General features: G+C 44.4%; 2 protein-coding genes across 3 annotated transcripts; one reads left to right on the top strand and one right to left on the bottom strand.

The window, feature by feature from the left end:
- Positions 1 to 40158: 40158 nt before the first annotated feature.
- LOC143817779 (uncharacterized) lies at positions 40159 to 42116 on the bottom strand. Its single transcript, XM_077299256.1, has 2 exons — positions 41255 to 42116; positions 40159 to 41161 (listed from the first exon to the last, which is right to left on the bottom strand). Exons 1-2 carry the CDS (start codon positions 41434 to 41436, stop codon positions 40159 to 40161), a joined length of 1185 nt encoding a protein of 394 aa, XP_077155371.1. The 5' UTR covers positions 41437 to 42116.
- Positions 42117 to 45645: 3529 nt separating this feature from the next.
- On the top strand, positions 45646 to 127475 carry SLC35F2 (solute carrier family 35 member F2). 2 transcript variants are annotated; one of them, XM_077298419.1, is made up of 8 exons: positions 45646 to 45821; positions 93231 to 93406; positions 96980 to 97107; positions 97922 to 98081; positions 113327 to 113483; positions 116548 to 116600; positions 122978 to 123132; positions 125230 to 127475. In XM_077298419.1, the coding sequence occupies exons 1-8, from the start codon at positions 45721 to 45723 to the stop codon at positions 125428 to 125430; spliced, it is 1131 nt and encodes a 376-aa protein (XP_077154534.1). In that variant the 5' UTR covers positions 45646 to 45720; the 3' UTR covers positions 125431 to 127475. The 2 variants fall into 2 exon arrangements, with proteins under 2 accessions (XP_077154534.1, XP_077154532.1); XM_077298417.1 differs by lacking the exon at positions 45646 to 45821 and adding an exon at positions 85058 to 85358 and having other exon boundaries at positions 125230 to 127465.
- The last annotated feature ends 16704 nt before the right edge of the window (positions 127476 to 144179 follow it).

Here is a 144179-nt window from a genome sequence, read left to right as displayed (position 1 = left end):
TAGAGTATACTGAAAAAACACACTATATCATAACATGCGGTGTCCAATTGTTTATCTTAGCCGGCTGTGTGGAGTATATGTACGTATATTCATTCAAAGTCCCAATTCGGGTATATTTATAAAATACTCTCATATAACTCCCAGCACAGAAAAGTTACAAAAAGACACTGTATGTAGAACCTAACTAATGCAGTAACACATGAGCTTCACAGTGTAACAGAATTAGCAAAAAATGGTGCTACCCTAGTATCTTATAAATAAGGTAGCGCTATCCAAGCATCTATTTAGTATGTAGCACCAGTTCATAAGCACATATGAGACGCTCCCAAGGCTGTCCAAGTGGAGCCCGTGTGCTGCACAATGTGTGGAGTCAAGTTGCGCTAAGCATATTACCTGATATCAGTTATTCAGCCGATACAAAGATAGAGAGTGGTGGCGTGTTCCCCTGTTCGCCCCGACGCGCGTTTCGCCCTTAGCTTCTTCCGGGGGCGTGTCCACAGGATCGAAAGTATGGTTATTTATATCCCTGGCTACCAATAGACGCCTGGGGAAGGGGCGGGTCTAAATCCCTATCAGTATTCCACCGGATGTACGTGTATTGTGACTCCGCGCTAGATGATGACCTCAGTGACCCGCTCATGGAGCGCATAGTACGCAGAGTTACACTTGAAGGGGGGCGGGTCTAAATCCCTGCCGGTATTGCGCCGGATGTGCATGTATATTGTGAGTCCGTGCCGGAAAATAACAGTAGTGACCCGCTTGTGGAGCGCATAAAGCGCAGAATTATATATGAATAAAAATGAATGATATTATCGGCGCATGCGGCGATCATCACCATACCATGTAAGTGCATTTACATATCGGCGCTCCTTGGGTTTTGCCCATCTTAGTGCAGAAACCCGAAACAGAGCGCCTATGTAAATGCTGGGTGATGTGATACACCACGCATGCGCACTACCATTCTTGTGCATAAATACAAACTTATAGGGATACTATATGGTATTATCTAGGATATAATGTGATAATAAAGTGAACATGCTACACTTGTGGAGAGTGATTCCATATATTTAATGTAAAATGATTACAGATAGTGATAGGAGAGTCACTGATGACCCATAATAATAACATCCGCCAAGCGTAAGACAACCCCATCATATTGGGATCACAGTGCAATATTCCCGTAACCGGGTGAATTGATTAAATGTGATGAAGAAAGTGCAATAGTGATAAATGTAAAGATAAAAAATACCTCTATATAGGGCCATAAAAATAATGATGTGACCAAGGGTAATGTCCCTTGTATATAACCCAAAACCGAGATATATATCTATAACTGGGCCAGGGGCAAGAAGTGATCCAACATCGTGAATGATGGTGATTAAATCATGAATAAATATTATAACCATAAAAATACAAAGTGCAAAAAAGTCTAGTCCATATAATACATTACTCCCCATCAAATAAGAGTTTGCACAGTCCCATAGACATCTTGACCGAAGGCTTGGACTTCAGTGGGTCCTTCGTCATCCACAGCCACCCCTTAAATTTCACACGACTTCCAGGGATACGATATTGAAAAAAGCATCCTTCCAGACCTCAATGGAACCATGATATTAGGACCAATATTGGGGCATAGTGAATAATCTTAAGAAATAAAACAAAAATACATTAATAACATATCAAAAACTTTAAAATGCTTTAAAATACAAAAACCCCAACACCCCATCCCTAAAAAGACGCCTCACATATCCATAGCCTGTTAATGCAATAAATATGGCTCAAAAGGATCATATTATAGAAAAGCAGCAAATCCCAAGTTCTCGTTTAGGCCCCCTGGACTCATAGTACCCAAGCGGTAAATCCACTTGCTTTCAACCTGCGCTAGAACTTTGGATAAATCTCCCCTACGAGGTCCCAATGTGACTTGGTCAATGGCCTTTATGACTAAACCCCTAGCGCTACTTCCATGAAAGTGTTTGAAATGTCGGGGCAGACTTTTTAAAGAGGAATCTTCTGTATTTGTTTTGCCACTTTGAATATCCCCGACATATTTTTCTGTATTTTTAACTTTTTCGATGTCTCTGACATGTTCCCGGGTTCTTACCTTCAGTTCCCTAGTGGTCAGGCCTATATAGACCTTCCCACAGGGACAAGTCGCATGGTAGATCACTCCGGTAGATGTACATGTAAGGTGTTTTCGTATGTCAAAACATCGCGAGCCATTCCAATTCGAAAAAGTATTTGATCTGGTATGATTGTAACATCCTTTGCATAGGCCACAGGGGAAGAAGCCCGGCGATCCATTTGAATTAACCCGATTGGTAATCGTCCTCATAGATTCATAATGACTTTGGACTAATATATCCTTTAGATTAGCTGATCTCCTAGCCACAAAGGATGGCTTTGTGGGTAATATACGTCGTAGAACTGGATCCACCAGTAAAGTTTCCCAATGCTTACAAATGATATCTTTCAAGCCCCTCCATTCCTTGTTGTACGTTGAGATAAAACGTACTTGGTTGGTGTTATCTTGTTTCCTGTTGTTATCGGGGGGAGTGCGATATAAGAGTTGATCCCTCGTGGTTTTGTTAGCTCTAAGGTATCCTCTTTTAATTGTCCTTTTGGTGTAACCTCTATCTATGAATCTGCACGTAAGGTCAATGGCCTGGTGTTGTGAACTCTATTTCTGGGCTCCCTCTTGTGGTCACAGGTGGTACTGTGTGAGTGCTGTCTTTCTGCAGGTTTGTGACTGGCATCAGCTGTCTCGTTATCTGTGGGCTGGTTTTCTATTTAAGCTCACTTGGACTCTCAGTCTATGCCTGCTGTCAGTGTATTCAGTGCTATTCTGATTCCTTCTGACTACCTTGCTCCCAGTCTCTTCAAGAGAAGCTAAGTTTCCGTTTGTGCATTTTTTGATCATCAGTGTTCAATATGTTTCTTGTCCAGCTTGCTAATATGTGATTCCTTGCTTGCTGGTAGCTCTAGGGGGCTGAGTTTCTCCCCCCACACCGTTAGTTGGTGTGTGGGTTCTTGAATTCTCAGCGTGGATATTTTGTAGGGTTTTCTGCTGACCGCACAGCTCTCTATCTGTCTTCTGCTATCTAGTTTTAGCGGGCCTCATTTGCTGAATCTGTTTTCATTCCTACGTGTGTCTTTTCCCCTTACCTCACCGTTATTATTTGTTGGGGGCTTCCTATATCTTTGGGGTTATTTCTCTTGAGGCAAGTGAGGTCTTGCTTTCTCTTTAGGGGTACTTAGTTCCTCAGGCTGCGTCGAGACGTCCAGGCTTTTAGGCACGTTCACCGGCTACCTTTAGTGTGTTTGGTTAGGATCAGGTTTGCGGGCAGTCCAGTTACCACCTCCCTAGAGCTTGTTCTATACTTAGTAACTTAGCTAGTAGTTCTGTGATCCCCAGCCACTGGGATCATAACAGTACAGCAGGCCAAAAAAGTGTTTAATGCATCGCATGAAGTGGGATAAAAGAAGTCCTGAGTACAATTTTTATTTTTTTTTCCTCCTTTGCTGCAGTCTGTCCAGCTTCTCTCATCCCCTTAATCTCTGGGTGGTTTTGAGCTCAGCTGCAGACATGGATATTCAGAGTCTGACTTCTAGTGTGGATCATCTTGTTGCAAGGGTGCAAAATATTCAGGATTTTGTTGTTCATAGCCCTATGTCTGAGCCAAAGATACCTATTCCTGAGTTGTTTTCTGGAGATAGATCTAGGTTTCTGAATTTTAGGAATAATTGTAAATTGTTTCTATCTTTGAGACCTCGTTCCTCTGGTGATTCCGCTCAGCAAGTTAAAATTGTTATCTCCTTGTTACGCGGCGACCCTCAAGATTGGGCTTTCTCTCTGGCGCCAGGAGATCCTGCATTGCTGAATGTGGATGCGTTTTTTCTGGCGCTTGGACTGCTTTATGAGGAACCTAATCTTGAGAACCAGACAGAAAAGGCTTTGCTGGCTATCTCTCAAGGTCAGGATGAAGCTGAGGTGTACTGTCAAAAATTTCGGAAATGGTCAGTGCTTACTCAATGGAATGAGTGTGCCCTGGCTGCAAATTTCAGAGAGGGTCTTTCTGAAGCCATTAAGAATGTTATGGTGGGGTTCCCCACGCCTGCAAGTCTGAGTGATTCAATGGCTTTGGCCATTCAGATTGATCGGCGTTTGCGGGAGCGCAAATCTGCGCATCCTCTGGCGGTGTTCTCTGAACAGAGACCTGAGTCAATGCAATGTGACAGAACTCTGACTAGAATGGAGCGACAAAGTCATAGACGTCAAAATGGGTTGTGCTTTTACTGTGGTGATTCTACTCATGTTATCTCAGCATGCTCTAAGCGCTTAAAAAAAATCGCTAAACCTGTCACCATTGGTACTATACAGCCTAAGTTCATTTTGTCTGTTACTTTAATCTGTTCTTTGTCATCCTACTCGGTTATGGCTTTTGTGGATTCAGGTGCTGCCCTGAATCTTATGGATTTGTCGTTTGCCAAGCGCTGTGGTTTTGTTCTGGAGCCTTTGGAATTTCCTATTCCACTGAGGGGAATAGATGCTACGCCATTGGCTGAGAATAAGCCTCAGTATTGGACTCAAGTGACCATGTGCATGACTCCTGTACATCAGGAGGTGATTCGCTTTCTTGTGCTGCATAATTTGCATGATGTTGTAGTTTTGGGTCTGCCATGGCTGCAGGCCCATAATCCAGTTTTGGATTGGAAAGCTATGTCTGTGTCAAGTTGGGGTTGTCAGGGGATTCATGGCGATGTCCCTTTGGTGTCAATTGCTTCTTCCACTCCTTCTGAGGTCCCTGAGTTTTTGTCGGACTACCAGGATGTATTTGATGAGCCCAGATCCGGTGCCCTGCCTCCTCATAGGGATTGTGATTGTGCTATAAATTTGATTCCTGGCAGTAAGTTCCCTAAGGGACGACTTTTTAATTTGTCTATACCAGAACATGCCGCGATGCGGAGTTATATAAAGAAGTCCTTGGCGAAGGGACATATTCGCCCATCCTCCTCCCCTCTTGGTGCAGGTTTTTTTTTGTGGCCAAGAAGGATGGTTCTCTGAGACCTTGTATAGATTATCGTCTTCTAAATAAAATCACGGTCAAATTTCAGTATCCTTTGCCATTATTGTCTGATCTGTTTGCTCGGATTAAGGGATCCAGTTGGTTCACCAAGATAGATCTTCGTGGTGCGTATAACCTTGCGCGTATCAAGCAGGGGGACGAATGGAAAACAGCATTTAATACGCCCGAAGGCCATTTTGAGTACTTGGTGATGCCTTTTGGACTCTCTAATGCTCCTTCTGTGTTTCAGTCCTTTATGCATGACATTTTCCGAGAATATCTGGATAAATTTATGATTGTGTATCTGGATGACATTTTGGTCTTTTCTAATGATTGGGAGTCCCATGTGAAGCAGGTCAGGATGGTGTTTCAGGTCCTGCGTGCTAATGCTTTATTTGTGAAGGGCTCAAAATGTCTCTTCGGAGTACAGAAGGTTTCCTTTTTGGGTTTTATTTTTTCTCCTTCTACTATTGAGATGGACCCAGTCAAGGTCCAGGCTATTCATGACTGAACTCAGCCTACATCTGTTAAGAGTCTTCAGAAGTTCTTGGGTTTTGCTAATTTTTACCGTCGCTTCATCGCTAATTTTTCTGGCGTGGTTAAGCCCTTGACGGATTTGACCAAGAAAGGTTCTGATGTGACTAATTGGTCTCCTGCAGCAGTGGAAGCCTTTCGGGAGCTGAAGCGCCGGTTTTCTTCAGCTCCAGTCTTATGTCAGCCTGATATCTCTCTTCCTTTCCAGGTCGAGGTGGATGCTTCTGAGATTGGAGCAGGGGCTGTTTTGTCGCAGAGAAGCTCTGATGGCTCTGTGATGAAGCCTTGTGCCTTCTTTTCTAGAAAGTTTTCGCCTGCCGAGCGGAATTATGATGTTGGTAATCGGGAGTTGTTGGCTATGAAGTGGGCATTTGAGGAGTGGCGACATTGGCTCGAGGGAGCTAGGCATCGTGTGGTGGTCTTGACTGATCACAAAAATCTGATTTATCTCGAGTCTGCCAAGCGCCTGAATCCTAGACAGGCTCGTTGGTCGTTGTTTTTCTCCCGTTTCGATTTCGTGGTCTCGTACCTGCCTGGTTCGAAGAACGTGAAGGCTGATGCCCTTTCTAGGAGTTTTGTGCCTGACTCTCCGGGAGTTTCAGAGCCGGCTGGTATCCTCAAAGAGGGAGTGATTTTGTCTGCCATTTCCCCAGATTTGCGACGAGTGCTGCAGAAATTTCAGGCTGATAGACCTGACCGTTGTCCACCAGAGAGACTGTTTGTCCCAGATAGATGGACCAGCAGAGTTATTTCCGAGGTTCATTCTTCGGTGTTGGCAGGTCATCCTGGGATTTTTGGTACCAGAGATTTGGTGGCCTTCCTTGTCGCGGGATGTGCGTTCCTTTGTGCAGTCTTGTGGGATTTGTGCTCGGGCTAAGCCTTGCTGTTCTCGTGCCAGCGGTTTGCTTTTGCCTTTGCCTGTCCCGAAGATGCCTTGGACGCACATTTCCATGGATTTTATTTCAGATCTTCCAGTATCTCAGAGAATGTCTGTCATCTGGGTGGTGTGTGATCGTTTTTCCAAAATGGTCCATTTGGTGCCCTTGCCTAAGTTGCCTTCCTCCTCCGATTTGGTTCCTTTATTTTTTCAGAATGTGGTTCGCTTGCACGGCATCCCTGAAAATATTGTGTCTGACAGAGGATCCCAGTTTGTGTCCAGATTTTGGCGGATTTTTTGTGCTAAGATGGGCATTGATTTGTCTTTTTCGTCGGCCTTCCATCCTCAGACGAATGGCCAAACCGAGCGAACTAATCAGACGTTGGAAACTTATTTGAGATGTTTTGTTTCTGCTGATCAGGATGATTGGGTGACTTTTTTGCCATTGGCCGAGTTTGCCCTTAATAATCGGGCTAGTTCTGCTACTTTGGTTTCGCCTTTTTTCTGCAATTCTGGTTTTCATCCTCGTTTTTCCTCGGGTCAGGTTGAGCCTTCTGACTGTCCGGGGGTGGATTCTGTGGTGGATAGGTTGCAGCAGATTTGGAACCATGTGGTGGACAATTTGAAGTTGTCACAGGAGAAGGCTCAGCGCTTTGCCAACCGCCGTCGCGGTGTTGGTCCCCGACTTCGTGTTGGGGATTTGGTATGGCTGTCTTCTCGGTATGTTCCTATGAAGGTTTCCTCTCCTAAATTCAAGCCTCGCTTCATCGGTCCTTATAAGATTTTGGAAATCCTTAACCCGGTGTCTTTTCGTTTGGACCTCCCAGCATCGTTTGCCATTCATAATGTGTTCCATAGGTCTTTGTTGCGGTGGTATGTGGTGCCTGTGGTTCCTTCTGTTGAGCCTCCTGCTCCGGTGCTGGTTGAGGGCGAATTGGAGTACGTGGTGGAGAAGATCTTGGATTCTCGTATTTCCAGACGGAGGCTTCAGTATTTAGTTAAGTGGAAGGGCTATGGTCAGGAGGATAATTCCTGGGTTGTCGCTTCTGATGTTCATGCGGCCGATTTGGTTCGTGCCTTCCATGCGGCTCATCCTGATCGCCCTGGGGGTCTTGATGAGGGTTCGTTGACCCATCCTCAAGGGGGGGTACTGTTGTGAACTCTATTTCTGGGCTCCCTCTTGTGGTCACAGGTTGTACTGTGTGAGTGCTGTCTTTCTGCAGGTTTTGACTGGCATCAGCTGTCTCGTTATCTGTGGGCTGGTTTTTTATTTAAGCTCACTTGGACTCTCAGTCTATGCCTGCTGTCAATGTATTCAGTGCTATTCTGATTCCTTCTGACTACCTTGCTCCCAGTCTCTTCAAGAGAAGCTAAGTTTCCGTTTGTGCATTTTTTGATCATCAGTGTTCAATATGTTTCTTGTCCAGCTTGCTAATATGTGATTCCTTGCTTGCTGGTAGCTCTAGGGGGCTGAGTTTCTCCCCCCACACCGTTAGTTGGTGTGTGGGTTCTTGAATTCTCAGCGTGGATATTTTGTAGGGTTTTCTGCTGACCGCACAGCTCTCTATCTGTCTTCTGCTATCTAGTTTTAGCGGGCCTCATTTGCTGAATCTGTTTTCATTCCTACGTGTGTCTTTTCCCCTTACCTCACCGTTATTATTTGTTGGGGGCTTCCTATATCTTTGGGGTTATTTCTCTTGAGGCAAGTGAGGTCTTGCTTTCTCTTTAGGGGTAGTTCGTTCCTCAGGCTGCGTCGAGACGTCCAGGCTTTTAGGCACGTTCACCGGCTACCTTTAGTGTGTTTGGTTAGGATCAGGTTTGCGGTCAGTCCAGTTACCACCTCCCTAGAGCTTGTTCTATACTTAGTAACTTAGCTAGTAGTTCTGTGATCCCCAGCCACTGGGATCATAACACCTGGGCATTAAAGTTTGTTTCATTCGAGCAAATGCGCTTAGCCCGTAGATATTGTCCAATCGGTATACCACGGATTGTGGATGGGGGGTGAGATGAATCTGCGGACAGAAAAGAATTTGTTGACGTAGGCTTCCTAAATATATCAGTGTCAATACGTCCACTTACACCCACACTCATTTTGATGTCTAGAAAATCCATTTCTCTTCCATGTTTGAAAGTGAGTTTAATATTAAGATGATTCTCATTAAGCTGTTGCATCAATATATTTAATTCTTCAATTGATCCATCCCATAGGAAGAGGACATCATCAATGTACCTCATCCAGTTGTGAACCTGGTTCATTCCCTGGATGAGGTCACTATGGAAGATGTCCTCCTCCCAGGCCCCCAAAAACAGATTGGCATACGATGGGGCACACGAGGCCCCCATCGCAGTGCCCTATAGTTGCAGGTACGTGTGGGTGTTAAAGGTGAAAGCATTGTGAGTCAGAAGAAACTCCAGCAGGATCAGAATGAGTTCAATGAGTGGGCCATCCAGGGTACTGGAAGACAAAAAACGTTTGGCTGCTCTTAGGCCGTCCTGGTGTCGGATGGACGTATATAGGGACTCCACGTCGGCCGTGACAATGACCATACTGTCCTCCAGATACAGTTGATCCAATCTCTGAAGGGCCGACGTGGTGTCCCTGATATATGACGGTAGATTTGCAACCAAAGGTTTCAAAAAGTGGTCTACAATGTTTGCAATAAACTCACAAGGTCCGTCATTACCTGAGACTATAGGGCGACCTGGTGGATCCAAAGCGTTCTTGTGAAGTTTGGGGACTAAATACAAAGTAGGGAGCTTAGGTTGGCAAAGCCAGATGTTGTCCAACAGCTTTTTGGATGCAATTCCTTGTTCAAAGGCTCTTTCTATAATATCAATCAACAACTTCTGAAAAGAAGATACAGGGTTGAAGGTAAGTCTCTTATAACAGGTTGCATCATTCAGCAATTTGTTTGCTTGTTTTTCATACAGTTCCTTTGGCCATATTACAAGGTTCCCCCCCTTGTCCGCTGGTTTGTACACAACGTCATGCCAGCTTTTAAGTTCTTCTATTGCTGCCCGTTCAATTTTTGTTACATTTGAACAGCTTTTTTGAGTCTTGGCCAGCTTTTCTATGTCTTGAGATACCAATCTCGTGAAAATATCAATGGCTGGGCATAAACTTAAAGGGGGGAACTTGTTAGATTTAGTAAATAGCCATTGTGGAATTGTGCTTACCTCTGATGGATTTTTCTCCTCTTCCAAAGAGATCAAAATATCAAGAATTTCTCTATCCTCTGTACTGAGTGGAGGATCTTGATCAGTATTTTTAAAATGCAGCTTTTTTAATATAAGTTTCCTGGCAAGCAGATGAACATCCTTCACAGATGTAAATGCGTCTAAATGGTGTGAAGGGGAAAAAGTCAGACCTTTTTGTAATACTCTTACCTGTACTGGAGTCAGGATGTGTTCAGAAAGGTTAATTACCTGATATTGGTTGTTCTTCCTCCGACTTCTCTGTGCTTTATGGAACATCTCAGGAAATTTTTTCTTCCGGTCGCTGCTTCTTAGGTGGAAATCCCTAGTAGACTCTATATCACTATTGGAAGCATTACTTTCCATTCCAGACTGGCTGGAAACTTCAGAGTTCCTTCTGGATTTGGGAATCCCTGTGGGTTCATTGTTCTTTTGTTGCCATCTAAACACTTTATCTGTATCATAGTCCCCCACATCATGTAAGAATTTTTTAAGCTTGTCTTGGCTGACCTTTTCTTCCAGCATATTAATATCAGTTTCTAAATCCTTGGACCATTTTGTAAATTGGTCACTAGTAGTGTTGAGCATTCCGATACCGCAAGTATCGGGTATCGGCCGATACTTGCGGGTATCGGAATTCCGATACCGAGATCCGATACTTTTGTGGTATCGGGTATCGGTATCGAAACAACATTAATGTAAAAATGTGTAAAAGAGAGAATTAAAATAAAAAATATTGCTATACTCACCTCTCCGACGCAGCCTGCACCTTACCGAGGGAAGCGGCAGCGTTCTTTGTTTAAAATTCGCGCTTTTCTTTCCTTTACGTGAAGTCCCGGCTTGTGATTGGTTGCGTCGCAGTCACATGGGCGACGCAACCAATCACAGCAAGCCGTGACGTAATTTCAGGTCCTTAAGGATTTTAAAATTACGTCCCGGCTTTGTGATTGGTTGCGTCGCAGTCACATGGGCGACGCAACCAATCACAAGCCGTGACGTCACGGGAGGCTGGACACGCGCGCATTTTAAAATGCGCGCTTGTCCAGCCTCCCGTGACGTCCCGGCTTGTGATTGGTTGCGTCGCAGTCAACCAATCACAAGCCGGGAGGCTGGACACGCGCGCATTTTAAAATGCGCGCTTGTCCAGCCTCCCGTGACGTCCCGGCTTGTGATTGGTTGCGTCACGGTCAACCAATCACAAGCCGGGAGGCTGGACACGCGCGCATTTTAAAATGCGCGCTTGTCCAGCCTCCCGTGACGTCCAGGCTTGTGATTGGTTGCGTCGCGGTCAACCAATCACAAGCCGGGAGGCTGGACACGCGCGCATTTTAAAATGCGCGCGTGTCCAGCCTCCCGTGACGTCACGGCTTGTGATTGGTTGCGTCGCCCATGTGACTGCGACGCAACCAATCACAAAGCCGGGACGTAATTTTAAAATCCTTAAGGACCTGAAATTACGTCACGGCTTGCTGTGATTGGTTGCGTCGCCCATGTGACTGCGACGCAACCAATCACAAAGCCGGGACTTCACGTAAGGAAAGAAAAGCGCAAATTTTAAGCAAACAACGCTGCCGGTTCCCTCGGAGAGGTGAGTATAGCAATATTTTTTATTTTAATTCTTTCTTTTACACATTAATATGGTTCCCAGGGCCTGAAGGAGAGTTTCCTCTCCTTCAGACCCTGGGAACCATCAGGAATACCGTCCGATACTTGAGTCCCATTGACTTGTATTGGTATCGGGTATCGGTATCGGATTGGATCCGATACTTTGCCGGTATCGGCCGATACTTTCCGATACCGATACTTTCAAGTATCGGACGGTATCGCTCAACACTAGTCACTAGGCATGTCCTTTACTAATGATTTATGGAGGTCCTCTAACTGCTTATCCACTTCAAGCAGTGATGATGTATTTTTGGTGATTAATATTTCAATGAATTCAAAAGAACATTTAGAGGCTATTGATATCCATCTCTTGATCAGCTCCTGTTCCCCTAAATCATATGTGGGGTATAGTTGGATCCTGAGCCCTCTAGGTATAATTTTTTTATCCAAATAATTTTCCAATGATGAACGGTTCCACCATAGTTTTCCGGCACGGACTCACAATATACATGCACATCTGGCGCAATACCGGCAGGGATTTAGACCCGCCCCCCTTCAAGTGTAACTCTGCGTACTATGCGCTCCATGAGTGGGTCACTGAGGTCATCATCTAGCGCGGAGTCACAATACACGTACATCCGGTGGAATACTGATAGGGATTTAGACCCACCCCTTCCCCAGGCGTCTATTGGTAGCCAGGGATATAAATAACCATACTTTCCATCCTGTGGGCACGCCCCCGGAAGAAGCTAAGGGCGAAACGCGCGTCGGGGCGAACAGGGGAACACGCCACCACTCTCTATCTTTGTACCGGCTGAATAACTGATATCAGGTAATATGCTTAGCGCAACTTGACTCCACACATTGTGCAGCACACGGGCTCCACTTGGACAGCCTTGGGAGCGTCTCATATGTGCTTATGAACTGGTGCTACTTACTAAATAGATGCTTGGATAGCGCTACCTTATTTATAAGATACTAGGGTAGCACCATTTTTTGCTAATTCTGTTATACTGTGAAGCTCATGTGTTACTGCATTAGTTAGGTTCTACATGCAGTGTCTTTTTGTAACTTTTCTGTGCTGGGAGTTATATGAGAGTATTTTATAAATATACCCGAATTGGGACTTTGAATGAATATACGTACATATACTCCACACAGCCGGCTAAGATAAACAATTGGACACCGCATGTTATGATATAGTGTGTTTTTTCAGTATACTCTATAAAATATATAATTGGGTGGTGACTCATTGTCTCCCTGGGTATTTCTTGGATTTTATGTCCTGTACCTTTTTATCTTTTATATGTTCAAATAAAACTTGATTTGTATTGTTATAATATCTTGGTCCTCTTCTTTGGAGCCTGGGGGAATTCCCATTGAGCCTCATATGTGTTGTTATATGGTTTACTGTATGTAAACCATGTCTCATATCATGTCGGGTTTAGGCAGGAGAAATGAAAAGCCGGCAATTGAATTACCGGCTTTTCACATATATCGCGCTGAAGTAAATATAAAAACAGAATATATATATATATATGTGTCTCAATGATATATATATATATATATATATATATATATATATATATATATATATATATATATATATATATATATACTGTATATATGTTTTAATGGACATTTGAGCCCATAAATCCATTAGATGTCGGATTTGCAAGCCTGCGAGAAAATCTCGCAGTACGGATGCCATACGGATTACATACGGAGGATGCCATGCGCAAAATACGCTGACACACCCTGACTACGGATCACTATTTTGGGAACATTTCACCGTATTACGGCCGTATTACGGCCGTAAAAAACGGACCGTATTGTCTTACGCTGAGTGTGACGCCGGCCTTAATGAAATACAATTGCAAAATATCCATTGTGACTAACATGAGGTATTTCTTTCTGGCACTATATGTTTAATGGACACCTAGAATTTAATAGTTATATATAAACAATTGACTTGCATTTTTCCAATTGTAGACCATGGTAACTGGGCAGCGTCTTCTTTATGTCATGAGGCACCACATACTTTATTGATTGTATTGTATTATACTAATGAAAAATTATTTTTACTTTTCCATTGAAAACACTTCTTGACTCTGGACTATTATCTGCTGTCAGTGGTTTGTTATGTCTATTGAAGTGTGACCTTGCTAGTTCAAGGTTATTTGGACTGATATATTTGCTAGAGGATTTTATGTCTGTTGTTTATCTTATCTTAAACAAATTTTTTACCTTTTCTCTCACTTTCATCGGTGTCCTGCCTATCAGACAGTTTTCTTAGATTTTTTTACATTATTGTAGAAAGAAAAATATTTCATGTTAACATTTAAAAGCAGATTACTGCATATACCTGAGTATAAGCCGACCCAAGTATAAGCCGAAGCGCTTAATTTTGCCATGAAAAACTGGGAAAACTTATTGACTTGAGTATAAGCTGGGTATACATGGCTCCTCATCCCTATCCTGGTATGCATGGCCCCCTCATCCCTATCCTGGTATACATGGCTCCCCATCCCTATCCTGGTATGCATGGCTCCTCATCCCTATCCTGGTATGCATGACTCCTCATCCCTATCCTGGTATACATGGCTCCTCATCCCTATCCTGGTATGCATGGCCCCCTCATCCCTATCCTGCTATGCATGGCTCCTCATCTCTATCCTTCTAAACATGGCTCTTTCTCCCTATCCTGGTATGCATGGCTCCTCATCCCTATCCTGGTATGCAGGGCTCCTCATCCCTATCCTCGTATGCATGGCTCCTCATCCCTATCCTCATATGCATAGATCCTCATCCCTATCCTAGTATGCATGGATCATCATCTCTATCCTAGTATGCATAGCTCCTCATCCCTATCCTGGTATGCATAGCTCCTCATCCCTATCCTGGTATGCATGGCTCCTCATCCCTATCCTCATATGCATGGCTCCTCATCCCTATCCTCATATGCATAGATCCTCATCCCTATCCTAGTATGCATGGATCATCATCTCTATCCTAGTATGCATGGCTCCTCATGCATATCCTGGTATGCATGGCTCCTCATCCCTATCCTGGTATGCATGGCCCCCTCATCCCTATCCTGGTATACATGGCTCCTCATCCCTATCCTGGTATGCATGGCTCCTCATCCCTATCCTGGTATGCATGGCTCCTCATCCCTATCCTGATATACATGGCCCCCTCATCCCTATCTTGGTATGCATGGCTCCTCATCCCTATCCTTGTATCCATAACTCTTCAACCCTATCCTGGTATGCGGCACCCTTATCCCTATCCTGGTATGCATGGCTCCTCATCCCTATCCTGGTATGCATGGCCCCCTCATCCCTATCCTGGTATACATGGCTCCTCATCCCTATCCTGGTATGCATGGCTCCTCATCCCTATCCTGGTATGCATGGCCTCCTCATCCCTATCCTGATATACATGGCCCCCTCATCCCTATCTTGGTATGCATGGCTCCTCATCCCTATCCTTGTATCCATAACTCTTCAACCCTATCCTGGTATGCGGCACCCTTATCCCTATCCTGGTATGCATGGCTCCTCATCCCTATCCTGGTATGCATGGCCACCTCATTCCTATCCTGGTATGCATGGCCCCCTCATCCCTATCCTGGTATACACGGCCCCCTTATCCCCCTCCTGGTAGGTATGCATGGCTCCTCATCCCTATCCTTGTATCCATAACTCTTCATCCCTATCCTGGTATGTGGCACCCTTATCCCTATCCTGGTATGCATGGCTCCCATCTAAAAAGCATAAAAAAATAAACCATCCTTCTTACCCTTCCTGCGCTCCCTCACAGCATCTAGTTCCGGTACCAGTGCTGCTTACAAACAGAGCACAGCTGCTGGAATTCTCACTGCTCTCCATTAATACTTGGATGCGCACTTTGGAATAAATAACTTCAATCAATCGCTTCTTATAAACATCAACAAGCTTTTAACACCTCTTAACTGGAAATTTGACCACTCTTGTTTTGAAAACTGCTCCAGGTCTCCCATATTTGAAGGGTGTCTTCTCCAATCAGCAATTTTAATATCTCTCCACAGGTGTTCAATAGGATTTTGATCCAGACTCATTGCTGCCATTTCAGAACTCTCCGGAGCTTTGTTTCCATTCATTTCTGGGTGCTTCTTGAAGTATGTTTGGGGTCATTGTCCTGCTGGAAGACCCATGACCTAGGATGCAAATTCAGCTTTCTGACACTGGGTACTGCATTGCGACCCAAAATCCCTTGGTAATCTTTAGATTTCATGATGACTGCAGTTGACTGTTGCAGACAGTCAAGGCACACAGTGTCAGAGGCAGCAAAGCAACCCCAAAACATCTTTGAACCTCCACCATATTTGACTGTAGGTACTGTGTTCTTTTCTTTGTAGGCCTCATTCTACTTTTGGTAAACAGTAGAATGATGTGCTTTACCAAAAAGATCTATCTTGGTCTCATCTGTCCACGAGATGCTTTACTAGAAGGATTTTGGCTTACTCACAAACATTTTGGCAAACTGCAGTCTAGTTTTTTTACTTCTCTGTGCCAACAGTGGGGTGCTTGTGGGTCTGCTGCCATAGCGTTTCATTTAATTCAAATGTAACGGATAGTTTGCACAAACATTGATGCACCCTGAGTCTGCAGGACAGCTTGAATTTTCTGGAACTTGTTTGGGGCTGCTTATCCGCCATCCGGACTATCCTGTGTCAAAATTCATAAATAATGTTGCCAACTTGTTTTAAAGAGAAGTCACTGAACAAAGATAACTTTGTTGTTTTTTTTTGTTTACATGGCTCTATGATGGCCTGTTATTTTGTGTAAATAGCTCTAGTATTTGGACAAATTTTGAATAAATAAAACTTTATTTCTTGTAACAGGGGATGAAAATACGGTAATGGCAATTTTAGCTGAGTCATGGTGAGAGATAAATATAATGTAGTTTTATAGCACACTACTGCGAAAACGGGAACACTGAATTTCTGACTTTTTAGTTAAGTTCATTTTTTTTTCACATTAAATTTTTTTTTTCATAGGGAAATTTTTTTAGGTTGTTTTTTTTACTTTTGTTTTATAATATTTATTAGTTCCATATGGGGACTTTAACATGCAACCTCATGACTGGCATATGAGGGGATAAACTGCTAGGATATGTAAGAACTGTGATCCTAATAGGTAATGCAGGAGCCTGGCTGTGTGTAAGGGCTTGTTCACATTACCGTATTTTTGGTCTGATTTTTGTAAAAGAAAAAAAACAGCATTCAGTAGGTCTGGGGGTCATAATGTGTGGTAGTTGGACTCCTCTAGTTTTCATTTCAGCTTGGCATTACATTGACTTGATCATCTCCAGTGTCCCTAGAATCATTTTATAAGACGGCAATGAAAGGCCACATGTTGCTTGAGCTACTGTAAGCATCCTGTGTGGCCATAACTTGCTACCATGGCCTGCATCATTTCTGGGATATCATTGGTTAATAATTGCAAAGGGAGCTGCCAGCAGTAGATTTTGATGATTTAAAGTTGGGTTTATCTGGTCTTGTAGACCAGAAAACATGTTAAAATACAGTAATGTGTCTGTGTACAGTCTAGTACAAAAAAAAAATAGCTCACGGATGATAAAAATGGATGTGGGAATTAAAACTTAAAATTATATGCTACGGCTAAAAACAAAATACAGTTCAAAAATTCTACAGTGCTTCTTTATCCTCTTCCTGACATGGCTATTTTCTATTTGTGCAGTGTGGCGAAACTGTGAAAAAAAGAGCAATTTCACAAATAATTTTTGTTATTTATAGTGTTCACTATATGGCAAAAATTAGGCATCAGTCTGATTTTCCAGGCCAGATTATAAAGATACAAACATGCAGTTCCTTTCCTATTTAAACATTGAAAAAAAAAATTCAGAAATTCGTAAAAATAAAAACAAAAAACTTTTTTGTTTGTCTCGTTGTTTTCCAAGACCCATAACGTTTTAAATTTTTAGTTGGTGGAGCTGTCTGAGGGCTTCTTTTTTGCGACCTGAGCTAATGTTTTTCTAGCTAAAATTTTGGGGAAGATATAATGTTTTGAGGGCAGAGCAATGTACTGCAGTGCACAGGCGCCGGGAAAGGTCAGAGAGGCCCGATGCCTGCGCATTGCAGTACTTTGCTCTGATCCTCAACAGTTTCAATGGGTGAAAAACGCTGAAACAAGTGACATGCTCCATTGTGCAAAAAAAACATGTAAAATCCTGATGACAAAAAAAAAACAAGCTGTGCGCATGAGATTTCTGAAGTCTCATAGGCTTTGCTGGTACTGTAAAACACAGCTGAAAATTTGCATTTAAAAAATGCTGTAAAAAAGCCTAGTGTGAACTTAGCCTGAAAGTGGAGTATTATGCCCTTGGTTGAAACAAGTGGCACAGAGATTTAATTCATATGACCTTCAGTCTGAACGCTATATTTTTCATTGAATTTATATTACTGAGGACCAATACTTTTGAATGATCACATGTGGATAGTAAGGCTTTTATCGGAACACTATTGAAGTTTCTGTGCTTTTTCTGCACCTTACTGACACAGCCCTCTAGTTGAAATTCTCAAAGACTCTCCTGTGGTGAGTACACGGAATAATTACAGCCTCAAACCGACTAGTGCTGTACTTAGTCAGGTTCCTCTATTTTGAGCTCTATTTGCACTTCTGGTAAATATTAGAGGTTGTAATTTGTAATCCTGCGACATTTCCCAAACCTGTAGTTTACAGCATATTTATACTGCATAAATGACTAGTAATATATCAGAGAGCCATAATAATAGAGGTAGAACATAACTAAGCATTTGTTTTCTGCGTTATTTTGAATCTAATTAAATAATCAAAATGTTTCTAAATAAGAGAAAGAGACAGAAGATCCTACAGAAATTACACGAAAATGTGGCAAAATATAACGGTTCCCATTTAAAGCACCTAACCTAAATTTACAAGATGCACATTTTTCGTGAGGATTTGCAAGCAGAAAATCCAGAACATAATACAGGACCATTTGAGATTTTAAAAAGCTTGGCTACACATTTCATGAAAACTTGTTCACCTTTTTTTGTTTGTGTGGAGTGTGAACACAATAACCCATACACATATATGATATAATGGGTGCAGCGCTTGGGTTTGGGTCCTCTGTTTACTTCAGAAGACTCAGGTAGTCACTGGCGAAAAATAAAGGTTTGTCACAGGCCCTATTTAGGTGAGAAAAATGGATGACAATAAGATGTTAAATGAATAATGACGTTTTATTCGCCTGAAATAAAAAGGAATTTTTGGTTATGTTGCCAATTGTTAGGTAAAAATGAGATGAGCGGCATCAGGAATCAGTGCGTTACTTTACTCCAGCTGGAACAGTCACTTGAAAGATTTTCATTCTATGATTAGGCTAATTACATTTTCTCTGTGTAAGGCCGGCGTCACACTTGGCGTAAGACAATACGCCACGTATTATACGTCCGTACTACGGCCGTAATACGGAGAAATGTTCCCAAAATATTGATCCGTAGGCAGGGTGTGTCAGCGTATTTTGCGCATGGCATCCTCCGTATGTAATCCGTATGGCATCCGTACTGCGAGATTTTCGCGCAGGCTTGCAAAACCGACATCTAATGGATTTATGTGCTCAAATGTTCGGGAAAACATATATACAGTGTATATATATATATATATATATATATATATATATATATATATATATATATATGTCATTGAGACACATATATATATATTCTGTATTTAGATTTCATTCAGCGCGATATCTGTGAAAAGTCGGTTATTCAATTGCCGGCTTTTCATTTCTCCTGCACAAACCCGACAGGATATGAGACATGGTTTACATACAGTGAACCATCTCATATCCCATTTTTTTTGCATATTCCACACTACTAATGTTAGTAGTGTGTATGTACAAAATTTCAGCGCTGTAGCTGCTAAAATAAAGGGTTAAATGGCGGAAAAAATTGGCGTGGGCTCCCGCGCAATTTTCTCCGCCAGAATGGTAAAGCCAGTGACTGACGGCAGATATTAATAGCCTAGAGAGGGTCCATGGTTATTGGCCCCCCCTGGCTACAAACATCTGCCCCCAGCCACCCCAGAAAAGGCACATCTGGAAGATGCGCCTATTCTGGCACTTGGCCACTCTCTTCCCACTCCCTGTAGCGGTGGGATATGGGGTAATGAAGGGTTAATGCCACCTTGCTATTGTAAGGTGACATTAAGCCAGATTAATAATGGAGAGGCGTCAATTATGACACCTATCCATTATTAATCCAATTGTATGAAAGGGTTAAAAAAAACACACACACATGATTTTAAAGTATTTTAATGAAATAAACACAGCGGTTGTTGTAATAATTTATTGCTCTCTCAATCCATCAGGAACACCCTCGCTTGGCAAAATAATTAACGCACAAGATACATACCTTCTGATGTCCTATCACGTCCAACGAGGTAATCCATCTGAAGGGGTTAACTAATATTACAGGCATGAGCTGCGATAAACCACTCGCTCGTGCCTGTAATCCCCGGGTGCTGAAAGGAAAGCTGGATCTGTACTTACATTGAGTCGCGGTGATGCGCCCCCTGCTGGATGTTCTCATGAACTGCAGCCTGGGAACTTTTTCCCACGCTCCAGGTCATATGAGGACATCCACCAGGGGGCGCATCACCGCGACTGAAGGAAATGTAGGTCAATGACCTACATTTCACTCATTCGCCGGGGAATTACAAGCACGAGCACAGCTGCATTTGCAGGGCTCCTGCTTGTAAATTATTTTAACCCCTTCAGATGGATTACCTCGTGGGACGTGACGGTTCAGCTGAGGGTATGTATCTTGTGTGTTTATTATTTTGCCAAGCGAGGGTCTGCAAATGGATTGAGAGAGCAATAAATTATTAAAACAACCGCTGTGTTTATTTCATTAAAATACTTTTTAATCATGTGTGTGTGTGTTTTTTAACCCTTTCATACAATTGGATTAATAATGGATAGGTGACATAATTGACGCCTCTCCATTATTAATCTGGCTTAATGTCACCTTACAATAGCAAGGTGGCATTAACCCTTCATTACCCCATATCCCACCGCTACAGGGAGTGGGAAGAGAGTGGCCAAGTGCCAGAACAGGCGCATCTTCCAGATGTGCCTTTTCTGGGGTGGCTGGGGGCAGATGTTTTTAGCCACGGGGGGGGCCAATAACCATGGACCCTCTCCTGGCTATTAATATCTGCCCTCAGTCACTGGCTTTACCATTCTGGCGGAGAAAATTGCGCGAGAGCCCACGCCAATTTTTTCCGCCATTTAACCCTTTATTTTAGCAGCTACAGTAACATTAGTAGTGTGGAATATGCAAAAGAAAAGGGGATATGAGATGGTTTACTGTATGTAAACCATGTCTCATATCATGTCGGGTTTGTGAAGGAGAAATGAAAAGCCGGCAATTGAATTACCGACTTTTCACTAACACCGCTGCGTATTTCTCGCAAGTCACACTGCTGGTCCGTGTGGAATCCGTATTTTTCTCGCCCCCATAGACTTTCATTGGCGATTTTTTTGCGCAATACGCTGACAAACGCAGCATGCTGCGATTTTGTACGGCCGTAGAAAGCCATATATTACGGATCCGTAATATACGGCTGATAGGAGCAGCCCCATTGAGAATAATTGTGCCGTATGTTATGCGAGTTTTACGGATGCAGTTTCTGCGCTCTTACGTCCGTAAAACTCGCCAGTGTGACGCCGGCCTAAGGCTGCATTGACGTGATGTACTTTTTTCTGCAATGTTCCGAAAACACTGTAAAATTACCATGTTTTGGAAAATCGTGGCAAAAAAACATTGTGTGAACACAGACTAAAGCATTTTTCTTGCCACGATTATGGAAAATCACAGCAAAACATTTTGTTTTTTTCCACAACTGCAGCAAAAAAAGTTTGAGAAGGCAGACCAAAAAAATATTAATACTTTATATGAAAATGTAAGTGATTTTTTGAAAAAAAATATGAAAACTGTAGAAACACTTGGATACCAAGTAAAATCAGAACAATGCACACTTTCTGTGCTGATCCCCAGGATTAGCATAGCGTTAACCCACTTCCCAACACTGGTAAGTCCTATGTGTTCCCGCAAATGGTCCCCACTAATAGATAAGACAGGCCAGGCCCACATATAGTTTGGACAAAGAGATTGAGCCTCCCACCTTTTGGTAGTTTAATTGTTTTTCAGATATTTTTGTAATCAGGCAGTTTTTGATAAATTTTTCACTTTTAATCATATTGGGTGTGCAGCTACTTATGACACCGTAATTTTTTCTTTTTTGTGTTCCCGTAAATGGAGCGTGATCACAGCGGGATCTCAGCTTAACTGACAGCCGAGCTCCTGATGCTGCAGACAACAGTGACAGCAGCATTGAAAAGGTTGTGAGAGGGAGGGGGCTCCCCTCTCTGTGATAAAATCTTGGGGTGCCGAGCTAGCGGGAATCCATCATATACAATTTTTGCCCACAATATACTTTTGACCCTCACTTCTTGTCATATGGCATGACCTAACCTTTTCTGAGCCCTCTCAGGTATAAAAATAACACAAATAAGTCTTTTGGCTATGAATACAACCCTTTCTCCAATATGCGATAGTTTACCTTTTACTTGGTCCACTTCTAGGATAGAAGATCTGGGTGTTTGGATCACTCCTTTACATTCGCAATTGTTTCAAGACAACTATCCACCTTTAGTGGGAATCTGTGTGCAAGTTATATTGCTATGTAATCTGAGAGCACTCTGATGTAGTGGAAGAGAGCCTGATTACAGGGATGTGTCACTTACTGGTCTGTGCTTTGCTGTTTTAATACAATTAGTGTGTAACGTGTGTAACGGGGATAGCAGAGTGGGGTCAGACAATTCCAGCGCCTGGTAACACATACACCTGCGGTAGATAGAAAGGCTTCACCATCCTATTAGCAGATCTGGCTTTCTTTGCTCCAGTGCTGCAAGTGTTAAACTGTTAAGTTGGACTCCTGGAGTTTTCTGTCTTGGGTTGTATAAGCTGTTCTGAGTTTCTTCCTCCCAGCCGGTATAAGAACTCACCTCCTTGCTTCTGACCATGCCAGTGATAGCTTAAAACTACCTGGTTTGGAGTTGGCAGGTGGAGAGTTTTTCAGAAGATTGCTGCTGGAGCTGTTTAGCATGTTTATCCTTATCCTCTCCCATTTGGTTTTTTCCTTCCTATTCCTCCTGTTTCCCGCTCTGTTGTTTTGTGAGTGTATTTGTATGATTGTAGTTTTCTTTTATCCCTGTCTGTTTACCCCTGTCTGTCTGGTTTAGTGTGTGCCTATACACTTTGGCCTTACACCTCCCTCAGTGTGGAAGGGAACAGATAAGGGTAAGATAGGAGCATAACAAAGTATGAGACCCTGGCATCTCCACCATCCTGGGGACAGGATAGCCTAGGGGCGCGCCTAATTTGAGGTATCTGGTAGGTGCCCACAGTCTATTGTCATTACGTGACATTGTGTTTTATCAGTAGGAGAATATCACTAGAGGAAAGCTGCCTCATGCAAGGTATTCCAACCCCACCGCCAATTAGCAGATTTCTGTCAATAAATGATGTACCCAGAAAACTGTGGTGTGGATGGGGTTATGCACAGATCTACAGCTGAGCTCTGCTAGATCTGCAGCAGCAAAAACTGCGACTCTATCATAACTGCTGCACTCAGTAAACTAAGTGACACATCGCTGGGATCAGGGTCTCTGTCCCTACCACATGCTGCTCTCACATTACATAGCAAAAACCTCCCTAACTGATTCTCTTTAATCAAAGTGTATACCTACTTTATACAAAGTGGAAAAATTTGCCACTATCATGGATGGGGCAGATGGCAACTGTCAAGATGACCCTTCTCCCAAAACGTTTATATCTGTTCAGAGACTTACCGGTCTTAATACCTTTCCACATCTTAAAGATTCTGCAGGTGAGAAGATTCACATTTACGTCTCTCGACAAGACTTCGAATTGCTAGGACCACTGTTTATACATAGAAAACAAGTAGGACTGGAAGTCGATAATATAATATGACTAAATGTCATTATGCAGAAGTTACAGCCCAGATCTCCCTTTTGCATAAAAAAGTTTAATATGTTCTTTTGGAAATTCCCAACTATTCTCCTCTTCTGATGGACTCTCTACTGTAAATCAGATTTAGTCAGACCTTGTAGAGTTTTCTAGGAAATTAATAACTTTCTCATCTTCATTTATTTTAACCTCTGGTTCAACCCAGACTTCCGGGATCCTCAAATGTCCAAGCATTCCACTGGTGGAGATTTAAAGGTTTCATCAAAGTTTATCATGTCTTAACCTTCTCAAGGGCAATTTCTTTTTGCGGCAATTTTCTCCCTTGTAATGAAATATTTAGGTACCTGCAGCTAAAGCACTGGATCGCGATTCTCACTAATTACAATCCACTTTATAAATTGACCAATTTTGAGTGATCAGATTTTAACTACCCTTTCTAAGAGCGTGACCAGTCTCCCCTACTCCTCTTATAAATAACATCTCTCATAAGTATATAACTAAATGGCAGACGGACATAAGGGTTATTTGGGAGGTCGCAGAATAATACTAAGCCTGATCCCATATCTCAATCAACACTATAACCATAGATTCAACATATAAAGTCCTTATGAGATTGTATATGGCACCAAACCGAATCGCAAAGGCCTTTCCAGGTTTCTCCCTCATTGTTTCTGAAGGTGTGGCCATATGTTTCACATTTGGTGGTCATGCCGTAGACTCACCCAATTTTGGTCTAAAATGTATGGTTTAATTTTATCTCTATTCCATATAAAATAAAGAAGCAGAATTTAAATAAAATTTAATATGTGTCAAATAAAACTAGAAATTTCATAGTCCCTATCAAGTCCTTTAAGTTGAAGAGTGTCCAGCCTATGTATCCAAAAGGCTTCTTGACATTTCAGTGTTTTAATCCTATTTCCTCCTCTTCTGGGTACAGGAATATGCTCCAAAACTTGGAACTTCAATTGAGAAACATTATGTTTCATTTTCTCAAAACGGCATGGAACGGATAAGTAGGTTTTACCACACCAGATACTCCACTTGTGCTGCGACATGGGGTCTTGTATATGTTGGGTAGTCTCACCAACAGGAGACCGCATGGACATTTCAAGGCATAAACAACATAGGATGAATCGCAGGTAAAGAAGCCATGGATCTCAATTCCTTCACCTGTATGGTGATTAATTTTTTTTCCCCTTTCTGTACTTTTCCACACTGTGGAGAATAGAGGCGAGGAAATGTGCCTCGCTTAGGGGTATTTAAAAATGTCTGTGTAGGAATTTTTCGATCAGAACCTACATCTGCCCACACTAGTTTGGTTTGGAGATTGGCCGGTCGACGAAGGCAAGGCAAGAAAGGAACTTTGAATTCTTCAATTTTGGGATAACTGGCTGATAATAGATGACAGAATTTCCGAATACTTTTATGTATTTTAGTAAGTCATATGCAGTGGCACATAATAAAAATGGCATAGAGAGATCTGTGCATAATAGGTAAAAACCACAAAGAGATGTCCCGATGCGCGTTTTCCAGGGAAACCCATGCAGTTTTATTTATTTATTGCACAGGTGTTGGCTGATGAATACTACCATCAGCCGCTCCTGCTCTCACTGTTTTTAGCCAGCAGCAGGATTTGGCTGATAGGAGCAGTACTCCCATCATCCGAGCCAACACCAGTGGCTGGAGGTAAACTTTATGTCTCTGATCACAGCTGCATGTTCACATTGTCGTTTAACAGTATGGGAATTGCAGGTCTCTGACCGGCAGTAATGATTTTATCACCAATCAGAAGCGATGTTTGCTGCGCTGTCATGCACATGACTGCTTCGAAAACACTGGATGTTCGGGCCCCCCCATTCAAGTGAATGGGGTCCGAGTACTGTTCTGTACGCGAACCTGAACTTTTTTAAGGCTGCCGTCACACTATCAGTATTTGGTCAGTATTTTACCTCAGTATTTGTAAGCCAAAACCAGGAGTGGGTGATAAATGCATTAGTGGAGCATATGTTTCTATTATACTTTTCCTCTAATTGTTCCACTCCTGGTTTTGGCTTACAAATACTGATGTAAAATACTGACCGAACCTGAACATCCAGGGGTCCACCCATCTCTACTAGTGTCGTATTAGAAAAGTACATTGTCCCATTAATCCAGTCTTTGATATGTCTAGTTAATGCTGCTAGGTTATAGATTCTAATCAGGGGCATCTGAATTCCCCCATCCTGTTTCTGTAAGCAGGGCAGTATTTAGAGTTTCTGCTGCCCTAGGCACTTTTAGTTTTGCCTCCCCCATTGGTGAGTATGACACTATCGGCAGTGACTTTGGCAAAAATCGCTGATGTGAAAGTCGCCTTTTGCAGCAGATCTGGCAGTTTTTCCGCATCTGCCGCATAACGGATCACTTACGGCAACACTGCGTTTGGCCTCATTCATTCCCTATGGGACTTGCAGACATGTGTTGCACTTGCGGTTTTGCCGCGATCCGGCAAATGCGGTACTTGCAGCAATGGGGAAAAAACGCTGCTAGCAGTGTTTTTGTCTCACCGCAAGTGCAAAACCGCAAGTGCCGCACATGTCCGCAAGTAGCCATCACTACCTGTCCCTGCACCTTGCTAGCTCATCCCTAACCATCCCTCCCTGACCTAAAACTGCACTATAAAGCTTTAGAAAAACAATTTATTAAAAGGAGTCTGTCACCACAAAAATCTTATATGAGATAAGGCCACTGGCATAAGGGGCTTATCTACAGCATTCTGTAATACATTCTGTAATGCTGTAGATAAGTGTTGTGATTTTGCTTTTTGCTCCCTCTAGTGGTCATTAGTGATTTGACTCTGGAGCTTCTGTCTTTTCCTATATCCTCACCTGGGCCGTTAGTTCAGGGGCGTTGCTATATAAGCTCCCTGGACCTTCAGTTCAATGCCTGGCATCATTGAAATCAGAGCTAATCTGTTGTGCTCTTGTCCTATGATCCTGGTTCCTGTATTTCAAGCTAAGTCTGCTTCTTTGCTTTTTGCTTTTGTTTTGTTTGGTATTTTTGTCCAGCTTGTTCCAATCTGTATCCTGACCTTTGCTGGAAGCTCTAGGGGGCTGGTGTTCTCCCCCCGGACCGTTAGACGGTTCGGGGGATCTTGAATCTCCAGCGTGGATTTTTATAGGGTTTTTGTTGACCAGATAAGTTATCTTGCTATATTCTGCTATTAGTAAGCTGGCCTCTCTTTGCTGAACCTGGTTCATTTCTGTGTTTGTCATTTCCTCTTACCTCACCGTTATTATTTGTGGGGGGCTTGTATCTTGCTTTGGGGTCCCTTTCTCTGGAGGCAAGAGAGGTCTTTGTTTTCTTCTCCTAGGGGTAGTTAGATTCTCCGGCTGGCGCGAGTCATCTAGCGATCACCGTAGGCATGATCCCCGGCTACTTCTAGTGTTGGCGTTAGGAGTAGCTATTTGGTCAACCCAGTTACCACAGCCCTATGAGCTGGATTTTTGAATCTCGCAGACTTACACGTTCCTCTGAGACCCTGTCCACTGGGGTCATAACAGTATGCCAGGCCAGTATTAAATGTTTAATGCATTGCAGAAGTGGGATTATAAGAAAGAAAATTTTGAGGTTTTTTTTTCCCTCTCTCATTTTTTTTTTTTTTTCTTTTCCCCTTTACCTCAGAGTGGCTTAAGCTTGCTGCAGACATGAATGTCCAGACCTTGATTACAAGTGTGGACCAGCTTGCCGCTCGTGTGCAGGGTATACAAGATTATGTTACCAGAAATCCTAGGTCTGAACCCAAGATTCCGATTCCTGAACTGTTTTCAGGAGACCGATTTAAGTTTAGGAATTTCAGGAATAATTGTAAATTGTTTTTGTCCCTGAAACCTTGTTCGTCTGGAGACTCTGCTCAACAAGTAAAAATTGTTATTTCATTCTTACGGGGTGACCCTCAAGATTGGGCTTTTTCGTTGGCGCCAGGAGATCCGGCATTGGCTGATATTGATGCGTTTTTTCTGGCGCTCGGTTTACTTTATGAGGAACCCAATCTTGAGATTCAGGCAGAGAAAGCCTTGCTGGCTATGTCTCAGGGCCAGGACGAGGCTGAGGTGTATTGCCAAAAATTTCGGAAATGGTCCGTGCTGACACATTGGAACGAGTGTGCACTGGCCGCTAATTTTAGAAATGGCCTTTCTGAGGCCATTAAAAATGTTATGGTGGGTTTTTCCATTCCCACAGGTCTGAATGATACCATGTCCCTGGCTATTCAAATTGACCGGCGGTTGCGGGAGCGCAAAACCGCAAATTCCCTCATGTTGTTGTCTGAACAGACACCTGATGTGATGCAATGTGATAGAAAAACCGCAAATTCCCTCATGGTGTTGTCTGAACGGACACCTGATTTGATGCAATGTGATAGAATCCTGACTAGAAATGAGAGGAAAATTCATAGACGCCGGAATGGCTTGTGCTACTACTGTGGTGATTCTACACATGTTATCTCAGCATGCTCTAAACGTATATCTAAGGTTGTTAGTCCTGTCACCGTTGGTAATTTGCATCCTAAGTTTATTCTGTCTGTAACTTTGATTTGCTCACTGTCATCTTATCCTGTCATGGCGTTTGTAGATTCAGGTGCTGCCCTGAGTCTTATGGATCTCTCATTTGCTAAGCGCTGTGGTTTTATTCTTGAACCATTAGAAAATCCTATCCCTCTTAGGGGTATTGATGCTACGCCATTAGCAGAAAATAAACCGCAGTATTGGACACAGGTTACCATGTGCATGACTCCTGAACACCGCGAGGTGATACGTTTTCTCGTTCTACATAAAATGCATGATTTGGTTGTTTTGGGGCTGCCATGGTTACAGACCCATAATCCAGTCCTTGACTGGAAGGCTATGTCAGTGTCTAGTTGGGGCTGTCGTGGTATTCATGAGGATTCCCTGCCTGTGTCTATTGCTTCTTCTACGCCTTCGGAAGTTCCGGAGTATTTGTCTGATTATCAGGATGTCTTTAGCGAGTCCAGGTCCAGTGCATTGCCTCCTCATAGGGTATGTGACTGTGCAATAGATTTGATTCCAGGCAGTAAATTTCCTAAGGGAAGACTGTTTAATCTGTCGATACCTGAACATACCGCTATGCGTTCATATATCAAGGAGTCTCTGGAGAAAGGACACATCCGTCCGTCTTCTTCCCCTCTTGGTGCGGGATTCTTTTTTGTGGCTAAAAAGGACGGATCTTTGAGGCCTTGTATTGACTATCGGCTTTTAAATAAGATCACTGTCAAATTTCAGTATCCTTTGCCGCTGTTGTCTGACTTGTTTGCCCGGATTAAAGGTGCCAAGTGGTTTACCAAGATAGACCTTCGTGGTGCGTACAACCTTGTGCGCATTAAGCAAGGGGATGAATGGAAAACCGCATTCAATACGCCCGAAGGTCATTTTGAGTACTTGGTGATGCCTTTTGGGCTCTCTAATGCCCCTTCAGTTTTTAAGTCCTTTATGCATGACATTTTCCGGAACTATCTGGATAAATTTTTGATCGTTTATCTGGATGATATTCTGGTTTTTTCTGATAATTGGGACTCGCATGTGGAGCAGGTCAGGATGGTCTTTAAAATTTTGCGTGAAAATTCTTTGTTTGTCAAGGGCTCAAAGTGTCTTTTTGGGGTTCATTTTTTCCCCTTCTGCTGTGGAGATGGACCCAGTCAAGGTCCGAGCTATTCTTGATTGGACTCAGCCCTCGTCAGTTAAGAGTCTTCAGAAGTTCTTGGGTTTCGCTAACTTCTACCGTCGTTTTATCGCTAACTTTTCTAGCATTGTGAAACCTTTGACGGATATGACCAAGAAGGGCTCCGATGTGGTTAATTGGGCTCCTGCTGCCGTGGAGGCTTTCCAGGAGTTGAAACGTCGGTTTACTTCGGCGCCTGTTTTGTGCCAGCCTGATGTCTCGCTTCCCTTTCAGGTTGAGGTGGATGCTTCAGAGATTGGAGCAGGGGCCGTTTTGTCGCAGAGAGGCCCTGGTTGCTCTGTTATGAGACCTTGCGCCTTTTTCTCTAGGAAGTTTTCGCCTGCGGAGCGAAATTATGATGTGGGCAATCGGGAGTTGTTGGCCATGAAATGGGCATTTGAGGAGTGGCGTCATTGGCTCGAGGGTGCTAAGCATCGTGTGGTGGTCTTGACTGATCACAAAAATCTGATGTATCTCGAGTCTGCTAAACGCCTGAATCCTAGACAGGCCCGCTGGTCATTGTTTTTCTCTCGTTTTGACTTTGTTGTCTCGTATTTACCAGGTTCTAAAAATGTGAAGGCCGATGCTCTTTCCAGGAGCTTTGTGCCTGATGCTCCTGGAGTCGCTGAACCTGTTGGTATTCTTAAGGATGGTATTATCTTGTCAGCTATTTCTCCAGATCTGCGACGTGTGTTGCAGAGATTTCAGGCTGATAGGCCTGATTCTTGTCCACCTGACAGACTGTTTGTGCCTGATAAGTGGACCAGCAGAGTCATTTCCGAGGTTCATTCCTCGGTGTTGGCAGGTCACCCAGGAAAGGAATTTTTGGCACCAGAGATCTGGTGGCCAGATCCTTTTGGTGGCCTTCCTTGTCTAGGGATGTGCGGTCATTTGTACAGTCCTGTGGGACTTGTGCTCGAGCTAAGCCTTGCTGTTCTCGTGCCAGCGGGTTGCTCTTGCCCTTGCCTGTCCCTAAGAGACCTTGGACACATATCTCCATGGATTTCATTTCTGATCTTCCGGTGTCTCAAGGCATGTCTGTTATCTGGGTGATATGTGATCGCTTCTCCAAGATGGTCCATTTGGTTCCTTTGCCTAAGCTGCCTTCCTCTTCCGATCTGGTTCCTGTGTTTTTCCAGAACGTGGTTCGTTTGCACGGCATCCCTGAGAATATTGTGTCAGACAGAGGATCCCAGTTCGTTTCCAGATTCTGGCGATCCTTTTGTAGTAGGATGGGCATTGACTTGTCGTTTTCGTCTGCTTTCCATCCTCAGACTAATGGACAGACGGAGCGAACTAATCAGACTTTGGAGGCTTATTTGAGGTGTTTTGTCTCTGCTGATCAGGACGATTGGGTGACCTTCTTGCCGTTGGCTGAGTTTGCCCTTAATAATCGGGCTAGTTCCGCCACCTTGGTTTCGCCGTTTTTCTGCAACTCTGGTTTCCACCCTCGTTTTTCTTCGGGCCATGTGGAACCTTCTGACTGCCCTGGGGTGGATTCTGTGGTGGATAGGTTGCAGCGGATCTGGAATCTTGTGGTGGACAACTTGAAGTTGTCACAGGAGAGGGCTCAGCGCTTTGCAAACCGCCGCCGCGGTGTGGGTCCCCGACTACGTGTTGGGGATTTGGTGTGGCTTTCTTCCCGCTTTGTTCCTATGAAGGTTTCCTCTCCCAAATTTAAACCTCGTTTTATTGGTCCTTACAAGATATTGGAAATCCTTAATCCTGTATCCTTTCGCCTGGATCTTCCTGTGTCGTTTGCTATCCACAACGTGTTTCATAGGTCCTTGTTGCGGCGGTACGTTGTGCCTGTGGTTCCTTCTGCTGAGCCTCCTGCTCCGGTGTTGGTCGAGGGCGAGTTGGAGTACGTGGTGGAGAAGATCTTGGATTCTCGTCTCTCCAGGCGGAGGCTTCAGTACCTGGTCAAGTGGAAGGGCTATGGTCAGGAAGATAATTCCTGGGTGGTCGCCTCTGATGTTCATGCGGCCGATTTAGTTCGTGCCTTTCACGCCGCTCGTCCTGATCGCCCTGGTGGTCGTGGTGAGGGTTCGGTGACCCCTCACTAAGGGGGGGGTACTGTTGTGATTTTGCTTTTTGCTCCCTCTAGTGGTCATTAGTGATTTGACTCTGGAGCTTCTGTCTTTTCCTATATCCTCACCTGGGCCGTTAGTTCAGGGGCGTTGCTATATAAGCTCCCTGGACCTTCAGTTCAATGCCTGGCATCGTTGAAATCAGAGCTAATCTGTTGTGCTCTTGTCCTATGATCCTGGTTCCTGTATTTCAAGCTAAGTCTGCTTCTTTGCTTTTTGCTTTTGTTTTGTTTGGTATTTTTGTCCAGCTTGTTCCAATCTGTATCCTGACCTTTGCTGGAAGCTCTAGGGGGCTGGTGTTCTCCCCCCGGACCGTTAGACGGTTCGGGGGTTCTTGAATCTCCAGCGTGGATTTTTATAGGGTTTTTGTTGACCAGATAAGTTATCTTGCTATATTCTGCTATTAGTAAGCTGGCCTCTCTTTGCTGAACCTGGTTCATTTCTGTGTTTGTCATTTCCTCTTACCTCACCGTTATTATTTGTGGGGGGCTTGTATCTTGCTTTGGGGTCCCTTTCTCTGGAGGCAAGAGAGGTCTTTGTTTTCTTCTCCTAGGGGTAGTTAGATTCTCCGGCTGGCGCGAGTCATCTAGCGATCACCGTAGGCATGATCCCCGGCTACTTCTAGTGTTGGCGTTAGGAGTAGCTATTTGGTCAACCCAGTTACCACAGCCCTATGAGCTGGATTTTTGAATCTCGCAGACTTACACGTTCCTCTGAGACCCTGTCCACTGGGGTCATAACAGATAAGCCCCCGATGTATCCTGAAAGATAAGAAAAACAGGTTATATTATACTCACCCAGAGGTGGTCCCATTCTGGTCCAATGGGCGTCGTGGTTCGGTCCGGCACCTTCTATCTTCATACGATCACGTCCTCTTCTTGTCTTCCCTCTGTGGCTCCGGCACAGGCGTACTTTGTCTGCCTTGTTGAGGGCAGAGCAAAGTACTGCAGTGCGCAGGCGCCGGGAAAGGTCAGAGAGGCCCAGCTCCTGCGCACTGTAGTACTGTGCTCTGCCCTCAACAGGGCAAAGTACGCCTGCACTGGAGCCGTGGCAGGAAGACAAGAAGAGGACGTGATCGTATGAAGATGGGAGGCGCTGGACCCGGACCGCGACACCCATCGGACCGGACCGCAGCGGAACCGCACCTGGGTGAGTATAATCTAACCTGTTTTTCTTACCTTCCAGGATACATTGGGGGCTTATCTACAGCATTACAGAATGCATTACAGAATGCTGTAGATAAGCCCCTGATGCTGGTGGCCTTATCTCATATACGATTTTTGGGGTGACAAACTTCCTTTAACTGACATATTCCTATGATAATGAGGCTCCAGGCTACGGCGTAGATTGGGACGGGTATTCTCCGGGTCTCCATTCTCTCTCTGTGCACACCCTCAGTCCCTGCCTCACTGCCTGTGCACAGACATCCCTCCACCGGACCCGGTAATCACCGCTCGCAGAAGCATACCGGCAGAGGTGTATCTACAGTAGGTTTTCTGGCACCAGGGGCAAGAATTAATTTTGGCGCCCCCCTTCCCAAGGACATATGAGATTTGCACACTTAGTCATGTACCAACGACCTCGTCTCCCTAATGTTCTCAGTGATCAGTGAAAAACAGAGAAGCTTGTTGTCACAAGACCACAAGTATGAAAATCGCATATGAGTGAAGTGTCCATGTGACGACTACTAGAACCTGTAGAGCTGAATCCTGACATCGCAGCTTCTGAATTCTCACAGCTAATGCACTGCACACTTTTAAGATTCTCCCTTGCCGGTGGACAGTCATGACAGCACAAGCATGTGATTTGTATCATTCTGACCACATTCTGACTAGACGTGCCCGGCCTCGCTCAGTTCATTTTCATTGAGGCCACACATGTCTAGTCAGCACGTGACCGCATGTATGTAAATCGCCAGCACGAGAGAATCCTGACAGCGTGCAGTGCGCACTTTGAGAACTCAGAAGTCTGCAGTCACAAAGAATGACTGCAGACTCATTACAAACCTGGACATCCCCTTTAATGCTCCTAACATAAATAAAAACATGAGAGTTAGTCAGTATCACAAATAACATTTACATCCAGGTACCTTATAGATGACGTCGTATCTGGAGTCGTTCTTCTTCTTTTCTTCATCTTGTCCAGATCCCATGATGAGTTTTCTCATCCACAGCCATCTCTGCAGACCTCCATCTTCTCCGCTCTTTTGCAGAAAATCTCCACATGATACCCTTAAAGATAGAAGTGTCATTATAATGCTCATGAATAAAAAATTGCCCCTCACTATATTGTCTGCACAAAATATGACCCCCACACTGTCCCTCTTATGGTACATGCTCTTCACACTGATCTCTCCTTTCCATACCGTCCCCCTCTTCACACTGTCCTCTTACACTGTGTCCCCCCTATAGGGCCCAGTATTTATACTGTACTCTCATCACACCCCCCCTCCTTGGTATACTGTCCCCTCCTGGCTGTGCCCTTACACTGTCCCCCATACTACGAACCCACTACTCAGTTTCTATTCTGTGCCCACTCACTTTTCTCCCCCCATACTGTCTCCTCACACTATTCCCCTCCCTCCTCATACTGTCTCCTCTCACATCCCTCCTGTTCACCATACTGTCTCCCCATATACTTCCCCCCTCACTTTCTATACTGCCTGCTCACCTGACTCCCCATACTGTGTCTGCACACATCCCATCACCCTCACTCCCCGTACCCTGTCCACATACATTTTTCACATCGCTACTCATACTGTGTCCACATACATTCCCCCGTCGCTCCTCATAATGTCTGCACCCATCCCCCAGTACTGTTTACTCATACATGCCCCCATTCTCCCAGTACTGTTTCCCATCTCCCCCTTTGCTCTTCATTTTGTGCCCTTAAATCTCACCCCACACATTAAGCACCCCCATCCCGACTCCAATTCTCCCCACACATAATAAATCCCCCATCCCCACTCAAATTGTCCCCCCCATGCACTTAATCTTCGGTATCTTCTGCTCCACTGGAGCACTTACCACCATTGTTCGCCTCTGCAGCGCGAGTGAGCGACGTCAGCAGCGTGATCACATGATCTGATCACGCTGCTCACATCGCTCTGACCCGGCAGTCAGAGCCTCAATTGTACTCACTTCTGTAAGATGCGAGTACAATTGTTACCTGGGCAGACGTGGACACTGACCACTTGGGGCCCCTGTGCAAGAACCGTGTCTAGGTCCCCCTCGTTTTATAGTGACAAAGCTATATAGATATAGCCACACACACATACATGTGTATATATTACGTAACGTATATACTCGAGTATAAGCCGACCTGAGTATAAGCCGAGGCACCTAATTTTGCCACGAAAAACTGGGTAAGCTTATTGAGCCGGGTATGTATTGACCCCTCATCACCATCCATCATGTGTGTCTCCCCCTCCTGTACTGCTCTGTGTGGCTCCCCATGTTATATGCATGGCTCTGCTCCCCCCTCCCATCCTTTATATGCTTGGCTCTGCTCCCCCCTCCAATCCTTATATGCTTGGCTCTGCTCCTCCCTCCCATCCTTATATGCGTGGCTCTGCTCCCCCCTCCCATCCTTATATGCTTGGCTCTGCTCCCCCCTCCCATCCTTATATGCGTGGCTCTGCTCCCCCCTCCCATCCTTATATGCTTGGCTCTGCTCCCCCCTCCCATCCTTATATGTGTGGCTCTGCTCCCCCCTCCCATCCTTATATGCTTGGCTCTGCTCCCCCCCTCCCATCCTTATATGCGTGGCTCTGCTCCCCCCCTCCCATCCTTATATGCGTGGCTCTGCTCCCCCCCTCCCATCCTTATATGCGTGGCTCTGCTTCCCCCTCCCATCCTTGTATGCATGGCTCTGCTCCCCCCATCCTTATACGCGTGGCTTTGCTCCCCCCTCCCATCCTTGTATGCGTGGCTCTGCTTCCCCTCCCATCCTTGTATGCGTGGCTCTGCTCCCCCCATCCTTGTATGCGTGGCTCTGCTCCCCCCTCCCATCCTTGTATGCGTGGCTCTGCTCCCCCCTCCCATCCTTGTATGCGTGGCTCTGCTCCCCCCTCCCATCCTTATATGTGTGGCTCTGCTCCCCCCTCCCATCCTTATATGCGGGGCTCTGCTCCCCCCTCCCATCCTTATATGCGTGGCTCTGCTCCCCCCTCCCATCTTTGTATGCGTGGCTCTGCTCCCCCCTCCCATCCTCGGTTGACACCAGACTTAAAAGAAAAAAAAAACCTTGCTCAGGTGCCGCCCCCGCATCCTGGCGCCCTTGGCACGTGCCCTCACGGCCCTGTCTGTAAGGATAATTTATTATACTATATTCTCCGTCTTTTCCCATGCCATAGAAATTTGACAAAAGCAGTTTGTAGATTTTTAATGTCCGAGTGCTTCAATAATAAGGGTATGGTTTGCAATGGATAAAGGCAAACGCGAAAAGCTGATCATCTTTATTAGGTGAGCTCTGCCAAATATTTATAGTGTTGGGTTACGTCATCTATCTAATTCTTTGATTATTTTGTCAATTAATTGGGGGAAATTATATCAATATAGCGACATACAATCTCTTCCAATCTTTATTCCCAGATATGGTAAATACTGTGAGGCTATAAACACTGGTATTCATTTTGTTTTTTCCTATTGCTTCTCGCAAGTACAGAAGCTGACATTTATCAATATTAATTTTATATCCCGAAAAAGATCTAAAATATGACAATTCATCTAAGGCTTGTTGTATATGATTATCTGGCTCTGATAAAAAATAATAACATGTCATCAGCGAAGCACATTATTTTAATTTCTTTACTTCCGACTAGTGATGAGCGAGTGTACTCATTGCTCGGGTTTTCCTTAGCGCGCTCGGGTGGTCTCCGAGTATTTATGACTGCTCGGAGATTTAGTTTTCATCTCCTCAGCAGCATGATTTACAGCTACGAGCCAGCTTGATTACATGTGGGGATTCCCTAGCAACCAGGCAACCCCCACATGTACTCAGGCTGGCTAATAGCTGTAAATCATTCAGCTGCCGCGATGAAAACTAAATCTCCGAGCAGTCATAAATACTCGGGAGACCACCCAAGTGTGCTCGGGAAAACCCGAGCAACGAGTATACTCGCTCATCACTACTTCCGACCATTATTCCCGAAAAAGAGTTTGAGACCAACAAGTGTTGAGCTAATGGGTCGATGGCTAAACCAAACAATAAAGGTGAGAGTAGGCACCCTTGTCTCATGCCTTTTTCTAACTCCAGTGAGCCTAACGAAAAACCTGTTGTGAATATCTTGCGGATTAGTATAAAGAGCGGTTAAGTAATTTCTGAATATGCCTTTTATTCCAGATCTATCCAACTCTCGACCATTGCTAATTTACATTATCAAGCGCCTTTTCGGCATCTAAGGGCAGCAGAGCTTGGTTCCCTTTCACTAACTTATCCCTTTTCAGCCCATCTTGGACTTCCAGCACTGTTCTGATATTAAAAACTGCTGCCCTGTTTTTTACAAACCCTATTTAATGTGGACCTATATGTCAGGGTAGTATCTCTGTTACCCGATCAGCCAGTATTTTTAACATACCGTTATCTTAATGTCTTGATTTATGAAAGATATGGGTCTATAAGAACTAGGGTCTGTTATATATTTTCCATATTTATATATCAACTTGATATGTGCCATATTTCCTGATTTTAGGATAATTTTTTCTTGTAACATGTATTTAAATACTTTTACCAAGATTGTCGCAATATCTTCATTTAATAATTTATAGAACTCGCCCGTGAGTCCATCAGGGCCCGGGGCTTTGTTATTTTTTTTATATCTTTATTGTCTTAACCACCTCCTCTTCTTTTATCAAGGCATTAAGTGTATCCCTGTCTGAATCATATATGATAGGCAGTGTCAATGTATTTAGAAAATGTTCACGCTCTTCCTCATCTACTTCCTCCCGTTTATAAAGTGTTGAATAGAATTTGCCAAGAGTTTCATTTTTTTTTTAAATCATTTTGTAATTTTCCACCAGAGTCCCTGAAGCTATTGAAATAATTCATGGGTCTCTTCCCATGGGCCATCTTTGCTAAAAGTGATCCTGCCTTATTCCCAATTTTATAAAATTCAGATGATTTCTGCTGTCCCTTTAATCTTTCTAATCTATCCAGCCATAAATCAAATTCCGATTTGGCTTTCACCCATCTATCCCGATTTATTACAGTAGGATCTTTGAAATAGGTTGCATCTGAATTTCTTGTTTCTTTGCTTGTCTGTTTGTAAGCTGTTAGAGCTTTATTAAGTTCTTACATATCCTATTATCCTGCCTCTTAATACAGTGTTCCAATATAAATGGGAATCCTCCTCATGTTCGTTATTGTCTAAGCTAAATTGAAGCGGCCAGGTTTTTATGATCCTCTGGAAATTCTCAACTTTTGTGAGATAGCTTGAAAGTTTCCATAAAATATCTGTGGCTTTCGGAAAAAATATCAGATAGAGATAATAAGATAGGTGAATGATCTGATATAACTAGATCCTGAATACCGATATTATTAAAGCTTTTTATCAGATCCTGCAATAATAATAAGTAGTCTATTCTAGACCATGTATTGTGTATATGTAAGAAGGGTGTGCACTTCCGGCCTATTAGATATGTACTATGCCATGCATCTATCATGTTTGAATTTTCTATAAAAGGGGCCAGAACTTTATCATGTGAACTTTCTATCCCTATTTTTCCTTTTGATCCAGATTTATCTTCTGATACGTTTGAGGCTGGGGTCACACATGGCGTAAGACAATACGCCACGTATTATACGTCCGTACTACGCGTTCAATACGCCAAAATGTCTCCGTAATCGACTTCCGTAGTTACTGCGTTGCTTAGGTGTGGTCACGTATTTTGCGCATGTGCTTGTGCGTGTGTAATCCGTATGTGATCCGTATGGCGTATTTATCACGCACCATGACAAAATGGACATTTAACGGTTTTCAGGCCTGCAAATCATTTAAACCATCATTAACCACACTATTTAAGCCCTCTACAACAGGTGTAGCCCTCCCATCTGCCATATATGTTCTCTAGCATATTTTGGCTGTGTTGCTTTGAGATTACAAACATGTCTGACCCTGTGTATTTAAGCACAACTCAGCGGGTGTTGCTTCACTGGGTGTTGTCTCGTCGCTTTGGCCAGCCATATCAGGTCAATGTGGATCCGCGAAGGAGGAGACAAAGATTGTGGGTACATCCTATATTGTCCCAACGCCAGAGTAAAGGCCATTTCCCGAGACTATATTCAGCTTTGAGGGCACATCCAGACAAGTTTTACCAGTATACTCGTATGTCCATCCGGACTTTTGACATGTTGTTGGAGATCTTACGTCCTGGCCTCACCTTTCAGGACACCTGGATGAGAAAAGCCATCTCTGCTGAGGAGCGTCTGCTCCTAACCTTACGGTAGGTATTCCACATTTGCAAATACGGTTTTTGGTTTTTTTTGGGGTTCAAAATGTGTGGTGTCCTACTAGGTTTCATTAACTTCACTTGGACATGAAGCCACAAGCACATATAAAAGAATGTTGTCAAGCTTCAAGTCGATTTAGATTTTCTATTGAAACTTTTTATACTGTAAATAATTGAATAGTAAATGAAATATACACTTGTGCTTATTCCTTTTTTCGTCGTCCTCATGTTTTTTTTTTTCCCTTTTTGTTGTATTGCAGCTTCCTGGCCACAGGCTTGTCCTATGCGGGTCTACACCTGGAGTTTCTGATTGGGCGGTCGACCATTTCAGGCATTGTTAGGACAACCTGTTCACAAATCTGGCAGAAACTACATGAAGCTGTGTTGCCTGAGCCAAAACAGGACGATTGGATTCAAATCGCCACAGGTTTCAGAAATAATTGTGACTTCCCTAATTGCATTGGAGCTGTGGATGGGAAACATATCAGGGTGCGTAAGCCGCCGAACTCTGGTTCCCAATTCTACAATTACAAGCAGTTTTTCTCTGTAGTTCTGTTAGCAGTTGCTGACAGTAACTACAGGTTTATAATTGTAGACATTGGGGCCTATGGGCGAACTGGAGACTCTAGGGTCTTCAATTCGTCCATAATGGGTCGGCGGCTACGTGACAACCAGTTGAACCTCCCACCACCACAACAACTCCCAGGCTCAAATGCGGAAGCAGTGCCTTTTGTTTTGGTTGGAGATGAGGCCTTCCAACTGTCGAGGCACGTCATGAGGCCTTACCCCAGGCGCAACCTTGACCACCGGCGGAGGGTGTTTAATTTGAGACTTGCCAGGGCACGGAGACTGGTTGAGTGCGCCTTTGGGATTCTTGTTGCCAAATGGCGTGTTCTTCAGTCTGCCATCCAGCTGAGTGAGGCTTCAATCAACGAAGTGATAAAAGCCTGTGTAATTCTACATAATTTCACAAGAATACATGATTGTTCCTCGCCAAATTTTGAAGATAACCTCATGAACAATGTTAGTAGGCCTACCCCATATGTCCCTCCTCCGCGTCGTCCACTTTCTGGTCTTAAAGTTCGTGATATCTTTACAAATTATTTTTTGACTCCTGAAGGTGCTACTCCCTGGCAAGACTATTCCTTTTTGCATGTGTAATTAATTAGCTCTATAAAGTATGTGTTAACCAAGTTTAAAACTCTGTGTGTTGTAATTTATTTTTTCACATATGGTTATCAGCATATCATGTGTGTGTGATTGAAGAATGAATACAGCGCATCCAGACGGTGATTGGTAATAATCAAACGTTTTACTGTATAACTTTTTGAAATGTCTAGGTTATTATTTTGTCCTAACCTTTTTTTTATCCTAAGACAGGCCTATTTTTGTTGTCATCCAAAACTTGGTACTACATCCACAATAAACAATGCTCTGTAGGGACAATACAAATGAAAGTTGTGTCTAAAAATCATATTAACAAAAAATTTAAAAAAAGTTTAAAGAAACATAAAAAAATAAAAAAAATAAAAATAAAATAAAATTACAAGTCCTGGTAGGTTGGTGCAGGAGAAGTAGCTTGCTCAGTGTCTGCATCAGGTGGCACTTGTAGGCCCAATTGTCCAGCACCCTGTGCAGATGTTGTAGTGGCCTGAGGGACATTAGCCCAGCTATGATGCTGGGAACTTGGAAGAGTGGGGCGTGGATTTTGGAGATACCCCTGCTGGGGATGACCATATGGCCGGGAATCATAACCCAAACCAAAATGACCATATTGTCCATACCCAGGTTGGGACCAGCCTCCAGCACTGGGTGTGGACAAGTGGCCATATTGGGATGTTTGATGATATCCCGCCATATGTTGCTGAGGTGGCCATTGTGTGTTTGTTGTGGGTTGGGGCTGAGGTGTTGGCTGACGTGGAGGGGGTGCTTCAGATCCTTGTGGAGCTGCCAGGCCTTGTAATCTCTGAGGCCGCAGAACATTTTCAGGTGACATCTGCCACTGTTCAATCATCAGCATGAGATTGTATGGGTTATTTGGGGGGGTGCATGCGTCCACAAGGATCTGAAAACAGCCTCTCACACGAAGCCTTAACTCCCGCTCTATGGACCTTAAGTACTGGGCAAGGCTCCTGGTAAATCCCTCCTCCCCATCATCGTCTCGGACACGTGCCAAATAGCTCATGACCCCAGCATCCACGTTTTGGCGGCTTTGGATCAGCTGTCTTCTGCGGCGTGCACGCTGTGGTCTTACTGCAGCCTGTGGGGATGGATCCAGGGCAACAGTCGGGCTGCTGCTATTTCCAGGGTCATCCTGGCTAGGTGGTGGTGCTGCTGATGATGCTGCGGCGGAAGAGGCAAACTGTGGGTCCTCTTGGTGTGGTATGGATGCAGATGGAGCTGCCTGACCAGATGAGGAGGATCCAGGAGGGATGGAGCCAGAGGGAGCAGCAGATGGACCAGCCACCTCTTCACCTTCACCAACTGGGTCAATGACCAGTTCCGAGTCAGACCCTGTCTCCCTGTCAGTGAGGTTAGACTGAGTTCTGAAAAGGAACAATGTTTTAGGTACAAAATTTTGCCCAAAAAAAATTACACTAAAAAAGATATTCAAAAAATTAATTGAGGTGGTTACTTACGGCCTGAGGTCCATGCTGGGATTCAGAAAGTTGAGCCGGTCAAAATAGATGTATTTCTTTTTTTTGGGAGGTGCCCCGGCTCCACTTCTCTCCCGCTGCTGCCTCTCCCTCCTGTACTGATCGCGGATACTCCGCCACCTTGTTGTAACATCACCCACTGAAACCACAAAAAATACACACATTCATTAGCCCATTAAGCAGAGAGCTCACAAAAGGTGTAACTGACTAGACAGATTTAAGTGGAGCATCCAAATAGGCATTTGGGGAGCACATTTAATATAAAATTAAAAAAAAAAGTAAGCAAGGCCACAAGGCCAGAGTCCAATAACCTCCATCACAGAAAGGACAAATAATGGGAAACACTGTGTAGTAAAAGGGCCACCGATTGTAATTATTAATGAAAACCGGTTATCATGTACAACACCATGTATCTACTAGTGGGCTTTCTATTTCCTTCATGAAGATTTCTGCCATTCTTGATGAGAAAATCAAAGTAGTAAGCGCCTGATGATTCCCAATAAAATTACATTTCAAACATGGGTGTACTTACTTATCTGTCGCTGTGCCGCACGTGGCTGCTGGTCATAATGTGGGAAGAGGGCCACACAAACGCTCCTCCATGCTGCCTCTTTTAGTGCCCTGTTGGCATAATTTGGGTCTCTTTGGTCCCAGATGACAGGCCTCTCTTGTACCAAAATGATCAGCATGTCCGCGTTCACAATGTTGGCCATGCTGAATATCACTCCGTGGAGGCGTGCAGCAGACTTCCGGGTTCACTGTCTGGCTTTTTCAGCTAATTAGCATGTCTCACCTGCCTGATTGAGGCCTTTGGACGTTTCAGGACATCTGCCAGTAAGTTGCGTATTTCTCGCAAGGCACACGCAGGGTCCGTAAGCATTCCGTATTATACGCTCTCCCATAGACTTTCATTGGCGTATTTTTTGCGCGATACGCTGACAAACGCAGCATGCTGCGATTTTCTACGCCCGTACAACGCCGTATATTACGGATCCGTAATATACGCCTGATAGGACTAGACCCATTGAGAATCATTGTGCCGTATGTAATGCGTGTTTTACGGACGTAGTTTCTGCGCTCTTACGTCCGTAAAACACGCATGTGTGACCCCAGCCTAACACTGTATTTAAATCTCCTCCTATAATATTTTTTTCCCTTTTCTTTCAATATCTGTTTTCCAATTCTTTAAGTATTTATTAGCATTGTTTGGGGCATATAGTTCTCCATATATAGTATAATACACTAAAATAGATCAACTGACCGAACAATATATATATATAATTTATACTAGTGCATAGCCAAAAAAAGTCAAATACAAAATAGATCAATGGCCGCACTCATCTGTGCTAAAAATAAGGAAATGTGAAATATGTGGAATGTGAATAGCATAATGGCTTATGAACTTTATGAAAAAACACATGAGATTTTTAGCACAAGATTTGCAAACATTGTGAGCCCATTCACCAAAACGTCAAGGTAATCTCAGATCGAATGGGTAACTACACTGACTGCCTGGTGTGAACACTTACCTATGGCTAATAACAGGATAAAGCCTACTTATATAGGAGGCTCAGAACCAACTGTGTTGAGATGTAATTAAAATCACAGCATAAGTAGGCTTTATCCTGTTATTAGCCATAGGTAAGTGTTCACACCAGGCAGTCAGTGTAGTTACCCATTCGATCTGAGATTACCTTGACGTTTTGGTGAATGGGCTCACAATGTTTGCAAATCTTGTGCTAAAAATCTCATGTGTTTTTTCATAAAGTTCATAAGCCATTATGCTATTCACATTCCACATATTTCACATTTCCTTATTTTTAGCACAAATGAATGCGGCCATTGATCTATTTAGTATAATACACTCCCATAGTTTTCCATCTAGTATAATGCACTCTCCATAGTCGTCCATAAAGTATAATACACTCCCCATTGTCCTCCATATAGTATAATACGCTTCCAGTAGTCCTCAATATAGTATAATGCACAACACATAGTCCTCCAAACAGTATAATACACCCCATAGTCGTCCTTACAGCATAATGCACTCCCAATAGGCCCTTCATATAGTGTAATGCACAGCCCATATATTTTACCTCCATCTCTTATGTACTAGACTGTATAGTATACACTTCTCCCTTCTGGTCACTCTGCTTCTATAATTCTTTTATATGGTATTTTAACGTGACTAATAAATTTTTTTTAATATTTCACGTTCTAGTTCTCTTCATCGACTACTGTTATGTTAAGTCTGAATTTGCATGTGTAGCCACCCCATAGAGTATAATGCAGCCACCCTATAGAGTATAATGTGGACACCCCATAGAGTATAATGCGGCCACCCCATAGAGTATAATGCGGCCACCCCATAGAGTATAATGTGGCCACCCCATAGAGTATAATGCAGCAATCCCATAGAGAATAATGCGGCCACCACATAGAGTACAATGTGGCCACAAGGGGATTGGCTGTTGTGAATTCTGCTCTTGGGCTCCCTCCGGTGGTTGTAAGTGGTAGCGCTGCTGTCTCTGAATCGCAGCATTTATCAGGTGTGTTCACTTTCTGCAAATCTGACTGGGCTATTTAGTCTTGCTTCACCCTTTAGTCAGTGCCAGTTGTCCATTGTTCCTGGAGGATTCACATCTCTGCCTGGTCTCTCCTGCTTTGCAGTTCTTTTCAACAAAGATAAGTTCTGGCCTTGATTTTTTGCTGTCCACATGCTGTGGCCTTATTGTTCAGTTCTTTTCCATGTTTTTTGTCTTGTCCAGCTTGGTCTGTATAAGGATTTGTTTAGCCAAGCTGGTATCTCTGGAGATGCAGATATACCCTCCATATCTTTAGTTAGCTGTGGAGTTTTTGTATTTTCTGTGGTGGATATTTTCTAGTGTTTTAATACTGACCGCATAGTACTCTGTCCTATCCTATTTAGCTAGAAGTGGCCTCCTTTGCTAAATTCTGATTTCAGTCTGTGTATGTTTTTTCCCTCTCCTCTCACAGTCAATATTTGTGGGGGGCTGCCTATCCTTTGGGAATTTTCTCTGAGGCAAGATAGTTTTCCCTTTTCTATCTTTAGGGGTAATTAGTCCTCCGGCTGTGTCGAGATGTCCAGGGAGTGCTAGGTACATTCCACGGCTACTTCTAGTTGCGGTGTTAAGTTCAGGGTCTGCGGTCAGTACAGGTACCACCTTCTCCAGAGTATGTCTCATGCTGCTCTTAGGCCACCAGATCATAACAATTGGCCTATCCATATATAAACCAGGCTAATAACATGTAAGAAGGTAGTTACTTGTGGAAAATGATGCTCCTGGCGTCCCCTTACCCCGACGTGCGTTTCGCCACCAGCTTCTCCCTTGGAACTACAGGGGCTTTGGAGTAATTTATTATTGCTTATTCGGTCTGCTCCTGTCTTACCGTATTTAGAGGCATAGTATATATATTTCTTTGACTGGTATTTTTGACCTTTATTTGGATTTTCATATAAACTTGGTGTTCACATTTACTATTTCATTTATCCTGTGGAACCATTATTTCATGTAGAGGGGTCAATTTTTTAGCAGTTTTTACTGTACCGATATGCATTGACTAACATTATAAGTATGTACCCATTATAGATTAGTGCTGGAGTAGTGATCTCCCCGGTATATCCTTTATTATACTGCTCTTATTGGTTTTCACCCCTACTTTATTGATTTTGTGCTCAGCGTCCCCTATAATGGCATTTTGCTTTTTTATGCATTTCTTTTAATATTTTGATCAATAAAAATATTGGTTTTATGCATATCTTGTGGGATTTCTTCCTTGTCCTGTATGCATGATATATGGGTTTGGTTGTTGCATTATCTTTGAAGTGCCCCTGTAAGACTGGACACATGTTGAGCAGGTCATGAAGGTGAAACCAGGCTTGGAGTGTGTGAAAAGGTTAATATTAAATAGATTGCAAATAACTTTTTACTATATTGTGCATTATCTTACGAATTATACCTGTAGTTATAAGTTATGCAACTGAGGGATAAGTTATGTAATGACTCTACAAATAATTAACACAATAACTATACATTTCTGCAGACAAATATTAATACTTTGACCTAAGAGATAGGAGACTGACTACAGCTAAATATAAAAAAGATAGATGAAGTGTGAGCTAATTAATCATTAAATCTTTAAATTTTTGTAACATACCTTTTTCCTGTGCTGTGGAAAGCTATTGTGTTATGAGTGTGAATGATTTTCTCCTAAATTATGTCATGTCATTCGCTAACTAAGAAAAAATACCCATTTCCACATCTTGGACTAGTTACAGAATGTGCCTGAACCTTGTTAAGACAGTTAATGATTCAGCGGCTCCCTATAAAGAGTATGTACTGCGGCTCAGCATTTTTAGCCTTTGACACGTGTTACAGTGCATCAGTCGCTTCTTTTGCAACCTGAAATGAAGATCTGTCACTAAAATGGACCTTATAAACACTAATGAGAGTTCTGTACAGCTTGAGCCTAGGAGAAGCCGCTTCATCAATGGTCTTCTAAATGTGAAAGAGAAGGTTTTCAATTGGTATGTAGACTGTTATCTTATTTGTAATCCAACATGCAGAGTTAAGCCAGAAAGGGAATGTTATACAGATAGTGAAATATGTTTGTCCACTGAAAAGAGGAAAAAAACATTTTATAATGGCCATCAACTATTATACGTAGTTTGAATATTGAATAAAAGAGTTGTTGGCCTATAGGGAAATGAGGTTTTGTAAACCCCCAAGTGACCCCATTTTGGAAACTAAACCCCTCACGAAACTTGTCTAGATGTGTGGTGAGCACCTTGAATCCCCAGGTGCTTCACGGAAACTTATAACATTGAGTTGTGAAAATAAAAAATCTAATTTTTTCCAAAAATGTTCTTTAAGCCCCATATTTTTTATGTTCACAAGGGTAACAGGCGAAAATGGACCCCAAAATTGGTTGTGCAATTTCTACTGAGTGTGCCAATACCCCATATATGGGGGAAATCTATTGTTTCGGCGCACGGCAGGGCTCGAAAGGGAAGAAGCACCATTTGACTTCTTCAACGTAAAATTGGCTGGATACGAGAGGGGACACCATGTCACGTTTCAAGAGCCTCTGATGTGCCTAAACAGTGGAAACCCCCTACAAGTGACCCAATTTTGGAAACTAGAGCCCTCAAGGAATTTATCTAGAATGTGTGGTGAGCACCTTGAACCCCTGGGTGCTTCACAGAAATTTATAATGCTGAGCTGTGAAAATAAAAAAATTACATTTTTATAGGGGCCAGATCACGGTTTGAGGGGCCTGTATGACAGAAAATACTCAAAAAAGGCAACATTTTAATATCTGCATTAAAACCACATTCTACAAGTTTATTAACCCTTCAGATGCTTCACAGCAACTGAAGCACTGTGGAAGGAAAAAATGAACATTTAACTTTTTTCTCAAAAATGTAAATGTAGACCAAATTTTTTAAAAATTTTCACAAGGGTAACAGAAGTGGATCCAAACATTTGTTGTACAATTTCTCCTGAGCACACCGATACCCCATATGTGGGGGGAAATCTTCTGTTTGGGCGCACTGCAGAGCTCGGAAGGGAAGGAGCGCAGTTTGACTTTTTCAACTCAAAATTGGCTGAAATCGAGAGTGGACACCATGTCTCGTTTGGAGAGCCTGTAATGTGCCTAAACAGTGGAAATCCAAACAAGTGACACCATTTTGGAAACTAGACCCTTCAAGTTACTTTTCTAGATGTGTGGTGAGCACCTTGAACTCTCCTGAATATTTTTTTCATGCACTGATGTTTTATGTAGCTTCCTTATGCCTGCATTCTATGTCTGTGACCATTGTGTCTATTATGCTTTCTTTTACTAAATACAATGCAGGCATTTTTTTTAATGCCCATTACACTTGGGCTGTGCCAAGTGCCTGGATACCTATGTACTGTCTAATTGGTCTTCAATTATTGTCTATGTTTTTTTTTAATGTTTGCATTAATAAACATATTTATCAAGCATAAAACTTACGGTAATATTTCCTCCGTTTTGTCCACCTAAATCTATGTTGTTGAAAGTTGCTTTTTAAAGGAAAGCAGCTGAGCAATGTAACTCCATCAGCTTGGCTTCATCATAAGTAACAGCTCGGTCTGTGCTGTCAATAATATAAATAATAAGATAGTTGGATATATTTGTAATTGCAATCCAGCGTAAGTGTTCTAGTGGTCTGTATTATTTCAGGAAAGTATCTCTTTTGGATTGCAGTGGGACCTAAACTTCATTCATTACTCAACTGCGTCCCATTTCCGTATAATAGGTAGAGTAACAACAAGTTTATACATTAACCCTGGCAATTAGCTGCTTGTGTGATGTTGCCGTAAGGTTTATTCCTACTTGGAATATCAATTATTAACACTATCTTGGAAGTTTTTGCTTTCAAATCACTTACTAAGCAAGCCTTTCTGAGAACTATCCTTGTTAAAGAAATTATCCTTAGAATAGACTATCAATATGACATTGGAGGTAGTCCATCACTTTCACAATTAGCTGACCGGAGGGGCCTTGGACCTCTGGTAAGAGCTGTACCCCCCTTATTGTTTATCTGTCACAATTTGTACATTTGTGTAAATAAAGTTTATCGAATAAATTGTACAATACAAGTTCAATTGTTATTAATAGACAGAAAAAATTCCAACTTAGTCAATCACATAAAAGTAATAATCACAAGTCAATTGTAATAACTGTGTGCTCATTGTCAAGCATATCACGACTTCAAGATGTTGACATACATTGTTAGACTAATAAATCAATAAAATCCATTAAATAGCTCAATAATTTATTATGCTTATTCATTAGTACAAAAATACTTCAGATGAGATTTCAAGTGGGTAAAAGAAAGAGAAAAGGAAGAAGAGGGTAAAAGAAGGAGAGAAAGAGAGGGGAAGAGGGAGGGAGAAGGATTATGTAGGATGGGATAGGGTCACGAATCCCCCCGTCAGGCAGACCCGCAACTCCCAGAAATCACACGAGAAGACCAGGGACCCGATCCACTAGTTCATATAATCAGGGTAGTCCAGGTGTAGATTATCCATGTTATGGAGGTACCGAAACTAAAGGTGGATATGAATTAGGAACCCGACAACCAAGAGTCCAGCTCCGGCTCTCCCTAAATGCAATCCAAGGGGCCCAGGTACTGTAGACCACATCAGGACTCCCCATCGTTTGACCTATCATTTGTTCCATTCTATAGATATCATTAAGTTCTGTGACAAAGTGGCAGTGAGGAAATGTCTGAGGAGACTCCTCTTAAACCCGGTAATCGATATGTCACTTAAGGGTACTGTCACACTCTGCAACTTTCCAACGATCACGACCAGCGATACGACCTGGCTGTGATCGTTGGAAAGTCGTTGTGTGGTCGCTGGGGAGCAGTCACACAGACAGCTCTCCAGCGACCAACGATGCCGAAGGCCCCGGGTAACCAGGGTAAACATCGGGTTACTAAGCGCAGGGCCGCACTTAGTAACCCGATGTTTACCCTGGTTACCATCGTAAAAGTAAAAAAACAAACAGTACATACTCACATTCCGGTGTCCGTCAGGTCCCTCGCAGTCTGCTTCCCGCTATGACTGAGTGCCGCCGTAAAGTGAAAGCACAGCACAGCGGTGACGTCACCGCTGTGCTCTGCTTTTACTTTACGGCCGGCAGTCAGTCAGAGCGGGAAGCAGACTGCGAGGGACCTGACGGACACCGGAATGTGAGTATGTACTGTTTGTTTTTTTTACTTTTACGATGGTAACCAGGGTAAACATCGGGTTACTAAGCGCGGCCCTGCGCTTAGTAACCCGATGTTTACCCTGGTTACAAGCGAACGCATCGTTGGATCGGTGTCACACACACCGATCCAACGATGACAGCGGGAGATCCAGCGATGAAAGAAAGTTCCAAACGATCTGCTGCGACGTACGATTCTCAGCAGGGTCCCTGATCGCTGCTGCGTGTCAGACACAGCGATATCGTATGGATATCGCTGGAACGTCACGGATCGTACCGTCGTAGCGACAAAAGTGCCACTGTGAGACAGTACCCTTAGGGATAATAGCACTGTTTCCATTGTGGGTCTAATCCTAGTAAGGGATAATCTATTTTAATCCTATAAGCTTACCAAGAGCATAATGCCCCATAATAGATATAACATCATCAAATTCGTATTAACAGTATAAACTTTGCTAACATGATACAATATTTTTAAGAGAACAGTAATTAAACAATTGTAAGTGATGAGGGTCGATAAATGATAAGATGGACAATTTCAGCAGGGAAACCCACATTAAAATATGTAAAGGTGCAACCCAAAACAGTACATATAATAATAATAATTTTATTTATATAGCGCCAACATATTCCGTAGCGCTTTACAAATTATAGAGGGGATTTGTACAGACAATAGACATTACAGCATAACAAAAATCACAGTTCAAAATAGATACCAATAGGAGTGAGGGCCCTGCTCGCAAGCTTACAAACTATGAGGAAAAGGGGAGACACGAGAGGTGGATGGTAACAATTGCTTTCGTTGTTCCAACCAGCCATAGTGTAAGGATCGGGTGTTCATGTAAAGCTGCATGAACCAGTTAACTGCCTAAGTATGTAACAGTACAGACACAGAGGGCTATTAACTGCATGAAATATATGAGAACATGATGTGAGGAACCTGATTAAGGTTTAAGTTTTTTTTTTTTTTAATGGGCCACACAAGGGATAGTTAGGTTAATGCGTTGAGGCGTTAGGCCAGTCTGAACAAATGCGTTTTTAGGGCACGCTTAAAACTGTGGGGATTGGGGATTAATCGTATTTACCTGGGTAGTGCATTCCAAAGAATTGGCGAAGCACATGAAAAGTCTTGGAGACGGGAGTGGGAGGTTCTGATTATTGAGGATGTTACATAGTATGATGCTAGATAATGTAGGGCATACCAAAGAGCCTTGGAGATGTAAGGGGTGGGCAGGAATAGCCCAGTCTGGACCAATATGGAGTTACTAATAAAAATTAAGGACCAGCTATCCTCTCCTGTAACTTACCTCCCATATTGCATTTAGCCCATTTAAAGTCAGAAAAAACACATCAGTACAAAGTGCCGTAAGTGTTGCTTACCCATGTGTGGTTATGTGCTGAGTATGTCCACCACGAGCCCTGACGCGCGTTTCGCGTACTGAGCTTCCTCGGGTGGGGGGGATAATCTATTATAGAGTTGGAAGATCGCTAACCACAGATTTTTAATAGGCAGGCAGTTCCATCAAATGTGTGTATATGTGCCCTCCTCTCTTAGGCATCTTCTACAAGTATCCGGTGTCGTCGGGAACATAGAATGGATAGTAGAGGGGCACCTGAACCACCTTGATAAAATCTTATAGCTCCTCTCCTGTGACGTTGAGCATAATGACGACCTGAACATAAACAACAGAATATTTGATCTGTCCTCAGGCGATAAGGATTTCCCCAAGTCAGTCTCTCACTTGGAGAAAAATACTGGAAAGTCCTGTGTGTGTGTGGGGGGGGGTGTTTGTCTTTCATGTAAGAGTTTGTACAACAGAGAAACAGTGTGGTCTGGAGGGTTCGTTGATAAGCAGAGTTTCAAAGGGGGTCAATAATCTACATGGATTAGATTGTTGAGCAAGTTTGGTTATAAAACTTTTTAGTTGCCCAAAGAAGAACCAAGTACCTGTAGGTGGCTCCTCGCCCTGGAATATTTCTCTTAGGCTACTTTCACACATCTGTTTTCTGCTGTCAGGCATAATCCGGCGGCGGGACGGATCCCTGGATCCGGCGAAATTAGTGAAAAACTGAAGCGCTGGATCAGTTTTTCTGCCGGATCCGACTAGCTGTTTTGGCCAATCGGATAAGGTCAGTTTCTAGAGAAGAGAAAGAGAGAGAGAGAGATCCGACTAGCTGTTTTGGCTAGCTGTTTTGGCCAATTGGATAAGGTCAGTTTCTGGAGCAGAGAGAGAGAGACCAGAATTGAAAATCCAATTCCGGTGCCATAGGCTTCCATTATAGGAAAAGCCGGACACTGCTGGATCAGGCGCTGTCCAGTTTTTTGATGGACACAAAAAACGTTCCTCTCCAACATTAAATGAACAGCGCTCCACTCGGGTGTAAATATCTCCAAAGGGTATTTTATTCAGCCATGGTACAGCAATATTTTGACCATAAAGTGGTCTTTTTCAAGCATACAATACAGCATACTGGGCTGTCTTGAATAGTGTGAATGCCACACAGTGCACCAATCACCATTAAGCACCACCCACATACACCAATCTACAAAAATATCACATATAACAGACATCAGATATATGTATACACACTATCCATCAACGCTCACACATATAGCTCATAAATAGTTACAATAATAAATACAAAGCAAAAGATCTCTTCTTTGTTTATCCCATGGTCGACGAATCCACTCCATGCATCGTCGTTTCCATAGGGACCACCAGCAAATCAGCCGCGTTGTAAGAGGGTTGTCATAGGGACAATAAAGTCCAATCCGAAATATCGGCGCCAAGAAATTCAACAACCTATCATCTAGCTTAATACATATAGCACAGCTATTCTACCCAATACAATAGCCCCTTCCTTAAATGGGAACACGCCTAAGTCGTCATCTTGCGTTAAATACCTGGATACACTGCCGGGTCACTCAGGTTCACCAGAGACGCACCATGGGAGCGCAGGCGCACCGGACGAGCCCCTTCACGTGACCGCAATAGGAGCACGCCCGAGCCACGCAACACGCATGCGTCACCACCCGGCCGTCTCATGTGACCGTGACCCGGACAGGTCATCAGGGCAACCCATGTAATCCATATCGCAGATCCCGTCAGAGACACATTGCAGACGCGCAGGAGCGTCGCACTCCACACGAGACCCCAACATGCAATCGCAGTGGGAGCACGTCATGGTAGTACAGCGCGCATGCGTCATCAGCAACTGCTCCATATGATCGCGATCCAAATGGATCTCCAGGGCAACATAGGTAAATAATAAATCCATATCATCATCAAATAGAAAAAATACCTCCTAAGCCAGAACAAATCTCCCAGGTATCGCAGATAAATCATGTATTCACATTATAAACAACTATACACCAAAAAGATATCCCAAATAATGAAAAGAGAAAAAAAGGACAAAAAATAACTCATATATAGGAATACTAGATGGTGGCCCGATTCTAATGCATCGGGTATTCTAGAATATGCATGTCCACGTAGTATATCGCCCAGCCACGTAGTATATTGCCCAGCCACGTAGTATATTGCCCAACTACGTAGTATATTGCCCAGCCACGTAGTATGTAGTATATTGGTCAGCCACGTAGTATATTGCACAGTCACGTAGTATATTGCCCAGCCACGTAGTATATTGCCCAGTAACGTAGTATATTGCTCAGTGACGTAAAATAAAAAATAAACATATACTCACCTTCCGAAGGGCTGTTGAAGTCCTGGCGCCTGTGTACGGTGCACGCGGCAGCTTCCGGTCCCAGGGTTGGTATGAGCGCAGGACCTGTGATGACGTCGCGGTCACATGACCGTGACGTCATGGCAGGTCCTTCTCGCATACCATCCTGTTGTGAATTCTGCTTTTGGGCTCCCTCCGGTGGTTGTAGGTGGTAATGCAGTTGCCTCTGAGTTGCAGTCCTGGTCAGGTATATCTGCTGATTGCAGTTCTGACTGGGGTATTTAGGTGTGCAGGATTCATTAGTCCTGGCCAGTTGTCAATTGTTGTTGGGAGGTGTTTGACCTCTGCTAGGTTCCTCCTGCCTTCCTGCCAAATCAGCAAAGATAAGTGTCTGGTTTTTTTTTCCTGTGACACACATGCTGTGTGTTTCACAATTCAGTGCTATTCCTTGTGTTTTCTTGTCCAGCTTAGATTGTGTCAGTATTTTCTCAGTCTTGCTGGATTCTCTGGAGTGGCAGATATACATTCCATGTCTTTAGTTAGATTGTGGAACTTTTTGTATTATCTGCTGTGGATATTTTTGGAAGGGTTTTAATACTGACTGCCTAGTAATCTGTCCTATCCTTTCCTATTTAGCTAGAGTGGCCTCTTTTGCTAAATCCTGTTTTCTACCTGCGTGTGTCTAATCTTCTCCTTCTCACAGTCATTATTGGTGGGGGGCTGCCTATCCTTTGGGGGTCTGCTCTGAGGCAAGATAGCATTCCTATTTCCATCTATAGGGGTATTTAGTCCTCCGGCTGTGTCGAGGTGTCTAGGATTGTTAGGCACACCCCACGGCTACTTCTAGTTGCGGTGTTAGTTCAGGATTTGCGGTCAGTACAGGTTCGACCGACTCCAGAGAAAGTTTCATGCGGCTCCAAGGTCACCGGATCATAACAGTACAACTGGCACATAATGAGTTAGTAAATGCATCTCAGAAGAAGGGAAGAAAGGTGTTGAGCCATTTTTTTTTCTGCAGCCTGTTTTGTCTTTTCTTCCCTCTTTATCTATGGGTGGCTGAGGAGTCTTGTGCCAGCATGGATGTTCAGGAATTAGCTTCTCGTGTAGACCAGCTTGCTGCTAGGGTACAGGGTATTTCTGATTATATTGTTCAGACTCCTGCTTTAGAGCCGAAGATTCCTACTCCTGATTTGTTTTTTGGTGACAGGTCCAAATTTTGGGGTTTTAAAAACAATTGTAAACTGTTTTTTGCTCTGAGACCGCAATCCTCCTGTGATGTTGTGAATTCTGCTCTTGGGCTCCCTCCGGTGGTTGTAAGTGGTAGCGCTGCTGTCTCTGAATCACAGCATTTATCAGGTGTGTTCACTTCTTGCAATTTTGACTGGGCTATTTAGTCTTGCTTCACCCTTTAGTCAGTGCCAGTTGTCCATTGTTCCTGGAGGATTCTCATCCCTTCCTGGTCTCTTCTGCTTTGCAGTTTGCTTCAACAAAGATAAGTCCTGGCCTTGATTTTGCTGTCCACATGCTGTGGTCTTTTTGTTCAGTTCTTTTCTATGTTTTGTCTTGTCCAGCTTGGTCTGTATAAGGATTTTTTTTAGCCAAGCTGGTATCTCTGGAGATGCAGATATACCCTCCATATCTTTAGTTAGGCTGTGGAGATTTTGTATTTTCTGTGGTGGATATTTTCTAGCGTTTTAATACTGACCGCATAGTACTCTGTCCTATCCTTTCTATTTAGCTAGAAGTGGCCTCCTTTGCTAAATTCTCATTTCAGTCTGTGTATGTTTTTTCCCTCTCCTCTCACAGTCAATATTTGTGGGGGGCTGCCTATCCTTTGGGGATTTTCTCTGAGGCAAGATAGTTTTCCCTTTTCTATCTCTAGGGGTAATATGTCCTCCGGCCGTGTCGAGATGTCTAGGGAGCGCTAGGTACATTCCACGGCTACTTCTAGTTGCGGTGTTAGGTTCAGGGTCTGCGGTCAGTACAGGTACCACCTTCTCCAGAGTTCGTCTCATGCTGCTGTTAGGCCACCAGATCATAACAGGTGATTCCATTCAGCAGGTTAAAATTGTCATCTCCCTGCTGCGTGGCGATCCTCAGGATTGGTCATTTTCCCTGGAATCTGGGAATCTGGCCTTGCTTAATGCAGATTCCTTTTTTCAGGCTTTAGGATTATTATATGATGAACCGAATTCTGTGGATCAAGCGGAGAAAACCTTGTTGGCCCTGTCTCAGGGTCAAGAGGCGGCAGAATTGTATTGTCAGAAATTTAGAAAATGGTCTGTGTTGACTAAATGGAATGATGATGCTTTGGCGGCAATTTTCATAAAGGGTCTTTCTGAATCTGTTAAAGATGTTATGGTGGGGTTTCCCATGCCTTCCGGTCTGAGTGATTCTATGTCTCTGGCCATTCAGATTGATCGGCGCTTGCGGGAGCGTCAAACTGTGCGCGCTGTGGCGTCGTCCTTAGAGCAAAGTCCTGAGCCAATGCAGTGTGATAGGATTTTGTCTAGAACGGAACGACAGGGATTCAGACGTCAGAATAGGTTGTGTTATTATTGTGGCGACGCCTCTCATGTCATTTCAGTCTGCCCTAAGCGGACAAAAAGGATCGCTAGTTCATTTACTATCAGTACTGTACAACCTAAATTTCTGTTATTGGTGTCCTTGATCTGCTCATTGTCATCATTTTCTGTCATGGCATTTGTGGATTCAGGCGCCGCCTTGAACTTAATGGATTTTGAGTTTGCCAGGCGTTGTGGTTTTCCCTTGCAGCCTTTACAGAACCCTATTCCTTTAAGGGGGATTGATGCTACACCTTTGGCTAAAAATAAGCCCCAGTTTTGGACACAGGTGACCATGCACATGGCGCCAGCCCATCAGGAAGATTGTCGATTTCTGGTGTTGCATAATTTGCATGATGTTATCGTGCTGGGTTTCCCGTGGTTGCAGGTACATAATCCTGTGTTGGATTGGAAATCTATGTCTGTGACTAGTTGCGGTTGTCAGGGGGTTCATAATGATGTTCCTTTGATGTCAATCTCCTCTTCTTCCTCTTCTGAAATTCCAGAGTTTTTGTCTGATTTTCAGGATGTATTCGATGAGCCCAAGTCCAGTTCCCTTCCACCGCACAGGGACTGTGATTGTGCGATTGACTTGATTCCAGGCAGTAAGTTTCCTAAGGGCCGACTTTTCAACCTGTCTGTGCCTGAACATACCGCCATGCGGAGTTATATTAAGGAGTCTTTGGAGAAAGGGCATATTCGGCCATCTTCTTCACCGTTGGGAGCAGGTTTTTTTTTTATTGCTAAGAAGGATGGCTCCTTGAGACCTTGTATTGATTATCGCCTCTTGAATAAGATCACGGTCAAGTTTCAATACCCTTTACCTTTGCTTTCTGATTTGTTTGCTAGGATTAAGGGGGCTAGTTGGTTTACGAAGATTGACCTTCGGGGGGGCATATAATCTTGTTCGTATTAAGCAGGGTGATGAATGGAAAACTGCGTTTAATACGCCCGAAGGCCATTTTGAATACCTTGTGATGCCATTCGGGCTCACTAACGCTCCATCTGTTTTTCAATTCTTCATGCACGATATCTTCCGGACTTATATTGTTAAATTCTTGATTGTATATTTGGATGATATTTTGATTTTTTCCGATGATTGGGAGTCTCATGTGGAACAGGTCAGGATGGTATTTCAGATCCTTCGTGACAATGCTTTGTTTGTGAAGGGGTCTAAGTGTCTCTTTGGGGTGCAGAAGGTTTCTTTTTTGGGCTTTATTTTTTCTCCCTCATCTATGGAGATGGATCCGGTTAAGGTTCAGGCCATTCATGATTGGATTCAGCCCACATCCGTGAAGAGCCTTCAGAAATTTTTGGGTTTTGCAAATTTTTATCGCCGTTTCATTGCTAACTTCTCCAGCGTGGTTAAACCCTTGACTGATTTGACGAAAAAAGGCGCTGATGTGGCGAACTGGTCCTCTGCGGCTGTCTCTGCCTTTCAGGAGCTTAAACGCCGATTTACTTCTGCTCCGGTGTTGCACCAACCAGATGTTTCTCTTCTGTTTCAGGTTGAGGTTGATGCTTCTGAGATTGGGGCAGGGGCCGTTTTGTCTCAGAGGGATTCTGTTGGTTCTTTGATGAAACCGTGTGCCTTCTTCTCCCGCAAGTTTTCGCCTGCTGAACGCAATTATGATGTCGGCAATCGGGAGTTGTTGGCTATGAAGTGGGCATTTGAGGAGTGGCGACATTGGCTTGACGGAGCTAAGCACCGTATTGTGGTCCTGACCGATCATAAGAATTTGATTTACCTCGAGTCTGCCAAACGGCTGAGTCTTAGACTGTTGTGAACTCTGTTTCCGGGCTCCCTCCTGTGGTCATGAGTGGTACTGTGTGAGTTCTCTCTTTGGGCTCCTCCTGGTGGCTCTTTTTGTTATTTTGCAGGTTTCTGGCAGGATCAGCTGTCTCGTCATCTGCTAGTTAGGTTTCCTATTTAATCCACCTGGTCCTTCATTCCTTGCCTGTTGCCGTTGTATTCAGTGCTATTCTGATTGCTCCTGTCTACATCCGTTATCAGTCTCTCCAAGAGAAGCTAAGTTCTGTTTTCTTATTTTTGCTCATCTGTGTTCAAGATGTTTCCTAGTATATGATGAGTTTTTTTCCAGCTTGCTAATATGTGATTTCCCTGCTTGCTGTTGCTCTGGGGTGCTGAGTTGCTCCCCCCACATCGTTAGTTGGTGTGGGGGTTCTCGCATTTTCTGCGTGGATATTTTTGCATAGGGTTTTTTACTGACCGCACAGATCCCTTGCTATTTTCTGCTATCTAGCGTTAGCGGGCCTCATTTGCTTAACCTGTTTCATCTCTGCGTTTGTCTTTTCCTCTTAACTCACCGTTATTATTTGTGGGGGGCATCTATATCTCTGGGGGATTTCTCTGAGGCAAGTGAGGTCTTTACTTTCTCTTTAGGGGTAGTCAGTTTCTCAGGCCGTGAAGAGACGTCTAGGATTTCAGGAAACGTTCCACGGCTGCCTATAGTGTGTGCGGTTAGGATCAGGTTTGCGGTTAGTCCAGTTACCACATCCCCAGAGCTCGTCCTATTATTTTCTACTTAGCTGGTTAGATTTGTGATCCTAAGCCACTAGGATCATAACAGTGCAACAGGCCAAAAGTGTTAAATGCATCGCAAAAGTGGGATAAGAGAAATCCTGAGTTCAATTTTTTTTTTTCTGCTCTGCAGTCTCTCCTGCTTCTCTCCTCCCCTTAATCTCTGGGTGGCTTTGAGTTCTGCTGCAGACATGGATATTCAGAGTCTGACTTCTAGTGTGGATCATCTTGCTGCAAGGGTGCAAAGCATTCAGGATTTTGTTGTTCACAGTCCTATGTCTGAGCCAAAAGTACCTATTCCTGAGTTTTTTTCTGGAGATAGATCTAGGTTTCTGAATTTTAAGAATAATTGTAAATTATTTCTTTCTTTGAGACCTCGTTCCTCTGGTGATTCCGCTCAGCAAGTTAGAATTGTTATCTCTCTGTTACACGGCGACCCTCAAGATTGGGCCTTCTCCCTGGCACCAGGAGATCCTGCATTGCTGAATGTGGATGCGTTTTTTCTGGCGCTTGGATTGCTTTATGAGGAACCTAATTTGGAGAACCAGGCAGAAAAGGCCTTGCTGGCTCTCTCTCAGGGTCTGGATGAAGCTGAGGTGTATTGTCAAAAATTTCGGAAATGGTCGGTGCTTACTCAATGGAATGAGTGTGCCCTGGCTGCAAATTTCAGAGAAGGTCTTTCTGAAGCCATTAAGAATGTTATGGTGGGGTTCCCCACGCCTGCGAGTCTGAATGAGTCAATGGCTTTGGCCATTCAGATTGATCGGCGTTTGCGGGAGCGCAAACCTGCGCACCATCTGGCGGTGTTTTCTGAACAGAAACCTGAGTCTATGCAATGTGATAGGATTCTGACCAGAATTGAACGGCAAAATCATAGACGTCAGAATGGGTTGTGCTTTTACTGTGGTGATTCGGCTCATGTTATCTCAGCATGCTCTAAGCGCACAAAAAACCTTGCTAGATCTGTCACCATTGGTACTATACAGCCTAAATTCATTTTGTCTGTTACTTTGATTTGCTCTCTGTCATCCTACTCAGTTATGGCTTTTGTAGATTCAGGTGCCGCCCTGAATCTGATGGATTTGTCATTTGCCAAGCGCTGTGGTTTTATCCTTGAGCCATTACAGTTCCCTATTCCATTGAAGGGAATTGATGCTACACCATTGGCCAAGAATAAACCTCAATACTGGACTCAAGTGACCATGTGTATGACTCCTGCACATCAGGAGGTGATTCGCTTTCTTGTGTTATATAATTTGCATGACGTTGTCGTGTTGGGTCTGCCATGGTTGCAGGCTCATAATTCAGTCCTGGATTGGAAAGCTATGTCTGTGTTGAGTTGGGGTTGCCAGGGAATTCATGGCGATGCTCCCTTGGTATCAATTGCTTCCTCTACTCCTTCTGAAGTCCCTGAGTTTTTGTCGGACTACCAGGATGTATTTGATGAGCCCAAATCCAGTGCCCTACCTCCTCATAGGGATTGTGATTGTGCTATAAATTTGATTCCTGGTAGTAAGTTCCCTAAGGGACGACTGTTTAATTTGTCTGTACCAGAGCATGCCGCTATGCGGAGCTATGTAAAGGAGTCTTTGGAGAAGGGACATATTCGCCCCTCCTCGTCCCCTCTTGATGCGGGATTCTTTTTTGTGGCCAAGAAGGATGGTTCGTTGAGACCCTGTATAGATTATCGCCTTCTAAATAAAATCACGGTCAAATTCCAGTATCCCTTGCCATTGTTGTCTGATCTGTTTGCTCGGATTAGGGGGTCTAGTTGGTTCACCAAGATAGATCTTTGCGGTGCGTATAATCTTGTGCGTATAAAACAGGGCGATGAATGGAAAACAGCATTTAATACGCCCGAAGGCCATTTTGAGTACTTGGTGATGCCTTTTGGACTTTCTAATGCCCCTTCTGTGTTTCAGTCCTTCATGCACGATATCTTCCGAGAATATCTGGATAAATTTATGATTGTGTATCTGGATGATATTTTGGTCTTTTCAGATGATTGGGAATCCCATGTGAAGCAGGTCAGGATGGTATTTCAGGTCCTGCGTGCCAATGCCTTGTTTGTGAAGGGTTCCAAATGTCTCTTCGGAGTCCAGAAAGTTTCCTTTTTGGGCTTTATTTTTTCTCCTTCTTCTATTGAGATGGACCCAGTCAAGGTCCAGGCTATTCATGATTGGACTCAACCTACATCGGTTAAGAGTCTTCAGAAGTTCTTGGGTTTTGCTAATTTTTACCGTCGCTTCATTGCTAATTTTTCTGGTGTGGTTAAACCTTTGACGGATTTGACCAAGAAGGGTTCTGATGTGACTAACTGGTCTCCTGCGGCCGTTGAGGCCTTTCAGGAGCTGAAGCGCCGGTTTTCTTCGGCTCCAGTTTTATGTCAGCCAGATGTCTCTCTTCCCTTCCAGGTCGAGGTTGATGCTTCTGAAATTGGAGCAGGGGCTGTTTTGTCACAGAGAAGCTCTGATTGCTCTGTGATGAAGCCATGTGCCTTCTTTTCAAGAAAATTTTCGCCGGCTGAACGAAATTATGATGTTGGTAATCGGGAGTTGTTGGCAATGAAGTGGGCATTTGAGGAGTGGCGACACTGGCTAGAGGGAGCTAAGCATCGTGTGGTGGTCTTGACTGATCATAAAAATTTGATTTATCTTGAGTCGGCCAAGCGGCTGAATCCTAGACAGGCTCGTTGGTCGTTGTTTTTCTCACGTTTCGATTTCGTGGTCTCGTACCTTCCTGGTTCGAAGAACGTGAAGGCTGATGCTCTTTCTAGGAGTTTTGTGCCTGACTCCCCTGGAGTTTCTGAGCCGGTTGGTATCCTCAAAGAGGGGGTAATTTTGTCTGCCATTTCCCCAGATTTGCGACGGGTGTTACAGGAATTTCAGGCGGATAGACCTGACCGTTGTCCATCAGAGAGACTGTTTGTCCCAGATAGATGGACCAGCAGAGTTATTTCCGAGGTCCATTCTTCAGTGTTGGCGGGTCATCCTGGGATTTTTGGTACCAGAGATTTGGTGGCTAGATCCTTCTGGTGGCCTTCCTTGTCGCGGGATGTGCGTTCCTTTGTGCAGTCCTGTGGGATTTGTGCTCGGGCTAAGCCTTGCTGTTCTCGTGCCAATGGTTTGCTTTTGCCTTTGCCGGTTCCTAAGAGGCCTTGGACGCATATTTCCATGGATTTTATTTCGGATCTTCCAGTCTCTCAGAGAATGTCTGTCATCTGGGTGGTTTGTGATCGTTTTTCTAAAATGGTCCATTTGGTGCCTTTGCCTAAGTTGCCTTCTTCCTCCGATTTGGTTCCGTTATTTTTTCAGAATGTGGTTCGTCTGCACGGCATCCCTGAAAACATTGTGTCTGACAGAGGATCCCAGTTTGTGTCCAGATTTTGGCGGTCCTTTTGTGCTAAGATGGGCATTGATTTGTCTTTTTCGTCGGCCTTCCATCCTCAGACGAATGGCCAAACCGAGCGAACTAACCAGACCTTGGAAACTTATTTGAGATGTTTGGTTTCTGCTGACCAGGATGATTGGGTGGCTTTTTTGCCATTGGCCGAGTTTGCCCTTAATAATCGGGCTAGTTCGGCTACTTTGGTTTCGCCTTTTTTTTGTAATTCTGGTTTTCATCCTCGTTTTTCCTCGGGTCAGGTTGAGTCTTCTGACTGTCCTGGGGTGGATTCTGTGGTGGATAGGTTGCAGCAGATTTGGAACCATGTGGTGGACAATTTGATGTTGTCACAAGAGAAGGCTCAGCGCTTTGCTAACCGTCGTCGCTGTGTGGGTCCCCGACTTCGTGTGGGGGATTTGGTGTGGTTGTCTTCTCGTTATGTTCCTATGAAGGTTTCTTCTCCTAAGTTTAAACCTCGTTTTATCGGTCCTTATAAAATTTTGGAAATCCTCAACCCTGTGTCATTTCGCTTGGACCTCCCGGCATCGTTTACCATCCATAATGTGTTTCATAGGTCTTTGTTGCGGAGGTATGTGGTGCCTGTGGTTCCTTCTGTTGAGCCTCCTGCTCCGGTGCTGGTTGAGGGAGAATTGGAATACGTGGTGGAGAAGATCTTGGATTCTCGTATTTCAAGATGGAGGCTTCAGTATTTGGTTAAGTGGAAGGGCTATGGTCAGGAGGATAATTCCTGGGTTGTTGCCTCTGATGTTCATGCGGCCGATTTGGTTCGTGCCTTCCATGTGGCTCACCCTGATCGCCCTGGGGGTTCTGGTGAGGGTTCGGTGACCCTTCCTCAAGGGGGGGGTACTGTTGTGAACTCTGTTTCCGGGCTCCCTCCTGTGGTCATGAGTGGTACTGTGTGAGCTCTCTCTTTGGGCTCCTCCTGGTGGCTCTTTTTGTTATTTTGCAGGTTTCTGGCAGGATCAGCTGTCTCGTCATCTTCTAGTTAGGTTTCCTATTTAATCCACCTGGTCCTTCATTCCTTGCCTGTTGCCGTTGTATTCAGTGCTATTCTGATTGCTCCTGTCTACATCCGTTATCAGTCTCTCCAAGAGAAGCTAAGTTCTGTTTTCTTATTTTTGCTCATCTGTGTTCAAGATGTTTCCTAGTATATGATGAGTTTTTGTCCAGCTTGCTAATATGTGATTTCCCTGCTTGCTGGTGCTCTGGGGTGCTGAGTTGCTCCCCCCCACATCGTTAGTTGGTGTGGGGGTTCTCGCATTCTCTGCGTGGATATTTTTGCATAGGGTTTTTTACTGACCGCACAGATCTCTTGCTATTTTCTGCTATCTAGCGTTAGCGGGCCTCATTTGCTTAACCTGTTTCATCTCTGCGTTTGTCTTTTCCTCTTAACTCACCGTTATTATTTGTGGGGGGCATCTATATCTCTGGGGGATTTCTCTGAGGCAAGTGAGGTCTTTACTTTCTCTTTAGGGGTAGTCAGTTTCTCAGGCCGTGAAGAGACGTCTAGGATTTCAGGAAACGTTCCACGGCTGCCTATAGTGTGTGCGGTTAGGATCAGGTTTGCGGTTAGTCCAGTTACCACATCCCCAGAGCTCGTCCTATTATTTTCTACTTAGCTGGTTAGATTTGTGATCCTAAGCCACTAGGATCATAACATAGACAGGCTCGATGGTCCTTGTTTTTTTTCCCGTTTTGATTTCGTGGTTTCGTATCTTCCGGGTTCTAAGAATATTAAGGCTGATGCCCTTTCTAGGAGTTTTTTTGCCTGTTTCTCCTGAGGTCCTTGAACCGGTCGGCATTCTGAAAGAAGGGGTGGTCCTTTCTGCCATTTCCCCTGATTTACGGCGGGTTCTTCAGGAATTTCAGGCTGATAGACCTGACCTCTGTCCTGTGGAGAAATTGTTTGTTCCTGACAGATGGACTAGTAGAGTGATTTCTGAGGTTCACTGTTCTGTGTTGGCTGGTCATCCTGGTATTTTTGGTACCAGAGATTTGGTTGGTAGGTCCTTTTGGTGGCCTTCGTTGTCACGTGATGTGCGTTCTTTTGTGCAGTCCTGTGGGACTTGTGCGCGGGCTAAGCCTTGTTGTTCCCATGCTAGTGGGTTACTTTTGCCATTGCCGGTCACTGAGAGGCCCTGGACGCATATTTTTATGGATTTTATTTCTGATCTTCCGGTTTCCCAGAGGTGACCGGTTTTCTAAGATGGTTCATTTGGTGCCTTTGCCTAAATTGCCTTCCTCTTCAGAGTTGGTTCCGTTGTTTTTTCAGCATGTGGTTCGTTTGCATGGTATTCCGGAGAATATTGTGTCCGACAGAGGTTCCCAGTTTGTTTTTAGGTTTTGGCGGGCCTTTTGTGCTAGGCTGGGCATTGATTTGTCTTTTTCTTCTGCATTTCATCCTCAGACAAGTGGCCAGACCGAGCGAACTAATCAGACTTTGGAGACTTATTTGAGATGCTTTGTGTCTGCCGATCAGGATGATTGGGTGGCCTTTTTGCCATTGGCCGAGTTTGCCCTTAATAATCGGGCTAGTTCGGCTACTTTGGTTTCGCCTTTTTTTTGCAATTTTGGTTTTAATCCTCGTTTTTCTTCTGGACAGGTTGAGCCTTCTGACTGCCCTGGTGTGGATTCTGTGGTTGACAGGTTACAGCAGATTAGGGCTCATGTGGTGGACAATTTGGTGTTGTCTCAGGAGGAGGCTCAACGTTTTGCTAACCGTCGTCGGTGTGTTGGTTCCCGGCTTCGGGTTGGGGATTTGGTTTGGTTGTCTTCCCGTCATGTTCCTATGAAGGTCTCTTCCCCTAAGTTTAAGCCTCGGTTTATTGGTCCTTATAGGATTTCTGAGATTATTAATCCGAGGTCTTTTCGATTGGCGCTTCCGGCCTCTTTTGCTATCAATAATGTCTTCCATAGATCTTTATTGCGGAAATATGTGGTGCCCATTGTTCCCTCTGTTGATCCTCCAGCCCCTGTTTTGGTTGATGGGGAGTTGGAGTATGTGGTTGAGAAGATTTTGGATTCTCGTTTTTCGAGGCGGAGGCTTCAGTACCTTGTCAAATGGAAGGGTTATGGCCAGGAGGATAATTCTTGGGTTTTTGCTTCTGATGTCCATGCTGCTGATTTGGTCCGTGCCTTTCATCTGGCTCGTCCTGATCGGCCTGGGGGCGCTGGTGAGGGTTCGGTGACCCCCCCTCAAGGGGGGGGTAGTGTTGTGAAGTCTGCTTTTGGGCTCCCTCCGGTGGTTGTAGGTGGTAATGCAGTTGCCTCTGAGTTGCAGTCCTGTCATGATTCCCAATGGCAGGGACATGGGCAAAAACGGACTAGCTCTAGGAAGATGGTAACTCAGGTAACTGCGATGCTGAACCTAACATGCAAATTGAAGTAGCCAGGGGGTGTGCCTACGTTGATCTCTAGACACCTCGCGCCAGCCGGAGAGCTAACTACCCCTAGAAGAGGAATACACAGACCTGGCTTGCCTCCAGGGAAACCCCAAAAGTTATAGTAGCCCCCCACATGTAATAACGGTTAGGTAAGAGGAAAACACAAACGCAGTATGAATATAGTTTCAGCAAAGTGAGGCCCTCTGACTAGATAGATGAAAATACAAAAGAGGACTTCGCGGTTACCTCAAAACCCTAAGCAGCCATCCTGAAACTACCTTAACTCCGTTATCAACTCATGACACCGGAGTAGTAATTTCAGATCACTAGAGCTTCCAGCAGCACAAGAAATATAAATGCATGCTGGACAAAACAAACACAAAAAAAGCCAAAGATTCAACTTAGCTGAATTGCAGACTTGGAGCAGGTAGCAAGCAACAGAGATGCTCTGGTAACATTGATTGCCGGCACTAGAGTGACTGAGAAGCCAGACTAAATAGGAAACTCCCAATTTCCTGATGAAAACAGGTGCACTGGAAACACAAGACCAAAGTCAACCAGTACCACCAGTAGCCACCAGAGGGAGCCCAAAAACAGAATTCACAACAGTACCCCCCCTTAAGGAGGGGGCACCGAACCCTCATGAGAACCACCAGGGCGATCTGGATGCGCCCTATGAAAGGCGCGAACCAAATCAGAGGCATGAACATCAGAGGCAGTCACCCAAGAATTATCCTCCTGACCGTATCCCTTCCATTTAACCAGATATTGAAGTCTCCGTCTGGAAATACAAGAGTCCAAAATCTTCTCCACAACATACTCCAATTCACCCTCCACCAGCACAGGAGCAGGAGGCTCAACAGAAGGAACAACCGGTACCTCGTACCTCCGCAACAACGACCTATGGAAGACATTATGAATGGTGAAAGATGCTGGAAGGTCCAAACGAAAAGATACAGGATTAAGAATCTCCAAAATCTTATAAGGACCTATGAACCGAGGTTTGAACTTAGGAGAAGAGACCTTCATAGGGACAAAGCGAGAAGACAACCACACCAAGTCTCCAACACGGAGATGATGACCCACACGACGATGACGATTAGCAAACTGCTGAGTCTTCTCCTGAGACAACTTCAAATTGTCCACCACATGACTCCAAATCCGGTGCAGTCTATCCACCACAGAATCCACTCCAGGACAATCCGAAGACTCCACCTGACCAGACGAAAAACGAGGGTGAAACCCTGAATTGCAAAATAAAGGAGAAACCAGAGTAGCAGAACTGGCCCGATTATTGAGGGCAAACTCTGCCAACGGCAAAAAGGCGACCCAATCATCCTGATCAGCAGACACAAAACACCTCAAATACGTCTCCAAGGTCTGATTAGTTCGCTCCGTCTGGCCATTAGTCTGAGGATGGAACGCAGATGAAAAAGACAAATCAATGCCCATCCTGGCACAGAACGCTCGCCAGAACCTAGACACAAATTGAGATCCTCTGTCAGACACGATGTTTTCCGGGATACCATGCAAGCGAACCACATTCTGAAAAAATAAAGGAACCAACTCCGATGAAGAAGGCAATTTGGGCAAGGGTACCAAATGAACCATCTTAGAAAAACGGTCACACACCACCCAAATGACAGACATTTTCTGAGAAACCGGGAGATCCGAGATAAAGTCCATAGAGATGTGCGTCCACGGCCTCTTCGGAATAGGCAAGGACAACAACAATCCACTAGCCCGAGAACAGCAAGGCTTGGCCCGAGCACAAACATCAGACAAACATCAGACTGTACAAAGGTACGCACATCCCGAGACAGGGAAGGCCACCAGAAGGACCTGGCCACCAAATCTCTGGTACCAAAAATTCCAGGGTGGCCCGCCAACACAGAAGAATGAACCTCTGAGATGACTCTACTGGTCCACTCATCTGGAACAAACAATCTCCCAGACGGACAACGATCAGGCTTATCAGTCTGAAACTCCTACAAAGCACGTCGCAAGTCTGGGGAGACAGCAGACAAAATCACTCCATCCTTAAGGATACCCGTAGGCTCAGAATCACCAGAGGAGTCAGGCTCAAAACTCCTAGAAAGAGCATCTGCCTTCACATTTTTCGAGCCCGGCAAGTATGAAACCACAAAATTAAACCGAGAGAAAAACAATGTCCAGCGCGCCTGTCTAGGATTCAGACGCCTGGCGGACTCAAGGTAAATCAGATTCTTGTGATCAGTCAAGACCACCACCTGATGTCTAGCACCCTCAAGCCAATGACGCCACTCCTCAAATGCCCACTTCATAGCCAAGAGCTCCCGATTGCCGACATCATAATTTCACTCGGCGGGCGAAAACTTTCGAGAGAAGAATGCACATGGTCTCATCACTGAGCAATCGGGACTTTTCTGCGACAAAACCGCCCCCGCTCCAATCTCGGAAGCATCAACCTCAACCTGAAAAGGGAGCGAAACATCAGGCTGGCGCAACACAGGGGCAGAGGAAAAGCGGCGCTTAAGCTCCCGAAAGGCCTCCACAGCCGCAGAGGACCAATTGGCAACATCAGCACCCTTCTTAGTCAAATCAGTCAGAGGTTTAGCAACACTTGAAAACCCAGTTATAAATCGACGATAGAAATTAGCAAAGCCCAAGAACTTCTGAAGACTCTTCAGGGAAGTAGGCTGCGTCCAATCACAAATAGCCCGAACCTTGACAGGATCCATCTCAACAGAAGAAGGGGAAAAAATATACCCCAAAAAGGAAATCTTCTGAACCCCAAAGATACACTTTGAGCCCTTTACAAACAGAGAATTGGACCGCAAAACCTGAAAAACCTTCCTAACCTGTTGAACATGCGACTCCCAGTCATCCGAAAAAATCAAAATATCATCCAAATACACAATCATAAATTTATCCAGGTATTTACGGAAAATATCGAGCATAAAGGACTGAAAGACTGAAGGAGCATTAGAAAGACCAAAAGGCATTACCAAATACTCAAAATGGCCCTCGGGCGTATTAAATGCAGTTTTCCACTCATCTCCCTGCTTAATCCGCACCAAATTATACGCACCCCGAAGATCAACCTTAGAGAACCACTTTGCCCCTTTAATACGAGCAAATAAATCAGTCAATAGTGGCAAAGGATACTGGTATTTGACTGTAATCTTATTCAACAGGCGATAATCAATACAGGGCCTCAGGGAGCCATCTTTTTTACCCACGAAAAAAAAACCTGCTCCTAAAGGGGATGAGGATGGACGGATATGTCCCTTTTCCAAGGACTCCTTAATATACTCTCGCATAGCAGCATGCTCAGGCACAGATAGATTGAACAAACGACCCTTGGGAAACTTGCTGCCCGGAATCAAGTCTATAGCACAATCGCAATCCCGGTGAGGGGGGAGAGAACTAAGTTTAGGCTCCTCAAAAACATCACAATAATCAGACAAAAATGCCGGAATTTCAGAGGGAGTAGATGAAGCAATGGAAACCAAAGGTACTTCCCCATGAGCCCCCTGACATCCCCAACTTAACACAGACATTGTTTTCCAGTCAAGGACTGGATTATGAGTTTGCAACCATGGCAATCCAAGCACTAAGACATCATGCAAGTTATGCAACACAAAGAAGCGAATCACCTCCCGATGGTCAGGAGTCATACACATAGTCACTTGTGTCCAGTATTGTGGTTTATTCCTAGCCAAAGGTGTGGAGTCGATACCCTTCAGAGGGATAGGAACTTCCAAAGGCTCTAGGCTAAACCCACAACGTCTGGCAAAGGACCAATCCATAAGACTCAAGGAAGCGCCAGAATCCACATAGGCATCCACAGAAATAGTTGATAATGAACAGATCAAAGTTACAGACAAAATAAACTTAGACTGTAAGGTGCAAATTGCAAAAGACTTATCAACCTTTTTTTTGCGTTTAGAGCATGCTGATATAACATGAGCAGAATCACCACAGTAGAAGCACAACCCATTTTTACGCCTATAATTCTGCCGTTCACTTCTGGACAGAATTCTATCACATTGCATAATCTCTGGTGCCTGCTCAGAAGACACCGCCAAATGGTGCACAGGTTTGCGCTCCCGTAAACGCCGATCAATCTGAATAGCCATAGTCATGGATTCATTCAGACCTGTGGGCGTAGGAAACCCCACCATGACATCTTTAACGGCGTCAGAGAGACCTTCTCTGAAATTCGCCGCCAGGGCGCACTCATTCCACTGAGTAAGCACAGACCATTTTCGAAATTTTTGACAATATATTTCAGCTTCATCATGCCCTTGAGAGAGGGCTATCAAGGCCTTTTCAGCCTGAATCTCCAAATTAGGTTCCTCATAGAGCAACCCCAGTGCCAGAAAAAACGCATCCACATTAAGCAGCGCAGGATCCCCTTGTGCCAATGCAAATGCCCAATTCTGGGGGTCACCCCGCAACAAGGAAATAACATTCTTAACCTGCTGAGCGGGGTCTCCAGCGGAGCGAGATCTCAGAGAAAGATACAATTTACAATTGTGCTTAAAATTCAAAAAGCGAGATCTATCTCCAGAAAAGAACTCAGGTATAGGGATCTTGGGTTCAGACATAGGAGCATGTATAACATAGTCTTGGATATTTTGAACCTTAGAGGCAAGAGTATTAAGATTTGAAGCTAAACCCTGGATATCCATTTCTCAACAGCAGAGGTCTGAGCCATTCAGGGGTTAAGAGGAGAGGAAAAAAAAACAAAAAACAGCAGATTGCAATTATGGCTAGACAGAACCTCAGAACCTCAGAACTGTCAGAAACTTCTTTTTTTTTTTTTTCTCTCCTTCTTTAGCCAATACCTTTAATACATTATGGCCGGCAATACTGTCATGATTCCCAATGGCAGGGACATGGGCAAAAACGGACTAGCTCTAGGAAGATGGTAACTCAGGTAACCGCGATGCTGAACCAAACACGCAAATTGAAGTAGCCAGGGGGTGTGCCTACGTTGATCTCTAGACACCTCGCGCCAGCCGGAGAGCTAACTACCCCTAGAAGAGGAATACACAGACCTGGCTTGCCTCCAGGGAAACCCCAAAAGTTATAGTAGCCCCCCACATGTAATAACGGTTAGGTAAGAGGAAAACACAAACGCAGTATGAATATAGTTTCAGCAAAGTGAGGCCCTCTGACTAGATAGATGAAAATACAAAAGAGGACTTCGCGGTTACCTCAAAACCCTAAGCAGCCATCCTGAAACTACCTTAACTCCGTTATCAACTCATGACACCGGAGTAGTAATTTCAGATCACTAGAGCTTCCAGCAGCACAAGAAATATAAATGCATGCTGGACAAAACAAACACAAAAAAAGCCAAAGATTCAACTTAGCTGAATTGCAGACTTGGAGCAGGTAGCAAGCAACAGAGATGCTCTGGTAACATTGATTGCCGGCACTAGAGTGACTGAGAAGCCAGACTAAATAGGAAACTCCCAATTTCCTGATGAAAACAGGTGCACTGGAAACACAAGACCAAAGTCAACCAGTACCACCAGTAGCCACCAGAGGGAGCCCAAAAACAGAATTCACAACACAGTCCTGGTCAGGTGTATCTGCTGATTGCAGTTCTGACTGGGGAATTTAGGTGTGCAGGATTCATTAGTCCTGGCCAGTTGTCAATTGTTGTTGGGAGGTGTTTGACCTCTGCTAGGTTCCTCCTGCCTTCCTGCCAAATCAGCAAAGATAAGTGTCTGGTTTTTTTTTTCCTGTGACACACATGCTGTGTGTTTCACAATTCAGTGCTATTCCTTGTGTTTTCTTGTCCAGCTTAGATTGTGTCAGTATTTTCTCAGTCTTGCTGGATTCTCTGGAGTGGCAGATATACATTCCATGTCTTTAGTTAGATTGTGGAACTTTTTGTATTATCTGTTGTGGATATTTTTGGAAGGGTTTTAATACTGACCGCCTAGTAATCTGTCCTATCCTTTCCTATTTAGCTAGAGTGGCCTCTTTTGCTAAATCCTGTTTTCTACCTGCGTGTGTCTAATCTTCTCCTTCTCACAGTCATTATTCGTGGGGGGCTGCCTATCCTTTGGGGGTCTGCTCTGAGGCAAGATAGCATTCCTATTTCCATCTATAGGGGTATTTAGTCCTCCGGCTGTGTCGAGGTGTCTAGGATTGTTAGGCACACCCCACGGCTACTTCTAGTTGCGGTGTTAGTTCAGGATTTGCGGTCAGTACAGGTTCCACCGACTCCAGAGAAAGTTTCATGCGGCTCCAAGGTCACCGGATCATAACACCATCCTTGGCACCGGAACCTGCCGCTTGCACTGCCGAGGACAGGGGGCGACGTCGGAGGGTGAGAATAACTTTTTTTATTATTATTATTTGTAACAAAAAAATAAACATATACTCACCTTCCGAAGGCCCGTTGAAGTCCTGGCGCCTATGTACGGTGCACGCGGCAGCTTCCGGTCCCAGGGTTGGTATGAGCGCAGGACCTGTGATGACGTCGCGGTCACATGACCGTGACGTCATGGCAGGTCCTTCTTGCATAGCATCCTTGGCACCGGAACCTGCCGCTTGCACTGCTGAGGACAGCGGGCGACGTCGGAGGGTGAGAATAACTTTTTTTTTTTATTATTATTTCTAACATTAGATCTTTTTACTATTCACACAGGGTTAATAGCTGAGTTACCAGAGTGCGTTACACCGCGCTCCGGTAATGCTGGCATTAACCCTGTGTGAGGGCTGACTGGAGGGGAGTATGGAGCGGGCACTGACTGCGGGGAGGAAAGAGCGGCCATTTTGCCACCGGACTGTGCCCGTCGCTGATTGGTCGTGGCAATGGTCGTGGGCGTTTTGCCACGACGAATCAGCGACTTAGATTTCCATGACAGAGGCCGCGACCAATGAATATCCGTGACAGACAGACAGAAGGACAGACAGACGGAAGTGACCCTTAGACATTTATATAGTAGATATACAATATAACAAAGCCCAACAACCCACTGAAACAAAAAAACAAAAAATAAATATACAATCACACATATATAGTGAGGCAGTCGGAAGGCAAAGGAGGAAAAGACAATATACCAAAACCCATCTGTTTATTTAAGTGATACAATATCAATCCTCTAATGTCTCAATTCATTCAGCCCCCGAATGTCCCATCAATCTCCTAAAAAAACAAAAACAAATTATAATAAATCTATATCTGACATCAATAAAAACAACATATTCACTGATGATACACACTAACCTGAGGAGTACAAATCCCTTCACGGGGTACACAATTGTAGATTAAAATCTATATTCAAACCCTTGGGCTGTAAAGACCCAAGTGTATAGATCCATCTCATCTCCTTTTTTTTGAGTATCTGAACTCTGTCCCCCCCTCTCCTTAGCATAGGAACACTATCAATGACCCTGAATCTCAGTTGACAGAGTGTCTTTTTTCCAAAAAATGTTTAGGGATTGGTAAATCTGTTAGTCCCGTCCTAATTGTGCTCTTATGTTTGCTAATACGGGCCTTCACCTCCATAGTAGTCTCACCTACGTATGTCAAGCCACATGGACACAAAATCATATATACCACGTAGCTCGATATACAGGTGTATCTCTCTTTCAAACAATTTTTTTTACCGGTGTGAGGGTGATAAAAAAAAACTCCCCTTTAAGCATATTATTACAGCAAGCACAGCCCAAACACGGAAAATTACCATGTCTGGCTGTGCTCAAAGTCCGTTGAACCGAGACCTTCTCTGGACCAACATCCGATTTGACTAATTTATCTTTCAAATTCCGACCCCTTCTAAATGACATCTGTGAAGAAACCAGATTGTATCTTACTTTCCCAGACAGCCATGTTTTTGCAAAGCCAAAAGAACTGGCTTTTTATCTGTATATTGGCTTGTGAATTTAAGTGTTTATGTCTGGTGGGTCAAGAGGACAGACTTGCCCACTGATATACTATTTAACATACTGTGTTAAGGTACCGTCACACTCAGCGACGCTGCGGCGATATAGACAACGAGCCAACCTAAACTAGATCGCTGGAGCGTCGCTGTTTAGGTCGCTGTAGAGACGTCAAACACAGCAACTCCAGAACGATGCAGGAGCGATCCAGTGACGTAACGTCGACTCACTTCTCGTTCTTGCTGGTTGTTAGCTCCATTACATCCATTGTTAGCGTCGTTGCTTTTGATGTCAAACATGACGATACACGCTGACCTGGCGACGAAATAAAGTTCTGGACTTCTAGCTCCGACCAGCGATGGCACAGCGGGATCCAGATCGCTGCTGCGTGTCAAACACAACGAGATCGCTATCCAGGACGCTGCAACGTCACGGATTGTTGTCGTTCTCTTTGCAAAGTTGCTGAGTGTGACGGTACCTTAAGTCTGTAAGGGTATGTGCACACGTCCGGATTTCTTGCAGAAATTTCCTGAAGAAAACCGGAAATTTTCTGCAAGAAATCCGCATTTTTTTTTTTGCGTTTTTTTTCGCGTTTTTTTTAGCATTCTGCAAGCGTAATTAGCTTGCAGAATGCTAAAGTTTTCCAAGCGATCTGTAGCATCGCTTGGAAAACTGACTGACAGATTGGTCACACTTGTCAAACATACTGTTTGACAAGTGTGACCAACTTTTTACTATAGATGCTGCTTATGCAGCATCTATAGTAAAAGATAGAATGTTTAAAAATAATAAAAAAAATAAAAAAAATGATTATACTCACCTGCAGACCTCAGCGGAGTCCGTTCCGTATAGATGGTGTGTGCGCGCAGGACCTTCCATGACGTCGCGGTCACGTGAGCGGTCACATGACCGGTCTCAACCAATCACAGGACAGTGACGTCATCGCAGGTCCTTCACCGCACACCAGCTACGGGAACCGAAGCGGCAGCATGCACCTGAGAGGCGGGAAGACATCGAAGGTGAGTATATCACTATTTTTTATTTTAATTCTTTTTTTTTTACCACTTATATGGTGCCCAGTCCGTGGAGGAGAGTCTCCTCTCCTCCCCCCTGGGTACCAACCGCACATGATCTGCTTACTTCCCGCATGGTGTGCACAGCCCCGTGCGGGAAGTAAGCAGATCAATGGACTCCTAGGTGTGCGGAATCCCCGCAATTCCGCATTTTTAATGAACATGTTGCTTTTTTTTCCGCGATGCGATTTTTTCGCGGAAAAAATCTCAACATTTGCACAAAAAATGCGGAATACACTGTAAATAATAGGAGGCATAGGTTAGCGTTTTTTTCGCGTTTTTATCACGTTTTTATAGCGAAAAAACGCGAAAAAAACGCGAAAAATCCTGAACGTGTGCACATGGCCTAATGGTGACTGTACATTGAGTGTGTGAAGCTTTGTTTATTGATGTGTGCTTATATGCTAATAGTGCTACTTATCCCATCATCATTGTTTACCTTATCTTGATGTTGGACTGAAAGACCCTGGGTAATTCTAAAAATAGCTTACATGCCTTGGGTATAAAAAAGACTCAGAGATCACATCCTGGGAGTCTGAAGTTATACAGAGCTACCAGCCAGACATTCTGCAAACCACACAACAGACAAGAGAAAGGACTGCAGCCAATTCATCATGGCACCATCACGAGGGACACTGATCTATGATTCTATAGGATACAACCCAGGGATTTTCGGCTCCGGTTGGAAGGACACAGATCTGATCCAGTGACCATCTCTGAACCATGGATATGTTTGGAGAAAGCCAGGTATGGGACCCGCTGGTCGCCTGGTTCCATGGAGATGGTCAGATAAGCCAGGTGGTGACTCTCGTGTCAACTGGCTTTGGACCTTGTATGGACTCTATGGACAGTTCTTGGTCATCTCCCTATGCTTGTCATTACCCCTTCTCTGTGCGTTCGTCCACAGATGGAGTAGCGACCCTGGGAGCTCTGACATCGTGTCATACTGGAAATACATGGAGACGCAGTGATCTTTTATATGCGCCCATGTGACCCTGGGAGCTCTGACATCATGTCATACTGGAAATACGTGGAGATGCAGTGATATTTTATATGCGCCCATGTAACCAAACAATTCCAGCCATGGTGGGATTGTTCTGTTTTCTATTGTGTGTTGTGGTTCAATAAAGTATTGCCACACTGTTTTACCTCAACCCTGTGTTGTCTGTGTAGTGTATTGCCCACGGGGAGATAGAGTGGGCGTTCAGTGGCATGAGCCGTGGTCCATGCAGTCTTGCTAAAGACAGCCGGGCCAGCAGATGAGGGCACCCACTGACCCTGTTTCTCCACAACATCATTGGATATGATCTAAAACCTAGAACAGATGGTAGTCCACGTTGTAGGAAGGCCCAATGCTTCTTTAAAACCCTGACAATCTGATTGCTAGCTGAATTATTTGTTGACACAAAGGGGATGCGTTCACATGGTTGTCTAATAGATGTCTTATTTCGAATACTCGCACGTGATGAGTTGCGAGCCCTTGTTTTGTACCTATCCACTTCCACTCTCGGGTATCCTCTTGTAATGAATTTAGTGCACATTTCATCTAATCGTAGATCAACCCTCCCCTCGTCCGATATTATCTGCTGGACTCTTAACAACTGACTCCAGGGTAAAGAACTTATCATCCTCCTTGGGTGGTTACTATCAAATAACAAAAGACTATTTCTATCAGTTTCCTTGATGTAAATATCCATCTTCAATTCCACCCCATCCTTATACACCAAAGTATCCAAAAATTGTATTTGAGTTGTCGAATATGTCAAAGTAAATTGTAATTCAGGGTATACACCATTGAGTTCTCCCCAAAAATCTTCCAATCCTTTAGGGTTACCATCCCATATAAAAAAAACATCGTCAATATAGCGCAACCAGGCTCTGATGTGGCGCCAGAGGTTGGAATTGTACACAAACCTGTCCTCGAATACCGCCATGTAGATATTAGCATACGTGGGGGGCCACATTGGACCCCATGGCGGTACCCCTTAACTGCAAGAAGAACTCATCCCCAAAAAGGAAATAATTCCTCCTGAGGATGAACTCCAACAGTGCGAGAACAAGCTGCGCACACTCGAGGGCCACGTCAGAGCCCGATAGCACACAAGACACGGCCTCAAGGCCCTTATGTTCAATCGATGTGTATAACGATACCACGTCGAATGAGGCCAAAATGGTAGATTCAGTAATTGTCACATCATTAATCTTGTCAAGAAAGTCATTGGTATCCCTGATATATGATCGTGCCGATACAGCATAGGGACGTAGTATTTTATCCAAAAAATGGCAGTCTTATTAAAAAGGAAACCCCTACCAGACACGATCGGTCTACCCGGAGGGTTAAACAAGTCTTTATGAATTTTAGGTAGTACGTATAGCACAGGAACAATTGGCATGTCCACAATCAAATATTCAGACAACTTATGGTCAATGAGTTCCATTGCCAGGGAATCACTGACCATAAGTTGTAACTCCCTCTGGAAGCAAGAAGTTGGATTACATGATATTTTTTCATATATCAAATGATCTCCCAACTGCCGCTGTATTTCAGCTTTATACTTAAAGGTGTCCATCACTACCAACGCACAACCCACAAAAAACGTTCCTCTGTCCGTTTTGTCCGGCTGCCGGATCCACAATTTTTGCCGGATCTGGCGAAAAACGGACGAAACAGAAGGCCATCCAGAGCAATCCGGTGCTAATACAAGTCTATGGGAAAAAACGGATCCAGCGGTGTCATTTGTCAGATCCGTTTTTTTCAAAATTCACCGGATTGTGCTTGACGGCGAAAAACAGATGTGTGAAAGTAATGACAAAACCAGGCAACATTTTCACAGGGAAATTAAAGCACTAGATAGTGCCATAAGAACCCGCAACCAAGAAGGCAAACTAACTCCATATAAGTCTTTATAACAAAGGAGTACCAGCGGAGCAAAGAAGTAGTGCAAAATTTAAATATTTATTAATTTTACAAACAAGTGGTGCATAATACATAAAACACAATACAAAAGGATGGTTAAAAAAGAGTGAGTCTCCACCGGTACAAAAGCTGCCAATTATCAGTATCCCATATATAAGATTATAGCAGGAGAGCAGCCGAACATATGTGCCAAATCACATCCGTGGGTAACCAATATACCCCCCACAGTATCTAGTACCAATAACAAAGCAGCGCTTACCAATAAATTATGTGGAGGCAGTGTGCACCAGGCGGGATTCAGTCCAGAGATGTCCCCGACGCGCGTTTCGCCTACGCGGGTGTTTAGCTTTCTCAAGGGGAAGTGCCCCAGAACAGAACAGGACCCTTAAAATAGGGCGGAATTAACAACATGTGACCTATCACATGGCGCGTCCCAGCCAGTGATAGCCATACATGTGGCGCATGCGCGCCTGGGGCGCCCCATCCCGTGTCAGAGACGGTGTCAGGCATCGCCCAGCCGCTATGGGGGAACCCCACAGCACCTGCGCGAGACACTAAAGACGCCACCCTGACCGGGAACAACGGGAACCACACGCAGCGCATGCGCGCACTGGCTACACCGGACATAGTAAGGTGTTTAAACAAATGTACACTGGTGCCATTTAAATATGTGACATCCGTAACAGAAATACAATTTGGGCGCGCCATCACATTCATATATATATTTTGCAGAGTAATAAAGATGTCAAAGGTCATCAAAATAGCCACATACATCGCTACCATTACAACATATATATAACTAAGACATTAATTGGAGAAGCAGCGTGTGTAGAAATTCCAATATATAAGATAGTCCGCTCATATAAAGAGTCCTGGAGGTCGGAGCAGGATGGATGGAGAGAATTAAAAACTAAAAATAACAGAAAAATTAAAGTGAATAAAAAAAAACAAACAATAAAAACAACAAAAGAATCCAACCAGGGGACCCACAATGTGAGGACCCAGACAGGTGAGCCAATCAGGAATATAACAGGAGACATTATCTTATAGAAATACATAGAGAAAAATCTCAAGACAAAGAGGTATATTATATTCTCATCATAGGTAGGAGGAGAAGCTAAGGGACTCATTAAGTCCACTCGGGGTCAGGGTGTTGAGGCGTACAATCCAGGCAGCCTCTCGTTGTGCTAACACTTTCTTATAGTTGCCACCCCTGACCCCAAGATGGACACATTCCATGCCTCTGACCTGAAGAGACCCCGTGTCACAATTATGAAATTGTTTAAAGTGACGGGGGAGTGTCCTCAGGTCAGAGTCATCAGTGGCCGTGCGTGCAGCGCGAATGTCTCTGACGTGCTCACGGACACGCACCCAAAATTCTCTGGATGTGTGTCCCACGTATATCAGAGAACATCCGCACGTAACGTAATATATGACATTAGACGTACCACATGTAATGTGTTGTCTAATGTCATATTCCTTGGATCCGTCAAATGACTTAAAAGACGAGGTCCGTATCATATTCGTACATGCCAAGCAATGGCCACATTTGAAAGAGCCCAACAAAGGGCCCCTAGCACTAAATGGATTAAAGACTGGCGGGACATAATGGCTGCGGACTAGGAGGTTGCCTACATTAGGAGATCTTCTAGCGGTCATTGATGGAAACTCACCCAGCACAGAGGCTAATGACGACTCAGTCAACAAAACCGGCCAATGTTTGTTTAAAATATCCTGCATATTTGACCACTCGTGATTATATGTGGTAATAAACCGAATCCTATCTCCTTCCATTCGTGTCCCCCGCTTTTTGTCTTTTGGGTATAGTAAGTCCCTCCGCGGGGTCCTTCTTGCTCTTTCAAACCCCCGCTTAATGGTCATGTGACTGTACCCTCGTGCCTCAAAACGTCCCCTCAGATCCTCTGCCTGTGCTAAGAATCTATCATCAGTGGAGTAAATCCACCTCACCCTGAGGAACTGTCCGACCGGGACGGCTCCAATTGTGCTATGATTGTGTGCCGAATCGGCACGCAAAAGGGCATTGACTGCCGTCGACTTCCTGTAGAAGTCCGTCTGAATCCGACGGGCATCATCAATCTCAAGTGTAACATCCAGGAAGTCGATGTGTTGGTAATCAGATTGATATGTCAATTTTATATTAAGCCCATTATCATTCAGCTGATTCATAAACGCCTCGAGCTGCCGCGCCGTTCCCCCCCACGAAAACAAAACGTCATCTATGTATGATGTGTGAAAGTAGCCTTAGTGACTTCATACCTGTTCTATTTACATAGTCATAAATAATAGGACGCGAACGTCTGCTTTTATTTAGGTAGGTTGTTTTGTTTAACCCTGCAGGGAAAATTGGGTTATCATAAATAGGAGTCAGCAGACCAGGAGATGACGAGACCCCAAGACTCCAGCCCCCCCCCGTTTAATAAGTAATATGTTTCTGGTAAGGAAGGGCAAAGATGCACCTCCACCCCCTCTTCCTTTGAGGACTAGAAGATCATTTGAAAATCATGACCGTTAAGGTCATTTTCCAGATTGACCCATTTTATATTATTTTTACTATAGAATAAATCTAGAATACATGTTCCAATTGATGCATAACTATGTAATGCAAAATCTGGAAGGCCTATTCCCCCATTCTGTTTCGACCAGCTTAATAAAAAATATGATATACAAGCTCGATTATGTGACCAGACGAACAGGGTGATCGCTTTTTTAAGGCGAGAGAAGAAAGAAGCAGTCAAATATAAAGGGATTATTTGGAAGTAATATAGTAAGCGGGGTAATAAATCCATCTTTACAGCATTTACCCTGCCAAACCATGAAAGTTGTAGTTTGTGCCACTTCTCCAAATCTAATTCAGCTTTATATAAGGCTATCTTGAAGGTTGCATCATATAGCTGTGATATCTTGGCTGTTATTTTAACTCCTAAGTAGGTAAGTGAATCAAAGCGCCACCTAAAGGGAAACGAGGCACTCTACCATTCTACCACGGGTGGTTGCAATGATATATTTAAGATCTTAGATTTGTGAGAATTAATTTTGAAGTTACTCAGACTGCCAAATTTATGTAGTTCCGAAATAATGTTTGGTAAGCTTGTGGTTGGGGAGGAGATGTATAAAAGTAAATCATCTGCAAAAAGCGCCAGTTTGTGTTCTCCTCATTGAAGTTTTAAACCTTTGATTGAAGGGTTGCCACGTATTGCAGTTGCTAAGTGTTCCATTGTTAGAATGTAAAGTAGAGATGAAAGTGGACACCCCTGCCTTGTGCCATTTCGGATAGGAAATGTGTTTGAAAGCGCACCATTAACTTTAACTCGTGCGCTGGGGGATGAATATAGGGCCGAAATTCTAGGGAGCGTGTTTCCCTTTAGGCCAACTCCTTCCAATGTCTGAAATATCAATTCCCAGTGCACCCTATCGAAGGCTTTCTCCGCATCAATCAACATGATACACATGGGAACCCCTTCCCTGGACGCCCTATCTATCAGTGAAATAGTCCGTATGGTATTATCTCTAGCTTCCCGACCGGGGACAAAACCTATCTGGTCCTGATCTATCAAACTTGGCAGAATGGGACATAATTAGTAATGAGAGAATATACTCGTTGCTCGGGTGGTCTCCGAGTATTTGTGACTGCTCGGAGATTTAGTTTTCTTCACCTCAGCTGCATGATTTACGGCTGCTAGCCAGCTTCATTACATGTGGGGATTCCCTAGCAACCAGGCAACCCCGACATCTACTCAGGCTGGCTAGCAGTCGTAAATCATGCAGCTGCATCAACAAAAACTAAATCTCCGAGCAGTCACAAATACTCGGAGACCACCCGAGCAACGAGTATATTCTCTCATCACTAGGCATAATCTCTTAGCAATCATCTTCGCAAATATTTTAATATCTAGATTTATCAAGGAGATTGGATGATATCTGCTACATGTGGAGGGATCTTTACCGGGTTAAGGGAGCACGGTAATATGAGCGGTCAGGGACTGAGGAGGGAAGGAGCCTTCCTAACGAGATAAAGTTACAAACTTTTAGAAATATTGGGCTTAGCAGAGTGGAGAATTGTTTGTAAAAACCTGCTGAATACCCATCTGGGCCAGGGCTCTTCCGCTGCTTCAGCTCATTTATGGTATCAGAGACTTCCTGCAGTGTAAAGTCTTTTTCTAGATGTACCAATTTGTCCTCTGGTATTGCGGGTATTTTGGTCTGATGTAGATATGATCTGATCTTGTTGTGGAATAATTTAATTGCTAAATCTTTATAGTGCCCTTCTATATTATATAATACCTTATGGAAATCGCTAAAGCTCGATAGACTGTCTCTTGTGTTATGAACTTTTGTCCCTTTTTTATTTTAATGTAAGGGATATATGTAAGCCTTCTTCTTACAAATTAAATAACCAACAAGGGAAAATACAACAGTTTACTGAAAAAAGCCCCCGTAAAAATGTATAACCTTTATTAAAGGGAACCTGTCACCCCGTTTTTTGAAGATGAGCTAAAAATAGCGTTAAATAGGGGCAGAGCTGGGCGTTACATTAGTGTCTTTGTGTGCCTTTATTACCCACCTATGCTGCTGAAATACCTTTGTAAAGTCGCCGTTTTCTGCTGTCACTTACGCTGGTCTGGTCCTATGGGCGTGGTGACAGCGCTGTTTCTCCCCCAGATCAGGCTCATCATTACGTTGGTGGCGTAGTGGTGTGCGCATGTCCAACAGAGAATATCCACTGCCCAGGAGATGAAAAAGAGCGCGATCTGCGCTATTCAGCCGTTTACCGGTGGGCGCGGCCATCTTTCCTGTGGCCGCGCGTGCGCAGATGGAGCGCTCTGCTGCCCGGGGCTTCAGGAAAATGGCCGCGGGATTCCGCGCGTGCGCAGATGGAGATTGCGGCGGCCATTTTTGGACTATAAGACGCACCGGACCATAAGACGCACCCCAAATTTTCAGAAGTAGGGGAAAAAAATATTTGTCAAATGGGGGTCCGTCTTACTGTCTGAATTCAGCTTACCAGGGGGGGGGGGATCGGCACAGGTGGAGGAGTGGTCACAGGGGAACGTGGTCGCAGGGGTTATTCTGTGGTCTAGGCTGGTGCGGTGGCCTGAGGTAAATCCCATCCAGGCTGGTGTGGCAGTGGTGCTCTGGGGTTCCCGGTGGTTCCGCCGGTATTTTGCAACAGGTTCGGCGGTGGCATGGTGGGGCTCCGCTGGCATTTTGTGACAGGTGCGGAAGTGATGCTCTGTGGTGTGGCTGGGCTCCGCCGGCATTTTGTGAAAGCCCAGAGGCCCCCGCAGAACCACTGATGCAATGCGGTGGCCTCCGGGAAAATGGCCGCAGGGTGCTACGCATGCTCAGATTCAGATCTCGGCAACGAGATCTTGTTGCCGTGATCTCTCTGCTGCAATGCGGTGGCCTCCGGGAAAATGGCTGCTGGGGGTGTTGCATGATCAGATTCAGATCTCAGCACTGAGATCTCGTCTCCCGAGATCTGGATCTGAGCATGCGCCGCCCCCGGCGGCCATTTTGCCGGAGGCCATCACAGCAATGGATCTCCGAGCTTTCAGAAAATGCCAACGGAACCCCCCGCACCACAGAGCACCACCGCCGCACCACAGAGAACGGGAGCAAGAGAGGCTGCATAGCCCTGCAGCGTCAGACCGGGACCACTGCCACAGTATTTTGTAAATATATTCTGACTAGAACAAGCACTCTAGTGATGTGTCATTCGCGAACGAGCCGACACAAAGAGCCGGCTCCCTGCTGAGAACGATGGGAGCCGGCACGCCAGTGAGAGCCACTAAAATTCCTGAATGGCTCTCACTGGGCGTAAAATCCCGGACTTCGGGAGGCGTAACTCCGCCCACCTAAGCAAAACCCTGCCCACTTCGTAGAGCCAATTAAATTGAAGAGTGGGCGGAGTTTCTGCGGTAGGTGGGCGGAGTTTCGGACGCCTGAACAGCTATTCAATAGGGATCCATTTAGGATCCAAAAAGAGCCGTTTTGTGAGCCGAAAGAGCCGGCTCTTTTTGGTAAGCAGAGCCATGAGAGCCGGATCACCAAAAAGAGCCGGACTGCCCATCACTAAAGCACTCCCATTTCCCCCCCCAAAAAAAAAATTGGGGAAAAAAGTGCGTCTTATAGTCCGAAAATATGGTACATTTTTACCTCAAAATTTGTCCCACAATTACTGCTGAATGTAGAAATGCCCCATATGTGGCTATACAGTACTGCTGAGCCACACAGCGAGATTCGGGAGGAACGGAGCGCCATTTGCCTCCTGGAGCAGATTTTCCTAGAATACCTTGCGGACTCTATATACAGAGCCCCTAAGTGCTAGGAGAGCAGAATCCCCCTTCTAGTGACCCCATTTTGTAAATTATACACCTCTGGGAATTTAGCTACAGGTGTAGTGATGATTTTCTCTCCATGGGTGTCGTCTAGAAACAAGAATGCTGCCGAGTGAAAATTGCAAGTCTGCTTTTGTAGTGCCTGTACGTTGTGTCAGCTTTTGCATCTTGGGACATAATTCCATTATGAATTCTCTCATCGCTCCAAAAATGCCAAACGTGGATGCTAACTGCGGTTTAGACACACTGTGGGGCTCAGAAGGGAGGGGTATTTGGGAGTGCAGAATTCGTTGGATTTCTTATGGTGGTCGAGGAGTCATAGCACTTCTTCAGACAATTAGTACTACCAGTAATGTGGAAGCCCCCTATATTTCCATTGACAGATGATGGACCTGAGTGGGGACTTGCTTTTTGTTGGTTGAGTGGAAGCTTTTATTGGGAACATTTTACATAACACTTTGGATCACGTTTATCCGGCGCTCTATGCTGAGCACTTTCATCGGGGTTTCCATCTAAATCTCCAAATTACGTGATTCAGCTGAACCCCCCAGCCCCGAGGGATCCATTCACTTTAGCGAGGCAGCAGAGTTACTCTGGACTCCGCCTGGCTTCTGTTCAGCGGTGTTCTTTTCCGAAGTGCACAAAACTGTGGTCGATTGCACTTTTATGCAATCCTAAAAATATGAACACCGCCGGATCACAGGCCCTATGCCTCATCATAGAGAATTTTCCGCCGGGGGTTCTGTCTGAATCACATACGGTAGTTCAGAGATTTACACAGAAGCCTCTCATCATCCCCCCTTCTCCACAAAGCCCCTAATCATCATCACCATGCAGCCTCACTCATGTAACATCAACCCTTTTCCTATTCAGCCCAATAAGCAGCCCCATACAAGTAGCAGCTGCCATATTGTAACATCATCCATGCTTCTTTGCCTCCGACATACATTCTCAGTAAAACCCCTCACAGTTAGTCCTATGTCCTCATTCACATCTCCTCAGCCCTCTCCTCCACCACCCCAGCTCTCTTATTCCTCAGCCCTCTCCTCCACCATGCCAGCTCTTATTCCTCAGCCCTCTCCTCCACCATGCCAGCTCTCTTATTCCTCAGCCCTCTCCTCCACCCCCAGCGAGCTCTCTATTCCTCAGCCGTCTCCTCCACCATGCCAGCTCTCTATTCCTCAGCCCTCTCCTCCACCATGCCAGCTCTCTTATTCCTCAGCCCTCTCCTCCACCCCCAGCGAGCTCTCTATTCCTCAGCCCTCTCCTCCACCATGCCAGCTCTCTTATTCCTCAGCCCTCTCCTCCACCCCAGCGAGCTCTCTATTCCTCAGCCCTCTCCACCATGCCAGCTCTTATTCCTCAGCCCTCTCCTCCACCATGCCAGCTCTTATTCCTCAGCCCTCTCCTCCACCATGCCAGCTCTTATTCCTCAGCCCTCTCCTCCACCCCCAGCGAGCTCTCTATTCCTCAGCCCTCTCCTCCACCATGCCAGCTCTCTATTCCTCAGCCCTCTCCTCCACCATGCCAGCTCTTATTCCTCAGCCCTCTCCTCCACCATGCCAGCTCTCTTATTCCTCAGCCCTCTCCTCCACCCCAGCGAGCTCTCTATTCCTCAGCCCTCTCCTCCACCATGCCAGCTCTCTTATTCCTCAGCCCTCTCCTCCACCATGCCAGCTCTTATTCCTCAGCCCTCTCCTCCACCATGCCAGCTCTTATTCCTCAGCCCTCTCCTCCACCATGCCAGCTCTCTTATTCCTCAGCCCTCTCCTCCACCCCAGCGAGCTCTCTATTCCTCAGCCCTCTCCTCCACCATGCCAGCTCTCTTATTCCTCAGCCCTCTCCTCCACCATGCCAGCTCTTATTCCTCAGCCCTCTCCTCCACCATGCCAGCTCTCTTATTCCTCAGCCCTCTCCTCCACCACCCCAGCTCTCTTATTCCTCAGCCCTCTCCTCCACCATGCCAGCTCTCTTATTCCTCAGCCCTCTCCTCCACCCCCAGCGAGCTCTCTATTCCTCAGCCCTCTCCTCCACCCCCAGCGAGCTCTCTTATTCCTCAGCCCTCTCCTCCACCATGCCAGCTCTCTTATTCCTCAGCCCTCTCCTCCACCCCCAGCGAGCTCTCTATTCCTCAGCACTATGCTGCTGCTTCCTGGTATCTGGTGGATTGAGGATATTACCTCGCCCCTTCCTGTGACATCAGCCCTCACAGGAGCAGCCCCACTGTAGACGCGACCCTCCCCGTGATGATGTCGCTGTGACACCAGCTCCACATGGTGAGCGGGGGGCCGTGTGCTGTCTGTCTGCGGAGCGCGCCCTGCCGGACACAGCTGCTGCAGCACAGCTTCTCTGCTGACCTCCGGCGTTACTCCAGGACCTACATGATCCCCCCAGGATGGATGATGGACAAGCCTGTGAGTCATCACTGGGGCATCCACCTGCGGCACACGGAGCCGGCGTGCGCCATCGCCTGTCCCGGGTGTCCAAGAAGATCTTCACCTGGTAAATGACTCTGTCATATTGATGATGTCATCTGTGAGCGGCCACGTCATCACACAGTGTACCGTGCACAGTGTCAGTGTGTTGTGCAGTGTTAGTGTGACATCACACCTGCAGGACGCCCCGGTATACTGTGTCTGTACATTGCAGGGATGACTCTTTTTTTTGGACTCATGTATAATTTATCTAACTTTTCCTGCTGTAACTTATTACAAGAACTTCATTATTTTCTTACTTATTGTGAATTTAATTTTCTTATGAATTTTTTTTAATTTCATTACTTGCTTTTTATTGAATTATTTCATTATTTGCTTACTAATGTAATTAGCATATTATGAATTTCATTATTTTCTTTGTTATAAATGTATCTTCTTTCTGCATTTAATTGTTCTAAATTATTTTCTTATGGATTTTAACTTTCTTAATGAAGTAATTCATAAGCAATTAAATTCATATTTTTTTTTGTATGTCTTTTTCACTATAATTTTTTTTTCTTTATTTAATAATTTTTCTTTCATTTCACTATTAGTATTTCATTCAGGGCTGTTATATTTATACTTTTTGACAAACTTCTTCTTTCTCTCCACTATTTCTCTAATATCTCTGATCAAATATTGTGACTTATGTAAGCAACTGTGTATTTTACATCAGTATTTGGAAGCCAAATCCAGGAACGGGGGTCCCGTGACCACCAGTGTGCAATATGGATAATCGCAGCCACAACCCAACTAGACGGTTTCCAACGTGCTCAATGCAAGTGTAGCCCCATAGATGTCTGAGCTGGATAACCGCCGAGTATTGATGAGCAAGCGTGCTCGGAGAAGGTGTTATCTCAGCATGCTCATGTCCTAATCGATTGTATTTGGAATGGTTGAAAAAAAAATACTCAAGTCGCCGCATCTGCATATCTCGGGGCTGTTCGACAGCCGCAAATCAATCAGGGATTGCCTAATAAACAGGCAATTTCTACATGTGTTGTTGAACAGCCACAAGACGTACAGCAGTGGGGACTCAAGCATTTTTTATTGTTTCAACCATTCCAAAAATAATCGATTAGAACTCGAGCATGCTGAGATAACACCTTCTCTGAGAACGCTCGCTCATCTCTACTGCCAAGGAACCAGAAATTTGCTTTTACTGCCAAGCAACCAGTTATTTTGTGGTGATGCCCATGGCCGTTATTATTGACTGATTTGTGGCTACTTGTCTTATTTATGTAGTTATATGTCAGGACCAGATTTTTACGCCGGTTCTGAAGTGCAGATCCCAGGGACACACAGTCTGTTCTTGCTCGGAGATCAATATGACATCTGTTCCAATGTTTTGCAGTTTTTGTTCCAACTTTCTTCAAAAGTTTTCTAAGATTAGGAAATATTATCAGTATAGAGAATTAACTTGTGTACAATTTTTTTTTTTCTTTTATTTATTTCCATTTACCATGTCTTGCTTTTATGTAAAGGTCTTAAAGCACCACTCCAGCGTCTCTGTTTTGTTTTTTACCACTGAAGTGCTGTATCTAATTTACGTTCCCCGATCCTAGTCTTAACGCCACATTCACATGTTCAGTATTTTACCTCAGTATTTTACCTCTGCATTTTACCTCAGTATTTTACCTCAGTATTTTACCTCAGTATTTTACCTCAGTATTTGTAAGCCAAAACCAGGAGTGGAACAATCAGAGGAAAAGTAGAATAGAAACACGTCACCACTTCTGTATTTATCACCCACTCCTGTTTTGGCTTAGAAATACTGAGGTGAAATAATGACCGAATACTGATCGTGTGAATGTGGCCTTATACTTACCATCCGCCATCTTCACCTCTTCACGGCACTGCTCTGTTCCCCATCCATTTCCTTCTGATGTCTCATTTATCGGTCACATCGCTCAATGTAAATCTTATCACCTTGTTCTGTCCTCGCTCCGGCTCTCATATGTTCACACGTTGCGGTTTTTTTTGCTGCTTTTTTTTTCTGAAGCCAAAACTGATCTCTTGGCAGTAAAAAAAAAAATGCAGACAAAAATTGGGTTTCGATGACTTTTCTTGCTGTGTTTTTTTTTTTTTTGCTGAGTTTTTCAGGATCCCAAAGTTCAGTTGTTTTGATTCCACCATACAAGCATGAGCAATACAAGGTGTTAGGTCACCAATCCAAGACGTGCGTGAAACCATAAAATATTTTTGGGAAAAAAGGGCAAATTGATCAAATAATTTAGTTGAAAAAGCTTTTTATGCCTGAAAAAAAAGTAGTGACTATTCTGACCAAAAAAGTTCATGGGATAATACACACTTGCAAATGTACAAACAGCAGGGGGAGGTGAATTGGTTTGCATTAGTTTGCCAAGATATTTTCTAGGGCGGACTCTGCTTATTTTCACACTTTGGTCGGCCCTTGGGTTGGTCAGGTATTGTGCAATTTCACGCATTAGTCAGGCAGTGTTTAGTTTAACTTATCACTAATTTAATTAACCTGTACTAATCCTCACAGCCATTCTCAGGGGAGGAGACCGAGACGTTATGGTTTAAACTTGAGAAAATCTAAAAACTAAATGGTTTCTCATCCTGCTGTACCTGTTTTTTTTTTTTTTACTAAAAATGCTACAAACCCTTATGGCAAAGTTTCTTGCTGCTTTTTTTTGCTTTATATGGGTGAAGAAACGCTGCAAAAATCCTGAAAGAATTAACATGCTGGAGTTTTACAATTTGGTCAGGAAAAAAACAAACAAATGTGTGTGCATGGAAATTCTGAAATCTGCTAGCTTTTGCTGTTACTGTAAAAAGCAGCTTTCAATTTGCATAAAAAGCAGTAAAAACACAACGTGTGAACGCGGCCTTAAAATCCCAATCAAACCCGTTAATATCTTTTTTTAAAGGCAGGGCTGATTAAAACCCCAGCAGCAATGTCTCTAGATACTTATTGTTGGCTTTGTACTATTGGTTGTGTAGGTTTCTGCTGGAGTCTCAGGGCCAATTGATGTTCACAGGAGCCCGAGCTTTAGGCTGTGTTCACACAACATTTTCAGTCAGAATAAAGAAGAGCCTCCTTCTTTAAACCCTTTCCGACATCGGGTGTAATAGTACGCCGATGTCGGACTTCCTCCCTTTGATGCGGGCTCCGGCGACGAGCCCAAATCTTTCCAGGGACATGTTTTGAACAGCTGACATGTGCCCGGAATAGCCGCTGGTGGAATCGCGATCCACCCGTGGCTATTAACCCGTTAAATGCCGCTATCAAACGCTGACAGCGGCATTTAACTCGTGCTTCTGGCCATGGGGCCAGAAACCCGCCCACCGGTGACCCATGTCACATGATCGCGGGTCACCGATTCATCGGCATGAGAATCAGAGGTCTCCTGGAGACAACTATGGTTGTCAGTGCCGGATTGCTATGAGCGCTACCCAGTGGTTGGCGCTCATAGCAAGTGAGTAATTCTACTATATAGAGGCGATCTGAGCATCACCTCTATGTAGCAGAGGTGATTGAATTGTGCCAGCTTCTAGCCTCCCATGGAGACTATTGAAGCATGCCAAAAGCAAAAAAAAAAAAAAAAAATTTTTTATGTTTTTAAAATATAAAAGTTCAAATCACCCCCCTTTCGCCACATACAAAATAAAACAATAAAAAAATCATACATACACATATTTGGTATCGCCGCATTCAGAATCACCCGATCTATCAAGAAAAAAAAAAAAGGATTCATCTGATCACTAAATGGCGTAGCGAGAAAAAGTCAAAACACCAGAATTAAGTTTTTTTGGTCACCGCGACATTGCATTAAAATGCAATAACGGGCAATCAAAAGAACGTATCTGCACCAATATGGTATCAATAAAAATGTCAGATCGGAGCGCAAAAAATAAGCCATCACCCAAAAATGCTCAGGTGTCTTTTGAGCCTTTGCATTGACTTGTATTGTTAAGGAGAGTGCTTCTTCCTACCACAAGACGCCTGAAGAACGGTCTGCTCACTTCTTTTAATTGCTTGACATCTTTGGAATTCTGAAGCCGCTAAAAGATGCTCAAAAGCCTGAACATATGAACAGCGAGCTGCTATTGTACAGAAATGTAGATGTTCATTCTTTTGAGCTTTTTGTTAAGCTTTTTCAGGCGCTTTTCGGCAAAGGTCTATTACAAACCTGCCTGATAAACACATCATGAAGCACACGTTAGGATGGAAACTGGAGCCGCTGAGGAGACTATTGATCCATAGATGGGGGGGGGCGCTGTCAAATCAGTTATGCAACTTGGAACAGTTTTACAATTTTCAGAACTTTTGTGAGCGGAAATTAATTTATACGAAGAACATCAATATCTGCAGCATGTCTGTTTCCGTTGTGCATTTTTCAAACAAAAATGGCAAATTAAAAATTGTATTGTTGGCTGTTTTTCTGCAGAATACTATGTGAGTACAAAGCAAATCTCATTGATATAAAAACTTTTTTATTTTTAAGATGGCTGTTTGTATTTGCTGCTGTGGATCTTCATTGAATTTTCTTGGAACAGCTTAAAGGGCTTGCCTTATCTTCTCGAATGGAGGTTTTTTTATTTTCATATTTTAAAGGGGTTGGCCACTACTAGGATAACCCCTTCTTGAGCTAAATGTTTGGCCCCGATAAAATAAAAAGGGCTATATTCACCTCCCGTGCCGGCGCTGTTCCAGCAGTGTCTGCAGTCGCGGTCCCGGAGCTCTTGTGTGGTTGTTTTGGTGACGGGCACCATGTGTCCTATCAGCGCTGGCGTCACTGTATCCGCCTATGTACGAATAGAACATGAAAAGGAAGTCCGAGATCAGTTGCAGCCCGGGCATTCATGTTCAAGGCGTCCAACGGCAGGGCCAGTGACGCCAGTGCTGATTCAGTGCCTGGCACCACGTGTCATACGCCCTCACGAAAGCCCTGACACCGCTGGAATGGCGCTGGCACAGGAGTTGAGTATAAATGTTTTTTTTTTTTTATGAAGGCCAAACATTTAGATCAAGAAAGCACTGTCCTAGTAGTGTAAAACACCTCTAATAGTTGGTGCCTAAGTCACTGGCTACTACTTAAAGGGAACCTGTTACCCCCAAAATTCGAAGATGAGCTAAGCCCACCGGCATCAGGGGCTTATCTACAGCATTCTGTAATGCTGTAGATAATTATCCTGTATCCTGAAATATGAAAAAAGAGGTTAGATTATACTCACCCAGGGGCGGTCCCGCTGCTGTCCGGGTCCGATGGGCGTCCCGGTCTGGGGCCTGCCATCTTCTGGTCTTCACACTGCGGCTCCGGAGCAGGCATACTTTGTCTACCCTGTTGAGGGCAGAGCAAAGTACTGCAGTGCGCAGGCGCTGGGCTTCTCTGACCTTTCCCAGCACCTGTGCACTGTAGTACTTTGCTCTGGCCTCAACAGGGCAGACAAAGTTTGCCTGCGCCGGAGCCGCAGCGTGAAGACAAGAAGAGGACGTCATCTGATGAAGATAGGAGGCGCCGGACCGGACCGCGACACCCATCGGACCGGGACCGCCCCTTGGTGAGTATAATCTAACCTCTTTTTCTCATCTTTCAGGTTACATCGGGGGCTTATCTACAGCATTACAGAATGCTGTAGATAAGCCCCTGATGCTGGTGGGCTTTTGGGGGTGACAGGTTCCCTTTAAAGCACCAGTCTAGCGTTGTTTTTTTTTTTTGTTTTTTTTTCACCTCTGGAGTGGTGGTTTAAATGGAAGTCTCCTGCCCCCAGTTATATACTTGTCCTCTGGTATCTTCACCGTTTTTCGTGACCACTCCAAACCTGCGGCCCCATCTTGTGAGCACAGCTTCTCAGTGGCCGGAAGTTGGAAGCTACGTTACAAGCACTCAGTGCAAGTCTGAGGGCCAGAACGAGGTGCTCATAGATTTACATTAATTAGTGCCCTCCGGCTCGCTCCATGAAACACTGAAGCAGCCGGCAGGTCACAAACTGCAGGAGACGGACCGGAGCGGTGGTGAAAACAGATGAAAACACCAGAAGGCGAGTATCAGGCAGTGAGCAGGGCACTTGGATTTTAAGCACCACTCCAGAGGTGAAATAACAAAACAACAACTCTGGAGTTGTGCTTTAAGTTTTCCGTTGGTGGCCGGTCTCCTAGGCAGGGAGCTCAGCGCTTTCAGCTCTGCTTTGAAGCTCCTAGGATCCAACCAGCATTAGTCCCCCTGCTCTACTCCGATGCTACAGAAGCAAAGCTGCCTCTACTTATCTGAGAGCTCACAGTTCTTGCCAGCGGCTCAGCAATCCTGCTGGTCTGAACTGTCAATCATCAGAAGTGCACCAGAAAGCCTGTAGGATGGGGAGCGACGCGCTCCTGGAGAATGAAGATGGGACAAACCCTTTGAGTAAATATTAAAATTGCCAAGAATAAATGGTTATTCCTGGCAAATGTAACTGCAAATTTTTGCCAAGAATAATCTGCATCACTTTACAGTTTTGGCTCCAACGAAAGGCTCAAAATTTCCACAAAAACGTTGAACAATGTTTTGCAATGTAAAAGAAAAAAGCGAGCAACCTTATAAAAATTCCTAAAAACTTGACATGTTACTTGTTTGCGATGGTTGTACAAATGTCTTGATGCCCCCGTTCACCACAAGTGGGGGAACCTTGAAGTAACACAAGTTCACCGCGTAGGTCAAATACTCAGGAGTCGTCTTTGAGCCCCTGACTTCTGTAGCACGCCACTTTTCTCTTTGTTCGCTGTTTTTTTCCTGTTGGCAAGGACGAAGGCCGTGCTTTCCTGCTACGTCCCGCTGCGTCTTGTGTACATCCTGCAGCACAATGACCGACTCACCTGTGGAGATCAGGTTTTTTTTTCCCAGTTAACACCCGGAAACAAGAAATCTGGTTATTCTGCCGAATTCTATCTTCTGAATGCTGAACTTGTAATGTTCCTGTGTCTTTTTTTTTTTTGGTCTTTAAGAACAGTGGGTGCCTGTGCTGTTAACCTTATTATTTTTTATTTACCATTGGAAATAATTTCTCTCCTGTCCTCCTTTGCTGCCGATTTTAACTCTTATGTGTGTTTTTATGCAATTGTGTGATCTGTCACATTCTGCATATAGGAAGAATACACAGTGCTCCCTGGAAATAATCTCTGCTGAATATGAACACCTGTACGGAGACCGGTAATAGAGGCAACACCCAGGGTGAATGACGCAGGGTACATTAGGTTGCATTCATGATCTGATTTTTTTTTTTCTTTGTTTTCTAAAATCACAGCGAAACGAAAAGCCGTTTCGTTGCAATCTTGAAAAACCACGAGCAAGGGGCTAAAAAAATGTTACTAAGCTTCAACATGTGACTGCAGCCTTGTGCCAAATCCCTGCTCCCCCTCCAATACACCATTAAATGGCTATCAGCCCAACGACTGTTCCACCAGCATCTCTATCGCCCGATTCCCCCATATTCTTCTATGTTCTCTATGAGAGGGCCGCTGCCGGATTCCTCTGACGACTTATCGAAGAACAAAAGTATCAGGTTGTCCAAAATCGCCTGTCAATGTTGTGTACTGAACAATTTGTATTAGATCGTTCAGTGTGCACAGGCTGCCATTGTACTTGGCAGCAAGAGTCCTGTTTACACAGGATAATTCGACACCAAGAACAATGATTTTTTTTTCTATAAGCAGCCTTAAAAATCATTTCACCTGACGAACAAGTGTTTTGCCCATTCATTGGGTGATCGTGATCTTTATGTTTAGACTGCAAGATTGTTGTGAAGTGAGATTTCCTAGGTTCTCTCGTTAACAATAATCTTTTAGTCTAAAAGCATCTTAAGACTTTCGCATAAAATGACTGACATTCGCTAGCATTTTGCTCGATCACTGGTTTGCCTGCTCATTCATTACTGGTTTTATCTTATTTTTTTACAGGTATGTCTTGAAGACTGTCGTCCTAGGTCAGATGCTGTCGCTGTTTATTTGTGGGACTGCAGTCACCAGTCAGTTTCTTGCAGAGGAGTATAAAGTGGACGCTCCGATGCTACAGAGCTTCATCAATTACTGCCTGCTTTTTTTGGTTTACACAGTCTGGCTGGCTTTCAGATCAGGTACGTAGGTCTTTTTTTATAGAAATTGCATATCGGTAAAGGGATTGTCTCGGGTTAACAGCACTTAGACGACCACTTTTTTAATATGTTGTTAGTACCTGAGATGCTTCGATTTGGGTTAGCCATTGTTGGCTCGTACTGCTTTTTCTTCCTGCACCGTTCCTTCAGATTTGCCCTACCTACAGTATTTGGGCAAAATTTCAAAAATATGTGACGCACTGCGCTCCCAGAGGGATGTATTGTTTCTCATTGATACACTGTAGGCTGACCATATGTGAAGCAGATGAATCAAATTGACGTTGCAAATACTCATACTATGTATCAAGATAGATGGAGCAGGTAAGGAAAAAAAAAACCTAAAGTAATAATAATGGACATTGTTATTGAGGAGCACTTCATTTAAGTAATTGAGTAAAAAAGATTCACGTTGCATTGATGCTGCGCCCATTACGGTTCCCCATGACAGCTGGACCAGATCAGTCTTCACTTCTGGTAAGTGCAAATGGTGTCAAGGATATCTGCTGCAGGAAAAGTCTTCCCCTGGGCCAGCGACCATGGAGGACCGTAAAAGGTGCTTATTTTTCCTGGCCAGTAGAAGTGAAACCTGCCATGGTCTTGCTGCTACTTAGGATTGGAAGGATCACCCAGATTGTCGGGCTGAGAATGCCAAATGTATTAGTAAAGAATTGCCTGGTCCTCCTGCCATGCTGGACCGGAGCAGTTAGAATCTTTGTCCTCAATTCTGTTAAGTAAAGAAATCTGTATTCCAAAATTCTAAATACTCATGGATGGTTTCCTCCTTTAAAGCGCTGTGGGCCCTTATATTTGTTTAAAAGGTTATGAGCATAGGTAGTATAGAACATGGGGCAGCCTTATAGGGGTTGTCCACTACTCAGACAACCTCTCCTCAATCACCATGCCACCACCCCCTATAAAATAACACCTATACTCACCCGTGGTGTCGTCATTGGCTCTCATTATGTCACATGAGCCCTGCAGCCAATCAGCGGCCTTCTTTGGATGTAGCTGAGATCCGGAGGCAGTGAGAGCTGCGGCTGTACTCTTACTTCCTCTAGAGGTCGGATTTGTCTGAAGGAGGGGAGAGTGAAGCGGCCGCTGATTGGCTGCAGGGCTCCTGTGTCATGAGAGCCCCGGGAGAGCCAGTGCCGCTGAGACAGCACCTGAACTGGAGGGGAGTATAGGTGCTATTATTTTATAAGGAGGGATCATGGTGATTGAGAAGGGGTTGTCCGAGTAGTGGACAACCCCTTTAAGCCATATATATACATGCAGTTTTTAAGTTTGTGTCCCTCACATAAAATCTTCAGCAAACTATAGTACATTGTATAATAAGGAAACTCCATTCACGTGCATTTCCGAAAATCCTGCACTTATAAATGCACATTCACAGCATGCTTTCTTTTGCCATGAATTTTTAAACCCCCAAACTATTAAAGGGAACCTGTCACCAGGAAAATGCCTGCAGATTCCCTTTAATATAGCCATCTCATCCATTTAGCTGCGGGTTTTATGTCCTTCCAAAGAGGAGCATGGAATAATTAGTGAGCGCTGCTCTGAGCGTGTTACACACTCTGAAAATTGTCGTTAAAGGGGTTGTATCATCGTGATGACGTTTACCCCCCCCCCCCCCCCCCCCCCCCTCTCCTTTTTTTTTTTCAAAATAAAAATTTGTGCTTTTGAGGACTAAAGCTGGATCCTCTACTTTTCTTTGGATTTTTATATGTTTGATTTTTCTTTTTTTTTTTTTTTTACTACAAGAGGTGTTCTGTCTAAGATGCTAGACAGCTGCTAGTTGCCTTCTCCACATTGAAATGAATGCATGTTTGGGATTCCTTTTTGTTAAAATCACAGGGTAGCATGCAAACACTCAGCTGTATATCAAACTGGTCCTAAATGGAATCTGTAAGCAGGTTTTAGCTATTTAGTCTGAGAGCAGCATAATATAGGGACAGAGACCCTGATTCCAGCGATGAGTCACTTTCTGTATTCTCAGTGCAATCAGGAGATTATCACTGATAGACATAGTCCATCAGTTGTGGTTGAGCGCCTCACTCGGCTGGACACAGGGGTATATCTGGAACACTGTCTCTCTAAGAAATGCATGGTTTATTGTATCAGCATAAACCAAGCTGAACAGTATATATAGTATATATAATTTTATATATACCGTCCCCACACAATGATGTCCTAATCTAGCCATCACTTCATAAGATGGGAATACCTCTTTAAGACCTCCTTTACTAACCATTTATTTATTTATTTTCTTGGGGGGGGGGGGGGGAGGATGGGTTATGTTTTAATTCTTTCATTCAGGATATATAAAAATATAATTACCCTATCATGATGAAGTGAATCCGACTTATCAGAGCGACCCTGACATACAGGCTGGACCTTGAATTCACCTTTTTGTGATCTTTATCTATTTTAGAGACTGACGTCTTGAGAAAAGTTTGCCCTTCACAAGACCGTGACTTTCAAAACAAAAGTTTACCCAGATCTATATAGTTTTCTGGCTGACCGATGTGAAAAATAAAACACGTGGAAAGATGAGACCTGGGATATCTGAACTTTGTGATACCAAAAAGAGAACGATAGCGGAAGCTTATTTAGTTATAAAATGCATAACAAGTTTATTGAAATAGCAATACAAAACATTAAAAACACACAAAAAAACCGTGTTAAAGACGATAAAATACAAAGACACCAAAATGTGCCTGGCCCTCATATAATTCTGGTATCCATGGTACATATCAAATACTACCCAGGATGTATGGACTGACAAAGCACCTCCTAATTACAAGGTCTCACAGCACACCATAAATAGTCTGTAGAAAAGTATGTATTAAGTGGATATGGCGAGGTAACCGATCTCCAACTACTATAACTCAGCTCTGTGAGCACCAGAAAAGATAACCAAGAGGAGCATGTCTCACCTGGGTATGGAGGGACCACGGCAACGGTCCTGCACGGTCCTGCAATTCTTCCCACACCACACTTCCCCCTTGAGAAAGCAGGGTGCGACAGCGGCGAAACGCGCGTCGGGGTGCGTGCCGTGGTCCCTCCATACCCAGGTGAGACATGCTCCTCTTGGTTATCTTTTCTGGTGCTCACAGAGCTGAGTTATAGTAGTTGGAGATCGGTTACCTCGCCATATCCACTTAATACATACTTTTCTACAGACTATTTATGGTGTGCTGTGAGACCTTGTAATTAGGAGGTGCTTTGTCAGTCCATACATCCTGGGTAGTATTTGATATGTACCATGGATACCAGAATTATATGAGGGCCAGGCACATTTTGGTGTCTTTGTATTTTATCGTCTTTAACACGTTTTTTTTGTGTGTTTTTAATGTTTTGTATTGCTATTTCAATAAACTTGTTATGCATTTTATAACTAAATAAGCTTCCGCTATCGTTCTCTTTTTGGTTTCACTATTTGCATGTGGAAGTAGATTATCATGGTATGTGACTAAAAAATTTTTGGTCACAATATGAATCTGGACTATGTTTTGGCTGATATCTGAACTTTGTTGTCTTTTTTTTTCCTAACAGGAGAGAATGGGCTGTTACACATTCTGAGAACTAAGTGGTGGAAGTATATCTTGTTGGCCATCGTTGACGTTGAAGCCAACTATTCTATCGTTAAAGCCTATCAGTTTACAACCATCACTAGTGTCCAGGTAATTACACATGAGTTTGTCTTTTTCCTCTCCTGGTCCTTCAGTTTCATTTTATGAGTGAAGTGGAGTAGTCACCATTGGGATTGGCGCTGATTCTTTCTACTACTGGTGCCCTTGGTTCTTGCCTGATCCAGGATGTAGCGTTTGTTGTTTCCTCCCAGGATTTTCTGAACTAATTCAATATGCTAACTGGTTAATTTGCATCATATACAATTGACCATAGTACTTCAGAGGGAAACTCTATTGTGTGCCCAATTGGAGACCATTTCTGTAGGTAATACAAACTTTGTAAGGGCACTGTGATCAAAAACAAGAATGCTTTGTACCAACACCCTGGGCAGGATCTTTGGGACATCCTCTCAAAGGCCCAGCCAGTTGCGTAACCAGAATTCTATGGTAAGTCTTATAGTAATCATGTCCTCCATTCTGGATTCTGGTCCACATACAGTAGTAATGTCGCCCACCAAGTAGATCTAAGGGGTTAAGTTTCTCCTTGTGGAAGGTGCCTTCTTGGCACTCTCAAGAAGGAGAACTCATAGACCCGGTATCATTGGCATCTCACCAGCCAAATCAGATCTCCTGCTTTGCACTGATGAGGGGCAAACACATGTCTGCCGGGCAAGGAACCTATAACTCTCTGCTCTGCAATAGTTTACAACTGAATGTGCTGCTGAAAATAGATCTGAAACCCCAAAGCTGCTGCCACCGAGTAAGTGACTGCAGAATTTTTCTCCCTAACTTTTTCATTAGATCTGACTTGTTTGGATATATGCGCAGTGTCATTTTCTGAAATATGCTCTGGATTGTCTTTCAGCTTCTGGACTGTGTTGGAATTCCCGTACTGATGGTTCTTTCTTGGTTTATCCTGCACTCGCGGTACAAACTGATCCATTATATTGCTGTTGTGGTCTGTCTGTTGGGTGTTGGGACCATGGTCGGTGCAGACGTGCTGTCTGGAAGAGAAGAAGGCAAAGGTCAGCTCCAGGATGAAACATTATTATGGTAGCCATTTTGCAAACCGACTGAAGAGGAGTCTGTACTCTTCTGTATAGTGACCAGTCGGAGTGCAGCTTTCATTTCTTAAATTGCTGCAGTAAAAGCTGCCTTGTGATTCGGTGCTATAGGCAACATGGACAGATTGCCTTTTCCAGGGCAACTCCCGACCGTGTTGCACAGCCCGCATTTGCTTCTTAGCAGCGATTTGGAGTTGCTGTTTAACCCCTTCCCAACATTGGACGTATCCATACATCCAGGTCGCTAGGGACTTACTGACCTTGGCTGTATGGTTATTTCCATGCAATTTTGCGCTCACAGAGGCTGTGCTCACTCAATCGCGGCCGGGTGTCAGTTGATTCAGACAGCTGACACCCGGCACTCAGTGACAGTAGCGGTGCCTGCACCACTCCCAGCACCTTAACCTCATAAATGTTACGATCAGGGCACTTAGCGAGCAGGCAAAGGGAATAAAGCCCCTCTGCCTTTGGATCGGTGCCCTGGTGACGTCATCACGGGGGCCCAGTCGTTGCCATGGTGACCCGATGTCAAGACGACATCCGGATCACCAGGCACTAGCAAGATAGCTAGATAATGTGCAGTGCATGATTTAACTAACCTGTGTCTGCACAGCTGACAGGCTATAAAGCATTGCAACAGCGATCAGACTGCAGAAAGTGAAAGTCCCATAATCGTAATAAGTAAAAAAAAAATTGGGAAAAATATTTTTGTAAAAAGTACAAAATAATATATACTTGTACCCATAAATAAATATTTTTAGGAGAAAAAAAAAGTACACATTTTGGCATTGCCGCGTCTGGAAAAACCCGACCTATAAAACTGTCCGACCAGATAACCCCTTCAGTGATCACCATTAAAAAAGAAAAGGCAAAAAATGATGCTTTATCATCATACCGCCGAATAAAACTTGATCAAAAAGACGAATGTAAATAAAAATGGTGTCTCTGAAATTGTCATCTTGCCCCTCAAAAAACAAGCTGCCATACAGCTCCATCAGCCGAAAAATAAAAGGTATATACTGTATCTCGGAATGAAACGATGCAAAAATAATTATTATTCTGTAAAAGTTTTTGTGTAAAAGTGCCAAAATATAAATAAATCTACATAAATGTGGCATCGCTGTAATTGTACTAACCCGAAGAATAAAACTGCCATTTCAATTTTACCACATGTGGAACGACATAAACCTCACCCCCCCCCCCAAAAAAAAAAAAAAAAATGAAAAACAATTCCTTAATTGCTGGTGTTTGTTCATTCTGCCTTACAAAAATTGGAATAGAAGGCGATCAAAAAATGTCAAGTGTCCGAAAATGGACCCAATGAAAAACGCCAACTCGTCCTGCAAAAAACAAGCAGTAACATGACTCTTTTGGCAGAAATATGGATAAGATGTAGCTCTCAAAATATGGTGATGCAAAAACTAGTTTACTCTGTCGCCTCATTGGGGGACACAGGACCATGGGTGTTATGCTGCTGTCCACTGGGAGGCAACACTATGCATAATCTGAAAAAGATTAACTGTGGCTCCTCCTCTGCAGTATACACCCCTGGACGGCGTCAGCCTTCTCCAGTTTTTGCTTAGTGTCGCATAGGAGGCACACCTAAAAGATTTTTACTCCGTTTTTTCCGACGGGATTACAGATGAAGAAAAGAGGGTCTCCTGTGAGACTCCCGGCATGGCTCCTTCCTCGGCCCCCCTATTATGGGGTGCCCAGTTGAAGTAGAGATGGCTATTCCCCATGTTGCTCCTTCCCCAGTCCCTCGGGTGCTGGTTCGAAGTCGAGACGCCCCCTCCTTCCCCAATTCCTTTTGGTTTCTGGGTTGAGGTCGAGGCGAGGATAAAGGCCCCCGAAGGTGACAGCAGCACCCTCCCTAATCCCCCTCTGGGGGTATTAGGTTGAGACGCCTCAGGTAGGGCCTGTACAGGCAGCATCCTACAGCTCCCAGCAATGGGCCAGCACACTACACCTGCATCCAGGGACCCCAGCCCAGCTGCGGGCTCCTGTTGGGGCTGGGGGGAGTGCAGGCAGGCATGGCGCAGACAGACACAGGGCTCCCTGCACCCCTGTCTCTGCGGCAGCACCAGCTCTATACTGCCTCAGGGAGACCCCAACCGGGCTCCCCCTTCCGCTTATATCCCCACCGCCATCCTGCCTTTAAATCCGGGGGGGTCCGGTTCAGATCCGACCCCCTCCCGGACTTTCGCGCCGGCCTGGAGCATCTAATTTAGGCCCCGGCTTCGGCCTAGCTGAAGCTGCTGCCTCCTCTCCGCCCCCCGGCTGCCCCCCGGATGACAAATATGACACTCTATAGTGTCATAAAGGGGGTGGATCGAGACAGAAAGGCCTTTTTTTTACACAGCCTTGCCGCCTTTTTTCCAGCTCTCCGCCCCCTTCTCCCTTCTCAGCAGCCATTTTTCTGCTGCAGATTAACCCTGCATCTCCCGGTCTGCAGGACCAGGACCAGGCAGCCAGTCTCCGGGGGGCACAGGACTGTGGATCTTCGGCGCTGGACCTAGGGGCACACTGGTGGGGTAAGATCACAGCTGGGTTTTTTACTCAGCTGTGAATCCATATTACCTATAAGGCTCCCCTATAGATTTCTCTACCCCTGTAAGGTCCTCTGCTGGCAGCCCTTCTGCACTCTGTGCACTATGCCGGGCTCATGGTCCAAGAGAACCAGGCAGAACTGCTATTATGCATTCTGCACAGCCTGCGGGACCGCTCTCCCCAGTGGCAGCACCTACCCGCATTACCAGAACTGTATACAAACTAATGTGTCAGAGCCCCAAGAAGCCCCTGCCAATGCCTCGGTGTCTAATGCCACGCCGGAATGGGCTACTCAGATATCGCAATCTATGACGCTGTCTATAGATAACCTAACCTCCACATTGCTTCAGGCTCTGCAGGGTCATGCCTCGGCTATGACCGTTACCCAGCAAAGGGAGAGCTTGACTCAGGAACAAGATGACCCTGGCACATCCACGTCTAGGTCAGGACGCAAGCGGAACCATAGATCAAGTCCATCTGCGTCATCCCATAGCACACGGTCATCCCCCTCTAGGGAGAGACACCGTAGCTCCAGGTCATCTAGACCGTCCCATTCCAGGGACAGACAATACAGATCTCCGCAATCCCCGACCAGAGAAGGCCTCCTCCCCGGCTCACTCAGCAGGGGACGCCTCAGTGATACACAGGATTCGGAAGGCATCTGCAACTCTGACTCAGACAGGGAAACGGAGGGGTCCCTAATCCCAATCCCCCCTAGCAATGCAGCGCTAGTTGAGGACATTATCTCTTCCATCCATCGGGTGCTGGACATTTCTGATCCGCCACCAGAGGCCCCAGAACATAAGATTTCCTTTGAAGGACCTCTCAAGCCGCCTAAGGTTTTCTCTAACCACCCAGAGTTTAAGGCGATCCTTAAAAAGCAGTTCTCACAGCCTGAGAAAAAATTCGCTAATCACAAATATCTGGAGGCAAGGTACCCCTTCCCACAGAAGGACACCAAGGAATGGACAGATCCACCCGAAGTGGACCCCCCAGTCTCTAGGCTAGCAGCACAGACCCTCCTTTCACTGCCAGATAGCTCAACCCTCAGGGACGCAGCACACCGGCAGGTAGAACGCATGGCTCGTTCAATTTTCTAGGCAGCAGGGGCATCCCTGGCTCCCGCGTTCGCCTCAGTTTGGGCTGCCAAGGCCATTCTGGCCTGGGCAAGAAATTTACAAGCTCTCCAAGCATCCGTTCCTGAGCTGTCGGACGAAGCGTTTCAAATAGCAGTTGTAGCAGACTACATGCTTCATGCAGCTCTGGATTCAGCAAGGGGAGTAGCGGGGATAGCATCAAACGCCATCACAATTCGGCGTATCCTCTGGCTGCGGGAATGGAAAGCGGACGCAGCCTCAAAGAAGTCCCTCACGCACCTCCCTTACCTCAGTGGGAGACTTTTCGGTGAACAGTTGGACACTATGATATCCAACGCTACCGGGGGTAAGAGTACTTCTCTTCCCCAACTCAAACCTAAACGCACTTACAAGAAGCGTAACCAAACTCGATTCCGATCCTTTCGGAATTCCTTGGGCTGGTCCGTCTCGCGTCCAGCACAAAATCGTAACCGTTCCCCACGCAGGGACAACTCACGATCGACGCAAAGGTCGGACAAGACCTGGCAGTCAAAAGCAGGCCAGCCTAAGCCCAGAGGAGGAAAATCTCAGACTTTCTCCTCATCATGACTCACGGACTCCAGAAGACACCACACCAGTAGGCGGCCGACTTTTGCTCTTTCATCAAGTCTGGCTGCCTATTACAGAAGACAGGTGGGTCGGGGAACTAGTGTCTTCCGGATACAAAATAGACTTCACCTCCAACCCACCGGACCGATTCTTTCTCTCTGTCCCCCCAAAACTGCCAGCCAAGGCTCGTGCCTACCACCAAGCGGTCTCCTCGCTTTTTCAAGCAGGAGTCATAGTACCGGTCCCCACGACCTACCGCTTCCGAGGGTTCTACTCCAATCTGTTCGTAGTTCCCAAGAAAGGAGGCAGCGTACGGCCTATACTAGACCTAAAACAGCTCAACAAATATATACGGGTCCGTCACTTCCGCATGGAGTCCCTTCGGTCCATCATTGCTTCCATGGAGAAGGGAGAATATCTCGCCTCCATAGACATACAAGATGCATACCTGCATATACCCGTTGCACCTGCCCATCAGAGGTTTCTCAGGTTCGCAATAGGCCAGGACCACTACCAATTCGTGGCTCTCCCTTTCGGACTCGCCACGGCTCCCAGAGTGTTCACCAAAGTCATGGCAGCCACCATGGACGCCCTACACTCCAGAGGCCTAGTAGTCGTTCCATACCTGGACGATCTACTCATCAAGGCTCCCACCTTCAAGGACTCGGAGCTCAGCGTCTCAATCACAACCGATACTCTCAGTCGCATGGACTGGTTAATCAACTTACAAAAGTCATCACCAACCCCGAGTCAGTCCCTGACCTTCCTGGGAATGCTATTCAACACCTCCAGGGGTCTAGTGCTCCTTCCCAAGGACAAGGCACTGGCTCTCCGCCTAGGAGTTCGCACCCTCCTCCGCAAACCCCCTCGATCTCTCCGGTTTGCCATGAGAGTCCTCGGCAAGATGGGGGCAGCAATAGAAGCGGTCCCATTTGCCCAGTTTCACCTCAGGCCTCTCCAACTAGCCATTCTCAAGTCCTGGGACAGGAATCCCTTTTCTCTCGACAGGGAGTTCCAGCTGACGTCGTCAACCAGGAGGTCCCTGCACTGGTGGCTCAAGCCAACCTCGCTAGCAAAGGGGAAATCCTTTCTCACAGGTCAATGGAGGGTTCTGACCACCGACGCGAGCCTAACTGGTTGGGGTGCGGTGCACCTACACCACAGGGCACAGGGCAAGTGGTCCCCAGTGGAAGCGACCATGCCCATCAACATCCTGGAAATTCGTGCCATCCTCCTGGCATTGAGGGCCTTCCATCACTTACTGGCAGCCTCTCACATCAGAATACAGTCGGACAATGCCACGGCTGTGGCATATGTGAATCACCAAGGGGGGACCCGCAGTACCCAGGCGATGCGAGAAGTGTCACACATCCTCCGCTGGGCGGAGGACACAGGGTCGGTTCTTTCGGCGGTCCACATTCCAGGTGTGGACAACTGGGAAGCAGACTTCCTCAGCCGACAAGGAATAGACTCGGGAGAGTGGTCTCTCCATCCTGAAATTTTTCGCCAGATCTGTCACCGCTGGGGGACCCCGGATGTGGACCTAATGGCATCCCACTTCAATGCCAAGGTCTCCAACTTCATGGCCAGAACACACGATCCGCTTTCGCTCGGAGCAGACTCTCTGGTTCAGGACTGGACCCAGTTCCAGCTTCTGTACATTTTTCCACCTCTCCGCCTGATATCCAGAGTGGTGAGGAAGATCAAACAAGAGGGAGTTCCAACCATCCTAATTGCTCCGGACTGGCCCAGACGTACATGGTACGCCGACATCGTACAACTTACAGCAGACGCCCCCTGGCGTCTCCCCGTCCGCCACGATCTTCTATCACAAGGCCCGTTCTACCACCAGAACTCAGGGGCTCTCAATTTGACGGCGTGGCCCTTGAGACCTGGGTTCTAACCCAGGCAGGGCTCTCGCCGGACGTCATTAGAACCGTGATCAGGGCACGGAAGCCAGCCTCTGCCAAGATTTATTACCGTACCTGGAAAGCTTTCTTTACCTGGTGCGAATCTCATGGCCAGATCCCACTCCCTTATTCCCTACCCAAAGTACTTGGTTTTCTCCAATCCGGTCTGGAGGCCAGGCTGTCGTTGGGCTCGCTTAAGAGCCAGGTGTCAGCCCTCTCAGTGCTTTTTCAAAGGCGCATTGCTACCAAGCCGCAAGTAAGGACTTTCCTTCAGGGGGTTTCCCGATTGGTTCCCCCCTACAGACGACCACTAGAAACGTGGGACCTCAACCTGGTCCTGACAGCATTGCAGGAACCACCCTTCGAACCCCTTAAGGAGGTCCCGCTCCGCCTTCTCTCCCAGAAAGTGGTTTTCCTGGTGGCAATCACCTCGCTACGCAAGGTGTCTGAACGGACAGCACTCTCCTGCAGACGGCCCTTCCTGGCTTTTCACCAGGACAAGGTAGTTCTTCGTACGGTACCATCCTTCCTCCCGAAGGTTGTGTCCAACTTCCACCTCAATGAGGAAATTTCACTACCATCCCTTTGTCCGGTTCCGGTTCATAGTGGAGAAGGCTCTGCATACGCTTGACCTCGTCAGGGCATTGCGTATATACGTGTCTAGGACTGCGTCCTTCCGGAGGTCTGATTCTCTCTTCCTCCTTCCGGAAGGTAGCCACAAGGGTCTGCCAGCTTCCAAAGCTACCCTTGCCAGGTGGATCAAATCCACCATACAAGAGGCCTACCGCCTTAAGAATTCTCCTCTTCCAGCCGGTATTACGGCACACTCTACACGGGCGGTAGGGGCCTCCTGGGCCATTCGGCACCAGGCTTCGGCACAACAAGTGTGTAAGGCTGCCACTTGGACTAGCCTACACACGTTTACTAAACACTACAGGGTTCATACCCAGTCCTCAGCGGACGCGAGCCTGGGTAGATGTGTCCTGCAGGCGGCGATGCCCTAAGTATAGGGGCCTGTCTGCACAATATTCGTCCATTGCTTCCCACCCAGGGACTGCTTTAGGATGTCCCATGGTCCTGTGTCCCCAATGAGGCGACAGAGTAAAGGAGATTTATTCGGACTCCCATGACAGCACTACGAGAGAGGGGATCCGCCCTTCAGGAACAGGAAACCTACAGAGATACAAAAGGGCGGCACCTCTCCCTATGCATCAGTTGTTGGTTTCCTGTTCCTGGAGGGACAGGATCCTACAGATGAAATTCTCCGTAGTGGATCCCAGGCCGGCCGGCCGAATCTGGTAGCGGGGGGGTCTCCTACCTCGGCCGGTGCGGATGTCCCTGGAGGCGCCACGGTGGTCCTGGCTGGACTGCACGTCGGTGGCGTATGGCAGCAGGGAGCAGGGTCCGGAGGATTGCCTGATCTCCATTCTATGCCGGCGTTGGTAAGTATATCTCCCCCCTTGGTTCTTGCAGCGATGCGGTGCGGCGGTGGAGTGGGGTAGCGGTGACGGGAGAGCGGCGCCGACCGGAGCGCTGTCGCACATCTCCGGCGTCCTGCACCGCTCTCAGGAGCGTTTCCGGAGTGCTGTGACGCCGGGGGCGGAGTCGGCAGGCGCTTCCGGGTTACTGGATGGCTGCGCATGCGCAGTCTATCCAAGATGGCGGCGCCCATCGATCCTGGACACCGGATTCCCCACTAACTACCGCTGACCTCCCAGCTGCGGTCTGGTAAGCAGAAACCAATGGGATGACGCCAGGCAGCCTGCTGACCGGAACCCAGGGGGATTTAAGCAGGTGTCGGACTTAGAGCCCTGCTTTTGGTCACACTTCCATCATGGAGAGTGATGGTGAGCAGCCTCAGCTACTGGAGGTGCGACAGAAGCCCTTGGAGAAGGAGCATGTCAGGAGTGACCAGTCCAGCCGCAAAAGCTCGTCCAAGCAGGGATCGAGAGCGTCGACTGGGAAAGAACCCCCTCGTGTTCCGGTACCTTTCTTGGCGTACACTGGTAAGTGATCTACGTGAATGTTCACTCAGTGACGCGGGCCCCCTTATACTTTGTCATTCTAGGGGAAGAAAAGTGCAAAGACGAAACATAAGGAGTGCGCCCTATGTGGAATCCCCTTACCAGATTCTTATCCCAAAAAGTTATGTGCCCCCTGTATACAGCAGACGGTGAGGTCTACAGGTGTGGTAGGGGTTAAGGGACATCAGGTCGGATAGATGGTATCACCTTATTGTCCTCCCCTAGGTAGCGGAAGAATCTGCAACTACGGCTAACTTAAAAGAGATGATCCGTCTGGAAGTAAGGGAATCCCTGCGGTCTCTATCCCAGGCGGGAAGTTCAAAACCTAGAACTCCCTTAATCTCTGAGTCTTCGGAGGAAGAAAGAGAGGAAGGTTCCTATGGCTCTATTCCCTCTTCCTCGTCATCGGAAGAGGACTCTGGCCGTTTTTGTCTGCCGCTGGACCGAGTTGATAAACTAGTTAAATCGGTCAGGGGTACGATGGGCCTGGAAGAGCCAAAAACTCAACCTTCCAGGCAGGAATTAATGTTCAGCGGATTAGACCATAAGAAACGCAGATCTTTTCCGGTGATAGATAAAGTTCAAGAGTTAATTCTCCGAGAGTGGAAGAAACCGGAGAAAAAAGGCTCGTTACCACCAGCTTTAAAACGCAGGTATCCCTTTGAGGATGCAGCGGTTGATACCTGGGACAAGGCCCCTAAGCTAGATGCTGCGGTGGCAAAAGCGTCCAAAAAAGCCGCATTACCCTTTGAGGATATGGGGTCCCTTAAAGATCCGCTTGATAGGAAGGCAGACACCTTTCTTAAAGGTACCTGGGAGATGGCGGCTGGATCTCTGAGACCAGCGGTGGCCGCAACGTGTACAGGAAGATCCTTAATGGTCTGGCTGAATCAACTGGAGTCACAACTTAAGGAAGGTGCGTCCAGGAATACAATCCTGAATGCGCTCCCAGTAATTCAAGATGCTGCGGCCTTCCTGTCGGACGCTTCATTGGATTCTGTCAAGATGGCGGCCAGAGCAGCAGGTCTTTCCAACGCGGCTCGTAGAGCCTTATGGTTAAAATGTTGGTCCGGTGACATCCAATCAAGATCCAAGCTCTGCGCTATCCCATGTAAAGGGGAATATCTCTTCGGACCAACTCTGGATGACTTGCTTGAAAAAGCAGGTGATGACAAGAAGAAGTTCCCTAATCTGGCATCAGCATCTTACCGTCGCCCCTTCAACAGAAGGAGGTTTGGTCGCGGAAGGAAACGCGCGTCCTCACCCTCAAGAGATAATTTCAGATGGGAGGATAGACGCAAGAGAGGTACGGGCTATATGTTCCGCCGTTCCTCAAAAGAACGTAAAAAGTCAGACCAATGACTAGCAATCCCTGTGGGAGGGAGATTGGCAGCCTTCTCTTCCGCATGGTCTGACATCACTAATAGTGACTGGGTCCGAGGCATTGTATCAGACGGCCTGAGACTGGAGTTTGACCATTGGCCTCAGGATAAGTTCAAATTAACCCCCTTGCGTTCCTCCTCTATTGAACAAACGGCTTTGGAAGCTGAAGTCACCAATTTATGTCTTAAAAAGGTGCTGATTGAGATCCCAGATTCAGAAAGAGGAAGAGGGTTCTACTCTCCTCTATTTCTGATTCAAAAACCAGATAAGTCATTTAGGACCATCATTAATCTTAAATCTCTTAATGAATTCCTGGTTAATAAAACCTTCAAAATGGAGTCTATCAGTACTACAATAAAGATGTTGTTCAAACACTGCTTTATGGTAGTTGTAGATCTTAAGGACGCATACTATCATGTTCCTATCCATGAGAACTTCCAGAGGTTCCTGAGGGTGGCGGTGTCTATAGAGGGAATTGTTCGTCATTTTCAATATCGAGCCCTTCCCTTCGGCATTTCTGCAGCTCCTAGGGTATTTACCAAGGTAGTCGCTGAGGTTATGGCATATTTGCGAGAATCCGATATCCTCATAATACCTTATCTGGATGATTTCCTTATTGTGGGGAATTCAGCGGATCATTGCCTTTCGCAAGCAATGACAGCCATAGCCAAACTAGAACATCTGGGCTGGATTATAAATTATGACAAATCCCGTTTACAGCCCCTAAAAATTCAGAGATTCCTCGGACTGTTATTAAATTCAGAGACCCAACAATGCTGTTTGCCGCCTGATAAATTACTCCACATTCAACAACAGGTGTTGAAGGCGATTAATAAACCATCCATGACCCTTAGACAGGCTATGTCACTGTTAGGATCCCTAACTTCGTGCATTCCTGCCGTCCGTTGGGCCCAATTCCATACCAGACCTTTACAGTTTGAGGTTCTGGACAATGATAGAGCCTTACAGGGGTCCTTGCAGGGTCAGGTGACGTTAAGTCCAGTAGTACTTACATCTCTCAGATGGTGGCTAGTAGAAGGCAATCTGTCGGCAGGAGTTCCCTGGGTGACACATGTGACTCGTGTAATAACAACTGACGCCAGCCCTACGGGATGGGGGGCGCACATGGGTGACATCGTAGTTCAAGGGCTATGGGACCCTCAAACATCAGCTTCCTCCAATCAGAGAGAGTTAATGGCTATTGAGCTAGCAGTTAAAAAACTCCTCGTGTATCTACAGGGTCACCATGTCAAGATCCTCTCCGACAACCAGGTGGCAGTAGCCTACGTAAACCACCAGGGTGGAACACACTCCGAATCTCTGATGGAAGTAGCAGACCGCCTTCTCCAGACAGCAGAGAGCAATTTACTATCTTTAACTGCTCTACATTTAAAAGGGAAAGAAAACATAAAAGCGGACTTTCTAAGCCGCAACACGTTAAAACAAGGGGAATGGTCCCTGAACAGAGACATCTTCGGTCAGATTGTCCACATGTGGGGTCATCCAGACGTGGACCTGTTTGCCACCAGGGACAACAGAAAAACAAAAAAATTCTGTTCTCTGAATCCCAGGGAGAATCCGTTGGCAGTGGACGCCTTCTTGATCAAATGGGACTTCCGTTTGGCTTATGCGTTTCCCCCGCTGGGCCTATTACCTCTTGTGGTCAGGAAAATAAGGGAGGACCGAGCAAGGGTCATACTGGTCGCCCCTTTCTGGCCCAAGAGAGCTTGGTTCGCGTGGCTCAGGACCATGTCGGTGGAAGACCCCTGGGTGCTTCCGGACATTCCCAATTTACTCCATCAAGGTCCGATCACCCATCCGCAAGTGAAGGGGCTCCATTTGACGGCATGGTGTTTGAGAGGTCATTATTAAAAAACAGAGGTTTTTCCCCAATTTCCCCTTAATTGATACCCTTATGAAGAGTAGAAAAAATATCACAACAAAGATCTACTCTAGAACCTGGAGGAAGTTCTTGGCCTCTTCAGATTTCAGAATTGAAGAAGGGTTACCAATTAACCAAATTTTAGAATTCCTGCAGAAAGGGTTAGAGTTAAACCTATCCACGAGTACACTAAAAGTACAAGTCTCAGCCCTGGGGGCCCTGTTTTCTTGTAACGTTGCTAATAACTATTGGGTATCAAGGTTTATAAAAGCTTCTAGTAGAGCTAGACCTATACACAAGAACAGGTCGGTACCTTGGGATCTCAACCTAGTCCTGTCAGCCTTGACTAGAGAACCGTTTGAGCCCTTACATTCTGCTTCAATTAAATTATTGTCCCTCAAGACAGCGTTCTTGGTAGCGATAACATCTGCTCGTAGAGTAGGGGACATTCAAGCGCTCTCTAGACTCTCCCCATATACAGAGTTTTTACAGGACAGAGTGGTCCTAAAACCGGACCCCGCCTATTTGCCAAAAGTCGCCTCACATTTTCACAGATCACAGGAGATAGTGTTACCATCATTTCTCCCTAACCCCTCTAACGCCAAAGAAGAACTACTCCATACATTAGATGTTAGGAGATGCCTGTTAGAATACATCACAGTCACTAACGCTTGGAAGAGAGAGGATGCGTTATTTTTATCCTTCCAAGGTCCTAGGAAAGGGCTTAGAGTTTCGAAGTTCACACTAGCGAAGTGGATTAGGGAGGCTATCTCTCTGGCTTATACTGCAGGTGGAGGTCCGGCTCCGCAGAATCTGAGGGCGCATTCCACCAGGGCCATGGCTACATCCTGGGCGGAAAGATCTGGAGTATCAATCGACCAGATATGTAAGGCAGCTACGTGGTCGTCCCCTTCCACCTTTTTCAAGCACTATCGGTTGGACTTGGGGTGCTCCTCTGATCTCACCTTCGGGTTAAGGGTGCTGCAGGCTATAGTCCCTCCCTAAGGTAGTTTTACATCTCTGTAATTCTCTCGTAGTGCTGTCATGGGAGTCCGAATAAAGCATTAAGCTACTTACGGGTAGCTGCGTTTTTCGGAGGCCCATGACAGCACCCTTAGTTCCCTCCCTATTCACGGGGGGTTGCACTTCCTATAATGTATATAATGAGATATATATAGATCTCACGTGTGGTATTTGTATTGGATTAAGTTTTGTATATAAACTGTATATAATATTTGTGTGCTACTAACCGCGGTAGTCCTCTCAGGCTCTAATATACAACTGATGCATAGGGAGAGGTGCCGCCCTTTTGTATCTCTGTAGGTTTCCTGTTCCTGAAGGGCGGATCCCCTCTCTCGTAGTGCTGTCATGGGCCTCCGAAAAACGCAGCTACCCGTAAGTAGCTTAATGCTTTTTGTGTACTAACTGTAAAATCTCTTTCTCTTAGCCTCTAATTGGGGGACACAGCTCCCACCCTGTTGCCCTTTTTGGGCTGCTGTTACTGTTGAGTTCTCATATTGTTCCTTGAGCTCGTACATAGTGGCCTTCTTATAGGCATGTCTGTTATTCATGTTACGTTCCTCCTACTGCTTTTGCACAAAACTGGAGAAGGCTGACGCCGTCCAGGGGTGTATACTGCAGAGGAGGAGCCACAGTTAATCTTTTTCAGATTATGCATAGTGTCGCCTCCTAGTGGACAGCAGCATAACACCCACGGTCTTGTGTCCCCCAATTAGAGGCTAAGAGAAAGAGATTTTACGGTGAGTACACAAAAATCTCCTTTTTGCAACAACCAAAAAGCGCTTTCGTGTGTGACAGCAGCCAAACATAAAAACCCGATATAAGTCTGGTATTGCTGCAATCGCACCGACCCGAAGAATAAAGTCTTCTAATTACTTATACCGCACGAGGAACGGCGTAAAAAAACAAACAAAACCAATTCTTCAACTGCTGTTGATTTGTTAATTCTGCCTCCCAAAGATCGCAGTAAGTCTCAGCTGACATTTATTGTGCTCTTTACGCTAAGCGCTTACACCAGGGTTTTCGTGTAAATTTCTGAAATACGTGATTCAGCCAAATTTTGTTGTCATTGTAACCAATTTCTCAGTCTGGCAATGTAAAATGTGGGGCTAAAACTAAATTTTGGTGGTAAAAATGTAATTATTTTTTCTTCACTGCCCAATGATATACAAGTCTGTGACCCACCTGTGGTGTCAATATGATCCCGGCACTCCTAGGCCGTTTTTGTTTGTTCTTTAAGGGTGCGGCCTCCCTTTTCTTTGAGCTGGACATAACATTTACCGTATTTTACGCTTTGTAAGACGCACTTTATTTCCCCCAAATTTGGGGGGGAAATGTGGGTGCGTCTAACAAAGCGGATATACCGCTTACCATTGCAGGCTGGGATGAGGGGGTGTCCGCCGCCGCTGCCGCCCGCCGCCGCTGTCGCCCGCCGCCGCTGTCGCCCGCCGCCGCTGCCGGGGATGTCCGCTGCTGCCCCGGGTGATGCTGGAGGCTCCGGTGCTGCGGGGGGCTCTGGCGACATTTTGTGAAAGAGCAGAGCCCCCCCCGGCAGTTCGTCCATGCATTCCAGTATGACTAACTCCGGGAAAATGGCCGCCGGAATCTCGGGAGATGAGATTTCAGCACTGAGATCTCATCTCTCGAGATTCCGGCGGCCATTTTCCCGGAGTCAGTCATATAGGAACGCATGGACGAACTGCTGGGGGCTCTGGTCTTTCACAAAATGTCGCCAGAGCCCCCCGCAGCACCAGAGACAGCCCTGGAGACAGCCCTGCAGCACCAGAGCCCCCTGGAGCACCAGAGCCAGCCCTGCAGCGCCAGAGCCAGCCCTGCAGCCCCAGAGCCCCCTGCAGCACCAGAGCCCCCTGCAGCACCAGAGCCCCCTGCAGCACCAGAGCCCCCTGCAGCACCAGAGCCCCCTGCAGCACCAGAGCCCCCTGCAGCACCAGAGCCAGCCCTGCAGCACCCCTCATCCCAGCCTGCAGCACAGCAGCCCCCATGCAGCACCGAAGCCCCCCTGCAGACCCCATCATCCCAGCCTGCAGCAATGCTCCACTCCTGCCTCCAGCAACGACCCTGGGACCCTGATCCACCGCAGCCACAACCCCTGGTAAGTAATAAGACGCATGGATTATAAGACGCCCCACCAATTTATTAAAAAAAGTTTTTTCCTATTTTTCTCCTCAAAATTTGGGGTGCGTCTTATAATCCGGAGCGTCTTACAAAGCGAAAAATACGGTATATAGCTCCCCATGGTTGGTTGTCCTTTAGTCGGGGCCTCGGTCTTTCTCAGCCCTTATTCACATTTATGTCATTATAGAGGTTAGGACCCTCCGGAATAGCGTCACCGTGATTCGGTGGGATGGCTTTTACTTTTTTTTTTTTTATTATTATTATTATTATTATTATTATTATTATTATATATATATATATATATTTTATTTTTTTTAATCAAAATTGTTAACCAAGCACACTGTTATTTTCATGCACTTTTGCTATTTACTGCAGGATATTTGCTCACTTTTTTGTTTTTATCTTTAGGTTTTGGGTTTTTTTCATACAAGATTGTAGATCCTCTATAGGGGACAGTTAAGACACTGCCTCATAAATCATTGTAAAGTATTGTTTATCTGCTTTATCTACTAAAATTGCAAAACACCTGGAAATCACTTAATATTCAGACAGGAATGGTTACGGCTATAATATTTCCTGGGTTAAAATGTTTGTGCCCTTTTTCTTTTTTTTCCAGCTAGTGACATGCTGATCGGTGACGCCTTGGTAATCCTGGGTGCCTGCTTGTACGCCGTCTCTAATGTTACTGAAGAATATGTAGTTAAAAACCTCACCCGGCAGGAGTTCCTGGGGATGCTCGGCCTGTTTGGCACTTTGATCAGTGGCATACAAATGTAAGTGACTGTGTTTCATGTGACATTTGTACCTAATGATACAGAGATACCAGAGGTATTGCAGTGATGTCTGTATAGATGCCATTGACGCCTCTGCAAATTTTAGTAAGTCTCATGGCTAAAGAGTAAGCTGATTGTTACCAAGCAAAGTGAACGAATTAGATCTGAGCTTCCTTCCTGCATTCGGGGTCCTTGTCTTGAAAACCCGCAACTGCTCATTGACGTCTCCAGGCTTCTAGCGATGGGATGCAGAAGAGGAGGACATGATCTGTGTCTACTCAGCAATCCTCTGCGAGCAGATCACTGCTAATACTGATCTAATACACTGATCTAATAGCCAACAAACAATTAGATCACTTATCTTTAATTTGCAAACAGAGAATTGCCGAAATTACACAGCTTCAGCCAGAAACTTTAAAAAAAAAATTCTAAATTTAATGCCTAAATGGCCTAAAGGTAATTTTAAACCTGTTAAATAAAGAAAAAAATTAAACCCCTTCACCGATTTTGTGTGACATAGATACATGTAATGGTGCGTCCCTATCACAGGACAGTATCCAATTAATTGCACTTCACCGCATCCAAAGGGCCACTCAGAAAATCCTCCTGAATTCTCCATCCTGCCAAACTTTCCGTTTTGTCTCTCCCAATGCTGGTAATGTTCTGCCACATTGCTTGGTTCAGCAGTTTCTTCTGTACACTACGTGCAGAATTATTAGCCAAGTTGTATTTTAGAGGATTATTTTTATTATTGAATTATTGATCAACAACTATGTTCTCAATCAACCCAAAAGACTCATAAATATCAAAGCTTAATATTTTTGGAAGTTGGAGTGTTTTGTTTTTTTTTAGATTTGGCTATCTTAGGAGGATATCTGTTTGTGCAGGTAACTATTACTGTGCAGAATTATTGTTTATTTTCACCAGGTAAACCAATATAACTGCACAAAATTTAGAAATAAACATTTCTGACATGCAAAAACAAAAGCCCAAAAAATGAGTGACCAATATAGCCACCTTTTTTTATGATGACACTCAGCAGCCTTCCATCCATAGATTCTGTCAGTTGCTTGACCTGTTTACGACCAACATTGCGTGCAGCAGCCACCACAGCCTCCCAGACACTGTTCCGAGAGATGGACTGTTTTCCCTCCCTGTAGATCTCACACTTTGAGGGACCACAGGTTCTCTATGGGGTTCAGATCAGGTGAACAAGGGGGCCATGTCATTATTTTTTCTTCTTTGAGACCTTTACTGGCCAGCCACGTTGTGGAGTAGTTGGAGGCATGTGATGGAGCATTGTCCTGCATGATAATCATGTTTTTCTTGAACGATACCGACTTCTTCCTGTACCACTGCTTGAAGAAGTTGTCTTCCAGAAACTGGCAGTAGGTCTGGGAGTTGAGCTTCACTCCATCCTCAACCCGAAAAGGTCCCACAAGTTCATCTTTGATGCTACCAGCCCATACCACCTCCACCTTGCTGGCGTCTGAGTCGGAGTGGAGCTCTCTGCCCTTTACTGATCCAACCTCTGGCCCATCCATCTGGCCCATCAAGAGTCACTCTCATTTCATCAGTCCATAAAACCTTTGAAAAGTCAGTTTTAAGATATTTCTTGGCCCAGTCTTGACGTTTTATCTTATGTTTCTTATACAAAGGTGGTCGTTTTTCAGCCTTCCTTACCTTGGCCATGTCCCTGAGTATTGCACATCTTGTGCTTTTTGTTACTCCAATAACGTTGCAGCTCTGAAATATGGCAAAACTGGTGGCAAATGGCATCTTGGCAGCTTCACGCTTGATTTTCCTCAATTCATGGGCAGTTATTTTGCCCCTATTTTGCCCAACACGCTTCTTGCGACGCAGTAGGCTATTTGCCATGAAACGCTTGATTGTTCGGTGATCACGCTTCAAAAGTTTGGCAATTTCAAGACTACTGCATCCCTCTGCAAGACATCTCACAATTTTGGACTTTTCAGAGCCCGTCAAATCTCTCTTCTGACCCATTTTGCCAAAGGAAAGGAAGTTGCCTAATAATTAAGCACACCTTATATAGGGTTTTGATGTCATTAGACAACACCCCTCCTCATTACAGAGATGCACATCACCTGATTTACTTAATTGGTAGTTGGCTCTGAAGCCTGAACAGCTTGGTGTAGGACAACATGTATAAAAAGCATCATGTGATCAAAATACAACTTGCCTAATAATTCTGCACACAGTGTATCGGTGACATTAAAAAAGCAACTGAACACGTGGCAGCCATGCCAAGCACGTTGTGAGTCAAGATGGGCAGATCGATTTGCTGCACTCCGATCTGTAGGCCACATCAGTAGTCTCTGACCGCTGCACGGGAGCTTGGCAAATCCCTTATCTTCCACAATCTTTGGTGCGGCTTTTTATTAGTTGGGTTTGTGCCATGTCATCAGAACACCACGCTGCAATGATGACGTTGCCGCAGCCCTGACAAATCAATAGCTGCCCCAGGGATCATGGAAGGTAAGGGCTTTACAGAGCTCCCATGCAGCGGACAAAGATTACTGACCTGGTCGATGAACTGGAGTTACGTGAATCAATTCACCCATCTCTACTGACATGTCCAGCTTGGCTGCCACACGTTCAGTTGCTTTTTTAAGGTTACTGACAGACCAAGGAATACAACAGAACAGTACCGGTATCTGGAGACCATCACTGAAATGTGTGCAGATGAGAAAATCCCCCTGAAACCTCCAGCAAATGTGTCCCATTTGGAAGTCCCTGAACTCTGAGAACACGGACTGGATAGTAAAGACGGGGAAGGTCCAGACTATCTACTGCTTGCATCCAGATGTCAATGTATTCCTACATTTCTAGTAGTAATGAGAGAGGAACAGTGCACCACGGTCACAGCAATTTTGTGGCATTTATTTTTTATTTTTAGGGAAACACAATTATTTGTCTACAAGAGACAAATATGAAGCCCTTTTCAATTGCTGATTGCCTGGACTACTACCATAAACTTGTCTCCAGTGTGTGCTTCCAGTAATTGGCTGATGTTTCTCCTTTTTTCTCCCCTTCTCTGAAACAGGATGATTGTTGAATATAGTGCAATTGGCAACATTAAGTGGGACTGGAAAGTCGGTAAGTACTAGACTGCATGCCATACATCCAACCTCCATGTTCAGATCCGTGTTATGGCGCCAACTTCTTATAGTTAGAAAAGGAGTTGGGCAGAATATAATTGCATACTATGCTTTTCAAAGTACATACATTTTCATGTATGATCGCTGCAGGTCGCGAAGTTAAAATGCCAAGCATTCGGTAGTTAAATGGTTTGTCCCAAGCTTTTATTGAGCACCTATCCGTATGAAAAGGAGGCCGACCATTGGGAGTTGCTAATCGTGGGAGTCGGACCATTGGGACTCTCTCACCAATGCAGAGAATAAGGCTTTGTAAAGCCTTGTCTGAATGAAGCACAGATGCAGCATGAGCACCATTGCTCCATTCATTGTCTACGGGACAGTCACTGAGAAAATATCCAACACACAATCCCTGCATATGTTGCTGCTGTCAAACAGCCATGAGACATGCAGCAGCTGGGACTCGAACATATATTTCGAGCACGCCGAAGTCACTCGGTTAGCACTCGAGCATGACGGATAACTAACGTTATCTCCGAGTCCTCACTAATGGCAAGGAGATGTCATTCCAAAGACTTCTAGACATCCAAATAGTGATCATTCCTTCTATTAAATAATGTTGATTATAGAGACTCAGTTGGGTGGAAGTGGATTAAGATAGAAATAGGAAAAAGTAGTTTATAAACTGGTTCCACTAATTTACACCTGACCTAACAATATTTACAACTATTTCTTTTATATATATATATATATATATATATATATATATATATATATATATATATATATATATATAAACAGTGTATGTACAAGTGGATAAGATCAGCAGGCAAAAAAGATCATGGAGACCTAATTGCAATAAGTATATGATAATACCATAAAGCAATATAAAGAACGCACAACAAAATGTGTGCAATGACCTATACACTGATGACAGCATATTTTTTGGACTATAAGACGCACCGGACCATAAGATGCACCTAGGTTTTAAAGGAGGAAATTAGGAAAAAAAATTGAAGCAAAAAATGTGGTCAATTCTGTACTTAATATCCCTTATCCTGGTGTATATATGTGTGTGTATGTATATGTATATGTGTGTATATATATATATATATATATATATATATATATATATATATATATATATATATATATATATATATATATTATAATTATTATTATTGCGCCATTTATTCCATGGCGCTTTACATGTGAGGAGGGCGTATACATAATAAAAACAAGTACAATAATCTTAAACAATACAAGTCATAACTGGTACAGGAATATATATACATATAGTCCCCTCATCCCTATCCTGGTAAGAATGGTCCCCCTGATCCCGATCCTGGCAGGAATCATCACCCTCATCCCTATCCTAGTATGCAGGGCCCCCATCTCATCCTAGTATACATGGCCCCCATCCCTATCGTGGTATGCAGGGCCCCATCCCTATCGTGGTGTGCAGGACCTCATCCCTATCGTGTTGTGCAGGGCCCCATCCCTATCGTGTTGTGCAGGGCCCCATCCCTATCGTGGTATTCAAGGGCCCCATCCCTATCGCGGTATGCAAGGGCCCCATCCCTATCGTGGTATGCAAGGGCCCCATCCCTATCGTGGTATGCAAGGGCCCCATCCCTATCGTGGTATGCAAGGGCCCCATCCCTATCGCAGTATGCAAGGGCCTCATCCCTATCGCGGCATGCAAGGGCTCCATCCCTATCGTGGTATGCAAGGGCCTCATCCCTATCGCGGCATGCAAGGGCCCCGTCCCTATCGCAGTATGCAAGGGCCCCATCCCTATTGTGGTATGCAAGGGCCCCATCCCTATCGCAGTATGCAAGGGCCTCATCCCTATCGCGGCATGCAAGGGCTCCATCCCTATCGCAGTATGCAAGGGCCTCATCCGTATCGCGGCATGCAAGGGCCCCGTTCCTATCGTGGTATGCATGGCCCCCATCCCTGTTGTGGTATGCATGACCCCATCCCCATCCTGATATGCATGGCCTCTTCAGAAAACATTAAAAAAGCAAACCATTACACGTACCTTCCTGGCGCTCCCTCGCAGCGTCCTGCTCCGGTGCCAGCAGCTTCTTTATGCTTGTAAGCAGCATATGGCGGGGACGTCATGCTCTGCTCACAAGTAGAGCACAGCTGTCGGAATACTCACTGCTCTGCACGCCGGGACTGTGACCACAGAGAGCAGTGGGTTTTCAATGCTCTTCATTAGCGCACACAGTGTCAGCCGCCGGGGATCACGTATGCCGCTACTTAAGAAAAATGAATATTCACCTCTCTCCACGCTCATAGAGGTGAATATTCATTTCTCTTAAATAGCCGCACACGTGACTGCCCGGCAGGGAGGCTCTGGCTGACACTGTGCCCACTGCTTAAGAGCAATGAATACTCACTGCTCTCTGCACACACAGTCCTGGAGTGCAGAGCAGTGAGTATTCTGGCAGCTGCCCTTCGACTTGCGAACAGCGCATGACGTCCCTGCCATGTGCTGCTTACAGGCATAAAGCAGCTGCTGGCAACGGAGCAGGATGCTGCAAGGGAATGCCGGGAAGGTAAGTGTAATGTTTTTTTTTGTTTTGTTCTTTTGTTTTCTGATGGGGCCATGCATACCATGGGGCCATGCATACCAGGAGCGGCTTTGGGGGCTAATCATACCAGAATAAGGATGGGGCCATGCATACGAGGACTGCGATGGGGGCAAATGAGACCAGGATGCTATAGAGAAATGAATATTCATTGCCATCCACGCCCATGGGCTTGGAATGCAGCGAATATTAATTTATCTTTAGCAGCGGACACAGTAGTTAGCCGCCAGCTCCAACCTCCTGTGACCCTCTGCTCCGCTGATGCAGCTTCCCCACCTCCCCACCACAGCCAGAACCAGTAATGGCTTTGTATTTTATTTCCATTAGTTCCACTTTAAAAATAAAAAAAATACCAAATAAACTGTGTTGGCTACCTCCTACTTTGCTTGTTACACATACATCTCCACCTTCACTGGCACTCAGCCTCCTGGTTCAAGTTTTTTTTAATTATTTTATTTTAAGTCAGTGCCCTATCCCCATTTATAGAGGGGTGCAAGAACCTTTGTCCACCCCCTCACAACAGAACCCCTTTAAGTAATTTCCCTATCCACATTTGATTGCAGGGCAATTGTCCTGCTCTTACCCCCTTTTTGCTTCCTTTTGCAGCACCCTACCCCTTACTACCACCATTTTACAACACAAAATTTCAGGCGCCCATTGAAATTTATAAACTTCTTCTGTGGGGGTATTGTCCACCATGCTCTGTAGGTTAAATTTTAAAGGCCCCTCCCAAAAGAAGTTCGCATAATCGTCTCATCCAGACTAGTGCTGAAGGCCCTAATTCAGGCATGGTTGCCTGCTTTGAACAGTAATTTTTTTCAAAGTAAATGCTTGGGAATATGGGACCTACTAGGTTTTCAGCATTTGCAGTACACAAATCTGAAGTGTACATTTTTGGAACATTTGGAGGTATCATGCCCCATGCTCTGTGGCTGAAATTTAGTATAATCTTCTGTGAGGGTATTGTTCCCCATGCTCTGTGGGTGAAATTTAGTATAATCTTCTGTGAGGGTATTGTTCCCCATGCTCTGTGGGTGAAATTTGAATCCGTTTCTGTGGGACACTGTGCCTCATGGTCTGGGGGGAAGTTGGTAAGCTGTTTCTGTGGGGATACTCTCCCCCATTCTCTGGGGGTGATTTTTTTTAACTTGACTGGCAGTAACAAGCCTCAGTCTCTGTGGGGGCACTGTTTAATTATTTATTTTATTAATTTACTTCCTATTTTACCATGATTGCTATAGTGAAAGAACCCCTTTAAGTTATTTCCCTATCCACATTTGTTTGAAGGGCAATTTTCCTGCTTTTGCACCAAGTTTGCTTCCATTTTTAGCCCCTTGGCCCTTACTAAGACCATTTTCTAGCCATTTTACAGCTCTGTAGTTCGAATCCTCATTGACTTTTCTATGGGGTTCGGGGTCCCGGGTCAAGTTAGTGACCCAACCGGACATAGAAAAAAAAATTCTGCCCGGACACGGATATCCATGGGATCGCTCATCTCTATACCACAGTTGTCATTTTCTGTATCAGGTAGATCTTCCCACCGTTGCTGCAATTTTTTTTTTTCATCAGAGGCAAAATTTCTTGTTAAATAATTGTAAAAGCTGGATAGTGGATTACCTAGGCCCGTGACCTAACTTAGGCACTCTTAAGATGGTGAGATTTATAGATATCATCAGTCCTTAAACTGTCCTCTGAGTGCAGCCCGTAATTGATGATCTCCGAACAGTGAATAGTCAGGAAGATTTTAAGCTAGCTGTAACTGTGGGAATTTGCGAAGCATACTCCATTGTGCAATGTACGATAGAAAATAAATCCTTCGCAAAATTCATTATAATAATTAAACAGGGAAGCACCCATCCCCCTAATCTTTAGGTAAGTAGGGTTTCCATACTGGGGAATTATAGAAGAGGTATAGAAATTTGGAATGCAATTTCATATTTAGAAGGTTGACCCTTCCAACCAGAGTAAGAGAGAAGGGCCTCCCTCATTAGCGCCATCAAGGGTGTGAGATTATCCTCAAAAACTGGCTTCTCCCCACCTCGCTCCAGGTGATTGACAAGTCTCTCCGTTTGTGCACATGTTGCTGCAGTCCCTGGGCTCCTCTCATCTCTGCCTGTGGTTCCTGCCTGTTTCTTTGAATTGTTTTTGTGCAGCTAGGCTCGGATTCATCCTACCCGTGGTTTGGGCATCCCAAATCAACTGAAAGGTTCTCTTTAAAGGGAACCTGTCGCCAGGTTTGGCCAATAAGAGATTCGGCCATCACCTTTCAGGTCTGATATACAGCATTCTATAATGCTGTATATCTGGCCCCAAACCGTCCTGCAAGAGAAGAAGAAGAATAACTCACCTGCGGGGCAGTCCGGTCAGATGGGCGTCGCTGATCTTGGTCCGGCGCCTTCCTTCTTCTTGTGATGTCGCCCTCCTGCTTGCTTCATGTGGATGACGCTTCTCTTCGGCACCCCGCTTCTGCGCATGCGTACTTCTCTGCCCTGTTGACGGCAGAGCAAAGTACTGCAGTGCGCTGGTGCCGGGAAAGGTCAAAGGGCCTGCAGTACTTTGCTCTGCCCTTGATAGGACAGATAAGTACAACTGTGTGGATGACGAAGGGATGCGTCATCCACATGAAGGAAGCAGGAGGACGGGGATTGTAAGAAGATGGGAGGCCCCGGACCAAGACTAGAGACGCCCATCGGACCGGACCGCCCCACAGGTGAGCATAATAAAAGTTATTTTTCTTCTGCTACAGGTCGGGTTGGGGCAGATATACAGCATTATAGAGTGCTGTATATCAGTCCTGAAAGGTGATGGCAGTATCTGCTATCGGCCAAACGTGGTGACCGGTTCACTTTAATATCAGTAGTCTTACCAGGCAGCTTGACTGGTCTCCATCTAAAATTTCAGCGAGAACTCCATTATTCCTAGAATCCAGAAACAGTGACTAAATCTTAAACGTGTAGAAGCTTCAAGACTAGTAGGGTTTCTTGTAAAACCAGTGTGTGTAGGCCAGTGTGTAGGATAGAATTACCGCATGTATAGCTTATGTAACTTGGGGGTCAAAGGAAAAAACAAAAATCTACATTTTGTATGTACCACTCTTAGTTTCAAAACTTTTTTTTAAGGTTGAAAGCAATCATAATTCCATCGTGTTCAACCTATAAAAGACCTTTATCAATAAAAAAAAACAGTCAATCTGCATGGATTTGATATTGGGGAGGGGACATGATGGTGTCAGTCACATTTTCAGTTGCGTCGCCATCTAGAAAGGCTGCACTGGAAATGAGATGGCCTCCCAAATATGTTGCTAAGTTATCATCCATTTAGGCAGGTCTAGGTATATAAGGACTATAAGGTATATGAGGACTATAAGTATATAAGGTCTGCCTAATCAAAAGAAATGATGCTCAGAATACATGTTTCTTTTTAGTATAATCGGATGACAAGCTTTTATATTCTTTACCTAGTTGTTCTGAGGGCAGGTGCAGACAATCGTGTTTTTGATGAGTGCGAATCGGCAAAACATTGGATGATACTCGGACCAATGTTATCCAATGGGGCCATGCACATGTCTGATTTTTGTTAAACGGACAGTGTGTCTCCGAGGAAAAAATTGTTGCTCCTATCATCCCACTATATAAGTGCAGGTGAAAACTGAGCTTATACAAGAGCCTTGATAAAGTCCCATTGTGATGGTCATTTCATTGAAGGACGCACTGTTTGTCGGAACTTCCACCTACTTCCATATTGAGTCATAACGTCAATGTTTTTGCTTGTGTTCCAGGTGTGCTGTTTGCTGTTTTTGCTCTTTGCATGTTCGGACTGTACAGCGTGATGCCTATTGTGATAAGAGTCACCAGCGCCACTTCTGTTAACCTGGGTATCCTGACCGCTGATCTCTACAGCCTCTTCTTTGGCCTCTTTTTATTTGGGTACAATGTAAGAACAACCTCTGACAAAAGTTCATTATTTTCATCTTCTTTAAATGTCTCTTCTTCCTATTGTAACTTCTCTGATTGTAGGTAGTGATATGGGCTTTGTGTCGGAAAAAGAAAACCTGTGTAAAGCTCGGCAGTTGTAATCTCAAGGTGGCCAAATTTTTTAGATGGCTCTTGGCCCACTTATTTGGCAGCCAGGTGTTTTTCTTGGTCACACCATACACATGCTTGCTGGGATTAAAAAAAAAAAGGGTAGTTAGCTGCCGAAAGCCTTGTCTCCTGTGAAAAGTGAAAGAATCTGTCATGTTGTCATCAACATGCCTGACCGGCATCAGCCATCGGAAAGTAGTCAGGTCTAGAAAACCCTAAAGCCTTCTGTACTCATTAGATAGTTGTTAGCCAAACGTTTAGCCAACCGCCATTTCACCAATCTCGTCCATACACTGGAGCGCTTGGCTTGATAGAACTGATGTCGAAATTCCCTGTTGGCAGCTTGTCTCCGAGAAAACTATAGGATCTGCTTTTGGAAATCCAATGAGCCAGATCCTTCTTTTCTCCGATATCTTCTGTTGGGCAGTTTCTGTACATATTACACTGTCAGTTGATTCTGCCAATATGGGTGGGATTTTCTGAAATTCTTACTAATGGGAAGACATCCTGATAACAGTATAAAAAAGCCATACTTTTCTCCAGAATCTGCCTTTTTCTCCTACGCTTGCACTTCATTAGTCTCCATCGGACCGGAAATAACATTCTGACCCTGCAGTCAATCGGTGGCCTCAGCAGTCAGGTTGTAATGCCAACACTTCTAGTCCGGTGGAGTCCAGCTGCGGTAAACATAACTTTTATTGGGATGATGTCCCATTGTTAAGTTTTAATGACAGAAAGCCACTTTATGGAAGGCTTTCATTGGAAGATACAAGGATCTACCAAAAAGTGACTCGTATTTTTATATACGTCCATCATATTCTATACTAGAGCTAATGTGCCAAAGGTGTTTAAGAAGATAAAATGCAATTTCAGATGAACAGATCCTGCATGTCATTGTGGTTGTCAGGATTGTTAATTTGCCAGTTTTTCTTTTAATCAAGATATCTACCTAAGAAAATCAGTAGATCAAAATTTATGGTAATTCAGCTCCACTTTCTAAATACTATAAAAGTAGCAAGTCTAAAGTGTATCTCATGTTAAGGGCATGTGATATGTCCTTGCATTACATGGACTGACCATTGATTGTTGACAAGCATTGCATAATTCTATGTTTTCCCTGTGGAGGCGCTGCAAGATCATTGAACGGTTACTCCTTGCTACCTTCTCAGATTGTAGGTGGGAATTTGGATAGTAGGACATAATGGGATCGTTTTTTCTCAACTTCTCAAAAAAAAAAAAAAAGTGTCAAAAGCATCCAATATTTCCAAGAAAATGGTGACATATGCCTGTACTTTCAACAATAGTAGGAATGTACTTTTCAATGTATATTTTCTGAGAAGTCTCCTTCCTTCATCGTTTATAAGACATTTCTTCCCCTACCTCTTGTCATCCTCTCTGGGGGGGGGGCTGGGAAGATGCACATATCCATCTTGGTCAGATAAGACAATCTGCACACTCACTGTGGTGTCCTTATACTCTGTGGATAGAGGAGCAGAAAGAGGAAACAGGCAGAGGAAAAAATACAAAGATCAGGGTGAAACATCTAACCAAACAGATACCTCAGCCCAGAGCTGATTCACAACCAGAGAGCTCAACTTTTCCGTGTAGTTTCCTTCATCCTGCGGCAGCTTGTCTTTTTGTGCTACACAATGAATGAAGAGCAGGAATCCCTCTCTGCATGCTGAGATCACTGAAGAGCAGGAATCCCTCTCTGCGTGCTGAGATCACTGCTGCTAGTATTCTCTCACCAGCTCAGAGTGGATTATAAATTGAGAGTGAGCCTATAGACTGGAAAATGTAGGATAGGAGTCATATAACGGCCAAATATGTTATTCCTATGTGCTCACAGCTTATTCTGCAAAGTTTTTTGAAACGAAGATTACCCTTTAAGAGTGTGAAAATGCGGGCGAGTCTAAAAATGTTTTTCTTTGTTTGTTTTTTTTTTTAGTTTTCTGTTCTCTACATCCTAGCATTTGTTGTGATCATGGTGGGATTCATTATGTACTGCAGTACAGCAACTTATCGTATGGAGCCTACGCCAGCACAGACTAGTGGAGGCTTGGAGAATAGCGCTATGAAGGATGACGAGACGCCTGCGGAGCCGGCCACGCCCCTGCAGTACATGCCTGAGGAGATATCCCGAGATTGAACACATTGCCTTTGCCTTTTTTTATATAAAATGAAGAAACTATATTTTATCCATTTTTTTTTATTTTTTTAAGAAATTTTATTTTACTTTTTTTTTTTGACCAATATATGCCACATTCAGGTTCCTACGCCCAGTTTGCCAGCTTTTTGCCTTGCACACCTGTTTATAAGGAAGCTGCTATGCGCACCAGTTACACTCTAAACCTAGAACACGTGGAAATCTGTTTTTAGTTTTTGGTGACTTTTACCTTTTTATATATATATAAATAAATACATTTTTATAATTGTTAATTTTGCATTGACAACTTTTTAACTCAGTTTGACTATAGAAATGTAAAAATATCCAGTTGTTACAAATTCGGAAAATGAACGACTGATAAGGACACAGTTTTTTTTGTTTTTGTTTTGTTTTTTAAATGTAATATTTGTAATTTACTATTACAGAAATATGTCTGACTTAAGAGAATTCTTTAAAACAATTTTAAAGTAGTTAATGACTCTGAATTAATGGCCTTAGGTTGCTGCCTAAATTTAAAAAAATACATGTACTTGACTCCTGGACTGAGACCTCTCCTCCACTTTTAAGTCATGTGTCCTCTGCTGGACTCTTGACATAAACAATATTTTAGGACTGCTGCAGCCAATCAGGGAGGTATGTATAGATTTTCTTTAATTTAAGCAGCATCTTGGGGCCATTAATATGGGATTATCCAGTAGCAGACAATCCCTTTTAATAATCCCAAAGATCCCAACAAAATGACACTCTCTGGAGGATCCAACATGTTCATGCAGTAGACAGACCTTCCATGGATTTCGGTGAGAATGGTGTAATTCTCAATTTCCCCTCCAGGAGCGCTGCAGAATAATCGAGCAATTGCTCTGTTATTCCCAAACAGAATTGAGCTGAATTCTGTGGTTTCACCAGCATTGCTACCTGTTACTAGCTTATTTAGGGTTGACTTTCTGAAGACCAGATTGCCAGAAGCAAATGGATTGATCGTAAAGAGCCAGACACAGGGATATTTTTATGCTCTTTTTTTTTTTTTTTTTTTATTATAGACATTTTGTCCCATGTTAATAATTACTGTATTTATTAATTGTGCTGCAGTTTGATTTTATCTGCACTGTTTTTAGAACCTCAAGTTTGTAATTGTAAAAAAAAAAAATATTGGTATTTATTAGAGTTTATATTCCTTTTTAAATCTCTTAAACCTTGCATTGTTTTTTGTTTTTTTTTTAGAAAAAGTACCTGATCTAGGATTAACATGCTGTTTTGCTAAGAGGTGCCTTATATCTAGAGATTTTAGGGATTTTTTAGATTAAAAGGATTTGGTCTAACCCCATAACTGTAGTATAAACCTGCAGTCATGTGTCCAGCCGCCCCCTTTTCTTGCTACCCATAGCCACTAGGACAATAGTAGTAAAACTGCAAATGACTGCAGGGTCAGCCTTTTGTTTGAGTCTGCATGGGTGTTAGTCTAATAAAAATATCCTATTTGAGTACAGTTTTTTTTTAATTTTTTTACTGAAGTGTGTGATTCATCTGCATAACCTGCGAAGACCAACTTTCAAATGCTGTACAGTTCACAAAGGATCATAAAAATATTGGCACGCGAATCTCATAGATGGCAGAGCTATTTGTATATTTTTGATTCTTACTATTGGGTTTTTGGGGGTTTGTTGTTCTTCTATTTTCCCACCAAGATAACTTCCAGCTCCAAAGCAATAGGTGGCGGATCAAACAGCCAATGAGAATACAGCATGATGGCACTAGAACAACTTTGAATTATGTGCTTGGAAGAGGACATGGTACCAATGAATGACATACATACCTTGGTTCTAGTGAGGTCCGTGCTGTGGGTTATCAGCCAAAATATGTAACATGTCTGAATGAGGCCTAGCCAAATGTCATGATACTGGCAATGTATTAAGACACTAAATGCCTATGACCATTATATTTGTTTTATCTGTACAAAGTAACAAAAAAAAGTTATTTAAAATAGCTGTAAAATAAATTTCATATGTTTATAAAATTAATTGAAATGTTTTGTTTTTTTATGTTCTTTTATGTGAAGATCTCCTCGCGTAAGGACTTGTATACTGGGATAAACTGGGTAAATACTTGTTTCGCCTCTAATGTTGGTTTCATATATAGGTGCTTCTCACCAAATTTAGAATATCATCAAAAAGTTAATTTACTTCAGTTCTTCAATACAAAAAGTGGAACTCGTATATTATATAGAGTCATTACAAACTGTGATCTAGTTCAAGTGTTTATTTCTGTTAATGTTGATGATTATGCCTTACAGCCAATGAAAACCCAACAGTCATTATCTTAGTAAATTAGAATAATTAACAAAAACACCTGCAAAGGCTTCCTAAGCGTTTAAAAAGGTCCCTTAGTCTGTTTCAGTAGCTCCACAATCATGGCAAAGACTGCTGACTTGACAGATGTAGAGTAGGCAGTCATTGACACATTCCACAAGGAGGGTAAGCCACAAAACGTCATTGCTAAAGAAGCTGGCTGTTCACAGAGTGCTGCATCCAAGCATGTTAATGGAAAGTTGAGTGGAAGGAAAAAGGTGTGGTAGAAAAAGGTGCACAAGCAACTGGGATAACCGCAGCTTTGAAAGGATTAAGAGGCCATTCAAAAATTTGGGGGAGATTCACTAGGAGTGGACTGCTGCTGGAGTCATTGCTTCAAGAGCCACAACACACAGACGTATCCAGGACATGGGCTACAAGTGTCACATTCCTTGTGTCAAGCCACTCATGACCAATAGACAATGTCAGAAGTGTCTTACCTGGGCCAAGGAGAAAAAGAACTGGACTGTTGCTCAGTGGTCCAAGGTGTTGTTTTCAGATGAAAGTTAATTTTTCACTTCATTTGGAAATCAAGGTCCCAGAGTCTGGAGGAAGAATGGAGAGACGCACAATCCAAGCTGCTTGAGGTCTAGTGTGAAGTATCCACAATCGGTGATGGTTTGGGGAGCCATGTCATCTGCTGATATAAGTACACTGTGTTTTATCAAGACCAAAGTCAGCACAGCCATCTACCAGAAAATTTTACAGCACTTCATGCTTCCCTCTGCCAACAAATGTTTTGGAGATTGAAGTTTCATTCTCCAGCAGAACTTGGCACCTGTGCACACTGCCAAAAGTACCAATACCTGGTTTACAACAGTATCACTGTGCTTGATTGGCCAGCAAAGTCTCCTGACATTAACCCCATAGAGAATCTATGGGGTATTGTCAAGAGGAAGATGAGACACCAGACCCAACAATGCAGACGAGCTGAAGGCTGCTATCAAACCAACCTGGGCTTCCATAACAGCTCCGCAGTGCCACAGGCTGATCGCCTCGATGCCACGCCGCATTAATGCAGTAATTGATGCAAAAGGAGACCCGACCAAGTATTGAGTGCATTTACTGAACATACATTTCAGTAGGCCAACATTTCAGATTTTTTCAAGCTGGTGTTATAAAGTATTCTAATTTACTGAGATAATGACTTTTGGGTTTTCATTGGCTGTAAGCCATAATCATCAACATTAACAGAAATAAACACTTGAAATAGATCACTCTGTTTATAATGACTTTCATGTTTGGGAAACGCAGCAACTAGCACATTAGTGTGGTTTATCTATATATACTGTGCAGTTTTTTTCCACTCAATTATGGATTCTCGCGTGGCTAAATTAGCCTCAGTGTTTGATAACACAGATGGTATTTCTGCACCACCTAGTGAGCTGAAAGATCTCTTTTCGAAATTAGAGAAATTTTCTCAGCAAGAAATACGTACCTGGTGGGACCATAATACTCTAAAAAAAATATGTTGAAAAAGAAATGGTTCCCAGGGGTCTGCGTATGAAAAAATCTCCAACCTATATTTTTTCTGAAAAATTTCTCTCTGAATGGAATATGATTCTTTCACAATGCTCGCTAAAACTTATGAGTTTGATCATTTCATATGAAGAAATAAAACTTCACCAACTCAAGGTGGACATTGACAACACTAATAATGAACTTTCTAAATACACAGACCAGCCTGATTTTGATATGCTCTCTAAAAAGATGACTGATCACTTAAAAACTATGGAGGACTCCATTATAAAAATGAAAAAATCTAAGTTCAACAGAGACTCTTTTGATTATTAAAAATGACAGTGTATTCATGGAAAAAACGGATTGATAATACACCCAAGCCTATCCTCAGAAATCAACCTCAGTGGCATCAATGTGAACATACACGTAGAAAATCTGTGTCTTTTTCTTCATCGGAGTACAACCATCGGATTGTGAAACAGATGCGTCTTTTTCCGCTGCAGATGCCAGACATGCCCACAGCACTACAATGTCAAAAAACGCAGGAGGAGGAGGGGGGGTAGGAGAGCCCGCAAGAGACGAATGGAGAAGATATCCCAGGAGGGAAAGGAAACGCAGATATCAACACTAAGTCAGCACCTGGATAGTGTTATAATTTTAACTCCCACTATTCTATCTTCTACACAAATTGAAATATTAGCCAAAGGCTTAAACTTTGTTCCAACTGGCAACTTCAATTTATTTGAGACTATCAAAGATGTAAATAAATGTACTCGTCTCCTTACGGTCAAAAGACATTTTTTCTCAGACAACCAAAATGACCCCAATCCTGGTAGTAAAAGATCATATTGTACCAGGGAAAATAATGCATTCCTTTCCTTTATGGAAAAATGCACGTTACTGACTTTAACCTCTCTTCAAGAGGAAAATTCTGATGAGGGCAAAATAAAGGATGGAGATGTGCAGGTGCTTTAATCTAATCCGGCATATTATTCCCTTCAATCAAGGGTTCCTGCTTTAGATCTTTTTCAGACTTTAGTCGAACAGGATCTGAAAAAATTACATGTTGAAACTCGGAATGCTAATTATCGGAGTAATTTGAGTAAAGATCAATCTCAGGCCGTTAGAGATTTACAACGTAACTATAATCTGACAGTCCGTCAGTCGGACAAAGGGGGTTGTATAGTAGTCATAGATACTGCTTTGTATTGCAAATTGATAATATCTATTATACAGGATACCAGCACATACACTTCTTTAAGATCTGACCCTGCATTGTCTTTCAGATATGACATGACTGATATACTTAAAGCACAGAGACTGGGAGTCATTAACAACAAGATTTACAAATGGCTACTTCCTGAACATCCTATTATTCCCATTTTTCATGGGCTCCCAAAAACACACAAAAACACTTTCCCTCCACCTCTGCTACCTATAATTTCTGGGATGGGTTCTTTAAATGAAAACCTTAGTCATCTGATTGACGAGTACCTCCAGCCTTTGATTTCAAGAATTCCAGGATATCTTAAAGATACTTCATCAGTTTTGAAGGTTTTTGATACTTTCCAATGGTGTCATAATTATTCTTTCGTAACTTGTGATGTCACAAATTTATATTCATGTATCCCCCATTCTTTGGCGATGACAGCAATTGAATATCACCTAAATAAGTACAGTAGTTACTCAGATTCATTGAAATGGTTTATTCTTGCGTCTTTACATTATTTACTAAAGCACAACTTTTTTATGTTTCAAAATTAGTACTATATTCAGACCATGGGTGCTCCTATGGGGTCTAAGTTCTCTCCATCTTTAGCAATTTTATTTATGGCATGGTGGGAAGAAATGTATATATTCACAGATGACAATCCATTTCTCCCATGCCTTAATTGGTATGGGAGATTTGTGGATGATATTTTGCTAATTTGGCAGGGGGAAGTAACTAAATTTTATGATTTCATGTCCCCTCGTCACACCATTCATGCCATTCCTAGGGGGAGCTCACTAGAGCGAGAAGAATTTGCTCCAGTGAAGAAAATTTCCATAAGGAAAGTCGCATTATTTCTAATAGATTACTTGACAGAGGATACAAACAATCCAACATTAAGCATGCACTCAGATATGTTTCTAAAATTCCACGTGCCAATTGTATTCTGAAAATGAGAGTGCAAATGCCGCTTCTGAAACGCAGATCACTTTTTCTACTGCTTACCGCAGTCAGTATAACAAAATCAGACAGATCATTCTTAAATATCTTCCTGTAGTCAACCAAGATAAATCTTTATGCGCAATTCTTCAGAATGGATGCAGGGTAGTGGCTAAAAGAGGTTGCACACTGGGGAATGTTTTTTATCTACGGGTACACCCGAAAAAACTCCCACATCATGGCTATCAGTGAAGGGTTTTTTCAAATGTTCTGGCAATAGATGCAATGTCTGCCAATTTGCAGACAACAAAAGAACTTCTTTTTCCTCAAATCATAATGTTACCTATAATATAAAGTCATTTATCAACTGTGACTCTGATCATGTTATATACTGCATAAAATGTAAGGCTTGCAATATTTGCTATATAGGTTATACCACAAGGAAAATTAAAAAAAGAATTTCGGAACATATAGTGAATATAAAAAATAACAATCTAGGTTACTCTAGGGCTACAAAACATTTTATTTCTGTGCACAAAGGTGACCTATCAGTTTTGGGTTTTTTTGGGTATTAAAAGGGTTAGTCAGTCACCTAGAGGTGGAGATTGGAGGAAGCAATTGGCTCTGCGGGAAGCTTTTTGGATTCTAACTTTAGACACCAAATATCCACACGGTATGAATTATAAGAACGATCTTTTTTATATATATTGAACTGATAAACAGATCTTGTGGCAATTTAAAATATATATTTATGTAATTTCAATATATTTGGAGAAAAATAAGATAAAGTTCTGTTATGTGTGTTTAGCTGCAGCTTTTTTCAATGTAATTGATTGCTATGTCTGTGATTGGTTCCCTGTTATATATAAACCTGTTTATCCATGTTGTGTTAGTTCCTATGACTAAGGGCGCCGTGGTGCGCCAGAAACGTGTCAGGCAAAGAGGGTCTTTCTCTCTTTTTTTAAAAATTGTTTTTTAAAATGTTCTAATAAATTTTGGCTATTTTACTTACACTGGATGGACGTGCTGGATATTCCCACTTCTCTTTTCTTCTGTTTATAATGACTCTATATAACATGAGTTTCACTTTTTGTATTTAAGAACTGAAATAAATTAACTTTTTGATGAGAAGCACCTGCATATGCAGGGAAGATCCGAGCAGTAGACCAACTCCAACATTTTTGCAAGACAAGTAGAAAGAGTGTCTGAAAGAGAACTATAAAAAATTTAGCTCCAGTTACAATTTTCAACGTTGCTTCTTGTTTCGTGATAATTACAATTCCATAACCGATCATTTTAGGACTTGGTTTTTACAGGACCGGTTTCATTTTTAAGTGGCACCATATAGCATTAAATCTTTTATTGAGGTGTTGGAGGGATGAGTATGAAAATAAATATTAATTACACCATGCCATGTGCAATTAACTAGTGATGAGCGAATATACTAGTTACTCGAGCATGCTCGGGGGTCCTTCGAGTATTTTTTAGTGCTCGGAGATTAAGTTTTTCTTGCCACATCTGAATGATTTACATCTGTTAGCCAGCATAAGTACATGTGGGGGTTGCCTGGTTGCTAGGGAACCCCCACATGTAATCAAGCTAGCTAAGAGATGTAAATCATTCAGCTGCGGCAAGAAAAACTAAATCTCCGAGCACTAAAAAATACTCGGAGGACCCCCGAGCATGCTCGAGAAATCTCGAGTAACTAGTATATTTGCTCATCACTAGGGTTGAACGACTTTTATTTTTATAGGATCGGGTCGGGTTTCACGAAACCCAACTTTCTCAAAAGTCGGGTCGAGTGAAATCGGCCGATCCTATAAAAAAGTCGGGGTCGGCCGAAACACGAAACCCAATGCAGTGCAATGGGATACTATGGTTCCCAGGGTCTGAAGGAGAGGAAACTCTCCTTCAGGCCCTGGGACCCATATTAATGTGTAAAATAAAGAATCAAAATAAAAAATATTGATATACTCGCCCTCGGACGCGCCCTGGTACTAACCGGCAGCCTTCCTTCCTAAGAATGAGCGCGTGAATGACCTGCTGTGACGTCGCGGCTTGTGATTGGTCGCGAGCGGTCACATGGTCGGTCACGTGACCATTCACAAGCCGCGACGTCATCTAAGGTCCTTCACGCACTCATTCTTAGGAAGGAAGGCTGCCGGAAAGAAGCAGGGCGCGTCCGAGGGTGAGTATATTCCTATTAGGTATATACTCACCCTCGGACGCGCCCTGCTTCTTTCCGGCAGCCTTCCTTCCTAAGAATGAGCGCGTGAAGGACCTTAGATGACGTCGCGGCTTGTGATTAGTCGCGTGACCGCTCGCGACCAATCACAAGCCGTGACATCACCGCAGGTCATTCACGTGCTCATTCTTGGGAAGGAAGGCTGCCGGTTAGTACCAGGGCGCGTCCGAGGGTGAGTATATCAATATTTTTTATTTTGATTATTTAACACTTAAATGTGGATTCCGATACCGATTCCCGATATCGCAAACATATCGGAACTCGGTATCGGAATTCCGATACCAGATTCAGAAGATCGCCGACCTCATGGCCGACCCCACACAGGGGTCGGGTCGGGTTTCATGAAACCCGACTTTGCCAAAAGTCGGCGACTTCTGAAAATGGCCGACCTGTTTCGCTCAACCCTACTCATCACTACTATTAACGTCTTATTGTGGTCCGGAATTAGTTAAAGTGGCTGTCAAAAATAATAAAAAAATTGCACTCCGTTCATATATAAAATTTCTTCTGTTGACCACACTATCTTATCAGTATTTTCTGTACAAGGTCGCTGTCTCCCCAGCAACTGCTACTTTGAGCACGTTAAGTCAGTTTGTGACTTCGGTGCGAGAAACCACGGCTGTCCTACTTGTCATTTGTATGGAAGAAGATCAGCATGTGATGTCTGTGTTTTTGTTGTTTGAGGCTGTAACTAGTGCCGATACTTATTAAAGACTTTGTGCACAGTATGGTAAAACTATGTTGTCTTGAAAAACTGTATAAATGGATAGAGGCTTAGAAAGGTGGCATAAGTGTAAGCCATGAAGTAGCCAGACACCCACCCACGACTGGTAAGAATAGTGTTACGTCCTCCCCATTATCCTGATCTCTTCCATTTGGTCCCTTGAAAGAAGCCCTACAAGGACAAAAATTCACATCTTGTGAAGACTGCAGTACGATTGTGGCTCGCTGCTCAGCCGAAAAATATTTTTTAACAAGGAATACTAAAGCTTTTTGACAGATGGACAAATTGTATTGAAAAGCAACAAGATTTATAAAAAAAAAAAATTTGAGTGGTGTTAGCAGGTAGGCCACAGAGGAGGATATTGCAATAGTCGAGGCAGTAGATGATGAGGGCATGCACAAGCATTTTAGTAGATTCAGGGTTGAGGAAATTACTGATTCTGGAAATATTTTTGAGCAGGAGGCGATAGGAGATGTGAGAGCATGGATGTGCGATTTGAAGGACAGAGCAGAGTCCAGGGTTACTCCAAGGCAGCGGATTTCTGGTACAGCGGAAAGGTGTAACGTCATTTATTGTGATCGATAGATCAGGTAGGGAAGATGCATGAGATGGAGGGAAGATGATGAGTTCAGATTTGTCCACATTGAGCTTGAGTAAGCGAGAGAAGGAGGATATTGCTGATACACATTGGGATTCTGGACAGCAGAGAGGTGACGTCTGGGCCACAGAGGTAGTGTCATCAGCGTGTAGGTAGTACTGGAAGGCATAGGACTTTGAGTTGTCCCAGGCCAAGATTATAGATGGAGAAGAGTAAGGGTCCTAGGACAGCCTTGAGGGACACCAACAGAGAGTGGATGGCATGAGGAGGTAGTGTGGGAGTGGGAGACTCTAAATGTGCGGTTGGAAAATTGTGAGATCCATGGTAGGGTAAAGTCTTTGATGTCAAAGGAAGAGAGACTCTGTAGTAGGAGGTAGTGGTCAACTGTGTCAAAGGTAGAGGACAGGCCTAGAAGGAGGAGAATATAAAATTGTCTGTTAGCTTTGACTTTAACTCATGTTGTATATCTAGAGATTTTAGGAATTTTTTAGACTAAAAGGATTTGGTCTAACCCCACAACTGTAGTATAAACCTGCAGTCATGTGTCCAGCCGCCCCCCTTTTCTTGCTACCCTATAGCCACTAGGACAAAAGTAGTGAAACCGCAAGTGACTGCAGGGTCAGCCTTTTGTTTGAGTCTGCATGGGTGTTAGTCTAATAAAAATATCCTATTTGAGTACAGTTTTTTTTATACATTTTTTAAATTTTTTTTTACTGAAGTGTGTGATTCATCTGCATAACCTGCGAAGACCAACCTTCAAATGCTGTTCAGTTCACAAAGGATCATAAAAATATTTGGCACGCGAATCTCGTAGATGGCAGAGCTATTTGTATATTTTTGATTCTTACTATTGGGTTATTGGGGGTTTGTTGTTCTTCTATTTTCCCACCAAGATAACTTCCAGCTCCAAAGCAATAGGTGGCGGATCAAACAGCCAATGAGAATACAGCATGATGGCATTAGAACAACTTGTTCACACAAAACTTTGAATTATGTGTTTGAAAGAGGACATGGTACCAATGAATGACATACATACCTTGGTTCTAGGGAGGTCCGTGCTGTGGGTTATCAGCCAAAACATGTAACATGTCGGAATGAGGCCTAGCCAAATGTCATGATACTGGCAATGTATTAAGACACTAAATGCCTATGACCATTATATTTGTTTTATCTGTACAAAGTAACAAAAAAAGTTATTTAAAATAGCTGTAAAATAAATTTCATATGTTTATAAAATTAATTGAAATGTTTTGTTTTTTTATGTTCTTTTATGTGAAGATCTCCTCGCGTAAGGACTTGTATACTGGGATAAACTGGGTAAATACTTGTTTCGTCTCCTATGTTGGTGTCATATATAGGTGCTTCTCACCAAATTTAGAATATAATCCAAAAATTAATTTACTTCAGTTCTTCAATACAAAAAGTGGAACTCATATATTAGTCACTCATTACAAACTGTGATCTATTTCAAGTGTTTATTTCTGTTAATGTTGATGATTATGGCTTACAGCCAATGAAAACCCAACAGTCATTATCTTAGTAAATTAGAATAATTAACAAAAACACCTGCAAAGGCTTCCTAAGCGTTTAAAAAGGTCCCTTAGTCTGTTTCAGTAGCTCTACAATCATGGCGAAGACTGCTGACTTGACAGATGTAGAGTAGGCAGTCATTGACACACTCCACAAGGAGGGTAAGCCACAAAACGTCATTGCTAAAGAAGCTGGCTGTTCACAGAGTGCTGTATCCAAGCATGTTAATGGAAAGTTGAGTGGAAGGAAAAAAGTGTGGTAGAAAAAGGTGCACAAGCAACTGGGATAACCACAGCTTTGAAAGGATTAAGAGACCATTCAAAAATTTGGGGGAGATTCACAAGGAGTGGACTGCTGCTGGAGTCGTTGCTTCAAGAGCCACAACACAGAGACATATCCAGGACATGGGCTACAAGTGTCACATTCCTTGTGTCAAGCCACTCATGACCAATAGACAACAGAAGCGTCTTACCTGGGCCAAGGAGAAAAAGAACTGGACTGTTGCTCAGTGGTCCAAGGTGTTGTTTTCAGATGAAAGTAAATTTTTCACTTCATTTGGAAATCAAGGTCCCAGAGTCTGGAAGAAGAATGGAGAGATGCACAATCCAAGCTGCTTGAGGTCTAGCGTGAAGTATCCACAATCGGTGATGGTTTGAGGAGCCGTGTCATCTTCTGGTGTATGTCCACTGCGTTTTATCAAGACCAAAGTCAGCGCAGCCATCTACCAGAAAATTATACAGCACTTCATGCTTCCCTCTGCTAACAAATGTTTTGGAGATTGAAGTTTCATTCTCCAGCAGAACTTGGCACCTGTGCACACTGCCAAAAGTACCAATACCTGGTTTAAAAACAACAGTATCGCTGTGCTTGATTGGCCAGCAAAGTCTGACATTAACCCCATAGAGAATCTATGGGGTATTGTCAAGAGGAAGATGAGACACCAGACCCAACAATGCAGACGAGCTGAAGGCTGCTATCAAACCAACCTGGGCTTCCATAACAGCTCCGTAGTGCCACAGGCTGATCGCATCGATGCCACGCCGCATTAATGCAGTAATTGATGCAAAAGGAGCCCCGACCAAGTATTGAGTGCATTTACTGAACATACATTTCAGTAGGCCAACATTTCAGATTTTTTCAAGCTGGTGTTATAAAGTATTCTAATTTACTGAGATAATGACTTTTGGGTTTTCATTGGCTGTAAGCCATAATCATCAACATTAACAGAAATAAACACTTGAAATAGATCACTCTGTTTATAATGACTCTATATAACATGAGTTTCACTTTTTGTATTTAAGAACTGAAATAAATTAACTTTTTGATGAGAAGCACCTGCATATGCAGGGAAGATCCGAGCAGTAGACCAACTCCAACATTTTTGTAAGACAAGTAGAAAGAGTGTCTGAAAGAGAACTATAAAAAATTTAGCTCCAGTTACGATTTTCAACGTTGCTTCTTGTTTCGTGATAATTACAATTCCATAACCGATCATTTTAGGACTTGGTTTTTACAGGACGGGTTTTATTTTTAAGTGGCGCCATATAGCATTAAATCTTTTATTGAGGTGTTGGAGGGATGAGTATGAAAATAAATATTAATTACACCATGCCATGTGCTATTAACTAGTGATGAGCGAATATACTAGTTACTCGAGATTTCTCGAGCATGCTCGGGGGTCTTTCGAGTATTTTTTAGTGCTCGGAGATTAAGTTTTTCTTGCCACATCTGAATGATTTACATCTGTTAGCCAGCATAAGTACATGTGGGGGTCAGGGCCGGCGTTAGGGCCAGGCAGACTAGGCAGCTGCCTGGGGCCCCCACTCCCTTGGGGGCCCCCAGCATCTACAGCAGAAGCTTCACTGATAATAGCATTATCAGTGAAGCTTCCGAGCAGAGACTGGTTAAGGACCTGTAGTGACATCACGATCAGGTGACCTGCCATGTGACCGTGATGTCACCACAGGCCATGTACTCTGGGAATGTTTGTAGCAGTAAAATAGGAGCCTGCAGTGAAGCACAGGAGCAGCGGCCAATGAACCTCCCCTGTTGTGAATTTGCTTTTTGCTCCCTCTAGTGGTTACTAGTTTTTTGACTCTGGTTTTTCTGTCATTCCTTTTATCCGCACCTGGGTCGTTAGTTAGGGGTGTTGCTATATAAGCTCCCTGGACCTTCAGTTCAATGCCTGGCAACGTAGTTATCAGAGCTAGTCTGCTGTGCTCTTGTCTACTGATCCTGGTTCCAGTTATATCAGCTAAGTCTGCCTTTTGCTTTTTGCTATTTGTTTTGGTTTTGTATTTTTGTCCAGCTTGTTCCAAATCTATATCCTGACCTTTGCTGGAAGCTCTAGGGGGGCTGGTGTTCTCCCCCCGGACCGTTAGACGGTTCGGGGGTTCTTGAATTTCCAGTGTGGATTTTGATAGGGTTTTTGTTGACCATATAAGTTACCTTTCTTTATTCTGCTATCAGTAAGCGGGCCTCTCTGTGCTAAACCTGGTTCATTTCTGTGTTTGTCATTTCCTCTTACCTCACCGTCATTATTTGTGGGGGGCTTCTATCCAGCTTTGGGGTCCCCTTCTCTGGAGGCAAGAAAGGTCTTTGTTTTCCTCTACTAGGGGTAGCTAGATTCTCCGGCTGGCGCGTGTCATCTAGAATCAACGTAGGAATGATCCCCGGCTACTTCTAGTGTTGGCGTTAGGAGTAGATATATGGTCAACCCAGTTACCACTGCCCTATGAGCTGGATTTTTGTATTCTGCAGACTTCCACGTTCCTCTGAGACCCTCGCCATTGGGGTCATAACAGTTTGCCAGGCCAGTATTAAATGTTTAATGCATTGCAGAAGAGGGATTATAAGAAAGAAGATTCTGAGTTTTTTTTTTTCTTCTTCCCCTTTACCTCAGAGTGGCTATGCTTGCTGCAGACATGAATGTCCAGACCTTGATTACAAGTGTGGACCAGCTGGCTACTCGTGTGCAGGGCATACAAGACTATGTTATCAGAAATCCTAGGTCAGAACCTAAAATACCGATTCCTGAACTGTTTTCCGGAGACAGGTTTAAGTTTAGGAATTTCGTGAATAATTGTAAATTGTTTTTGTCCCTGAGACCCTGTTCATCTGGAGATTCTGCTCAGCAAGTAAAAATTGTTATTTCGTTCTTACGGGGCGACCCTCAGGATTGGGCTTTTTCGCTGGCGCCAGGAGATCCGGCATTGGCTGATCTTGATGCGTTTTTTCTGGCGCTCGGTTTACTTTATGAGGAACCCAATCTTGAGATTCAGGCAGAAAAGGCCTTGCTGGCTATGTCTCAGGGGCAGGACGAGGCTGAAGTGTATTGCCAAAAATTTCGGAAATGGTCCGTGCTGACACATTGGAACGAGTGTGCACTGGCCGCTAATTTTAGAAATGGCCTTTCTGAAGCCATTAAGAATGTTATGGTGGGTTTTCCCATTCCCACAGGTCTGAATGATACTATGGCACTGGCTATTCAAATTGACCGGCGGTTGCGGGAGCGCAAAACCGCAAATTCCCTCATGGTGTTGTCTGAACAGACACCTAATTCGGTGCAATGTGATAGAAAAACCGCAAATTCCCTCATGGTGTTGTCTGAACAGACACCTGATTTAATGCAATGTGATAGAATCCTGACTAGAAATGAGCGGAAAATTCATAGACGCCGGAATGGCTTGTGCTACTACTGTGGTGATTCTACACATGTTATCTCAGCATGCTCTAAACGTATAGCTAAGGTTGTTAGTCCTGTCACCGTTGGTAATTTGCAACCTAAATTTATTCTGTCTGTAACTTTGATTTGCTCACTGTCATCTTATCCTGTCATGGCGTTTGTAGATTCAGGTGCTGCCCTGAGTCTCATGGATCTCTCATTTGCTAAGAGCTGTGGTTTTACTCTTGAACCATTAGAAAATCCTATTCCTCTTAGGGGTATTGATGCTACACCATTGGCAGCAAATAAACCGCAGTATTGGACACAGGTTACCATGTGCATGACTCCTGAACACCGCGAGGTGATACGTTTCCTGGTTTTACATAAAATGCATGATTTGGTTGTTTTAGGGCTGCCATGGTTACAGACCCATAATCCAGTCCTGGACTGGAAGGCTATGTCAGTCTCAAGTTGGGGCTGTCGTGGTATTCATGGGGATTCCCTGCCTGTGTCTATTGCTTCTTCTACGCCTTCGGAAGTTCCGGAGTATTTGTCTGATTATCAGGATGTCTTCAGTGAGTCTGAGTCCAGTGCACTGCCTCCTCATAGGGACTGTGACTGTGCTATAGATTTGATCCCAGGCAGTAAATTTCCTAAGGGAAGACTGTTTAATCTGTCGGTACCTGAACATACCGCTATGCGTTCATATATCAGGGAGTCTCTGGAGAAAGGACATATTCGTCCGTCTTCTTCCCCTCTTGGTGCGGGATTCTTTTTTGTGGCAAAAAAGGACGGATCTTTGAGACCTTGTATTGATTATCGGCTTTTAAATAAGATCACTGTCAAATTTCAGTATCCTTTACCGCTGTTGTCTGACTTGTTTGCCCGGATTAAGGGTGCCAAGTGGTTCACCAAGATAGACCTTCGTGGTGCGTACAACCTTGTGCGCATTAAGCAAGGTGATGAATGGAAAACCGCATTCAATACGCCCGAAGGTCATTTTGAGTACTTGGTGATGCCTTTTGGGCTCTCCAATGCGCCTTCAGTTTTTCAGTCCTTTATGCATGACATTTTCCGGAAGTATCTGGATAAATTTTTGATTGTTTATCTGGATGATATTTTGGTTTTTTCTGATAATTGGGATTCGCATGTGGAGCAGGTCAGGTTGGTCTTTAAAATTTTGCGTGAAAATTCTTTGTTTGTCAAGGGCTCAAAGTGTCTCTTTGGTGTACAGAAGGTTCCCTTTTTGGGGTTCATTTTTTCCCCTTCTGCTGTGGAGATGGACCCAGTCAAGGTCCGAGCTATTCTTGATTGGACTCAGCCCTCGTCAGTTAAGAGTCTTCAGAAGTTCTTGGGCTTCGCTAACTTCTACCGTCGTTTTATCGCTAATTTTTCTAGCATTGTGAAACCTTTGACGGATATGACCAAGAAGGGCTCCGATGTAGCTAACTGGGCTCCTGCTGCCGTGGAGGCTTTCCAGGAGTTGAAACGCCGGTTTACTTCGGCGCCTGTTTTGTGCCAGCCTGACGTCTCACTTCCCTTTCAGGTTGAGGTGGATGCTTCGGAGATTGGGGCCGGGGCCGTTTTGTCGCATAGAGGCCCTGGTTGCTCTGTTATGAAACCTTGTGCCTTTTTCTCTAGGAAGTTTTCGCCTGCCGAGCGAAATTATGATGTGGGCAATCGGGAGTTGTTGGCCATGAAATGGGCATTTGAGGAGTGGCGTCATTGGCTCAAGGGTGCTAAGCATCGTGTGGTGGTCTTGACTGATCACAAAAATCTGATGTATCTCGAGTCTGCTAAACGCCTTAATCCTAGACAGGCCCGCTGGTCATTGTTTTTCTCCCGCTTTGATTTTGTTGTCTCGTATTTACCAGGTTCAAAGAATGTGAAGGCCGATGCTCTTTCTAGGAGCTTTGTGCCTGATGCTCCTGGAGTCGCTGATCCTGTTGGTATTCTTAAAGATGGAGTTATCTTGTCAGCTATTTCTCCGGATCTGCGACGTGTGTTGCAGAGATTTCAGGCTGATAGGCCTGAGTCTTGTCCACCTGACAGACTGTTTGTCCCGGATAAGTGGACCAGCAGAGTCATTTCCGAGGTTCATTCCTCGGTGTTGGCAGGTCACCCGGGAATTTTTGGCACCAGGGATCTGGTGGCCAGGTCCTTTTGGTGGCCTTCCTTGTCAAGGGATGTGCGGTCATTTGTGCAGTCCTGTGGGACTTGTGCTCGAGCTAAGCCTTGCTGTTCTCGTGCCAGCGGTTTGCTCTTGCCCTTGCCTGTCCCGAAGAGACCTTGGACACATATCTCCATGGATTTCATTTCTGATCTTCCGCTATCTCAGGGCATGTCCGTTATCTGGGTGATATGTGATCGCTTCTCCAAGATGGTCCATTTGGTTCCTTTGCCTAAGCTGCCTTCCTCTTCCGATCTGGTTCCTGTGTTTTTCCAGAACGTGGTTCGTTTGCACGGCATCCCTGAGAATATTGTGTCAGACAGAGGATCCCAGTTCGTTTCCAGGTTCTGGCGATCCTTTTGTAGTAGGATGGGCATTGATTTGTCGTTTTCGTCTGCTTTCCATCCTCAGACTAATGGACAGACGGAGCGAACCAATCAGACTTTGGAGGCTTATTTGAGGTGTTTTGTCTCTGCTGATCAGGACGATTGGGTTACATTCTTGCCGTTGGCTGAGTTTGCCCTTAATAATCGGGCTAGTTCCGCCACCTTGGTTTCGCCTTTTTTCTGCAACTCTGGTTTCCATCCTCGCTTTTCTTCGGGTCATGTGGAGCCTTCTGACTGTCCTGGGGTGGATTCTGTGGTGGATAGGTTGCAGCAGATCTGGAATCATGTGGTGGACAACTTGAAGTTGTCACAGGAGAAGGCTCAGCGCTTTGCCAACCGCCGCCGCGGTGTGGGTCCCCGACTACGCGTTGGGGATTTGGTATGGCTTTCTTCCCGCTTTGTTCCTATGAAGGTCTCCTCTCCCAAATTTAAACCTCGTTTTATTGGGCCTTACAAGATATTGGAAATCCTTAATCCTGTATCTTTTCGTCTGGATCTTCCTGTGTCGTTTGCTATTCACAATGTATTTCATAGGTCCTTGTTGCGGCGGTACATTGTGCCTGTAGTTCCTTCTGCTGAGCCTCCTGCTCCGGTGTTGGTTGAGGGCGAGTTGGAGTACGTGGTGGAGAAGATCTTGGATTCTCGCCTCTCCAGGCGGAGGCTTCAGTACCTGGTCAAGTGGAAGGGCTATGGTCAGGAGGATAATTCCTGGGTGGTCGCCTCTGATGTTCATGCGGCCGATTTAGTTCGTGCCTTTCATGCCGCTCATCCTGATCGCCCTGGTGGTCGTGGTGAGGGTTCGGTGACCCCTCACTAAGGGGGGGGGGTACTGTTGTGAATTTGCTTTTTGCTCCCTCTAGTGGTTACTAGTTTTTTGACTCTGGTTTTTCTGTCATTCCTTTTATCCGCACCTGGGTCGTTAGTTAGGGGTGTTGCTATATAAGCTCCCTGGACCTTCAGTTCAATGCCTGGCAACGTAGTTATCAGAGCTAGTCTGCTGTGCTCTTGTCTACTGATCCTGGTTCCAGTTATATCAGCTAAGTCTGCCTTTTGCTTTTTGCTATTTGTTTTGGTTTTGTATTTTTGTCCAGCTTGTTCCAAATCTATATCCTGACCTTTGCTGGAAGCTCTAGGGGGGCTGGTGTTCTCCCCCCGGACCGTTAGACGGTTCGGGGGTTCTTGAATTTCCAGTGTGGATTTTGATAGGGTTTTTGTTGACCATATAAGTTACCTTTCTTTATTCTGCTATCAGTAAGCGGGCCTCTCTGTGCTAAACCTGGTTCATTTCTGTGTTTGTCATTTCCTCTTACCTCACCGTCATTATTTGTGGGGGGCTTCTATCCAGCTTTGGGGTCCCCTTCTCTGGAGGCAAGAAAGGTCTTTGTTTTCCTCTACTAGGGGTAGCTAGATTCTCCGGCTGGCGCGTGTCATCTAGAATCAACGTAGGAATGATCCCCGG

The sequence above is a fragment of the Ranitomeya variabilis genome, chromosome 3, assembly GCF_051348905.1.
Source record: "Ranitomeya variabilis isolate aRanVar5 chromosome 3, aRanVar5.hap1, whole genome shotgun sequence".
Taxonomy (NCBI): Eukaryota; Metazoa; Chordata; class Amphibia; order Anura; family Dendrobatidae; genus Ranitomeya; species Ranitomeya variabilis.
Note: the sequence above shows the minus strand (reverse complement) of the source record. Positions and strands in the feature narration are given on the sequence as shown.

Coding starts and splice junctions, on each gene's coding strand:
- LOC143817779 (XM_077299256.1), bottom strand. CDS start 41,436: ATGTGTGTATTTTTTGTGGTTTCAGTGGGTGATGTTACAACAAGGTGG. Junction 41,162..41,254: donor CCCAGCATGGACCTCAGGCC/GTAAGTAACCAC, acceptor GTTCCTTTTCAG/AACTCAGTCTAACCTCACTG.
- SLC35F2 (XM_077298417.1), top strand. CDS start 85,252: ATGGATGATGGACAAGCCTGTGAGTCATCACTGGGGCATCCACCTGCG. Junction 85,359..93,230: donor TCCAAGAAGATCTTCACCTG/GTAAATGACTCT, acceptor ATTTTTTTACAG/GTATGTCTTGAAGACTGTCG. Junction 123,133..125,229: donor TCTTTTTATTTGGGTACAAT/GTAAGAACAACC, acceptor TTTTTTTTTTAG/TTTTCTGTTCTCTACATCCT.